Genomic DNA, 116,191 nt, shown 5'->3' on the forward strand with positions numbered 1-116,191 from the left:
ATGTCAGTTGTTTAAGAAAAAGAATAAAAATATTTCTGCATGTATTTTAAGTAATGTTTTGTATAACTGAGCCTGCTTTCTCCTTCAAGAAACGCAACAGTGCAGGACAAAACACAGACTTCAAAGTTGGGAATCTATTAATTGAGAATGCTTTGCTACAAATTGCCATAGTCTCATGAAACAGGAGGACTCAGTGTATCGAATTTGCCCTTTGCCCTTTTGCAGAAAGACAGCAATCTATTGATAAAAATATTCAGCAGGGACAATGGTATTTCCTAGAAAAAGCACCCCCTATGGTGTCAGTTGCTGGAACAAAAATGAGTACAGGACTGTGTGGGACAGCTGGATTCTGAAGAGCCAGTACTGTTCACCCTTTGAGCCTACCTTGCTTTCTTCCACCCTCTATCTTTCTCCTGCAGCCGCTAACTCTACCGTTCCATCCCCCCTCTCTCAGCGGGATGCCTTCTATCAGGTAGCAGCAAATGTCGTGTTGGCTGCTGGCTGGCCAACTTCCATCAGCCTCAGGAGGGAGTGATTGTGCAGACTGTTCATACCCACTGAGTAACCCCAAAGAATTGGATAAACATCTGCTCATTTCACATTCCCCCCTCCACCCCCAGCATTGAGATTTCAGTTTAGAGCAATACTTTATTAGTTTGAAAATTAAATCTGATCGAATAAATACATTTATTTAAAACAAACAAGCAAACAAAAACCAGAAATGTCATACTTACTTTAAAAACACTTGTTATTTTTCAAACAGCCACAGAAAACATCAAACAAAGAAGTCAACCTCGTATTAATAGAAAACCAGCTAAGAGCTGGTTACATGATTACTATGTTCTACTAAAATGATAAAGCAGTGAAAGTGCCAGATATACCAACTTAGCTAATTTCATTAGAAATGAAGAAACATTGTATGTAAATGTAGTTATATATTAGCATAATACTGTCGTCCAGGTTTTGGCTGCGATAACTTTCTTCCTAGTAGCTGGTATAGCATTGTGTTTTGGATTTAGTAAGAGAATATCAATAACAGAGTGATGTTTTTAGCTGTTGCTAAGTAGCGTTTATACCAAGTCAAGGATTTTTCAACTTCTCATGCCCTTCCAGCAAGAAGGCTTGAGGGGGCACAAGAAGCTGGAAAAGGGCACAGCCAGGACAACTGACCCAGACTGACCAAAGGAATACTCCATAACGTGTGATGTCATTCCCAGTATATAAACTGGGGGGAGTTGGCTGGGAGGGGCGGATTGCTGCTCAGAGGCTGGCTGAGCACTGGTCAGCAGGTGGTGAGCAACTGCGCTGTGAGTGACTTGTACTTCTTGGGTTTTATTTCACTCTTTTAGTTCTCTTCCTTCTCATTACTATTATTATACTTTTATCTCAATCACTAAACTGTTCTTATCTCACCTACGAATTTTACTTGTTTTCGATTCTCCTCCCCTTCCCACTGGGGTGGTGAAGGTGGCAGGGACTGAGCAAGCACCTGCGTGGTGCTTAGTTGCTGGCTGGGGTTAAACCATGACAACTATATTAACAGTATGCACATTACATTATACTTATTTATATATACCATATGCATAAATTATCAACATGCTATACAATGTATATGGTGTATATATAAATAGATAGGGTATAGAAAGTATATTTATAAATAGTATTTTATATAGAATTGTAGAAGTATATATGCATAAATTTCATATATAAATAGCATATTCAATATATGCTTACTATTTTTATTACATAAATATAATTGTCTGTTATGTAAGATACTAATTTGTATACTGGGTATGATTATCTTTAATAAGCTTAATGCAAACTAGAAATAGGAGCAGGGAAGGGTCTTAACAAAAACACGATAAATGGAAAATCTACCTGACAAGAGAGGATTAAACCACCCGAGTTGCTTATTCTTTAAAATTTAATGCTGAAAGATAATGCAGTTGTTCTTTATATAATCAGCCAGAGACTGAAAAGATCAGGAACAGAAAATAAATCTGAAACTAGGGAACAGTGATAGTGCCACAATAAAAAAAGCATAACCATGCTTCAACAATTCTGTGCTGATAATTAGAATAAATTTTCTAATCACTGGAGAAATAAGGTTTTGAACAAAGTTTTTGAACAAGAGGAGTAGGGAGTAAACTCCTGATAAGTTGTAAGGAGAAGCATGGTGAGCTTACAAAAAGGGTTTGGTGTGATCACTGCCAATTGAAGCAGAGGGACTCAGTGGTCAGACACGTACATACATATCAATGCCTGTATCTGTGCAGCTCCTTTACAAAGTGGTTTAGATACGGTGATTCAAACACTGTGTAGCGAAGTTCATAGCTAAAACTGAAGTGGAAATCAGCTCTGAGATGTATTACAGACTCCATGTTATCTGTGATCTTTATGAATCCAGGATAATTTGGCTCTTTTTCAATGTGATCGTGAAACCAGCAAATAACCTATTAGCAAATACCTGCTGTTCTCCAGTAGTGATCATCCTTCTGAGGACATGATGTTGTTCCATTTACTTCTCACGATACACCAGCATGAACAGAAACACACTATTAGAGAACACATTTGTGGAATGTGTATGTATTCAGCAGCTCCTAAAACAAGCAGGCATCCAAAAATTCAAATGGGATTGTTGCTGTCCTGACATACACTGCAACTACACCATTTACTTCTGTGACTGCCCAGCGATACACACTATCACACATGCACTGAATATTGTGAATTTTATCAAGAATTGCAACCAGAATATTTTAGCAAATTGAAGAATTGCCACAATGTCACAACAATCTTGCCATTCCTTGTTTAACTGACTCTGTGAGAACACTTTTTCTACTTAAAAAAAAGGTGACTACCTTTTCAGTCATTGCATCTCAAAAGCAACTACAGATCAGCAGATACTAGTCTGAGCTAGTTAGTCTGACATGCCATGCAGCTAGTCCTCCCTCCAGTCCTCTAGTGGACACAAAGCGATTGCTGTGAACAACATTTTTCCAGTGTTAATATTCAATTTGACACATCTATGGCTCCAGGAAAATGAACCTATTGCTCTGAAACAGTTCCTCACTTTTTCACAGTTCAGCTTGATTCTGAATGTCTCAGAAGCTACTTCTGACGCAAGTTTGTTTTGCAAAATATACATTAGGATATAAGTAACAGTTGAAACTTTGCTATATGTTTCCACATTGCTATGTGTGGCAGTAAATGGCTTTACAGAATGTCATATTTAAAAATTTGGTGTGGCTTAAAAGAGTGCATAGATTTTGTTGCATTATTGAAAATCAGTGAGAAACTGATTTAGTAAATTTCTGATGAAAAAGTCTCAGGGATGAGAACTCAGTGGAGAGCTGTGCATCTCCAACTTTCTTCTTACCTGTTTATTCCGTTTGCATCTTAATTTTTATACTACAAACTGAACTTTTGCTGTGTAACATGCCTCGTTCATTACAAATGTAATAATCTCTCCTGAGTCAGGATCTCCCACTAAGCAACCGGTTCACAACACCTGTCCACTAACAATCTTAATCTGATGTATATTAATATTTTGGTAACCTTTCAGATCATCATTGCACAATACTCAAAATCTGGCACTGAGTTGCCTATAATGATGGTCAACATTCTTCTTCTCTAATCAGTTACAGTTAACTTAGAAGTCACAACAGGCTTCCTTCAGCAGAAGATCTTATTTTTCATCAAGTCATTAAGACCAATGAATCTCTTCTGCACTTTGACACACTCAAGCCCAAATCCGGATGTTTGGCAGGTACACATAGGAACTCTACCTCTGCTGACTTGCAGCATCCTGAAACAGACACCAGCTCTTCAGAGGACAAATGTGACAGTCACCTCCCTTCCATTTCCCTTATCCAAGATGGCTGTAGAGCAGGCTGTTTCTGCCCTCACCTATGATGGCTATCATAATACTGTTATGGACTTCCTGCCCAGAAAAAGGATGGCCACCGGTAGTGGCATCTTGCTGCCCTTACCTGACATGGCTGCCACAGCTCCCTGCCGCTTTTGGTTGTGTAGCAGTGTCGTTTGCAGAAATGAAGCATTAGCTTATACATCCTCCTGACTCCTGCTGAGCACAGTAGAGTGGCTGAGCACTTTATACTGAACCTTCTTCATCCACCTGTTTCTTTTCACAGCTCTAAGATGGACACTTTCTGGTACGCGTCAAAAATACCTCATAAAATACTCATACAACAATTGTATCCTCATTTCAGAATGCAACCATTTCCTGTATTTTTAACTTAGTCTATGAGTCTGCCCCTTATAAGTTTTAAATTTATTAGGCAATTAGAAATAGCAGTAAAAAAGTCTGAGAGATAACTAAGCCCATCCAACTTCTCTGAAAGCTGGCACTCACGCCAAGAAGGCAGGCTCAATTTAATTCCCCCGCTGAAAAGTAGGTAGAACTCTCTTGTTACATGAGCCCCTTGGCTGCACCAAAATGTATTAGAAAGGCAGCTGACACGTACCATTGCTTCCCCCGTGGGACTGTCAAAATGGGCTTTCTCTAGGGGACGGAGAAGGGTTCGGGGTACCATAATATGGCAGCAGCCTACACTTTAAAGGACACAGAGCATTAGTTCATTCCATTGGTCACAAAAAGACTTGAGGAAGATACTTCACAAACAAGAGTATGAAATTTGTTTGAATCTCAGTATCTAAAAATTATAAATACTTAGAGGGAAAATCAGAAAAATATATCCACTGGTCAGTTTATCATTTTACTTTATTCTCTTAGATGCTATAGATGGTAATGGTTCTTCAATTTTACTTTCAGATTCCTATCTCCATTAAATATGCATACAAAAATATAAAGAACGCTCTCATAAACATTCTTTTCATTCCAATACCTTAAGTACCCCTTTGTTCCTACTTCCTACACCTCTGCAATTCCAAAATGTTCTCAGTTACTTATACTTTTGCAACTCTTTCCCTCAAATCTAATTCCTCATTTTCCCCACACTTTTTATATCATTCCTTCCCCATTTTGATTACTTATGGCACCTTGAGCGCTATAAGCAATAGCCATACTGAATTTCCATTTATTTCATCAACGAGTAGATTAGGAATATATTTATCACAATAGTATAATCTCATAACAAGCTGATGGAGACCATGAAGTAGTGTGCCAGATATTCTTTTGTATTTTTCCTGTCAGGAGAATTGACAACTACGGACATAGAGTCATTTTTTTGTCTTATGAAAAATTAGACTTATCTCTCATCCTGGATTTCAGTTTTTTGCTTGAAACATGTTATAGCCTGGTTTTGCTGTCTTTTTCTCATTGGGTGAAAACAGAAGAAAACTAGGCTGTAACGAATCACACACATACACCCCCCCAACCCAAATCACAGTGCAGTCAAAAAGCGAAAAAAAATGAAGACAGCCCTGAGATTTTACTGTGCTGTAACTAGTAACACAGCAATCATTCTTTCTCTCATATACTGCACTGCCTTACCTCAATTGTTGCTTACTTCCGTCACATATTGCTGGCTAAACTGCCTGGCCTGGCTCCACTTCTCTCCTCCACGGCTGCCTTGCCTTTCTGGCATCAGACATCCCATATCCCAAATCATAGCACCTTGTCACTGGGTAATAATTATAGTGCTGGCACGACTTCAACATCTATCTTATATCAAACAATCTCCACTTGTTTGCTTTATAGGGAATGTCTGACTTAAAAATTAATTTGGACAGGAGGGACCTGTTCAACACTAGCCTACCGTATGACCTTGAAAAAGTAACCACCTTTCCAGGGCTTCCAGAAAACGGCGGTACGACCACAGATGATGCTCCAAGATCTACTAAAAGAAAACGCTACACCGGTAACCCCGCCTCTGTCCTGCCCTGGGCCTGCGGTTACCCCTTCAAGGGTTCCCCCCGGCTCCAGCTGCCAACCCGTAACTAGAGATGGCAAAACAAGACAAGCATTTCTCCCTCCCCAAAAGACGTCAAATGACACTGCGGCTTCCAAAGTTTTCAACCTGGGATCGTAAAATGACAAGATCACAGGGAAAGCAGGAGAACGTCGGCGAGACTCCCGCGCTCCCTCACGAGAGCTCTACTCACGACGGGTGACCCCGATTTCTCCTCAGAGCTTCCCTACTTAACGGCAGGCGAGCCCCGCTCGCTCCTTTCCTCAGTCCCCACCCAGGGCAGAGCTGAAAACAGGGGAAGGAGATGGCACCCGGGCCCGGGCGCTCACTCACCTCAAAGACCTGCCCCTGCTCCCACCTGCTAACGCGTCCTAGCTGTGCCCTTCCGCAGCTCCCCCCCCTTTTTCCCGCTTCACCAGAGGCCGCTCGCCCCCCGCACCACCCCGCAGACTCTCGCCCCTCACAGACACCCCCTCCTCCCCAAACCCCGCGCACCCGGAAGAGGGCGGCAGCCACAACCGGGCGAGGCCTCGGCCGCTGCCGCAGCTTCACCGGGCGCAGCGCGCCGGCGCAGCCCCCCCCAACGCGCCTGCGCAGCCGCCCGCGCCGAGCCCGGCGGCGGCCGCCGCGCCTTCCCTTTGGTCAGGCCCCGCTGAGGACGGCTCCTCCCTCCGCCGCCGCCTGCCCTCCCCCCCGACCCCCGCCCCTCCCCGGCAGAGCCGCGGCTGCTACACCGGGTAGGTTTCCAGTCACTATGGCGGCCGCTGCGCTGAAGGTAAGGGAGGGAGCGGAGCGCTGGTGCGCCCCGTTCCTCGCTCGGGGCTGGGCAGCGCTAGGCCGGGGGGAGGCGCGGGGATGCGCCGGCCGAGGGACGCGCCTGACCCGGTTTGTTTTCGGCTCTGCAGGTCGGAGGAAAGTTTTCGTGGTCGGCGGCTGCCTGAAAGGCAGAGCTACCGAGCGGGAGGCGTCCGGGCCCGGCCGCCAGGCCTCTCGCCGCCGCCGGGCCAGCGGAGCCGCGCTCGGCGGGCGGAGAGCGCGGGGGGCTGAGGAGCGGGTCCCCCCCATGCGCGGCCACCTGCGGCGGGGCTGAGCCGAGGGGACGCCGCCTCTCCCGGCCCGCCGCGCCCCGCGCCGGGGGCTTCTGCAGGAGACTGCCCGAAGCAGCCCCCCGCTCGCCTCCCTTCTCCGCCGGCCCCCGCGCCCCCGCCCGCGGACCCGCCGCGGAGAGACGCTCGCCCGCTGCTGCCCGCCGGAGCCATCGCGGGCACCGCCTGGGAGCGACCTGTCAGCACACCTCGTAGGCCGTCCCCGAAGGACCCTTCCCACGCGTTAGTTTGTCCCCGAGAGGAGAGTTTGAAGCCCTCGCCATGCTTTATCAAGTTCCTTATCTGAGTGGCTGCCTGAAACTGTAGACCAGTTCAGCTCTGGTTGGTGTAGGGGAGGAAGACAGCATAGCTCTCCTACCCCATCCTAAATCAAGGAGCACCTATTCTACGTGGGTTTAATATAAGAAGATGGTGAAATGCGGATTGACGTGTGAAGCAACTAGATCCCTGTTGTGGAGTGAGGGCTTTGTATTCGCCTTCCAACTCCTCATCTGTGCGCTTTGAGAGAGGACGCTACCCCTTCTCCCTCATTGCCCTTCCCTAAACCTTTCCTTGCTTTCATGTTGCATTGGGCAGAATTTTGGTCAGTGCTGTTTACGGAAGGGGGGGGTAAAGAAGGCAGTTGAGGTCACAAACAAAAGTACTTGTATGACTCATCTACTTGGATTTAAGACACTCTATCCTTCTTTCAAGGAGCCTTTGCTTCTTTTTGAAGGCATCAGATGCTCGTTCCTATTCTTCCAGAGGAGGATGGACTGAAAGTTGTGCATTTTAGACTTCTTTTGGGCCACTGCTGATACTATTAAGAGACATAATGGGGCTTTTTCACTGGATTGCTGCCAGTATTAGTTTACACACTGAAACAATGAGTTTTTAGGCCTCTCAAACAATAATGTTTGTCCTGCTTTAATATAAAGTTGCTGTGGAGGTTTGGGTTAAAAATTGTAGAGGACAGTCTGCATCAGAAGAGGCTCTCTTCATCTCTGGTTGGTGTGGCAACCCCAATCTGTCCTCGATGCCTTCAGCCTTGGCCATCTTCACTTGCCGCCCGAACTCTCATCCATTTCAGGAACGTCATGTCTACCTGGACGAGCCCGTCAAGATCGGCCGCTCAGTGGCTCGCTGCCGGCCAGCTCAGAATAATGCAACTTTTGACTGTAAGGTGCTGTCCAGGAACCATGCTCTTGTCTGGTTTGATCACAAGACAGGCAAGGTAAGTTGTTTTCTTTACTTAAAAATAGGAACTGCACATTTGTTCTAGCAAGTCCATGTAGATTGCAGATCACTTGGGTTTTCTCGTAATAAATACGGTTTCCTGTGGAAGGAGTAAGATTTGTGTTACAGTTAATACTTTTCAGGTAAGTTGGTAATTTCTTACTAAGCAGAAACTCCATCATTAAAATCATATAAAACTAACAATTGAAAATGGTAATAAATATTAAAAAATTTGCATGTGTATTATTCACTGCTGGAAGTCGGTGATTTTGAGGTGAATAATACAAATTTGAAAGCACGGGTTTGTATGAATATAATGGTGTAATAGTATTTTTTCAAGTGCTGAGAAATTGCTGTTTTATCTGAACATGTAAATCTCATTGTGAGGAGTGTCAAAAAATGGATTTAAAAAAAATACTGGGTTTGGCACTCTTCCTATTTTCCCTTTTGAAATTTTATAAGGAGTATTTTGTTGTTTGTGTTTGATAAAAGGTTTGTTACAGGAAGCAGGAGTGTAACAAATGACATACAAGGTATTTTCTCATTGATAATGAAATTAGTTTTAGAATATATCCTGCTTTGTTTTAACTGTTCCTCTCAAAAAGTTAACTATCTTGTTAAGTGAAATTTAGGGGTTCTGTAGTGCCTATTTTGTCCACTAGGGATTGAACTGCCACAAGCAAAGTTATTTTACTTAATGACTGTCAAGTTAGTTCTAATACCCAGCAAGAAATGAAGAAAGTGCAGATTTCAGTTGCTCAGCACTGTATTTGTTTCTTTTTTGTTGTTGTTGTTGTTTTTTGTTTTGGTTTGGTTTTTTTAATATATTGATGTTATGCCCTAGAACTTCATATGCTCTAAATCAGCTCTGTTTTTTAGCTTTACAGCATGCCCTTCTATGAAATGTGATCAGTGTAGCTCTTGGTTTTAAGAATAATATGGTCTGTAATTAATACAGCATTTTTTAGTAGTATGACACAGCATGGGGAGCAGTACAATGCAGTCAAAGTTCTTAAACCTTCCATTGTTAACTATCCTATGTTATGCAATACCTGGGCATGATGGGACAAGACAAGCGTTTAATTTCTTAAGGCTGGGTTATGGCATGGCTTTCAAGTTACCTGCAAGTAATTGTGCAAACTGCTATCTGTATTAGTGTCTCATTAAGCATGTTGTTTTGGCTCTGTGTATGTGATACGCATTCTTGGACACTTAGAGCACTTAAGTGCATGAAATATTTTCAGTTTAAGCTTAGTTTTTAACCTTTTCTGTTTGACTCAGCAAAGTAAAATGTTCCAAGTTATTGTACTGTTTTTAAATGAAAACATATGCATATAGCTTTTTATCAACATTTCTCATGATTTCTAAAGGTCTTAAGACCCCCATGTGCTCTTCTATGCTTACAAATAGTCTAGCCATATTAAAGATACTTAATTTGACAAAGCGTTGAGTGATGAGCAAGTCTGATAAGTAATAGATGAGCTTAAAAGACAGTCAACTGTGGGGTTTTTTTGTTTGTTTTGAAATTTCAATTAGCTTTTCTAATAGAGGTAAAAAAATTATATGCTAATTTGTTTTATCTAGCAGATCAAAAATAGTGACCTAGTAGTAATACACACGTGGATGGTATATGATAGTTCTTGAGATACTGTCATGTGAGGATTTGATGGGGGTCTTGATGAAAATTGCCCAGGTGGGTATCTGAATCAGTAGCCATAGTGATCAACTAAAGTGGGGCTTTAAGATCATGCATAGAAATACATTACTGTAAATTTTGCACATCAGATGTTGTGATACCGTAAAAGGTTTAAAGCATTGATACATCAGTATGGAGAATTGTGGATTCTGTGTTTGTTTCTTGGCGATATGGTCTGTTTTTTCATCTGCTTGGGTATATGAATGGTAAATTGTGAGATCATTGGGGGAGAGGGGAAAAATGCATCGTTAGAGGTAATAGATACAAAATGCGGTTGTGAAAAGACAGGTAGATGATGTCGGTAAATACAGTCTTAATCTTGAATTGCAAAAACTACTTTAAAGAGTTCTGTGGTGTTTTCAAAGTACAAACAAAAATGTAAAACTGTGCCAGAACATTTGCATGCAGAAACATTTATTACCACTGTTTACAGGACGTCTAATAAGTACATCTCATTTAGGAATGTCATTATCCTATCACCTATATTTAAACATGCACAATATTTTGTTGCCTCAGTATTTCTAAAAATTTTTTAGAAGCTTATATATAGGACTGTTATAAATTCTGGGGTTTATGATAACAGAGAGAAACCTTCAGATAATTCCAAATACTTCATGCGTGATCTGGGGCCACAGTTCCGTAAGTTGTGGACTTTGGCAATACCAGTTTCTGGCATTCCCAGTCACTCAGTCTGCCTTTTGAGCTGCCTTAGTCTAATATCTTTATTTTCTTGAGGGTTTGGAGTTTACTTTTGTTTTAGTGAACCATGTGAGTGATTGTGTTTACTACATAGTCTGTAAAGAATTGTATCAGCATAATCTGTAAAGAATGGTAGAAACCAAAGGGAGGGAGCATCAGTAAGCAGTGGCAAGGAAACCAGTATACAGAGGTTTTTTGAGGCAGAGGTATGCTTAACCTGAAGTACGTCACATAAATAGATTGAGTAGAATATGACCTGTTACTTGCAGTTGAAAGATGTGAATGTTTGCTTTGTATAAAGGCAATTTATGCATGGAAAAAAGTTATGTGCTCAAAGATAATGTCTGTGTCACAACGGCATTATTAAGGATAAAAGTAGGATGAGTCAAGATCACCGGTAAATAGCAATTAAAACCAGATATTTAAAGCTGGATTTGCGTTTTAAATTATTTTTAACATAATACATAAGCATAAAGATGTCTAAGGAAGAAGATGGTGAGGAGAATATCTGTACTCAGACTTTTTGTGTGCTTAGTAATACTTTTATAGCCAACCAGTGCAATGCCTCATTTTGCTTGTGTTTGTAGAAACAGTGTTATATCTCCTTCTGGATTTTTCATACCGCAATAACATTAGAAGCTTATGCTTATAATTAATTTTGATTTTCTTTTTTTTTGAGTAATTACAAGTTAATGAATCTTTTTAAGGGATGCCTGAAAAAGTGAGTCACTGGATATGTAGGAAGTGGATGTTGTACTGAGCATGGAGTGTTCCAACAAGTGTGAATCAAAGCAAAAGAAAAAGTGAGTTATAGTTCAGAAAAATCACATAAGTTTGTTCAGCTTCTATCACTACATATGGGCAGAAACTCTGTAAAAACTGCTTAACTGAAACAGTCTCAAACTTATTTTGGGGGAGTTTGGGTTTTCTTTTGTTTGTTTTGGTTTTTTGTTTTTAAAAATAAGCAATTAGAAAACCCTTGAGAATTTGTATGTGACTTCTCCCAGGCTGAAATGCTCCTGACAGATGTGGTGAAAGCTTTTAGTAGAAACCTGAAGTTTCTGACAGATATCCAGGCTTTCAAAAACTGGAATTATTCAGTGCCTTAGATTGTTTTGAGTGGCTGTTATAAGCACCTTTGGTTTAACTGTGGCAATGGATTCTCTATAAAAGGTGCTGAGAAACTGTGAGAGAAAAACTGTTTTCTTAGAACATAAAGACTCCAAATAACTGGTCATTTTTAACAAATGAAAAAAAAGTATGTAGGCACAAGTTTTTGTGTTACGGTGGTGGCTAATACTACTGCTTTCATTTAATTCAAAGTGGATATGGATTGAATTGAGCACATTCATAATATGTTTGTAACAGAAATGTTAACTAGTAAATTGAAAGCCGGATAGTCTGCATGATGGCAAATGTAATGTATTAAGGTTGTGCTTTACGGCTTCTAGGCTTAAAATAATTTGAAATAAAAATGTTACAGAACACTTCCTGCACAGAGTGCCCCCTTTAAAGAAAACAAACCTTGCCCCCCCTTCCCTCCCCCCCCAAAAACAAAACAAAAACCAAGCAAAACCCAACCCCCCAATTCAAAAACTATCACCCCAAAGGTACAGCCAGGGAATTACAGACTGGCTAGCTTTGTCTGAGTCCCTGGGAAAATCATGGAACAAGTTTTGGAACACATTTCTGGGCACATGAAGACGATGAGTTGGTAACAGTATGGATTTAGCGGGGATAAATCACGTCTGATGAGTCTAATCGTCTTGTATGATTAATTGACTAGATTTGTGGGCAAGGGGGAGCAGGGTGTGCTATTTACCTTGCCCTTATCAGGGCTTTTGATTGTTTCCCATTATGGTCTTCTGTCTAAGTATGGGTTCTGCAGTCTGGGTGTATGAACAACTAGATGAGTAAAACAAAACTGGTTTGAGGATCAAGCTCAGTGGTAGTGGTTAATAGGTGGTGCTCTGCCTGGATGCTGGTAACAAACAGAATACTGCAGGAATCTATATTATGACCTATCCCATTTATCATTTGTATCAATGACCCGAAGGACACGGTGAAGTACACTCTAGTCAGGTTTGAAGATGACACCAAATCTGGGAGGGATGGTGTGGTAGGGAATGTGTTGGTCTGTTCAGGGCCAGGCCTGCCATCCAGAGGGACCTGGCCTTGCTGAACAAACGGGCAGATGGAAATCTTGGGAGTCTGAACAAGGATAAATGTGAAGTCATGCACTTGTGAAGGAAGAATGCCTTGTAGCTTGTTAGACCATGTCTAGGATACTGCATCTAATTTTGGACCACCAATGCAAGAAATACATTGATAAACAGGAGTTGAAGTGTTAGACGCTCTCTTTTCTTGCTGTAGTGTACTAGGGATAAAGTATATTGACCATGAAAGAAAGAAGAGAAAGAAGTTGTAAAAAGGAAATATGCCGATCACTTCACATCACACAGAATGCTTTGTGGAGATCAAGAATTTGGCAAGATTCAAGTAGTATAGGATGTCTTCTCTGAACATTCTGTTTGTTCAGAAGTATTTTAGTAAATCTGTCTTAAAAAATTGCGGGATATGAAAAATGGTATTTAGGGTTGCAAGATTTTAATGGGAGATTTTTCCTGCTGCTTCCTATTGATATTCTTGTATGATACTCTGGACTATTTGGTGCTGATCTATGTAAGGGATATATAATTTCTCATGTATCAGTAGCATTTCTTTTAGTAGATACCATGTCTGTTATTTATTTTTCCTCTATTACATCTTTTCAGCTTTCTGTTATGATTATTGTCTTTGAGAGCTGAGCAAATGTTTTATTTTTCAGTACTGGTGATGTTGCTGTATGCTTACAGTCTGCAGTGTCTGTAGAGGAGACACTTTATCTTCCAAATGTTTGTTCCAAGTGTCCTGGGAGACTGACCTGGGATCTGCTATAATGCACTAAGGTGAAATTTCAGTGCTTAGATGCTTTTGGTAAGAGGATGATGTCAGCCAGCTCTTACATACACCTGTTAATATTTTTATGTAAGTGCTTTTTCACCCTGAATGAACTATCTAATTTTATGCTGATGTGATCGTGAGAGTAGTATGGGGTAGGGAACACTAGGTTTCGGCAAACTTTACCATCATACTTTTAGAACCCGGCGTAGGAGTGTTGGTGGCTGTTTATAGTAGAGGTAAGTTACTGCTGACAAGGATTTCCCTGCAGAGATACCATCTAGAGCCACTGCTGCAGAGCTAATACTGTAATTCTTGGAGCTGATCCATTGCAGTCATGATGCATCTATCCTGAGCCAGGAACACCAACACGTTGATTTGTTTTAAAAACAAACAAAAATCCCTTTTGTCTTTGCAATGAATTTTTACAAACCTCAGATGAATCAGGTTACTTAGCAGTAATGAAGGGCCAGTAAACGTGTTTTCCTTAGGGGTTTAATGGGATGGTTTGGGTTTACTCCTGGTCCCATGATTACAAATGTAAGAGCTTGCTTCCCTAGTACATTTTCATTATGTAAAACTCTTTTTGACTTTCTTTCATATATTAGTTGTGGCAATGCATTGACCATTTGCAGATGAATTTAATTACACTGGAGAAATACTTTTGATTTGGCTTTGCCCTCTCATTTTTCTTACTGAATTTGAACAGTTTTGGTTGCTTATTTATCTAATTGAAATAATTTAATTTATATATGCTATAAAGGGCCACATGCGTTGGTAGTGTCTAACTGTGTCAGTGTGCTACTTTGGTTGTGTTGATTTGAATCTGATCTAGCCAAACTCTGCAAAATATGTAGACAAATACTCAGCTCATTTGTTGCATTTTGTTTTTTGTAACTTCTTTTAATAGAATGTATAAAGTGAAAATGATTAGTCGTAGAACCTGGCAAGTAGTGTCTCCATCCCTAAAGCTAACAATTTTACAGGCTCTTGCTACTAAATTAGGTGATTGTTTGTTGTCTCTGGATTTTCCTTTGAATTGTATCAATAATTGCTTCCTGTTAATGTTGCTCACTTGCTGAGAGTTTAGATTATCTGAGCTTTTGAGTTTTGTTAAATCTTGCTGTGACAATGCATTAAGTTCCCAAGTTGTCTATCTTTCCAGAAATATTTCTGTTTGTAGCAGGATTGTTGGAAGAAGGCTTACAGTATTGTCACATTTTTGTTCAATATAGACAAGCATTTTTTTCAGTCTGCTTTAGGAGTGGGAACATCAGGCAGAGAGATGGATTGGACTGTTCCATCTTAAGCCCCTGCAAGAAGACATATCTGTCTGCCAGAGGCCCAGAACAGTTCCTTTTTGCAAAGGAAAATCATTGTGCTGGAGCCAGACGCTTAATCTGGTACAATTTTTGTGTTATGTTGTACCAGACACACATGTATGTGATTGAGCAATGTCTTAGAGTTTATTTCAGTCTTGAGAAGGTATAAATAAATGATTAACTTCCAACAGGCTTTTAATAGAAAGTCCAAAATCCTGTAGTAACACTGTAGTTGAGTGGAAAAACACACAAAATGCTAGCAGCAGTTTGGGGTTTTGTTTTTGTTTTGTTTGGTTTGTTTTTTTTTACTTTTGTGAAAATGTAAAAAATAAAGTACTAGGGTTAGTCAAAGGTAGTTAAGGGCATGAGGTATTTATAATATCTTTGCAAAGCTAAGGAACATTTCAGTATTGATAGTTGAACTATTGTGCATAGTGAAGGAAAAATATGTGCTGTTCTTACACCTTTTTAGGTTATAAAACAGCAGTAACCAACCATTGAAAAATTTGAAGAATAGATGGTGAGATGTAACTAAATACAAAAATATTGACAGTATTGTGCAAGAACAAGTTATTAATGCTGTATATTCTCATAATTACAGTTGTAATAGTTCTTCTATAAATATAAAATCAGTGCAAGAGCTTAAGATACAAGAGTTGTGAATGCTTGTAACTGTGTATTGAGTAATAACATTTCTAAAAGAAGAAATGGAAATGCTTATGTTTCAAATCAAAGAAGAAAAGCTCTGTTACAGGCTGAGTAGATATTTGTACAGCAGGTTCTTTTGAAGACATTTGGTACTGGCTGCTGCTATTTGTATATGCCATTAATCTTGCCTGAAATGTCAGTTTATGCTCTTAACTGGCACTTCTTCAGAGTTGTTCCTTTTCTGGATGTTGAGCAAGATTAAGTTTAAACATAGATTTTTTTTTTCTAAAACTTTGTTGCAATATTATTAATGCTCCATAGGAGGTTTTTTGCTTGTTTACCACCTCCTCCGTTCCCCCCCTCCCCCCCAGCAGATTTTGATGACTGTCTTGCTTTATGCTTTTAATTACTTTTCTTGAAATGTGATAGTTAACTATACAGGGTAGAAGCCAGATCTTGTGGTTTTACAAAGCTGGGCTTTTAGCCTTGCCTACCTGTTTGACTTCTAAATTTCTGATGACCTTTCCCAGTAATTCCTGGCATAATTAACTGTCATTCTTCTCTTTCTTCGGTTGTTAGCTGTAATAGTTGAAAGGACTTATGGGCAATAGCATTGCAGATCAGTTTTCTTGGTATTAGTTGTGATTTTATTCTGGCATTGCTGTTTTCTGTACTTATGGTTTCCAGGTGTTTGAAGAATCTGGAAGCTTTCAGAAGGCATAATGAATTATTTGTAATTCTTCGCATTTTTAATTTTGTTATTAAAAGCTTTGGGGTTTTTATATCTAGTTGTAAAAGAATTAATTCTTCAGCCAAACTATTTTTTCATGTCTTTGGTCTCGGTAGGTAATTGCAACTCCTTGTTATTTTCTTGGTATCCTTACAGGGATTCCTCTTGCTGAATACCAGAGGATTTTAAGGCTGTGTGGAGTCAATATAATCACATATTATTAAGGGACAAAGAATAAGGTTGATGGAGTTTCTTTTGTTTCTATGGATTCCAGAACTGTAAGTCATTATGTATACTTAGAGTGGTATCTACTTGGAGGGAAGTTACAATACTATGGACAAGGACAGACAAATTCTATGACGTGGGTGTTTGTCAGGGGATGTTAGGTTGGTATAGACCTCTGCAGGTCGTCCAGTCCAGTCCTCTGCTTTACAGCAGGTCTATTTAGTTTAGGTTACTTGTGGACTTGGGATAGAATTTGGCGTACAAAATTAATCCTTACTAACAAATAAGCTTTGGAGGACAGGGTCAGGCATATTTGCTAGATACTCTAGGTTGTGTTTCTACTGTCTTAAGTTATGTTCTGAACTTTCAGTGTGTGTGTGTGTGTGTGTGTATATAATTTAGTATTATGAAAATACTTGGAGTACTTATATAGTGTCACTTAAAATTGCCACCAGTGTTGGACAGAATTTTTTTTTTAAATTTACCTGGAGGACAAGAAATGCTAAATGAAAGTCATAAGAATGTTCCTAGTTCCAGCCCTAATTCCATAAGGGTGGAACTAATACAGTACTTTCACTTACAGCTCTCAACCACTACTTCCTTTTTAAGAACTCAGAGGGGAAATTATTTTTTTTTTCAATCTTCCTCTTTGGGGACTTTTCCTAGACTGCATATTCTAGCAGTTGTGAGAGAAAGACAGGAATACAAATTGTCATAAAAAGGGCATATTTGTTTTTGCAATCTGTGTAACTAGTTGACATTAGGTAAAGCTAATGGTTGTCCTGTTCAAGAAGGGCTTTTGGTAGGTATGTAAATATTGTCTGTGTCATCGAAGGCCAGTGATTTGGAATACGAACAGAGGCCTTCCTAAGTCATTAAAGGAAGAACTGATAAACTGCTATTATATTAATATGTTATCTATAACATAGAAAGGCATGTGGATATTGGAAGTCTATTTGAATGTTCTTTACCACCCATGGTATCATCCTGATTTTTAGTTAAATTTATTAATCTGTTAATTAGAAAGTTAAAAGTATGTATCCTGTGTTTGGATAACTTTTAACTTTAATGTAAACAGAAGGGAAATTTTTTTTGGTGTTTTTTGTACTTGAATGAATGCATTGACACACGTGGATGCTTGCTCTCAAAACTTGCTTTTTGTTTCGGAATCTGTGTACGCATGCTATCTCACCTACTGAAATCAGCACAGGTTATACATACATCCTATTGCAGAGCACGGCCTCCTGATAAATTTAATGCAGGTCTACATTTTAGCTGCAAGTTGACTTGCTCTGACTCTGTGTTCCAGAAATGGTTTTGGACGGGGTTAGATTGGCAAAACGCTGCACCAGCACAGCTGTCCTGCTTTCTTTGAACCACTCAGGGACATCCAGATTACAATCTTTTGGGCTCTTTAGGTCATTCTGTTCAGGGATTTCAGCCTGCTTCACAGCCTGGTGTAAATGTGCCTACAATTGAACAGTTTTGTGTGCAGATAGGTGGGTTTTTTCGGTCTCCGCTGGTTGCTCAATTTTCTTCTTCCCTTTCACACATAGCTTTAAGTTGAGCTTTCCCAGTATAGGTGTTGCGAGATTAACTTTAGATGATGTTGTAAGTTTTATAAACTAACATTAAAGGATCTTGATGACTAGTTTTTCTTTTGAGATCTGTAACTTGTACTGTCTTTGATGTGTTTTATAGTTTAAACTTGGTGTACACATCTTTCTTTATAATTGCCATTTTGTATTTCCAAAAGATTTACAGAAAGAATTGCTTTGTAGTATCCTTTATGAACCTTTTATGAAGACATAGTTTTAAGTCTAATGTTAGGGTACCTGTAATCTTGTAACATTATTTCTGTGACTGGATCTTCTTGCTGGTGTTGTGCCTCAAATTAAGTCTAGAAAGTATGTTATATAGTTCTACTTTAAATACTGCTTTAGACAGTTTTCATACAGGTGAGCAAAGCTGAGTGGAAACTGTTCTTTCTTACCCAGAGCAAAAGTTTTAAGACAACAGAAGGATTTAAGAAATTGTAAGTGCTTGCTTATACTTGTGGACATTTGGGAAAGGTAATCACTTTGACTGCTGCACTCATGCTGAGGTGTCCCAAGTATTCTTTTTCACGGGACAGTTGTAGTTATGGACCAAGTCCTAGTTGTGCTACATGAACGTGCTGTTTAATTGTTGGCAATGCTCGAAGTTGGTAACTTGGATAATATTTTAGTGATCAAAAATTTAGAGGTCCATTATTGCCATCCAGAAAGGGATATCTTGCCTGGTGATGTTTAATGAGGTCGTTGTTAGTAACAAGAATACTTTTTTCGATACCATCGGGGTTAAAGCTTTTTGCTGAGACATGATGCAACTGTGACTTCTCCATTTGTGCTAAAACTGCAAGTTAATTTGCAATTATGGAATAAATATCTGGTGATCTGAATCTCTTTTGCCTTTTCTCAAGCTGGAATAAAACCTGATAAATTGTATCATGAATATCTGCTTGATGGCATATTAAAAAGGAAAAAGAACAAAAGAAAGTGGAATAACTGACCTTTCAGAATTGCGGCATTTGCCTTTTTTTGTTTTGTTTTGTTTTGGTTTTTTTGCTTTGTTTTTTTTTGACAAAAATCCTGGTGAGCTTTTTCATTTGAAATGTCTTTTCCTGCACCATGCAGGAACTAAGCATTCTTACAGCTAACAATGATTCAGTGGCTTAACAAGTGACTTGGAGCAAGAATAGCTGCCTATATGTGAATGTTCACCTCTCTGGCAAACACGGAGTATTTTGGTTTAGTCTGTAGCTGAAAGCAAGGGATGCATGTACAGGTAGTGATTATGTATGTGAGTCCCAAGCTGTTGATTAGAATTAGTAACATGACAGCACAACCCGTTTGGAGGCTGTACTATTAGCATTTAGCAACAAACCAGTAAATGCTGTTCTAGTGGGGAATTGTATCAGAGTAAGGAGCTTTTATGGCATGATCTGTTTTAGAATGCGAATCTCTTGTTATATACGGACAGAAAGTGGTTTTTATCTTAAAAATTATTGTATTTACAGACAAAGCAAACTTGTGTTTTTATTTTAAAACTGTTTCTATTTAATAGATGAGAGAGTGGAAATGAGTAAGAAGCCAAAAAAAAAAAAAAAAGGCAAATTAGCTTTCTAGGAATAGTTTCCAATCTGAAGAGAAGTTTCAGCTTTTGGAAAGCTCTGGTTGAAGTCTGAACTAACAAGTAACATGGTGAAAAGAGCACACAAGCAAAAGAAATATTTTGGAACATATTTGGAAAAATGGGCCAGCTTTTTTCATTTGAATATTACCTGTGGCTATGTAATTGCTAGGACATTAAAAGGATTTTAGTGAGTGTACTGAGACAGATATGAAAAATGGACCAATTCAGTCTTTGCTAAGGATTTCTGATTCTTCTAATTCATGCTCTAGGGTTTTCTTTCCATGAGTCTAGAGATGCTACAGTGGATAGAGGGGATCAACCTGCTACTCATCTTTCAGTAGTTTTTTTTTCCCCCATCATTGTTCCTTTCATGGTCTTGTTTTAACTTCATTGTGCTCATTAAATACTGGAATAGTTACTAACAAAATTTTGCAGATGGCAGTAGAATTTCTCAGTGTTTATACTACTTAAAATTCTTTATGAAATGTCCCATTTCAGTGGAAGAAAAGAACACCAGTAATAAATTACAACAAAATCAGATAGGTGTTAGATGCACTGCATTTGCTCATACAACTGGCCAGGAGTGCAGATTTTTTAGTAGTGTACAGAAGTAGGTCTGAGGGCCTTTTAACAATTTAACAAGGTTTTTTTGGTTTATGCATATGATCTGTGGATTTAGGCTGGTGGAGATTAGCTCCTTATTTTCTTGATGCATTGCATTTTTGAGCAATTGAAAGAGTATTAGCTATACTAGAGCTTACCTTTTTAATGCCTTTGAAGTATGAGCTTTGTTTACTGGCATCTTAAAAGAGGGAGAAGAAAGTTTATCTGCTTTGGTAAACAAGCCTTTAGGAAGGACTCCATGACCTCACTTGGAGAAGAATTATGATGGGAGGAGTATCTTGTATATTTATTTTATATAATCAGAAGTGGTAAATTCAGTTAAATGCAGCTTGTTTCGATACCTGCCTACACTTGAGGCATAGTAAGGGTATTATAATTTAAATGTATGAATTATAATAATTAACATATTCATTTAACATGCTAATAATGTACTAAGCCAAATGTACAAGCTTTGAAAACATTGTAATTTAAATACTCAAGTTTGTTTTTTCTCAAGTATTACAGCTTCAAGCTCTGGAAAACAGACATGGATGACTTCTTTATAAAATAAAGTGTTACCAATTTTTTTTAGATGTGTTGCTCTTACACTTGGGTAAAACTCTTAAAAATGTCCCATAGCAGGAAGCTTGTATGTCTTGTGTCGTCCCACAATGTTGATGAGAAATTGCATTATGAAAGCTGTGGTAGGATATGGAGTCTTTGTTACTTTCTGCAAAACTCAGTGCTGCGATAGAGAAGACTCATGCTTCCTAGTTTCCAATTCTATTCTACAGGATTTTGTTGCAACTCAAAAGGTACTTTTTTCAGTATCGATTTCCATGTTCTGCTGTGCTTTCTAGCTCCCTTGACAAAACTAAAGCAAATACCATGAAAAAAAATCTTGTTAACTTGTTCTGCATTGTCCAGTGAAAATGTCTTTTAGAAAATCCAAGGTCACTGAACCTACACATTTCTGAAAATGTGGCTGACAATGCTTATTTAGGACAAGATGCGCTTGCCAGTGTTAGGGTAGTAATCTAGTAAGTTAACAGGAAGAGTGAAATGGAGTAAGCAGCAAAAAAGCACAATGAACCACAACATTTAGAGAGTTCCTTGTTTGATTTATCTAATCCTCTTGAGACCTAAAGTCTACGTAGCAACGATTGCTTCCCTTTGTGTTGTCTTTCCTTGTGGATTTTTGGGTAGCAACTTCCTTTTATTTGTAATGTGTATGTATTACTGTTAGAAAATACGGTACTTCAGGTTGTAGAATTAAGTTTCCCTATATTTTTTTCTATTGAGAAAGTAAAAAATAAAATGTTCTTCAAAATACTTATTCTTAGCAAGGTATATGACAGAACTGAAGAAATGAGAACAAATCTGTGGCAGAAAAGGTGGTGGGTGCACAGAATATTCCCATACCAGTTCTCAAATGTTAGATGAGCCTGTCTGCGTAACTGGTCCTTCATCCATCCTATCCTCCACCTGCTAACTCTTGCACTTGGGCCACTCTTAAAATAGCTAGACTTTAGACTCCAGCTCCCTTGCCTATGCTTTATACTGTTGGTCCTGTATTCTTTGCACTCAGAGGAAAACAATTTCAAGCTTTCATAAAGAGCTACCTTATCTACCCTGTCTGGTTTTGAGCACTGCTTCCCCATTGGAGTCTATAAGGCTGTCTTCCTGAAAGGCTGGAAGAAACTTTTCTGGTTTTATGTCTCATTCCTTCAGAATACAAGCCACTGGTTCTTGAGGTCACTTGCTCTGATTTGAGCCTGCTAGCCATACTGAAAGGGGGTCTGCAGTTGCATAGGTACTGTGGGAGGCAGGAAGCAGATCTGTACAGTCAGGTTGGAGAACTGTAGAGATGAGCTTCATACCACCATTGAGGCACAGATCACTTTTCAATATTAGGGATAAACAATCAGCTGAGAAGAGCACTGAGCAGTGAAGGTAGCCCAGAGTTTGATTGCATTGGAAATTCTCCAAAGATGGGATAGAGACAAGATGATTGATGTTGCAAGTAGTTGAAGTGATGCAAAAGCAAATACTGAAACTTATGAACAATTGAAGTCACGATTACACACTTTAGATTGCGAGTTGCTCTTTTTTAAAAAAATAAAAACCAACAGGAAACATGTATTACCACTTCTCCTTTTTAAATTTACTTGTACCATTAAGCGTAGGTGCCTGAAGAGCAGAGTTGTGTGCTGTTGAAAAAAATCGTCGTAAAAATTAAAATTATCATTTAAGGTAACAAAACTTTCCCTTGAAAATTTTCTGTTAGATCTGCTATTTGAATGTTTCATTTCTAAAAAGGCATATTTTTCTCCGCTTAATTTCTGAAGTTCTGTCAAAATATTCTTAACATGTTAAAAAGAAACTTCATTATGAGCAATGCAGAAATGGCAGTTGTAATGAGCTTCATTTATAGCAAAATAACTATCTCTTGACTGGACAGAATTTTTTTCATTGAGCTACTCATACTGTTGGAAGATAGTTCGTATTCCATGAAAGATTTCAGGGAAAATAGTTTAATCTCTTGACTTGCAAATGAGAGCATTGGATATTAGAGTTTGCTTCACTTGTTTTGGTGTTTGTTTTAAATAGCAGCATGGAACTACTTACGTTCATTTCCATGGTTCTGTCACAGCTGAAATAGTTTATTTCACACTTAATGTCATTTTTGAAGTGTTGCTTCATGAAGAAATCAAGTAATTCAGTTTGCATTGTAGTCAATACTAAGTAGAGATGAATGTTTGTATCCTTGAACTGACACAATGGTTACTCTTCATGCCTGCAGAATGTAAATGTTCTAGTAGTTTTCTTTAAAAATCAATGGTAATTGTTTTGTTTTGGTTTTTTTTTTCTGAGACTGTCATAGCGAGTGATGATTTTTATCAGCTAACAATTTGAACGTCTCTGTAATACAGTATCTGAAGTGAATGAAAAGTAAAAACTCAAGTGAAGCATGAGGAGTAAAAATATGGTGACTTAAGTGAAGAGTCTTTATTTGCTCTGATAGTTATGCATTTGCAGAGTGAACTCGTAACATAATGTAAGGAGGATTAAGAATTTCTTGAGAAGAAATTTTGTGTTTACCAATACGAGCAGTCTTAGAAGCTCTTTATTAAATGCATGATTTGGTTGAATCAAGTTGGTGGATTTTTCTTTGTGTTTTTTTGTTGTTGTTTTGGCATTTTTTTGTGGGTTGTTTTTTTAATTACTATTTCTGGGTTTTTTTATTGGAATAGTTGAGGAACTGAATTCTTCTAATATTCATTGAATTTGCAGTTGAAATTATGGCTGCACATAAATCTGAGAGAAGATAAGCAGTAATCTATTGCAGTTTAAGTGGTATTGAGGTTCCAGCTGATTGACTGGCTCACCATGGGCACCCTTCTTTCTGGGTTGCAGAGCAAGATGTCTGTAAATCACACACAGTTGGTAAAACTATAGAATGAGGGGAGTAAAAGAATAAAAGTGATTGATGTTCCTGGGTTTTACAATATTTATCATCTGACTGGAAAATAAGTAAATGTATTGCTTTCTATCATAATGCACAGTGTAAGAATACTTCTATTGTAATTTATCATAGAATATTACTGGTGTGTGACTTGCTTTGCATAAATGATTAGTCTTCTCTTTAATAAGTAAAAACTTAATAATTTGCACACTGGTTATTGTATATATCAATGACTGATAAAATCTGGGCTTCCTAAATTGAGAACAATTTATGTTTGTAAATTACTTTATACAGAATTGGTATTGGTAGAATACTTAGGAATAAAGGGTTAAGTTCAGTTGGTTTGAAATAGCTACTGTATTTCTGCCAAAGTAGTATCTGTGTGAGTTCTCTTGAGATTTTTCTCCTGTACTTTGTTACTCTGGATTATTATTGTGGTTTACACATTTTTGTTTACTAGTTCACTGTTTCTGGTATTTAAATTTTCAGGCTAAGCCTTTCAAAGGGAAGTGAAGAAAACATCAACGTTCCTGATGTGGCTATTAAGAAACACTGAGGTTATAAAATTGTTGAGAAACAGAGAAGGCGAACACTGCTGGGTGGTGGTTGGTGATAAAGTGTGTCATGCTTTGAATTAGTTGTTGTTGGTGCTGGTTGAGTGGATGCTATTGGAAGTCTAGTGACATACAGCTGCTGAGTCTGGAAGTTGTCAGGCCATCCAGTTTGTGCAGTCAGCAGGTAGGTAAGCTGCTCAAGTTGTCCAGCTTTGAGTTAAGTGTGAAAAGTGCAATTTAAAAAGGTGAGGGAACTTAGTTAACAGAGCATCTTTATTTTATCTGGCTTGTACCTAATTTTAAGAGACAGAAAAGCAAGCCATGGCATTAACAAATATGGTAAAAATACAGTTTTTTGTCCCATAAGAAATTATTAAGATTTAAAGGATGTATTTGTGTTTATGTCCAGAAATGCAACACCCCTTTGTTTTTAAGGTACATTCTCTTGAACATTGAAACTATAGTATAGGATACTTTGTGGCGCGCTTCTAGTTGCTTATGTGCATTGTACACCCTGCAGCTGCCTGATGGGAGTGAACCAGTCTACACTTACTTTCTCCACGTGTCCAGGTTTTTTTCTTTCCCAAAAGAAACCAGAGCAAAGGAAGAGGGATGAAGCTAGAGGAGTTCCATGGTGCAACTCTTAAAGCAGATGTTTGGGAGAGTGAAACATCTGTATGCACTGCACAGTACATCTTCCCTGCAGTTGGGAGTACTGTGAAATAAGTGTTACTGCTCCCCAGCATAGACCTGGTGCAAAAGAACAAACTTGTTAGGATGAAAAATAGTTGAAATACATAGGGGAAAAAAGCAGGGAGCTGACTCCTGACACTTGAAAACTTAGATGGGACATACTGAGTGCTGTCAAGGAATGTGCTACCCAGTAAATCCAAGAGATATGTAAAGACTGAGGTGATGTGTACATTACTTACCAGGAACTGGCACAGAATCTCTCATTTAAGAATATCTAAAATACATCTGCTTCTTCAGCCCCTAGGAGCTACTGTCAGGTGGCAGCAGAGCAAGGAGGTAATTTTATAATCAAGCAGAAGGACTTGCTTCCTTCTTTGGAAGTCCATGGTAGACAGCCTAATTCCTAGGTACTGACAGGGACAGTGTGAAAAGGTGCTTTCACATAAGGGGATCTTACCCTTTACTTGTTACCTGTATCTGTTAGATTTTGTAGCTTCAGTGGATATTCACATGGATCTGTGTATAAACAATCAGAAGAGCTGTTACTGATCTATATACAAGTGCAAGGTCCTGCATGTGGATTGAGGCATTCCCAAGCATAAATACGAGCTGGGCGATGAGTGGATTGAGAGCAGCTCTTTGGAGAAGGTAGTGGATGGAAAGCTGACTGTGAGCCAGCGATGTGTGCTCCCAGCCCAGAAAGCCAACTGTGTCCTGGGCTGAATCGAGAGACGTGTGGCCAGCAGGTCAAGGGAGATGATTCTCCCTCTCTGCTCCGCTCTGGGGAGAACCCCCTGCAGTGCTGGGTCCAGCTCTGGGGCCCCCAATATCAGAAGGACACGGACCTGCTTGAGCGGGTCCAGCGGAGGCCACAAAGATGATCCAGGGGCTGGAGCAGCTCCCCTGGGAGGCAGGCCGAGAGAGTTGGGGGTGTTCAGCCTGGAAAAGGCTCTGGGGAGACCTTATAGCAGCCTTGCAGTGCTTAAAGTGGGCTGCAGGGAAGATGGGGAGAGACTCTTGATCAGGGGGCGTAGGGATAGGAGGAGGGGTAATGGCTATAAACGGAAAGAGGGCAGATTTAGATTAGATAGAGGAAGAAATTCTTTCCTGTGAGGGTGATGAGGCACTGGCACAGGGTGCCCAGAGCAGCTGTGGCTGCCCCCTCCCTGGAAGGGTTCCAGGCCAGGTTGGACGGGGCTGGGAGCCCCCTGGGCTGGGGGAAGGGGGCCCTGCCCATGGCAGGGGGGTTGGAACTTGATGATCTTTAGGGTTCCTTCCAACCCAAACCATTCTGTGATTCTGATTTAAATTACGTATTCTGTTTTTCTTATAACAATAACATCTTGTTTTAAGACTGGCTGGGCAGACTTTGAAGTGTATTCCCTGTTCTTGAATGGTAAACACTACTTTAAAATTGTTCTAGCAAAAGTCACAGATTTGTTTGGTGTGTTTTTTTGTTTTGTTACTGTTTTGTTTTGTTTTGTTTTGTTTTTTGACAGGGTTGCAATAATGCAAAACTGTAATAATCCAATGAAGGATTTTGACAACGTGCATCATCTGTAGGGTTTGATATGCCTCGTATTTGCATGGGACCTCAGTACACTGCTTGGCTTCAGAAGAAAACTATTTTCCAAAGAAGTTTAGAATAAAGCAGCAATGGGGACACACATATGTTTCTCTTGAATTTGTATTTAACCATGTTGCTCTTAATACTGCCAATTCCCAGTGGCCCAACCTATTTTCCTTTGAAACAAGCTATCTATGGATAGCATCTAACCCTAATTAAAGTTTATTAAAACTTCATACTAATACTAGACTAATTGTAGGTAGCGTAAAAGTCTGGCTGATTTTTCTTTAATCAAAGTATAGTCTTGTCTACAGCCAAATTAAATTTCAGCTTAGATGACAAACCTCTTGGTATGTCGAAGCCTATTACTTAACAGCAAACATGTTTTTTGTGGGAAGTCTGTGTTTGTACTGGGAGTGCAGTTTGAATTTTATGTGAACTTAATTTGAGGGTTCATCTGTTTTGGTGACATACAGTACAGATTTTGTTTTTTCATAGAGTAGATAGGCCGGTGTAGATGGGACTGATTTGATGCATAGTACCAGTGCATTGCTATTCTTGTTAAATGCCATTATCATTTTTAATGACTGGAGAAACCAAGCTGCTAGAGTTTTCCTCCATGTTTTGTTGGGACTGTAGATTTTGAAATAATTCTTTGAATGTTTTTGCTTTGAGTTACCAGTGCATAGCCTTCTGCCAGTTGTTTTTGTTCTTGTTCTTTTAGTAAATGACTCATTCTCCTGGTTTGCTTTAGTTTTTGGACTTTCTCCTTTGTTCTTCTAAGAGCCTAGATAATGAATTGTAGCAGAACTTATTATGTTAAATGTCAAGAATACATTTCAAGAAAGTGCAACCTTTATAAAGAAAAAGCCTAACTGTTCTCAGAACAGCAATATTTTTGAACTGCTGATTAGACATGGAAGAAGTCTGCATGTTAATTCCAGTTCTTTTGCAGCATATGGCCAATTTCTAGCTAGATATTTTTTGCCATTGATTAGGAAGTTCAGTTTCTATATTTAATGTGAAAAGGCTTTGACAGTATTCTGATTTTTACACATGCTTGCTTATTCTGGGTAACTTGCATAATTTCAGTAGCAGGAACACTGAAGTTGAGAAACCTAATTTTAAAATCTGAGAAGTAGGAGAATTGTTAATGTGGATACTGTAGCTTAAAAATAGCTTATGCTTGAGGCTCTACACTGTAAAGATGGAATTAATAGTATTAAGAAAACCCAAACCTTCATAATATAAACAGTTTTCAACTTTAGTTTCTCATTTGTATTTTTTTTTACCAAATCTGGGTGAGAGTGTGTATAATTATGTTGCCCTCTAGTGGTTGCAACTCAGGTTTAAATAGTAAAAAGAAAAGGCATTTTCATACTTAGGGATGGGATTCAGTGATTCTTGCTTGCAAATGATTTAGGTCTTTTCTCCAGTACCAATGTGTTCACTTGTCTGTGGAACAGCATGCTACTTTCATGACAACTGAATGACATCAGGATTTACAAAGAAAACATAATAAGATGCTATATCATTTGATAGCAAGGAATACCACCCATAATTATTATGACAAATAATTAAAAAAAAAATAAAACCCACTTGATGGATTTATTGTAGAATTTACCTTTTATGATCTTATGAGAATATCATTAGTGCCTTATTGGTGTGGTAGTTGCAGTGTTTGGGACTGTGCCTTTTGCTACTTCATGGAAAAAGTACAGTGGCATTTGTAACCATTTGATGGGGTTTTGCATTCAAATTTCAGGTGGGTGGATGTATTCAAGTCCTTCAGGCCACCTATGTGAATTTGCTCTTTTGTGATTCTTGGTAGGCAGAATGATTTTTTTTTTTGCTTCATATTTTCTCTACAAGCGCCCTTTTTTTGTCTAGTTCAAAGCATCACAACTGAGTTAATGGGAAAAATCACTTGATTACCCTTCATTCATGGGCAAACAATACACCAGCTTTCCACTTCAAGCAGGGTAAGTTCCCTGAACTGGTAGCTGTGCAGAAAAGCTTGGTAGTTAGGGGGGAATAGTCATCTTTCTATAATTTTCATGATCTTTTCAGGATGGAAACTATTTGTGCTTGGGTCATATCTCCATCTCTCTTTCCCTCTCATCCCTCCTCCTTTTTTGAATTAAGTCAATTTAGAATAAAAACTCTCTGGCTTGTCCATAACTTCTGGTGATGATACTGAAGTACAAAGAAGGACCTAAATGATTCAATGTACACAGTATCAGCAACTTAATATTGCTGCTTTTAGGAGGTGAACTGTGAAAAATTTTACTGTATGTTTCTAGCCATTAAAAATGCCTATCGTCTTGGTAAGAAAAATGTTATCTTGTGTTTTATCAGTTGGACAATGTGGCCTGAAATCTGCATATAGACGGTTAGAGATGCCTCTGGTTTTCATACCTGGAAGAATTTGCCTTCTGGAAAATGACTGGATGGCTGTTTAAAGAATTAAAACATTGATGGAGAATATTTCTTTTTAGACTGACAATCTAGAACTGTTGGTGATAGAAAGAGGTTCTTTCTGCACTTTGAAAAATGTTTTCCATGTTTTAGAGGAAAATATGGCACTTGTAGCCCAAAAAAATTGCAAGGCTTGACAGTGTATTTGAGAGGTGTGGACAACTACTCTCTCAGGCTTTACAGCTGAAATTGTGTGAGATTGCCAGTGGTACTTTGCAATTCTCTTGTCCCTGCTCCTCATGCCCACTGGCAGATTGGTCATGGGGACTTGTGTGTTCCAAGTACTTTTTTATTGACAAAGAGATTTTAAAAGGCATTTGGGTTGTTGCTGTTGATTTTTTTCAGTCTGTCTGAAGAATGAAATTCATGGGCATGTTGTTATCAGTGTAATGTCTGTGATGACTTTGTGGATATGATGGAAAATAGCTAGAAAAATTACATCAAAATACTTTTGTCTGTGTAGAAAGCTCTACTGGAATAATTACCTTGGCAAGTTTTGCCATGTAAGCAAACCTTTTAATCTTCAAATCCAAGGTACCACGTAGGTGATTTCTGCCCTCGACTAATACCAGGATGAATCATGAGTCACTGTGTTTAAAACTGATTACCATGTCCTTGAACATCTTCTCTGTGCTCTGCCTGTTCCTCTGTGTCTGCTGGGGTGGTTCTGATGTTCTGAGCTGATGAGAAGGCTGCAGCACCTGCCCCTTGTTCTGAAGCCAGTAGGACAGAGCTGAACAAATGGCTGACTAATATTGTTGAAGATCACCTGTCAAAAATCAGCTCATACAATCTCTCACATTGCTGGCAGACCTGTGTCAGTATGTGGATGCGTGCTGTAGGTACTTTTTCCCTTAAGGTTAAAAAACCCTCTCTTTTATTAAAATTGTAAAATAGTTGATCTGAGAGGAACATCAGAATAATCTGCCTTTGTTCATGAATACCATCATTTGATTCCTGCTTGTTTTGAAAGTGTTCACCCAGGAATGAGTTACAAATAAATACAGCCTCCTTCCAGACTATTTTCACTCTCACTTTGTTGGAGGTATGGCTTGGCAATGTCTTGAGTACAAATATTAAACTCCCAATTGTCAAATATCTCTGTGCTGGAAAACGAATTTTCTGTCTTTGGATGGAGCCGCACCCTTCGCTGATGGTGTCTGGTTTCCTTTTAATTGCATTTGCTCTCTGTACGGAATGCTGAAGTTCAAAACACAGAATGAAAATAAATAAAATTCAGTATTTAAAAAAAAAAAAGTTTGGGTCATTGCTAGATGCAGAGAAGTCTTCAGAAAAACATGGAGGAGCATATTGCTCTGGTAACCCCTTGTTCTCAGTATGGGGAAGTGTGCAGTGAACTCTCACTACACTATATTTTGGTAGTATTTGTGGTTTGGACCTGTTACAAAATATTTAGTTTGACATGATTAAATTTAGTACAGTGTCATTTGTACTTAGGGAGATCTTTTGAGTTCAGGCTTGTACTTCTGCATCTCTAATGGCTGCATTGAATTTATATCACCATAATGTTAAGCTTATCCTCAGTATGGTAATTTTTAACTACAGTTTAGAAATGTGCTGAACATTATTTTCCTTGTGACACCTGTCATCTTTTAATAAATAGTTCAGGAACCGATGATGTCAGAAAGTAAGAAGTTTTTGCCTTGTGCAAAGTAGAGGTGAATTAACAACGTCTGCTGCAGATTTTTAAAAACAAAAACACTGCAAAACAATAATAATTATTAAAAAACAAACAAACAAACAAGCAAAAACAACAAACCAAAACAAAAACCCCCAAACTCTAGTCACATTAGAAAAGTCCTTTTAGATGGAGTATCTCCCTTGCTAAAAAGGAGACAACTTCTTCATAAAACTTCCAGGATGTTTTTAGAGTTCTTATGTAGTGTTATTGTGATGATATCAAACCATGATTGCATTTTGAGGTGTTTGTGCAACCTGAATTTTTTTTTTTCTTTATCTGAATGTATGATCACTGGGAGTTTTCTCTACCATAAAACAGCAGTAGTATGGAATTAATGATAGTAGGTAAACACAGAAATGAGGAAAGGTTGAAATAGTTTCAACAACTTGGCCCTTTAGTCTCTATACTGTTGAAAAGTGAACATATGAGAAGACGTCCTTCTTTGAAAGGAGTAGAGGAGCTTTGATGTAATGATTAACTAATTGGAGAAACTTAGCAGTGTGTAACAAGATGGTTAAGCAGCTTTTGCGTTACTGCACCTGCCTTGAAATGTCTGGGATTATGATTGAGAGTTGGAGTTTCTCTGATAAACTAAGAAGCTGCCTCATACTTTTTGCTTTCCTATAAGTAGATCTTTTCTTCTGGCTCTTCATCTGGTGGAGAATCTGGTAATCTTGGCTTCTATTGTGCTTTTTCTCCAATTTGCTTGCAAATGAAAAATGTAATTGCTGATAGAAGTTTAATAATACAAATTTCTTAAGGAAGATTGCAGTTTTGGTTAACTTTTTGCTAATCACTTAGGTACCTCATTAATTCAAGATTTATGAGGAAGCAGAAACAATAAATAATGATAGTGTTGGATTTCTGTGCCAGATCCCGATAGTATTTAAAGATTTCCTTTTTTAAAAAACATTTTTCATTAGTCTTCTGCTTTTTTTGTCAATTCTGTCTATTCTCCAATATTTTCCCACTAAAACAATTTTAGTGTTTATTTTAGTAGATGTTATAGATCTTTGATTTAAGTTTTTATTTATGCAAGGTTTTAATAAGGTCAGGCTCTTAAAATTTAAAGACCATGAGAGATTTATGCCTTACCTCTGATCTTAAGTTAGGACAAAGCTATGTCCAAACATGACAGATCTCCCTTTTTTATGTCATACTTTTCATTCCAGTAGTTAGAGACAAGATCACAGTTTATTTTGATCTTGCACTTTATCAAGGTGGCCAAAGAATGTAACTATCAAGTTTAACCACTTCTTGATCGTGAATTTCAGAACAAAAGTGCTAGTTTTCTGAAGAGTCATAGCAGTTTTCCCTACTGCAGAATATTAGTTACAGGTGTTTTTGCCACTTGAAGGGAAGTGTAAATTACAATGTTAAATTGCAAACCTTTAGGAACATATATCTGAAAATAGAGTTATAGATTGGAAACTGCTCTTTGCTGAGCTCATAATTCTTTATTTATTTTATCTGGATACACGCATCATATAAATACAGTCTTGGGGACTTTGTATGCTTCAAGATAATGTTTACTTTCATTATTGAGAAGTTTGAGTATGTCATGTTGCCAAACTCTCATTAACTTTAACATAGTAAAGAATAGTATTTAGCTTTCAGTCTCGTTTTGGCAGAAAGTATTAATGTAAGAGCATCGGGATTGATGAGTATTTCAGCAATATTTTACACTTACCTTAAGTGATTATCCTGAAGAAGCCTGGATTTCTGGGTAATGGCCTAGTAAGACATTTTGTTTCTTTATTTTAGAGCCCTATTAAATTGCAGTATATTTCCATAATTGACTAATGTAGAGAATACAGTAACATTAAGCAAAACCTCAGAAAGTCACCTTGTCCCTATGTTTTCCCCAGGGTAAATGTTTGATGTGGTGATAGAAGTTGATGTAAATTATACAAAGTAATCACTGGTATCACAGTGATATGTGATACATGGCTGTATAAATATCTTGCGTAACAAGAGGCTGAGCTTCCTTATTGAAATAGTGCAGAACAACTTCTTTGCAACAAGTACAATTTCCTTCTAGAAACCTGTTTTCTACCTAGTTTTTATCAATCCATTCCACTCCACTAGACAAGTTTTTAATATGGAGCAGGAAAGTTTTTCGAAGTCTGTGTGTGTAGTGTCATCTATGGCAGGAATCACACAAAATAAATACTATATTGCTTATGTATTCTAATGAGTCATTTTGAGCATCTTGGGATCATGTGTGAATAATCATTCCTCACAAATCTTTCCCCTGATTACACTTCATTGTTAATATATTTTAGTTTAGCACTTAAAGCAGCAATATGCCTTAAAAGCCTCTCAGCATCTTCAGGATGAGAATTTCGCACAATTAAAATTGTACTTGGGAATTTTCATGTAGGCTGAAAATTCAAATTATTATTTGTTTTACTCAAGAAAATTTTATATAATTGGTATTGAATTGGTGGATTTTTTTATTGTAGGAAACTTTTTCATTTTATCCATACTCAGAGGTAAGTTGCATCTCCTTTTCTGAGGCTGTTAATCTCCTTAATGTATTTTGTGATTTACTTACAAAAGGAAGATTTAAAGCATAGCATATGTGAAGGGATAGACTCTGATTCAGCTGTGATGAGAATAAATAGCAAATTTTTCTAGTTGTACTGAAACTAACATTTGTAGCAGATGACTGATTTTTCAGAATTTCTTGTGAACTGTCAGGACAAAAGTTAAGTAGAAGAGGTATTCTAAAGAGTAGTAATTAGTAACTATGGTGACAGATGTAGCAAGTCAGCTATATATAAACCAAATTACTTGTAAATTAGAACTCTTTCTCTAGATCTCTTTTTAAAAATAACCTTTTGCATCAAAACTAGCAACACTGATGTGGAGAGAGATCTATTTTTGTATGATGTTGTCACATTTTGTGGTAAAACATTTTATCTCGAGATTTTTGGAGACCCTCTTGTCATCCTACTCCTTTTGATAGTGAATGCATTTCTGGATTATTTGAATAATCTACGGATAGATCAGTGCTCATGAGTAATTTTTACCTTTTTGAACTATTTCATTCCACACCTGTTTACCACAAAAAACTTTATTCAGTGGGAAGAATGAATATTCTGTACTGTGCCTAGGATTGCTTCAGGTCACATCCTTCAGCATGTATCATCTACATGAATGTATTTAATACAGAATTTTGAGGAATGAGGTGTTACATTCAAGTCAGGATTTGTTCTTCTGTGACTAGGCATTTTTGCTGCATTTTGCAATTAAAGAATGTGATTATTGGGAGGAGTTAACTCAACTGTCAAGTTATGTTACAAATTGTTGTTTCTAGAAGATAGTTTGTGAGGTTACTTGACTGGTTCTGCCAGAGGAGGGTGAGGGCAAATAGGTTAGCAAGGGTAGCCATTCTTTCTGATGTTTCTATTCATGTTGGTTGGTTCCAGGTGGGTTTTTTTTTGTTTGTTTGTTTGTTTTAAAAAAAGATGGGTCTTGGGCACCATTTTGCGAAGTTTTGGATGAGTGTACAATCACAGAGTAAAAGCACTGTTTTCAGAATAAGCTATTACTTTAATATTGATATCCTATGATGATCATCTCATATGAAATAATTTTTTCCATATAAACTACCATCACTGTAATACTACTGTATTTTTTCCATAAGTTTTGTTTTTCTAAATATTTGAGATGTTGATGGTTCCTTTTAACTAAGATAAATAAAAGAAATCTGAAAATGGGTTAGTGGTGTTTGTACAGTTCTGTATTGACCATTGGGATGTTGGGGGTTCCAGGAATTGCAATGCAGTTTGTTTACTTATGTTTTATGAGATCAAAGATGATGCAGGTTATCATGGGTTTCTTACTTGACTCCAACTTCAGACAGTATCTCCTAACACAGAGAACTCAAAATTTTGGTTGTGAAAAGTACTTTAAGGTCTTAAGATTCTGACAGCAACTGATAGAAATCAGATGGTTGACATTGTAAATACAGCCTGCTCTCTGCCATTCACTTCCCAAGTGATGCTGCTGCTGTGGGAGGTGTGAGTATATGGCTTAGGAACTAGCTTCTGAAGTATGCTCATTTTTAGCCCAGGTCACTGTTACGTACCAACCAAATTAAACAGACTGAAAATGATAGGAATTCTGAAGCCATGCTGAGTTGTTCAGCTGTCCCTGCCGTGGAGCCAACCTGCTGCTTTCTGTGATGGGTAAGCAGCAGATAACTGGGATGGTGGTGTGTTTAGCTGCCTCATTTCTTTCTTCCGTTAACACATGAGTTGAAGACCTCAGTCATGAATGGTACAGTGATTGTGAAAGATGTGTGGGACTATGATTTGAAGGCAGCAATGAATAAATACAGCAAACTTCTGGAGACAATCATCCTCATTTTTATTTATATGCACAAGCTTTAAATTGTGAGCATGGAGTTTTGCTTTTAACTAGAGAACTTGGATTGTGATATAGTTCCAGATCCTAAATTTAAACTTTTAGCCATCTTCTGCCAGTCTCTTTAATATTAATTACTTTGCAAAATGTGACAATACTGCTGGAGAATTTTATTTTATAATAAATAGCCCAAACCATTTAAGTAGACTGTTTTTAAGCTCCACATAGCTAGTTCTAAAACTGAATAAAAAGTATTGCTTAATCTTTTTAGTAGCCTTCCTGTTAATAATGACCACTTCCTAATACAAATAAAAAAATAATTTTAAAGTAAATGCCTGACATCCTGTTTCTGAATTGTCTTGATCTAAAGTAGATTATGTGGATAACTGCAAATATTGAAGAATAGTATAGAGCTACTGACTAATAGTACCTGGAGTCCTGAGCTTTTCACCTTCAGACCAGTAAGTTCAGCTACTGGGTGGGGTTTGAACAGTGGTTTAGAAAGTAAATGCTTTTGCCTAATGGGCACAACAGGTGGGAGAAGGTAGTAACTCTGCAAACATGCTTTAATGTTTGTTTTGTTTTTTGTTTTTTTTTTTTGTGAATGCATTTAATATGCTATAATTTAAAATTCTGATAGGTGTAAGTGTATCTGTAGAACTCACCAGCTAAAATAAGCATTGCAATGTCAAAGAGAAAAGTCTGTGCCAAAATGTTTGCAGGTACAATACACCTGGAAATGTTTGCTCTGTTTTGTTGAGGAAGGTGACATTTTGCTACCAAGGAACACACTAGAGCAACTCAAGGTTGTAGGCAAACGTATGTTTTGTGCACAGTTTAAGCTGTTAGTGCCTCTTGGTGTTTGGCACTGCCCCTTTACCTAAGGTGGTTCTTCCTCCCCAGAAATCTGGCACATCTTCCCATCGCTGTCATAGTCCCTGCATCCTTTTCAGGCAAATTCCACTGATTTATCTTAGACAAAAGTTAAGCTGAATGACGGGGCCTGTAGTGAACTTCAAAGCACTTCAACTATCAGTACGCTGCAAGCAGCAAAGGGTTTAATACTTTACAGCACTTCAAATAGATCCAGAAAAGGCAGAACTCTGTTTATACCCAGACGCAGTTACGGTGGCACAAAACTGCTTTTACTGACACAGTTTATTTTGCTTGACAACAAGTATAAGCAACCAGCAGGGTTGTCCTGGCAGTACAGTCAACAAAACTTCAAGGTGTAAACAGACACGGAACAACTTGGTCAGCAGAAGAGCATATTGCCTGCTGTCTTCTCTCTCCTGTCCCTTGGAGCTACTGGCATGTTTGGAAGAATAGCACTGAATTCCCGAGGGTAGCTGAGGATTTTAACTTTTTTTTATCAGAGCAGCTGGATTTACATTAGGCTTACACTTTCAGTTGAAAATTTAGGGTGAATGTTTCTTGTTCAGTGTTCTATCAAATAAGGTTAATTTTGTAGGGTTGTTCCCCTGCCCTCCCTTACTGCGTAGAAAGAGTGGTTAAGTTTATTATTTTCTGAAGAAGTTACTGAAAACTGCTAGCAAGTTGTGCTTCTCTCTGGTGACCTTGAATACTTACTGTCCCTGAATAGCCAGTTCAGTCTGACTGGAAAATCCCTTTCTTCACAGCTGGTCACTTCACGTTTCACAGCACATGCCTGCCTTAAGTTTAAAACTGTTCTAGCTACCTAACTCAAAAGTGAATGTGCTAGTTGTGTTTCTAAGTTGAAGGACCTGGAGTAAGCAAATAGCTATTAGATCCGTGTGTTTAAGAAATATAAAACTAAATAGAAAAGCAATTTTGCTTGATGTACCCCACCCTGTAAATTATGCTTGCTTATGGAGGCAAATACTTCTACTTCCTTGATAGGTGGGTGGAGTTAGGCAAGTGAGAGGAAAGGAATTTAGGATGTGTCTAAGCAAACCAGAATGAGGAACTCAATCAATTGGATCTGGAAGTAATTTAGCATTTGAACTTCTCTGTCATACAGCCAAAGGACTGACCTGGAATTCAAGATGGTTGATACAGTGTAGTCTGCTAGCAGAAGTGCTGCTCCCCAAATGAGAAAATACTCAGTGTTAACACTTCAAGGAAGATAATTTTATCTTTTAATTGTATGGGAGAAAAAACTTTCTGGCTGCGGTGTGATACCTGTTGGCCATGTTGGTTTGACACCATTATGTATTGTTTTAAAATCTTTCTGCACAATTCAGATTGTGCAAAGCCTATGTACTTTGCTTCCCAATAGAATGGTCAGTGTGAAACAATTAAATGAACACAGTTGTACTACTACTCAGTCCAATTTCTAGATCCCTATTTACTTGATGTATTTGAGTATTAGCTTTAGCACTCAGGGCGTGAATTTGTAATGCAGGCATTAATTGTTCAATGATTGATCATAGTTATCATAGATATCCTGAGTAGGGGAAGCATCTGCAGCATTTTATAGCCTAACTGCTCTAGCTGACAGCCTTGCTGCCCCTTTATGCTAATAAACGTGGCAAAAATGAAGCTGTCATCTCCCTAGTGGCTACTGTTTAGAATTTGGCAAACTGATTTAAACCTTTCTGGTTTAAACTAATGCCTCAAAGCCTGTATAACAGGGCTTAGCTGTCTACTTCTTCAATGATGGAAGTAACAGATGAGGAAAAGAATGGTAAACTAGAAGGTCCTGAAATTGGAATTCTTTTTCTACATTAGTTGTCTAGGCAGTGAAAATATATTGAATGAGTAAAATATATTAATGATTGACTTTCTGTAAAAGGCAATGGCCTACATTTTGGTGCCTATTATTTACTTAATTCAGCTGTGGAATAAAGCTGAAATATGTTTAATTGTGTGCTGTGGTCTATGTCTGCATTTTTAGATTTAGAATTTGCTCCCCTTCATGGAGTGAGTCTCATATCTCTGCAGACAAAGTGTCTTAGTTCTCCAGTAATTCTCCTCACTGTAATTCTCAGTGTAATTGTCCTGAACTGCAGTTTCAAGCTGAGTTAGATGGAGTAGCAGTAATGTGCTCTTAAAATGGAACAGGATGGCCACACGTAGTGATAGTAAGTGTTGGGTGAGTCTGTCTTGATCACCATTCTTGATTTACTGCCCTACTGCAGTAGTGGTACAGTTCTACTCTAAAAGAGACTTGAGGTTCTTTTGTTCATTGTATTGTCCTTGAAGTAGTTAGGTCATAAGAGTTTTTGAAAAAACACTATTTAAATGGCCAATAACTCATTAATAGAGCACTTAGTCTTTAAACATTGATTTTTCTGATGTCCTGTGTGTGGAGCACTTATTTTCCATCTTTACCTTGTAATGAACAGTATACAACAGAAAGATCTCGGATATCTTTGAATTTCAAGTGTGTGTGTGATTATTATGCACTGCTGTTGAGATTAACATTTTAGCTTTCTCAGAACAAAAGAACTAAGAAGTGAATTAAACAATAATTTTCAATGATGCATTTGTCCACACTTTTGGCTAATTTAGAACTTCATGTTAAATTTCTAGTTTGATCCTCAGTGAAGTGATGCCAGTGTGTTGAGAGAAATGCTGTATATCATGTAGATGAAAAAAGGTAGTGCTAAAGGCAAGTCTTGTAGTAAGATATTAAAACAAAAGCTTATCAGTTGTTTGTTCTACCATTGTGTTGTACTGTAATTAAACCACTGAAAAGATGTGCTACTTCCTGGTCGAGATTTTCTGTGCATCTCTGAGCCCATCCTTTATCTTCTCTGAGATCCTTCGGGAGTGTGTCATCCTATATCAGGACTGTATATGTCTTGGCAAACAAAACACATCATGACTTTCTCACTTGTCAGGCTAAGTAAGGAGTTCTCCTCAGCCGACCTCTTGGAAGATGTTACAGTAGTAATTGTTAAGCAGAATGGTTTTTATTGTTGTTTATTTTTATTTCTTTGAAGGAAACTGTCTACCTACATTTCATAGGTGAAGTTAAAATTAGTCCTTCAGGAGCATATCAATTTTGAAACTTATTAATATCAGCTAAGATTCATATATTTTATGTGCATAAGTTTAATGAATTATAGTCTGGGATCTCTATGGAAGTATTTTTCTATTTCACTGATCAGGAAATATTAGGAATTTGTTACAGGAGTGGGGAAATTGTAGTGATACCTAAGTGCATGAAAATAAAATGTGGACTGTGATTTAGCAGGTTGTTGGTACTCTTGTAAGTAATTGACCTAGAAAGCAATGGAGCTTAAATGGAATGAGATTTTTATACACCCGATTATGGTGTAGAGCAGAGGAGGTACTTTTGTCCAGTTTGCGTAAACCAAGTAGTAACTTGAAATATGATAAATACTACATTTGTAAAATTAATAAATAATGCCTTGAAAAGCATGGAAAAAAAAATCTGTAATTGTTTGAAACTTCTTTAATGCAGTTTCTAAAGAAGACGGACTGTGCTGGAGAAGTTTGAGTGTACTGATGAACCACAAGTTTTACTTTAGAATAAAATCTCCATAAATTTTGTGGAAGCAGCATGGCAGGATGTCTGCAGTTAACTGAATTTTATTAATGGCATATAAATGAGAGAAAATGCAGTCATGAGGACATTAATTAACAAGGTAGAAATGTGGACAGTGATTTCTTTTTCTGTCTGAGAATGTGTTATAATACTGGGGGATAAGTTTCTTAAATATCGGTATGTCTTGTATTTTAAGAAAGAGGAGAAACTACTACTTGAAGCATACATATAGTTGCTACATGAATTAAGGATGTGATAATTTTTTAACAGTTCTCAGAAGCTGACTTGTTTTGAATGTGCACGAACTACCTTCTCTGCTCTAAATTGGACTGGTTGTTAATGTGAGGCACAAGAGGGCTGGGACTTGAGTTTGATCTGGAGAGGTGTGAATTAAAAAAGCAAGTATAATTAGGTCACTATATGCTGCCCTTTTTTCTGGCAATACTGGCCTAAGCGCCTCCTCATGTAACTTGCATCAGCTCTCAGAACTGGTTTGCAGTGACTAAACAAATGCCTGAGCCTGTACAACTCAAGAGGTGGTGGTGCAACTCAGCCATGAGCTTTGAGGAGGGGAAGGATTTATAGTTACTCTTGAAGCTGGCACTGCTGCTCAAGTTGGTTGGTTTGCAGTGGAAAGGGGGGAAGAACAAATGGTGCTGGTTTCACATAAGGCGCTGTGTTACATAGCTGCTGTAAGAGGTGGTGCTTTGGGAATGGGGGAACCCACCAAGGATACTGCATAATTAATAGCATATTAAATACCAGTATACTACCATAAATGCTAGTTAATAGTTAACATATATACATGTTTGTTTCAGGGCTGGTGCTTGATTTTGTTTTCTAAAGATAACTTTTAATAATGACACAAAAGTGGTGGCTGGATTGACCTTTTGAGAAAGGTCATTTGAATTAGTGAAAACTAGTATGGAAGGAACAGTTGAATTTGTTACATGAAAAGGACCAGCACTGTGGGTTCTTGACCAATTGCTATGTTAAAGATAACTGACTTCTTTTCACTAAGTCTTAAAGTCAGTGCATTTCTCCTTAGACATCAGCTTACAAACATGCTGCTGGTATTACTTATTTCTTTATTAGATGCAGGAAGAGTATTTTCTTCCTGTTAGTAAAGAGCATCACTTTTCTAAAATTTACGTAATGAAATTCAGTTGCATGCAGTTAAATGGACATCGGTGTAATAATATTAAATTCAATGTGCATTTTCTGTGGCCATTTGTTTACAAATTATTTTTTTATTTCCACTTTTAATTTTGTGTCTGGTATTTTGTAAGTTTTGTGTTGCTGATGCTCTGTTGCACTTCCTTTCCTGTGGTCACTCTCCTGTGTTTCCTTGTGCTATCTTGTCTGTGCCCCATCTGCAGATTCTGCAGAGGTGTGTTTACAAAGGGCAGTGATTAATCAAAAAGTTGGAAGGATAAAAGGCAGATATTATGCATAAGAAAGAACAGGGTAGGGAAAAACAAATAAGCACAAGCATGTTTGTTTCTCCTTGATTGCGTCTCACTTTCATAACAGGAGGATTTTCAAATGGAGCAGAATGCTAACTGAAAACAAACAGGAAATAAAAAAATAATTATCTCTGCACTGAAACATGAGAGGGTTCAGTACTTTCACATTAGTAAATTAATGAACTAATTAATTTGGCTTTTAGCCTTTTGTTATGAAATCTATATTATATACTATTATGTTGTTATATATTAATGTATAGTGATTCATAAAATACAGAGTTTTATTTAGAGTAGGGTGGGTCTGATTGTTAATGCAGTCAATGTAGCCATAATTTCTTGATCTGTCTGTAATTTTTGTTTGCCTTCATCTTTATGAACATATGACTATTATTTTCTTTTTCTTCAATTTTAAGATCAAAGCAATATCTGTTGGGGGGAAAAAAAAGCTTTCATGTTCTGCTTTTCATTCTCTTATTACATACACCCAGCTAAGCTTTCCTGTGCTGGCGTTCCCCTTGATTACTGTATTGACTCCCATCTTCTAGACGCAGTAGCACTGAAGCTGTCAGGTTAGGGGCACTGTTTTGTGCTGTTTGGGATGAGTATGTAAGATATACATACCATCTGCTTTGTGTCATTTTCCAGTATGAGATCTGAAGAGCACTACTATTGGTGTTTCACTCCATTGTAAACCCACCTTTTCCTTCGGCACTGATTTTGAGCTATCATTTCTTTTGAAGAGTGTGACAATAGAGTTAAATAAAAGCATGGAGAATTTTGCATGGAATCCTGAAAAAAATCATTGCTTTTATAGTAAAAACATGGGAATATACTAATTTATTTGAAGGCAACATCTCTCCCTCAGCTTTATGCTTGCTTTAGGACTTGATAAGATTCCTTATGAGTGCAGGAAATCAGGGATTTCTACCATCCCATCGGGTTCCTGCAGTAACTATTGTCATCTTGACTACTGGAAGTGACTCATTTCAATAGTCACACCTGGCTGGTTAGGAACATTCCAGTCCCTGCTTTCACATGCTCTGATGATCAGGTCTCAGCCAGTGACTCTCTTCTGTCAGGTGACTCACTTGTAACCTCTTCTCAGGTGCAGAAGTTTTGACTAGAAGTCTTGTGTCATAAACACCTTCAGATTCAATAAGTTGCTATTAAAATTTAATTAACTCTACAAATGGATGTTTACGAAGTTACCTGATGTTGCAGCAATCTTGAGATTAACTTAATGGTGTGAGCTAGTATTGCTGAGAGGTAAAAACATTATTTTTTTTTTTTCCCCTTATTTTCACCATGGTTTTACATTACAATTCCCGAATTCTGTCTTCTGGCAAAACTTTTCCTTGTGCCCTCAGTGCTAGTCTTCCCTGCAGCATGTTTCTGTCGTGGAACACTGGCACCTTAAATGTACGAGCAATTAATATTTTTGTGTGTTGACCAACATAAATATAAATTCTTACCTATGTGTGGCAAAAGGTGGTGTTGCTAACAGTGGCTGATCCTTTCCATGCAGGCAGCAGGTTAAGTACAGTTTGTAGTAATTATTTGCATAATGTATGTGCTCAAATTCAATCATAGGTTAAACAACTAGAAATCAAATACAAATATTTCTTGATAATGTTAATGTGTTGAATCCTGAAGAGGGTGTTTTGAGTTTGATACATTTGTCCTTTTCCGCATTGGGAGGTCAAGCTATATTTTATAGCAAATAAAATTTTACTGGAGTTTGTTTCATCATACTTGTTCTGTTTTTCCAGATAGTTTACTATTCTTTTTGTTTATTTTTACAGTTTTATCTTCAAGACACTAAAAGTAGTAATGGTACCTTCATTAATAGTCAGAGACTGAGTAGAGGATCTGAGGAAAGCCCACCATGTGAAATAATGTCAGGTGACATCATCCAGTTTGGTGTAGATGTGACAGAGAACACGCGGAAAGGTAAGGGTATGGATCATTTTTTGTTTCTTTCAAGTATGTTTATTTAGAACATCTTCTTATAATCCATTTTTTAACAGTAAATGGTATTCCTGTTATTAGAAAATAGGTTTTTTTTCTGGTTACCTCTTCCCTCCTTTGTGCTTGCAGAGTCTTCTGGCCACACAGTAAACTGGAAATAAGAAAGGGAGCTGCTGAAAACATGGACTGCATTTCCCCTGTGTCCCCTCCTCCCCTTTCCTTCCTTCCCCCCCACTTTTTTTTTTCTTTCTGTGATTGCTACTGATTTTTATTTCTGCAGGTACTTTAAAGGAGTATAGAAAAAAGTTGCTAGCTGAAAGATGAGGTGATGGGATTTTTTTGTTTGGTTTGGTTTACTTGCAGTCCTCTTCCCATTATGCATGCTCAGGAGATCGTGTTACTGTGGTAATAGCTATGTATCTGTGTTAATCAATAAAGATGCAGCCTCAGCCTCTTTTCTTTCGCATTTATGTATGGTGTTTCAGGAGCCATTTCTTTTTCTTCTTGAAGACTGGTCTGTATGTGAATTATTAGATTGTAATCAGTGTTGTCAAGACTTTTTCAAGTTACCTCAGGGGTCTATTATTTTCTGTAAGCATTGAACTTCTGGCTGTATTCTGGAGTCCTAATCCGGTAACACATGGATTTGGCAATAAAGCAGCAGAACTGCCATCACTGCTTTTCCACTTTACTACTTTTCTGAGCAAGACCTTCATAGAGCTCATACTTAGAGGAGTATATTAAGAAAGAATGAAATGAAAGAATTGTATTAAATTTAAATGCTGATGGTAAAGTTAATTTAAGAAAACAAAGAAAAGCCCCTGAACATACACCTGTCTCCAAAACCAACCCAACACCTCCCCTGCCCCTAAACCCAACAAACCAATCTATAGTACAACAGTAGAATTTTTAAAGGGCATCAAGTGAATAAAACAAAAAGATGAAGCCTGCTCTATCTGTTACTCATGCATTCTATCCTTTAGGCAGGTAGGTTATAGTTCTCAAAGTTTGAAGTATCAGAGGAAGGTTAATGAATACATTTTTAAAGAAAATATTGTTAAGCAATGGTGGCAAGTAAGCTTCTGGAGCTATAATATTTTTGAGTGATTCATTTTAGTGAAGGTCCCATCACATTGTTTCACCTCTCTCAAAAATTATGTTGCAGAGATTTAACTCCTATATGTCCAGTTGGAATTGTCTGGGAGTTATTTAAAATGTTATTTCATGTGAAGTGATTGCAAATATTTATGAATACTAGCAGTATATATGGAATAATTCAAAGCAATACATTGCATCTAATACACCTGGAACTATTCATTTGATGAGATGCTGTACTTGCTATAAAAGAAGCTGAATTTCTTCATGTGTATTTAGATGTAAAACAATTTTTATTTTAATATTTAGTTGGAAGTAAAATTGGAGTTCGGTTTTGTTTTTTTTTTTTTCTTTTTATCAGCAGTTATTTGCGATTAATTTATGTAAAAGTTTGTGGGAAGTTCACTGTAAGCAAATTCTTGCCAGGAATGCTTGCTGGTAGCAGTTCTTCCCAGTGGTTTTATGTTGGCTTCTCAAAACACAAATCCAGTGACCTGGCATTTGTGTAATGAGTGATTATGTTGTCCAGCCTTCCTTTTCCTCTTCTCTAGCTTTGATCAGAGGAGTTGTACTCCATGTTACTGATGAATATGCTGAGCTAGCTAACGAGGAAGAACATCCAAGTTTGCTTTCCTCGCCTTCTGTGCTCTCCCAAGCAATGAATGAAGATTGTATCACCATGCTGGGGCATGAAACAGCTGCATCACAGCCAGTGTTTAGCCATGAATACAATTGGAATGCATATGAACACTTTTTTTCCAACAGTTAATTTCAGTAGTTTTAGATGTTACTGATAATCTAGTAATGAAACAGACATGAAAGGCGTTTTTAAATTAGTGATTCCCTTTAAAACCATTTTGCATTCTGGTATTTACATAATGCCTTACTTGCACAAGACATTTCAGCATTTTGCTGTGTGTAATTATAAGGTAATGACAGGAGAGTTTACTTACCTATGTAAATTCTGAATTGTGTAAATATTGCTAGAATACATTTATTTTTGTTTTATTGTTCAAGCAGTGTCTTAGTCATTTCCTTGCAAATATGATCTTGATTTGGTTCATTAAAATAGTGGCAGGTTCAGCATGATTTTTTTCAGGATGCCTTGGATGAGCACTGATTCCTCCTCTTTTTCCTGATGAGCTAAAGTTGTTAACAGGCCTCAGATAAATGTTTCCAACCCTCACGCTTCCTTACTTGTCCACTTGTTATATTACGAACAAGCACACAGGACTGCCCCTTTCCCTCTTCTTAATACAGTACTTATCTATTTATCATCTTATAGTGCTTTTCTCAGTGTTTGGGTGGATGATATTCTCTTAGCACTTAGTAAATTTCCCAGTCAGTGCCGGAGCCTTCCAAGTTAACTGATGGTGATGTCTGCCTGCCATGGAAAGGAGCAGCAGGCTTTCAAGTGGGGTCAAATAATACCAGAAGATTTAGTTCAAATACAGTTTATGCACTTTTTTCTAGTCGAGATCAGACTCGTCTTTTTATACATCTCTTTCCTCGTGTGGTGTCTGAAGGTGGCCATGCAGGGGAGGGAGCCCAGCGCGTGGTGCTCGGCAGACACGGAGCTCTGAGGGGGGAGCGAGGCCCTGCCGGAGCGCTGGTTTGGTTATCGCCACAGATGCTGTTCTCCCATTAACAAGTGGGAATTAAAATGAGAGCATCATTTGGAAATGGTCTCTCTACTAAGCTAAAACTTTGAGACAAATTGTTTCTTCATTCCTGTTTTTATGCTCCTTTGCAGCATAAACCCCGTACCAGGGTTCAGGGCAGCTCTCGCTGGTCTTCTGGAGTTGTGCGGTGAAGCGTGTGACAGTTACGTGTTCCAGAATGATGCAGCGAGTTTGTGACTGAAGTTTCGCAGAGCAAATCTAGCAGGAACGGGGTTTATTTCCCGCCCCGCCTTTGGTTGCTGTTAGCCGGGCAGCGCGGGGCCGGGGCCCGCGGCTCCCGTCGGTGGCTGCGGCCTGGGGCGCCCCCTGGCGGCGCCGCAGCTTGGCTGCCGGCCGCGCGCCTGGCCGCGCGGGGGGCGGGGCGGGGGCGGGGCGAGGGCGGAGCGCGGGGGCGGGGTCACGGGGGGGGAGGATTTTCTCAGCCCCATTCGGCAGCCAGAGGGGGTGTTACTGCTGTGGTGGTTGTTGTTTTGGTTTGGTTTTTTTATTCCCCCAAAGGAATACTGTAGACCTGAATTTGAGCAATTACTACTGTCCTGCCTAGTCATCACGATAATATCGTTTTATATCTTGCTTTACTTTTCCTTTAGGCTTTCTCATTATTTTTCCAATTATAACGAACTGACAGCTAAAGGGCAGAGTGCAGGGGTTTGGGTTTTTCCTTTTTGAATTACTTTTATGCGATGAACCTATTAATGCTTGGTATATTGTCACAGTCACTCTCTATCTGAGACTCTGCTAAATCCCTTTTATCTCTTATTTTTTTACACAAATAAAGCTCCTGCAGCTTTTGTGAGATTTTTTTTTTTTTTTTCCCCAGTCTGAGTGTTGATGGAAAAAAGTTCAGAATTATATAATCTCACAGCAGACCTGCCTAATATACGACCCAAAGGTAAAGCTGTCTGCTGGTCTTCAATTTCAGATACCCTAACACTTTCTTCTTGAAATCACTAACTTTCTCTTCATGCCTTGAAGGAAAGATTCTTCATTATCAAAGCTGTGTGAGTATTGCATGCTACAGCTAATGTTTTGGGGTTTCTTTGTTTTTTTGTTTTTTTGTTTTTTTCTTAATGTCTTTGCAAGAACTAATTCGTGAGTTCTGGAGACCTAAGTCTACAGCCAAAAAAGACCACAAACCCCATAATTTGATCTGTTTTGGGAATGAGGTCCTGGCTGTTCTTCGCTGGGATGTAAATTTAATACTTTACCAGTTCTGCCTGAAAAAACAACGTGATGTAGCCAAGAGGATACTTCTCCAGAGCATTAGCTTTTAGCACTGAATAAAGGTTAAAAGCAACTTTGTTTAGTTGGATCATTTCTCCTGTATTTTTAGATTCTATTGAGGTAGCTTCCTCGAAGACCTGTCTTGTTTCCCTGGAGTATTGGCAATGTCCTAAAACACCCTGTGCCCCCCTTTTTTTTTTCTCTTTCAGAACCAGATTAACTGTTTTTCTGATATTAATAACCATGAAAGTAGAGCAGCTATTTGTCTTTATGTTGGTGGGTGCTTTAGGTATTCTGGTAGATGACTGATGACCATATATTTATTTGTGTTTAGCTTGCAGCAGTATTTGGGAACAATGTCTATATTTCCATGTAACTGGAAAGAATTTTTACTTCCCAATTCATAGAACCATACAAGAAAATAATTGGGGAAAAAAAAAAATCATAATTTGACTGTTTGCAAGGTCATTGAAAATGGTATCAATAGCATTTTTAGGAAACATGGTGAATAGAGGTTGACCTTGATGTAAGAATCAAATATTGCATTGCATTTCCTCCTCTTATTCCTTAGGACCTTCCTTGAGTTCAGAGAATCTTGGATTTAGTCCTGGAGAAGCAAGCTTTCTCCTAATGAAATGAGGCCACCTGTCTAGGGTTGTGCATTAGGTGTGTACCACAGGCATACCAGAACAGAGATGTATTGTCTTGAAGAATGCTGCTCATAGTGTTCAGGAGGATGTACTTCTCAGTGGTTCCTATATTCTTCCTCTGTGTTCCATTTTTGATCCTTGTGTTTGTAAATAACAATCCATTGGCAAGTTCCAGGTGTTGAAGTGTGTGTCTGGTAACACAAATTGGATGTGTTACCTTTGAAGTCCCTGGATATGCTTATAGGAATCTTGACAAGAAGGTAGCTCATAATTTGGTTTGTACTTCTTATACTTTTATACTTCCCATTACCTAGCGCACCTAAAATGAATTTTTTTCCCCCTCATTTTACGATCAAAACATACAGTTAACTTTTAAAACTTGCTGCAGTAAAGACAACTTGCAGGTGTTGCAGCATGTGGAGAAATTGGAACTGGAACTGCTTCACAGCCAGGATAACCTCTTCAAGTTTCTCAAGAAGAATTTTCCTGTCTCCAGAGGAGGTCCAAGAAGGCAGACCCAGGCACTGGTGCTTGAAAGCATTCCTGCCTTTTCTTGTTTGCCTGCCTCAGAGTTTCTTATGACAGTTTACTCAGTTACTCTAACATTAACCACTGAACTTATAATTAAATAGCAATGAATCATAATGATTTAGTATTTGTTTCTTTCCAGTTACCCATGGATGTATAGTTTCCACAATCAAACTATTTCTTCCAGATGGAATGGAAGCCCGATTGCGAACAGAGTAAGAATAAGTATCTATTCATGTGTTGCAAAATTAAACTACTGTATAATGGAGATTTGATGGATATTATGTTCAAAATCAGCACAGGAACAGTTTATTTTCCCATGATCATGCAAAGAAAGTAGCTGAGAGCATGGCTCTTTTGCAGGCATTATGAAAAATACAATTTGCTTGTTGTTTTTAGAAATTAAGACAACTATGAAAGAATAAAAAAGTTCTATAATTAGTTCTTACCAAGTTGGGCTTTTCTGACTGGCTGTCATTTAGTGTACTGCAATGGGTATTATAAACAGAATATAGGAAAAGAGAAAGCAAATGAGCAAATTCTCCTTTGCTCTTTTTTTATTTGGGATTATTATTTTCACTCCTTTAAATGCATGTACACTATACTAAAGTGGAGTTAATGGTGTCTCTGTACACATCTACACAGAACACTTTATATTCTTCAGAGAAGTCATACAGTAATGTGTCTTCATGGTGCTGTTACTTGGTGCACAATGAAAGAAAGCTTTGCCTGGTATGAGGGGGAAAAAATACAATAAAATATGTCGCATGGAATAATGTTTGGAAACTCAGATGAATATTGAGAGGGTTTTCTGTGTATATGTGCACATTTTGGAGAAAATATAAAATAGTAGTAGAAACAAATTCCAGCATTTTGTTTGCAGTAACTGAGTGCCAATTACAAATAACATAATTGTAATAATCTTTCATTCTCAGCAGTTGTATATTTTTGATCAGTTATTTAAATATTCTTTTATCATTAGCATCCAAAAATATTTGCATGAAGCTTTAGGGTGTCTTTACTTATGGGAAGATAAATCAAAATAAGCCATTGTGGGAAATTTTATGTTTAATTGCATGTCTTAATAAGAAATAGTAGAACTATATATGGTGTTACATTTTTAGTTCTGATGAATATGTGCAAGTATAACACTTGTTCTAGTGAAGTGTACAAAAATCTGTAATTTACTGTGCATTATTTTACTCTGTTGAATTTGTAAACAAGAGTAGTATATCCACTGTCTTTTCATATCTATTGTTTTATGCATGCAAATCGGTTTAAATCCTAATAAATCCATTTTAAAAGGACATATAACTGCTGAAATATAAGTTGATAATGAGAGTTTTTAGAGTAGACCTTGGATGTATAATTTGAAAATAGTTCAGTAACTTCAAAAACATTGCTCAGTATAGTATTAACTGATTTTTGCATATTTGTGTATTAACTCTTCATTTTCATCTGAAGAATAAACCTAAACATACAAAGCGTCTTGATTAAATGCACAGTACTAGGGATCTTCTGAATTTTTGAACTGTTATTCTGCACTTTGTATTCACTTCTTATAAATTTTATTTTTAGTGTTATCCATGCTCCATTACCAAGTCCTGTTGACAAGGTAATTCAGTAACTTGCTGTTTTCTGTCTTATTCAGACACATGCTGTTTTCTGATTTGTTATAAAGATGAAGAATTGGTGAAGTCCAGTTATATTAGATGTTTTCTGCTGCCAGTTTTTACACAGTTTAATATTTTGAGCGATAGTTAAGGTAGAGAAGGTGATACAGTATTGCACTTTATATTTTAAGGTAGCTGTGCTTCTTATAGTGTATGGTACCTGAAACATGGCTTTGGAAAAACAAAAAAAAACAAACAGGATGTTAAGATGGTTAAATTTCCAGGTACAGGTTGACTGACTAATAAGTCTTGGGTATTGCATAATTTGATACTTGATCTGTTCCGTGGGACCCAAGAGTAGCTCATGATTTGGTGTTCCGGCGAGATCCGTTGTCCTTGTATCTTTGTCCTTGTATCTTGTGGTTTTAATGGAGGAGAAGCTGCGCTTCACAGGCTGTAAAGTTCTCTGGAATGTTCCAAAGGAAGATTGAGACCAGACCTCTCTGTTCCTCTTGTATAGCCTGAGTTTCTTACTGTAGAGTCATGGAGTCAGTAATGTCTAGTGTAATTTTTAAATTCAGTTTTGGTAATGGGTGGAGACCTGTGGAAAAGCTGTTAATAGATACACCCTTGAGACAAGTGATCAGGCATTGATTGTCTCTCTAGCCTCTAAAAAGAAGGATTAATTTAAATAGGTTTGAATCAGGGTTTTAAACATGAAGAACAAAATATCGTGAAACTGAGGAAGCTTATTTGTGAAGTCAGCAGGCTGAGGAGTTCCTAGACTCCCATAGGTTTCAAAGCAGCATACATAGCTTGAATCTAGGTCAAGGGCAGAAATTCAGAGGAGGGACTGCAGCTGTAACTCTGAAAAACAGCTTCAAAATCATGTCAGTGTAGGAAGAGCCTACAAGAATTAGTAAATAAACAAAATTGCCAGACCTCCCCCCACCCCCCCCCCCCCCCGGAAAACAAGCCCCCTTCTTCCCCTCAAGTCCAGAACATTTTCAGTTATGATTACAGATAATCCGGTCATTCCCCAAATCTGAAATAGATATTTATAAAGGGGAATGATGAAGGTGATGGCTAGCAGGTCAACAGGAAGTGTGTGAGTGAAATGTGTGTGAGATGATGACAGTGAGTTGGAATATGAGAGACTTAGTTTCATTCCAGAAGCCCCTGATTTCTGTTTGTCCTTGGGTTGAATGGTGGCTTCAACTTTGTGCACCTTGTTTCTTTTTTGTCAGTTTAATCTCAGCTGCAATAAAAGCCTTGAACTCTGTGTTAGTGGTTCAAGAACTTGGAAAGACACTAACACAGTGAGGCCTCTGTCCAGAGTTGGGAAGTTCTGTGATAAAACCAAGAATAGATAGTAGCAGAATGATAAATGATTGAAAATGCCGTTATTAGATAATCTTAGGTTTACCTTCATGACTAGATTTAGATGATGAATTTTACATATATTTAATGACAAATCCAAACCAAAACCATTTTGATTCTTAAATTCTCATGTTTTTCAGGTTGCTGCTAACACTCCCAGTATGTATTCTCAGGAATTGTTTCAGCTTTCACAGTATCTGCAGGTGGGTTTTCCCCTGACTAATTTGGCTAAATATTTAATCTTTATTCAAAACACAAATCTTATATCCTGTATGTCTTTGGCTTGTATTTTGTAAGCCAGAATGTGATAAACATTTGTCTACCTTTTCTGCTGTGAAATAATGTTAAAAAAAAAATTTTAATTGGACATAGTATGGTACTATGTAAACTTTTAGAGGTGTGCATGAGCAGTATTTTATAAAAAAAAAAAAAATGAAACCTCCCTGGTTTGTAGAGGGCTCCCTGAATGCTATATACTAGCTTTTCCTGTCCTTTTTCTTCTCTTACCTCACTGTCCTCACTTTTTTTTAAATCACCATATTTTTGTCATCCATTGCCATGGGTGTACTGTGTATGTGTATGAAAGTTTTTGAAGAACAAACAAAAGGCAAAACAAGAGTTCATTTCATGTGTCAAGTACTAGTTTGTTTCTGTGAATACAGTTTCTTAGTGTGAATATTTCTGTCCCTGTATCAATTGGGAAGTAGAAAGGAGGGGACATTGCTGGCATCTCTTCTTCCTCTTTGGTGGCATCACCAGTCTTTCTGTGTCTGCTCCTGTGTCAATTTTAATAGGTGTGTTTTTTCCTAAGATGTCGTGTTACAAAAGGGTTAGACGGCAAAATGGCAACACATTAAAATGTGTGCTAACATATAAATAAACTCTTCAGAAAGGATCATAAAATCAGCTTTCTGGAAAAGATAGGAAAACATTCTTACTGGTAAATTCTATCTAGGTTTAATTTATGTATAGTTCTACTGATTTATTTTGCCTGGTTTTGTTTGGTAATGGCAATTTTAATTTACATCAATGATGATGCTTTTGAGACAGATACTGATTTTATATGTATTTGCTGACATAGCAGGAAGCAGCTTAGGCAGATGCTCTTCCTTGGAAGGCTATATACGTACTCAGTCACCAATCTGTTCACTCTCTGTTATCCTGGAATTGTTAACAAAGATGCTTTTCTATCTACTGTCATAAAACAGAAATAGTAGTTCTTGTTTGGCATTTTTCTTTTGTGTCCTGATTTGAGGATGAACAGCTCATTGCATGGGAGCTGCCAAGCTGCCGTTTGTTGTTTACAGTTTTGTTACTGAAATTATTGACAAAAGTCAAAGTGGTTTTAAGTTTTGGAATGAATAACTTGTTATGAGATGTATTCAGCATGGGCAACGTACGCATGAAAAGCTAACGTTTTCAGGAACCCGAGGTTACAGGATAACATTTTTCTAATTAAAATACCCAAATGTGTGGATGGATAAAATGGGACGGGCTTATTACAGTTTTGAATATGCAACAATATTTGCTACTCACACTTCCTTTTATTTCTTGTATTTGGTATCTGTTCTGTTGCTTCTGTTTTTCTGAGTTTTTCTAGCTGAAGTGACTGGTGCTCTGCTCTCTTCATAGGAAGCCTTACATCGGGAACAAATGTTGGAACAGAAGCTGGCAACCCTTCAGCGACTACTTGCTGTCACGCAAGAGGCTTCAGATACTAGTTGGCAGGTATCTGCAGGCATCCTTTTCTTTATGGACTGAAATATGCAGTGGTATATAAATTTTAGCTGTTAATTTACAAACAATAGGGAAAAAAGCAGCAGAAAGAATATGGTGGTTCTCTTAAACTGTACAAAAGATAACATTCAGTAAATTTAGTGATTATGTACCAGTTTGAAATAAGTATTAGTAGTAAGTACACCAACTAAATTGAAGTCTTTAAAGCAGAACTCTACTGAAACTACATAAAGCACATGCTAATACTGAGGTGATACTTCTTTTCTGCTAGGCTTTAATAGATGAAGACAGGCTGCTGTCAAGATTAGAGGTTATGGGAAATCAATTACAGGCATGTTCCAAGGTAAGTAGTTCACTAAAAGTTGAATGCTAGGAATGCTGAAAGATAGTTCTTTTGAAGTGTTATGAAATTAGCTAGTTGTTGGAAAGCATTTGGAACATAAATGTACTGAAATGAACCTATGCAATTTTGATCATTGGAATAGCATGAAAACTGTAAATCTGTTCTGTATTTTACAGAACCACTCTAAGTCTAGATAAACAGCTATTTTCCAGCATTTTTTTTAGCCTAAACTGATTTCTTTTGTATATGCATATAAACATGCATCTAGTGAAATACGGGAAAGGAATTTATGTCATCGGTGAGAAGCAGCCATCCTGTCCTGTTTCCTATGGATGTTTCTTTCCAAATACGGATTTGAAAAAAGACAACATTAATATGTTGTCTGATATTCAGAGACACACTAATAAGTATGCCCTGCCTTGATTGTTGCTTAAGCCACCTATGCCTGCCTTAAATTTTTATTTTATTTTATTTTTAATTCCTTTCAACTACCTACATTGTAAGAACTGATTTTGCAGGCCCTGTTCCTGTTTGAGGTCTTTCAGATGGGACCTTGTAGGTGTCTGGTTGGTCAAAATGCAGGTCTCCTAGATTTGACATTGTCTTAGCAGTGTCAAAAAATAATCCCATAGTTTTTCCTATAATCAAAGCTGATCTTTGAATGTGTACTGTCATACATACACTTCAAAAAAATGACAGGCTTACATCCAGTCATGTCAAGAATCTGTGATCACTGATTTGTCCATAACATTTTCCCATCTGCCAGAAATCGCTAAACATTTTGGAATAGAACAGATCTTATAACAATCAAATATATTTAATCAGCAAAATACTAATTAATATTCTGTCTCTGTATCTGAATTATTTTATATGTACAGAATCAAACAGAAGACAGTATACGAAAAGAGCTTATAGCATTACAAGAGGACAAACACAACTATGAGACAACAGCCAAAGAGTCCCTGAGGCGGGTCCTTCAGGAGAAAATTGAAGTGGTCAGAAAACTGTCTGAAGTTGAGGTATTGATATTTTATTCCGAGTCTTCTGGAAATGCTGAAATAGTTGTAACTGCTGCTGCTTAGATCGCTGTTTTGTTGCCTGTAATACACCAGTATTTGTTGTACTGTGGTATTGTAGTATGTTAAGTAGTGGTGTTTATTTCTTCTATTGGACAACACTTAGATTGTTAAACAGTCAATGAGAAACTATTGTTTAAACTCCTTTTTCTGCCAGATTTAAAAATGCATGAAGCTGTCTTACAGAAGTTACTATGTGTGGGAAATAAATGAGGGGAAAATGATATGCATGCATCAGAGAAGATGCTGTTAGACCTTGTTTAAACTGTAAAATTTATGGAAATATAAGCTTAACCACTCATACAAATTACAGTTAAAATTGAGCTTTTAAGATTAGAAAGTGTTGGACACTTTCTTCAGATAAGATTTCTGCTCCTGTAATACCGCTCGTTGATATGTTTTCCTGTATTTTCTATTTCCATTATCATTGTTTGCTATTTTCCCTTAGGTCGAGAAATATTGTGAGACTTAAAATTAAGCGTACAAAGTCTCTACCCTTTTCTTGCTTTTTAGAAAATGAGGTGCATATAGTGCTGTAATAACCGTATGAGATTTCAGTTAAATACACCTTTATATTGTAATAATTCTTGACAGGTTTGTTAATGGTTGGAGTTTTATGTTTACTTTTAGCTTTTTTTCTCCTTTCCAATCCTATACTAAGAGAAGAATGTTCTGACCTATTTATTTTACTTTTTCCTCTTTACTTTGACTCTTGGGGGTGAAATATTAATTTAACTTCAGTAGGAGATTTGCTTGAGTGCTTCCTGCCATAGTTTTCTCGCCACACAGAAGAATCATTGGCTCCCAGTTTACAGTTGTTCTGTAATTATTATATAATATATGTTTGAATGCATTTTTGTGTAAAGGTGTTTTGGTTTGTTATGGTGGTGAAGAAGTAAGTCAGACCTTGTTACTGGGGGGGGGCACGGGGAATAGAAGAAACTAATCTTGTTATGAGGAGGAAACTCTATACACAGCTTAGCTACACTGCTGTCACCAGCTGATGCAAACTTCTGGAGCATTCCTTGCTTCCTGAAGACCCAGCTGCCTCTTGAGTAAGAGAATCTTAGTTTAGATGCCTTTCCACATTATGGACTACAGGAAAGGATTCAGAATGCGTCCTGGGAGCTATTTGTCTTGAATAACGTGTTAAATCTTCTTTTACTGGGTGAAAGGTATGATGAAATCATTCCATACATGGAATCACAAAAAACTATAATACTATATGACTTTCCCAGTTTAGCATAAACCAGAAGAGAGTGGACCACATGTTTCATTTCTGTATTCCTATGAATCACAATTAATTATATAACCTGTGGGGTTTTTTTGGTTTGGGTTTTTTTCACACATGCGTGAAGCCAATATATTGTCACATAATCTGTTCTTGAAGCAGAACTTTCCAAAGGTTTGTGTAGATAGTGTTTTTGCCAGAACTTGATTTGTTTGTTTTAGCCTTAATGATTAAGATCAAAGCAGTTAAATATGATTAGTTACATATACTGTTTGGCGAAAATAGATCAACTTCAGTGTTTGATGGATTATTGCTCTCTTTTATTTATTGCATAATAATTCTATTTTACAGAGGAGTTTAAGTAATACAGAAGATGAATGTACTCACCTGAAAGAAATGAATGAGCGGACTCAGGAAGAATTAAGAGAATTAGCTAATAAGTACAATGGAGCTGTAAATGAAATTAAAGATCTTTCTGACAAGCTAAAGGTAATAACAGAACTTCATCTGACTTACGATGATACTGTAATGCATGGAACAAATACAATTTAATTTCTAACATAGCAATCAAGTAAGGGTTAAGAAACTTTTTAAAAAAACATGTTAGTGAAACAAAGATGCATATAATCTTTTACATATTCTTTTGTTTTATGTTTAATGTACTTGAAACTGCCATAAGAAAAGTAAATTGCTAAAATGGTTCCCTTTTTATTCCCTTCAAAAGTTACCATGTTTTTGGAGCTTCAATATAAAATTATGTATGGTATAAAACTTTATATTCATCTGCTTTTATGTAGACAAATATCTTTCAACCTAAACATCTTAGAGATTATGGGAATGAAAACTAGAAGTAAATTTGCATTTCATGTTGCCTCTTTGTGCAGTTACAAACATAACTAGCCTACCACATAGTAATAATATGGCTCAGCTTCCAGGGCAAAGGAGTGTGCTGTGAAGTTTGTTATTGAACTAAACATCTAAGTATATTTATATTTAAAGGTCCTTTGTGCTGGAGAACAAAAGAATCACTGTATGATAAAGCCTGTCCCCAAAGAGTCTCCATTCTAGATAAATACATGATGTGGAAGAGGAAGGTAGTAGTGTTCTTCTAGACCCGAGACAGTTGTCACATTTGTCTTGGATAAATACTTGAATTTGAGTTTATGTTCTTCAAGTCCTAGTTCAGTTTATCAGTATGAAGATTTTTTTCTTTCCAAATTAAACTGTTAAATTGCTGGTCATTTGGTTTCTCAGTTATGAGTTAATCACTGATAATGATGAGTATATACAGAAGGATCAAAATTGAAACATTGCATAGTTTTGAGGGAAGAGAGTCTTTGAAACTGATTATCATTAAACCTGTCAAGGAAAAAGATGTGGCTTTCAATCAGGTTGGTCTGTGCAGTGTGCATTCAGTTCACAGGACTCTTGGGTTTTGATTGATTTGAGATGTTGGGAGACTTTGGGTGTTCCTTAGTTCTTGGACCCTAATGCTGTTCATGTAGAATTGAGGTTATTAGGATAATACTTACATATATTTATTATTTAAGGTATTTTTGAGACTCTCTCTTTGTTACTGTGCTTGATGAGAAATTTATAGAAAAATAACAATAGAGAATTTTTGCATTGTTACCATTTTCCTTATCAGCAAAGAAAGCTGCTTATGTACATTTAGTTATACAAAAAGCAAGGACATCTATTTCTTTACTTGTTAATTTTGATTTCTTTTTTATATTTGACTTCTTTTTTATATTTTTGAGCAGGTAGCAGAGGGACGACAAGAAGAAATCCAACAGAAAGGACTGGCTGAGAAAAAGGAATTGCAGCATAAAATAGATGAAATGGAAGAGAGAGAGCAAGAGCTTCAAGCAAAAATAGAAGCTTTGCAGGCTGATAATGACTTCACCAATGAGCGGCTAACTGCCTTACAAGGTTAGTAACTAGTGGGGAAGAAAGTTGGATTATTTGTTTTTCTTTTAATCTGTGAAATATCTTTTTCTTGGACTTCTGTTTACAGTACGGTTAGAACATCTTCAAGAGAAAACTCTTAAAGAACACAACAGCTTAGGTAGGTGTGATCAGTTTCTTGTTTCAAGCTAGTTTCCAGATTTTCTGTTCAAGTACTTTTGCTTTAATAATCTTGTAGTCTAGGTGTCTGGCAAAAGAATAGTATTTGACAGTTATCCCAGTAGTGCATTCTTCTTGGTATCACTTCTGAATATTGAAAGACATGTGGCCCCAACAGAATGCCAGTAGAGGGCACTGCTGTTGTGAGTGTTCAGGCAGTGAGGGTTCATTGCTCAATTTAGAGCTCTGTGCCCCCTTGGCTCCAAGATTTTGAAGGTTTTTATATACATATATATATTAAAAAGGATCCTTATATGTATGTAATAGGCAGTGATTCTTTGGATGATAGTAACCTCTTACACATTTGAATAAACAGGAACATGATCTGTAGTGCAGGAAAACACATTAAATTTTGCCTGCTTTGTTTGATTAGATTATATACTTAAAAGGAGGTAGTATGAAAATCAGATGCATTTCACAATGCTGTGTTTATAAAGAAACAATACCCAAAACATATTGCTTGGTTCCAGAAATAATACCCTTTCTTAATCCTAGGCATACAAGTTGACGACTTCATACCTAAAATTAATGGGAGCACAGAGAAAGGTAGTGTATCCTAAGGCTACCTTTTGTCTTATGGTTGATGTTTGAAGTTGAACAAATTCAAAATGTTCTCTAAAGTTTTACTTTGAATAATATTCTCTTAAAAAAATGAAATTGAATTTTTCCACTCCTCTGACCAGTGTTTTTGCTTAGACTTTCAGTCTAGGTTTTTTTAGAAAGGTGTGTAAGACGTAATGAATCAATTTGGAAGTCGTCTTTTTTTTTTTTTTTTGCTTGTTTTTGATGGGCTCTCACTGGAATCAGTAGGAGTCTGCTGAATTATGTCAGACTTGTGACACAAGAAAATGTAAAACTCCTTGAATTTTTTTTTTCCTCTAAATTTTGTTTTCACTTACATATAAAAAATGTATCAAAATGACTATATGAAATATATAAATAGTGGAAACTAACTTTTTAAATCTCAGGAGTGTTTTTATATAAAACAGGAATGAATACAGATTGATCTAACTGATGGGTTTTTTTAAAGACCAATTAGATAAAGCTAAGTGTTTTAACTAATGTGTTTTAACATACACGTGAAGTCTTTTGAATAAAATTGTCTGATAAGTATATGCCTAATATCCCATATAGCAAAGATTATTCCAGTTATGATACTAAATTGTTCAATTGGCTAAGATATATTTGTCCTCTTATGTTAACTTTAAATTTTTCCTTGATGTATCTTTCTTCAGCATTTGCTGTGTCTTGCTGGATAGTGAAAGCTCTGAGGAATGGTGGTATAGTATTTGTTGGAAGTTAGGGCTACTTATATAAAGAACTTGTGGTTTTAACTAACATTCAGAGTGTTTAGATTTTGGAAACAAAATTTTTAAACTCTATATGGTCTTAATCTTAGCTTTTTATCTTTATTTTACCTTTTTTTTTTTTTTTTTTTTTTTGGTATTATAAACCAAGTGCTTCTTAACTAGGGAGACCAATAGCAAAAGAAAAGTTAATTGTGGCATAACCTCACATCTAGTCGTTATTTGGAGCAGGAAGAGAGATCTGTAACACTGACAATCTGCATGAAAACCTCTCTTTAATCTAATTACTAGTTATCCCTTAATGTTTTAGCATTTTAGGCACTTCGCTGTGATGCACGCTAAGACTAGCAAGCAGGAGACTTAATGTCTGTTCCCAGTTCTCTGGGCTACCATAATTTGCTTTTAGATAGATTGAGCCATCCTGCTGATGCATAATTTTAGATTGGTCATTAATACTCTTAATGCTTGACAGAATGGTTAAGAAACAAATTTTGGGTATTTTTAAATCTTCCACCCCACAAAATAGTTAATTTCTTTACAAAGCAAAACTGAGGTAATGTGTAGGGATTGTAAATATTAATTTTAACTGTAAGCCATTAAAAGACTCTGAAAGTTAGAGTGTTGGAGATTATTAGAAAAACATGCAATACTGTGAACAAAAGTAGCTAAGAGCTCAATTGAAACATTATTAAAAGCTTTCGAGCTTCAAGTGCAAATATATACTGTTTTGTAGAGATATAGTTGATAACATCAGACTAAATATGATTTTTTTTTTAAACAAACACTTTTTATTTAAAATTGTTTGTAGGAATGTCATGTTCTTTAAATGCCGCTACCTCTTATCGGTCTGAGTTCAAAAATTGTCTGAAATAGTATTTCAGAAGTGAATTCATTATTATGTTGTTATAACGTATTGCATCACTGATATTCCCCTTTTGTCAAAGTTGAAGGAGAAATCCCTTTTTGACTGACTTTGGATTACATAAGAGTCATCAAAATGTCATCTGGATGGATGCATGAAAATACAGATTCTTCCATCCAATGAGTAATAGTAGAACTTGTGCTTAAACTTGGGAGTTTTAGGAAGTTGTCTGCCAGTTTCTTTTTCTTTATGAATATGGACAACGTACAACTGCTCATTCAAGTCGTCTTTCTGTGTGTTTATACAGTCTATCACCTTTTTCTGTCATGCATCTACCATGCTATTTTATCATTCTATATTTTAGCTTAGTTTTCCATTATTCTCTCTGTTATACCGCATTCTTGTGCATCTCTGCTATACCTGGTCTATCCACATTTCTCTGGCATTTTACAGTTTGCTGGGCTGTGTTCTCTTTATGAGTCTCTACCTTTTTGTATCTTCCTGTCCTTTATCTAGTCTTCATAATAATAACAGATGGGCAGTAAATTTTTCTGCCAGATTTTGGGTTTTGTTCCCTTGAAAGCAGCAGGAGGCAGTTACTGGTGGGTTTTTTTGCTGAGTAGTCTTGCATTGTTTTAGAGGAGCTAAGAATTTAGGGTTTATAATGTAGATTCAGCACCTTAAGCAGTGAAAGAGGATGTAGATATTTTGCATAAGGAAAAGACTTCAGAGTTGAAGGTAGAAGTCAGAAATTCCTTTTTTTTTTTTTTTCTTTGGTTTTAAATTGCCTGTTAGTGAATTAAAAAATGTTTTTATATTTATACAGAGGTATATATACCTTTTCCCTTCTGCCCCTCCCATCAGAGGAAAATGGTTAAACCATGTAAAATCAGTATGCTTTTTAAGATGCCTTTTGTCTCTGTCTCTCAAAACTTCAGGTCAAGTCCTCAAGGGTATGTTTATAGGCGTTATACCTAGCCATTGCAAGAAAGGATTTTACATTACTTTTTCAGTGGCTGTCCATAACATTAAAAGAGCTGTACTCTGAGTAGAGGAACCCATGTTATAGTCTCTCTAGAGGCTTTATATAACAAAGTGAACTAAGATGATGATGGTTAGGACTATATTTTCTCTCATTGCACACATGAAAATTCTGGTGCAAAAGAGAGTAACTTCCTTATACATCAAGCCACTGATAAAGGTTGGGTCGAATGGAGTTATCAAAGTGGTATGTTTCTCAGTGAGTTACACCACACCTGGGTTTCATATTTAAGTTTTGTAAGCCATATACTATATAAAAGAGGATATGTTAAATTTGTATACAGTCACTTAGAGGATCGTGTAAAAAGGCTAAAAAAAAAAAAAAATTTGCATGTTTCAGTAGTGTATCATCTTATGTGTCCTAAATTTATTGTAATTTAAATATGACTTTTGTGTATTAATCTTTTTCCAAAAATACGACATTGTCAATGGAGATTCAGTGGAAGTCATTTGTCACCACCAAACCTGAAAGAGCAATACAGCAAATGCCAAATACAGAATGTTTGGCCTTTTAATATTTGGTTCTTACTAAAGTTGGTTAAATAAAGCTTGGGTTCTTTTTTTTTTTTTTAATAGTTTCTATTGAGATAAGGGGCTTTTTATTATGTTTATGAACTGCTATTAGATTTTAGTATTTAAAAGTACCATTTGAAAATGCAGGTGAAGTACTTCCTTCTGATCAGTTCAAGAGCGTAATCAATTTTCTAATACCACTCAGACGTCATTTCAACTACATCTTGTCTGATTGCATATTAACTCAGATTTTAAAAGTTCACAGTAAATACACAGTTACAAATATTGTTAATATGCCTTTCAAATTTTTTGTTGCATCAATTTGAAAATAAGATGATGTAAACTTAAGTGTTTCTTTCTTTACTAGAGCACTTTCTTTCAAAGAGTGAAGGGGACTGCACTTTTATTCATCAGTTCATAGAATGTCAGAGTGAGTACAAGAGTGTTCATCACATTTGCTTTAAAAACAACCAAAAACCCAGAAAAGGTGGATGAAAACCCAGAAAAGTTGGATAAAAAACAGAATTTGTCACTACTGTTTAATAGTTCTGTAGTAGCAGAAATTTTCTAAGTATATAATTGTGGCATTGTAATATCAAGCAGATGCCTATAGTAGTAGTAAGAGACTATCTTTGCTCTTGCAAGCGGTGATCACATTGTCTCTTCTTAGCAATTAATCCATTATTGTCCTCCGACCAATAAAAGGGTGGTAATGTTGCCACATGATGTTTAAAACAGAGTGTAATTTTTCACCTGTTACAAATTAAGAAGTTGACAGCAAAACACTATCAGTTTAAGCAAATATCACAGGCAGAGCTAGGACAGAGATAAAGTGGTGATGCGTTTTCTTGATTTCATATATCTATAATTTTTTTGACAAAGGTCTTAAACATTCTCAGAGTAGTTGTTACAAAGAACAAAAAGGAAAACAAACCCTTAATTTTTATGTGCAAATCTAAGAGATTTTTAAAAGAAAAATAAAACATAAATATGCAATACCAATCTTTAGAAAGATGTGTTATTCTGGAAAAACAAACATGTTTTTCAAAGCAAATGGCTTTTGAAAATGAGTAATGAAACAGTGCCGTCTGCATGTCTATAATTAAAGAAGAACTGAAGATGTTAAAACTTTTTGTCCATTGAGACATAAGTGAGAAAAGTGCTATTAAACTTCAAAGAAAATGCCTTAGTAGCATAAATCATAATTTTTTGACTTAGGTATATAATTTCTGTAAACTCTTAAAGTTGAGCAGAGAGAAAAATTTATAAGCAGAAATAATACTGTATCTTCTTTTGACATTATGCCCATTGGATTCTTCCCGTTTAAATTTCAGTAAGGAAGTGTAACAGATTTTTACTTTATTCCCTGTGATATGGATTGCAGTGCTCCAAAATGAATGAGAGGATACTGATAATATTTGTCTGAGAAAATTTAAACTTTATTTACTTGAAAAATGTTTACTTTTAAAAGTGAATGACTGGTAGCTGTCTTCTGTCAGGTTGTAGTTTAAAATAATTTCAAATTTTGCAAAGATCTTGTACAAATCCTCTTTATTCAGTACATTAAAATGAACTGCATTTAAAAATATTTGTTGTCGAGTAAAAATGAAGAGCACATTGAGTGATGTTCAAATACAAATTGGTTGCTTGTCTTCACTATTCAGATGTTAACTTCACCTGTTTTAACAAAGTGTGTATTAGACCCACCTCTGCAAACTAAATGTGACCAGTCTTGTCAATGTTGAGAAGCAAAAGCGGCCATCAGGATCTAGTAAAAGATCCTAACATGCAACTGAAGTAGTAGTGAAATAGAGATCAATTTACTTGTACCTCCCCTTTCTTGAGAGATTGAAAGCTAGAGTAAAGACACTGTAAGGCCTTGATTGCCTCATTTTTAAAAGAATGAGTATTACTTTACAGGGTTCGGTATTCTGCATTTTTTGCAACAGTATAAGTTTTTATTATATGATGAAGAACAAAAAAGAATCCAAGTCAGCAGCTCCTATATTTATCACTGGACTGAAAGTTTGCTTTTCCAAAATTCAAATATGTTGAGTCAGGCCCCACAAAATCGTGAGGTTGAACTGCAGGCTGCAGGACCTGTTATTTTCATTTTGTATGTAAGTGCTACCCTTCAGTCCTACTCTTTGCTCTCTGCAGCAGTGAGGGTTGGGAACTAGTGGGGAGAAAAATTATAGTTCCAGAGATTGCCAAGAACTAGAGATTTAAGACATGCGGCAAATATTTCAATGTATCATAAATATTGGCAATATTGAGTAAGTTCATCATATGATACTATGCATTTTTTACCCAGAGATTTAGGTATTGGGAGAGAAGCAGATTGATTATTTAAAAAATAATAGTACAGTAAAAATCTCAGAAATAGGAGTCACTCACTGAAATTCTTTTATGTAGGGTTTGCTGTTTTGTAATGCAAGCAGAGGACTTAAAACTATAGGATCTGGAAACCATAAGAGAAATCTAAAAAGACGAGAGAATTGAGACAACTGTACAGTTTGACTGGAAGAGAAGTTTCTGAATTGTGCTGGTACAGTGGGGACCATGCGCATCTCCATAGTTCTGAGGAAGAAGCACTTAAATTGGGAAACCACAAGCAGAAAAATTAGGAAAAACAGCTTGAGTCAAGGAAGTGGAGTACGTAAGATAGCACAAGAAAGAAAATTAGATGATTAAACAATCTGGTATTCTATACAAACATTGCTACAGAGGTGGTAAGGCAGTTGAAAGTGCTTATCAGTTCAGAGCAATCGATCAAGACCTCTCAAGGTACTAAACGTAGAATTCTTTTCGTGGGGGAGAAACAACACAACACTAAAATCTTAGTTGCAATGCAGTTTGAATGCTTAACTTGAGTAGCACTGTTTGTAAAATCTGGCTTCTGTTGGTTCTTAAACATTTTTTGTTTATTTTTTAAGCACAATATGGCTCATGATACCATCCAGTAACCTGTCCTGATCTACAACATCTGTAGAATGTTATGAAATCTTACTCCGAATGATCTGGAAAGTCTGTTACTTTCTGATCATTACATTCAGTCCACTTGTTGCTCATTTCATAACGTTTTTTTTAGTAATCACTGGTGAAAACCAGTGACATCGACAACAAAAGTCATGGTGCTTCTTTTTGATTAGTTTATATGAGTTATTACCAAAAATGGTGATGATGTATAGACTAAAGAGAGATTTGGTGCCCTGCTAGCTTCCTATCTTTTGCTCCAATCTAACTCTTCTTTATTTGTGTAATTTTTTTCCTCAGGTTGTGATTTTTGCATTTACAATTTTAAATGCAAGTCAATTTTTTGCCTGTTTATTATTTTTTTTTAATTTATCTATCTAAAATGGAATAGGTTTTGGATGGATTGAATGGCTATTTTCAACTTCTCCATGAATTTATGACCTGCAGGTGGCAAGTAAAATTAAAGCTGCTTAGTATCACTTTTTTCAGATGGTTTGAAATTTGTGTATTGAGGTCTGGGTTTCCTTTCACGGATCTTCAGAACTGGCATCCTTCAAAGACTAATTTGATATAACAACATAAATGTATTGGGGGCATGTTACTTAAGTAGTCATTGTAATGTTAACAGATCTTAACTATTATTTTACACACAGTGATAACCTAAATCTAAAAGGGAGTTCTTAAATAGAAAAATAGGAAATGCTTAAAAACCTAAAGGAAAGCTACCTTTGAACTGCATTCATCAGCAAAAAGAAACATAGACTATCTTAAAGATGAACTGAAAGCTTAACTTCAAAGCAGATTCAGTAAAAATTATTTATGGTATGTGTCAGTAACTATCCTTTTTTTTAAGTAGTGAGTGGATAGCATAGAAGATATAAATTATTTGTGACAGAAATTAAAGCTAGGGTCCTCCCTCTAATTTATATTTTGCTAGCCAGAAATTCACCTCTTGATTCAGAGAAAATGTGGATTGACTTATTTAAAAAAAAAAAAAAATCAAGTTTATGAAGTTTTCTGAAATAGTAATATGAAAAGATGCAGAGATCCAAAAAAGGGAAGTTTTAAAGATACATGTATGTCTGCTTTTACTTTGTTGTCTGGTTTCTGCCATTTCTAGTGACTAGGGTGATAACAGTACAGAATAAGATTTTATGTAGTTCAGTGACATCAACACCTAATTTTCTGTTTATTTTCTAAATATACACAGTCATATAATAACTCTTAAATAAACTCTTTCTTGTTGGCTTTAAAGTATACTAATGCTAGCATTTTTTAATACACAGAGAATGATTACTTGTAAGTTCAGAGAGATGTCAGCTGCCAAGTGACAAGTGCTGGCTGTACCAGATTTTGGTCACGCTAGGCAAGGGGACTTGTGTGTTACTACTGAAATTTTTTGCTGAAGAAATACCATCAAGATGAGAACTTATGTATAAATGTTGAAATTCATAATGGACATTAGAAAACATTAAGACACCATGGAAAAGAAAAAAAAATTGCAGATTTTTTTAGTCATAGGAATTGAGAATTCTTGAAAGTGCCTAAGAGCTGCTGCAAAGATTGCAGTTTGGAAAAACACCTGGGTCAAGAAGAGTAGTTTCTCTGTTTTGTACTGTAATTATTCTGGTATTAACAGTTACCGAATTGTGAAAACTCCAAGATTAATCAATTCACAATGCTAAATTTTCTTCTGTAAACTGATTATAGAAGCCTATTTCAAGCTAACAGCTTAGCACAGGTGAGGTGTTACCAGTTCAGATCAAGCAGCTGATAGCTACTCTGCATGTATGTCTTCTGCATTCAACCGATTTTTTTCAGACATAGGAGCAGAATTCCTCTGCTGCTTTCTTCCTGTCTTCCTCCCCACCTCTCTTCCAGCCTCAGCTGAGTCATGAAATAATCACAAATGAAGACTTTTGTTTAGATTTTTTTTTTTTTTTTAATGGAAGAGGGCTCATGATATCACTCAGTAACTCTTCACTTGTGGCTGCAGTAACTTGATTCTCTCTGCGGTGCCTTCCTCAGTCTAGGCACAGTGACTCTCTCCAGCTCTGAGGAACTTGAGACTGGTCTGAGCTTGGATGATGAGTGATCTCCTACAGTTGCTTGAGTCCTGAAGCCAATCCTGAAAGTCCTGTGTGCTGTTCAGTATATTTCTGAAGCAGTATTTGTAAAATATTATAGGAATGCATGACAATATTTGTAGATAAAACTATTAGACTGGTTTGTCTGTCCGTGAGGGAGGGAAGAAGACAGGATAAGCTTTTGGCCATACAAAAATTTCTTCAGACCTCAGGGTTTTTTCATCTCAAAGCTTGTAGGGTTGAAAAAGATACCTCCCTGCAAATCTTGTCCTACCTCTGTCCTTAGCTTGCCATGGTTAGAGCAAGATGTCATCAGAGAAGTACAGAGACTTCTTAATGTTCAGAGCTACTTGAAACTGGAAATGCTGACTAAAGCTCACTATTTTTTTAATTAAAAATTTGAAAAGTATTTACTGTCATCCAGCATCCGTAATCTGAACTCTCCTGTGTATGCTGCTCGCCAGTCTTCTCTGCATCTCAGTTACCTGTTAATAGCATAGGGGGTGACCAGCAAACTCAGTTCCCTGCCTGACTGTTGGGCAGCTGGCAGAGTGGAGGCAGAGGCAGCTTCAGGCCTGGTGTTTCTGTGGGTGTTAACAGCTTTCAACATTGTCTAAATTGCAAAATCTACTGCACAGAAATTGATGATGTGATCTGTAAGAAATGTGACCCTCAATAATTTTGCATGCTGGCATCACTAGCTTGTTCTTAAGACATTTGAAAGTATGAGATCTCCTTCAAAAAATAAATTAATTAATGGTTCAGTAGTTCTTTTAGAATCTATGATTAATCCAGATGTGTTCTTCTCTTGATCTTACTGTTTGCCTTCATGTGTTCTAGCTGGAGTTAGGATGAAGGTTTTTATGCACCTGACACATGGCTAGACTTTCCTGTCAATGCTATACGTAAACTCTTGTTTGTTTTTGTGAACCTGAATGTGATGCATGCACAATTTTTTTGAATTTTGTGCAGCGCTTTGAAAGTTTTAAGCTAAGAAAGGCTATTTTTGTATACCTTTAGTAGGCACTGTTAAAGCGGTTGTGATGTGGAGGTGACTTCTCACTTGCAGTTTTACTGTGGCCTATTTGTAGATTTCTACTCCATCGGGTGGATATCTCTTTCAGGCAACTGGCTCTTAAAGTTCCTTTTTTGATAACTACAATTTAAGAAATGTATTAAATATTTATTGTTCCCAGTTACATTTAAAAAAAAAAAGTTCCTAAATATTTTCCCAACTTCTCATTAGTGAACTGAAGCATTAAAAATGTAAACTAAAAAATTGCAGAAGAAATAATTACGCACTTTTTCACAAAGTTCCAACAGGCTTGTGTGCTCTGTTTCATTATTCCATGCCAGAATAAAGTTTTTGTTCAAGCCTGAGTAGGAAGTAATATTATCAGCTTTTAATTTGGTCATGGAATGTACTCTACGTAGTTGCGTGCAGGGAAAAGCTTGCTTAATTTGAGCTTGGAAAGTAACACTTATTTTGTTTGGCAGACAAGATCATAGATGAAGGACATCTAACCAAAGTGGAAGAAACAAAGCTTTTGAAAGGTTAGACTTCTGGATTATTTAACTGTTTTTGAAGCATGTTTCTTGTGTCACTTCAGTGCATGTTCTCTCTTAAACCAGCAGTTTGAGTTCTGTTGAATACTCACTTAAGAAGAAAATAAATAAAGGGGGAGGTATATTGTTTACCGAACTCTGCTCCAAATACTGTTGTAGGGTAAAAAGATTTAAAATAAACTATTTCTGAAGACTGAGTGCATGAAATTATAGCCTCAGTTTTGATGGAGCTCTTACCTTGATGTGCATTTTTAAAAACAATTAAAATATAATAATTTTTGTAAATTTATTTAAATCTTTAGTGCCTGTGTAAATTTCAGGCAGGTTTTTGTTCTTATTATAGGACTAAATAGAAATAATGTTTGGTCTCATTTTAAGTTTTAAATAAAAGTGTATTTTAATTTTACTTTTTTCTAACTTACACCCTCATTACTTTAAAATAACTGTTAACTTCCTAAAAGTGCCTTTTCCAAGTAAAATATATCTGTACATGTCTAACTCTTTTATCTTCCGTATAAACCAAGTAAAACAGAAGGAGCTGATTCAAAAAGTTTTATCTTGTCAAGGAACAGTCATCCCTATCTTGCAGTGCCAAAATCAAGAATGCTGCAAAGTGTGTTGATCAGTATTTCCTATCTGTCTAATAATGTAAGATTGTTTGGACTTGCAGGCTGACTCTACCTTTGTAGCTTTTTTTTAATGTCTACACATATTAACTAATTTCTTTACTCTCTGTCCTTCTGCGGAGTGTTATTGGATAAATGTTAGTCTGTTAAAAGTTCTGGTATTTTAGAGACCTTTTTATTTTCTTTTACCTTAATGTATGAAATTGCACCTTTAATTTGTTTCTGTATGTAAGCTATAGACAGCCTGCCATATTTGGCAAAAGAATGCCTACAATAACTGTAACGTAACACTTGCATGCCAGTTATCTTGCAAAGTGAAGAGCTATTTTTAGTGTTTTAATATATTCTAACTCATCAAGTAAGTATGTTGTCAACACATTTTAATATAATTAATCATTTTGGCTATATTTATTTAGCTCAGTTTTATTACGGGAAATAGGGACAACTGCTGTGAAATAATATAGTACAGGAAAGAGTTTTGTGCTTATGACTCTGGTTCCAGAATAGGAAGCAGCTTTCTAAATCATTTCTCTTTTTGATTTCTCCTGTTTCAGATGTAGGCACTGATGCATCTTCCCTCTGGTGCCTAGTCTTGTTCCTTGTTTCAAGGGGAGGAGGGCAGGAGGGAGGAAGGAGCTGGTGTACCCAAGGGTGGGTGGGAGGAGAATACGAGACAGGGTGCAGGGAGAGAGAGGTAATTCAGTGGTTGGAGCTTGCACTGTTCCTCCCGTTTCGCACAGAGCAAGAAAGCTGTGTTTCCATGTATGACCAGATATGGTAAAGTTAGTCGGATACAGATATTGTTCAGCTTAAGCACTTCTGGATTGGCCACGAATATAAACAACATGGGTGAGGCTTTTAGGATATACTTGTCTTAATACTTTATAAATAATATATTACTTGGCTTAGTAGTTATTACAGTTTTAATGGCAATTGTGTGAGATTGGTTCTGTGTGATACATGCAAGATGCTTTGTGTTGTAACATCTTTTGATAATAGTTTAAAACCTTATTCATAAATACAGGGAAGTACTCTTTTTGTTGTAGCAGAGAACCACCCCCAAACATCATGTTTTTAACTGCGTCAGTCATTATGAGCTTCAAAGTCTGCTGAAGTCATGAGAGCGATGTTTGGAATAGCTGCCAGGTCCAAACCCCTAATGTGCTTTCAGTGTATGGGTGCTTTCCCCTTCCTCTCCTGTGATTTCAGTTACATTAGGATAGAAGGAGTCTGGCTCTTGATCAGCTGCTTTGTTTGTACTTGCTGCCTTCTGTTTCATGTACAAGTGGATGTTGTTCTGGCACAAGGAAACAGAAAACTTTGCATGCTACGGGAAGAAAAAAAAAATATTTTTTTTTCCTATTAACCTGCCTGTGTTTTGTCATTTTGCTAATTACCCCCTGTAGGTGCACAGATTGTCTTCCGTTTCCACTTAACTTCTTTCATTTTGGGGGTGTTTAGTTCTCTTTGTTCTTATAATTTCAAAAAACAATTACTCCTTTGTTTCTTACATATTTTCATATACTAACCCTATTGCTATAACACACTTGATTTACTTATTGCTGTGCATGTTTCTTGCCATGTCCTGGTACCTTTCTGTTTCATCTACAGTATATATATACGAAGAAGTTACTTGTGTTCACTGTGCTTTACTGCATGTATGGTAGAAGTAAAGTCTGTATACTGGGAATGTTGTAATGATGCCTTTTAATATATGTATATCTCTACCTGAAACTTGAGACTCAGAGGAAACCTCTGTTCATCTGTGGGTGGGCAGCGATGCTGTCAAAGCAAGGCCATGCATAGTTAGCCAAGAAAGACTTCATTATGTGTAACTTCACTTGCATGTCAGTGACGTGGTTCCTTGCTGACAGACTTAGTGGGTTTGCCCACACCAGTGATGGTGTGTCTTTCTTTAATGGACCCATCAGAACTAAACTGGAATGGTCAGGTTTTTTTTTTTAAAAAAAAAAAAGAAAAAAAAGAGATTACAGCCTCATAAAGTATTTAGACTCTGAGTCAGGGATAATTCTGTGTGGGAACAGGATGCACTAGTGTAATAAAGTTCCCTCACCTTTTAAAAATGTCTGGTCTCCATTGAAAATCCAGAACTGGGAAAGAAAAAAAAGGGTAAAAAACAACCAAACAAAACCGTGTGGCTTCACTAAGCTGCATGTAATAATGTGGTGAGTTGTGTATGAAGAGATATTTCATGGAGGTATTTTTCAGTGGAAAGGACATAGACTGCCTTCTCTTAATACAATTTGAACTGAAAATTCTTTCTAGAAATTAGTGTACTAATTTATGTTGCTGTAATTCTTTACTGGTTCATACAATGCTTCTTTTTAACAGTACAGTATATACAAGACTTGTTGCTATTATTTTATCTGTCCAAAACACTGAAGCACAGTTTTATTCTTAACAGCAGTTTCTTTCTGACATGTTACAGTATCTGCATTGTTCTAGTCTTCTTTTCTTATTTGTTCCCTGATTCAATCAGCTTTTGCACAGAGTTCCAACTGGCAAGAATACAGCTTTAACAAAAATTCAATCTGTGCTTGAGGCAGTTGCATCCCCTATTAGATGCTAGGCTAGATTAATGACTTCAGTGATGCTGAATCCATTTTAGCCCAGACTTAGAAAGAAATAAGCAAACACCAGGTTTTTAAGTGTTTCTTCCATTAATTTGTTTTGTATTGATACTTAGCAATAGTTAAATAAATAGATGTATAGAAGAAATTATGAGTAAGAGACCGAAAAAAGCATTTACTGATTGTAGTTGATTTTCCTTCTCTCTTACAGAGAATCAAGCAAGAGTCAAAGAATCTGATTTGTCAGACACTCTTAGTCCAAGCAAGGAAAAAAGCAGTGACGACACTACAGGTAAGTGTTTAACTGAGGTTTCTGTAACATCTAATTAGCTTGAATTACTTTATACTGAGCATTTTCTAAAAGAGTGGAGAAGGTGTGTGTTATGCAGAGCCAGATACAAGCTTAGAGCAGTATTGTCTATTTTAGGACTTCATAATTAAGTGTTGTAAAGTCAGAAGAACATAAAAGCTTGTGTTCACTTAAAGAATGCGTATATGAAAACTGTCTGCAGTCTACCTGCTCTCTGAAAGGTGTGGGGTTTTTTTTTTTAGATGCCCAAATGGATGATCAAGATCTAAATGAACCTATTGCTAAAGTAGCTCTTCTGAAAGGTAAACATTTATTTTTGTAACCTTAGATGCATAATCTATATATATATCTTCTTGTCTGCCTGGTTTTTATCAAATGTTTTTTCAAATAGAGTGCTGAAATTCAGATGTTTTAATCATGGTAGTATGGAAGAGTTGCATTTAAATATCAGTAGTGATTCCTTTGAGTGATGTGATATGAAAGCATACTTCTGAATGTTAGGATAGAACTAATTTGTGCATAAAGCTAGTTTCTGCACTCACCAACACTGTTCTAGGAATTTACATGTTATAACTTCAAGTGGAGTTGAGAAATAGTTTCAGCATACACAGAAATTAGGGCTAATAGTTGTGGGGAGGAAGAATTCTTCCATCCCTGATATGTTTTAAGCATTGCGAAAATTTACGTGTATAGTTTCCATCACTGTTAGAAATGCTTCTGTTAGTTTGCACCTAATGGGTTAAAAAGAAACCCTAAAATCTTTTTTTGGTTAACACAACCAAGATTTGAATTTCCTGTTGTAACTGTATTTAGAATGATTGCTGAGCCTTAGCTTTGAGCTTCATAGGTATAAAATGAAAATTTTTACCGTTCTTTGCACTGAAGGCATGTACTTGATTAGCAAGCTAATATTTATGTATTCGTGAGCTGAAACATTTATGGGGTATTAATTAGCTGTTATATTGATCATACTGAAAATTAATTTTATGCTTTATGTACAACTAGACATTTGTAAGGTCTGTAAAATGCTTATGTTGGGATCACAAGTAAAAAAAGTATCACAGTTCTGCATGGTTCAGAAAGGCATGAAATTATAATGAAATTTGGGAGACCTGTAAAAGAGCTTTTTTTTGTAATTGTTAACACTTCTCTAATTTTATGACAGAAAGACTTCCAAAAATTGCATGTGTTTATAATGTTTCCAAACAGTGAAACTAAACTTGAGTTTGATATTTTCCAGTGGGATATCAGTTTTAAAAGGAGCGATTGAGATATTGAGCATCTTCTATTTGGGTTTTGCTCTTACGTCTGCAGTTAATAACAAGTATATGCAATGATTTCCTATAGTAGAAGGTAGAATCTGGTAACGTTGTTCTTAGTGATTATGATAGGCTTATTTTTGGTAATAAATTTGGGTTTGACAGTAAGTTTAATTTGAAAAAAAAATTTCAGTTGAAAAGCATGATGTTCATTAAGTATAAGAACTTTTAAGTCCGGAATGGCATATGCATTAAGGAGTTTGCTTCCTGTGAGCATTGTCGCTTGCTCAGAATTCACAGATGGAACAACCCTTTGTATTTAAACAGTGTAGTAGAGAAACTGAATTCAGTTCATGTCAAAATTATTTTAATTCTAATTCTTATAACTTTAAGATAGCCAGCTGAAGACTACTTCTAATTGGCTGGATTTCTTAGTTATCTTCTGCAGACACATTAAAAGTAGTCCATGGAGCCCTTAGGCTGATAACCACAGATTCCTGAATTCTTCTTACGTGCAAGTGAAGTCTTCCTAAGTTCTGTCAGAAAGGTTTGTTTAACAGCCCAAGATCAAGATAAGGCTGCTGTGAGCATGCTACTTCCTGTATTAGAACAGTCTCGTATCACAGCAAGGGGCAGATGTAGTTATACTTTCTATATCCAGGGTATATTAAATTGGCAGGAAGGGTTTAGTGAAGCAAAGGACTAAAATCAGTTTTTCTGTAGTAACATGGAAGCAGTCTTTTCCTCATGTGGGTGTTTTCATTGCTTCATCTGACTCTACTCAGTTGAAGATTTAAACCATAACAGTTACTGAACTTCAAAGTGAATAAGTAGAAAAATACCTATTTACACAGACTGCTTTGCTATTGAACTGCATATTGCAATTAACTAAAATAATTGGAATAACTCTTTTTCTCTTGAGGCTATTTATGGCTATTCCTATTTTGCTCTCACAAAACCATTAAAAAATATCTTTACAATGAATCATTTGCCCTTGTAATTTTTATGAAGAGCCTATAAACCCGCAGTTTTGTTTGAGGTTTTGTCAGAGAGCTACTTCATATGCCAGACTTAGCCCTAAAAGGATCTTATTTGCCGCAGAAAGACTTTCAAGTGGATTTGTTATGCAGTCATATAATTAAGGAAGAGTGAGAACATTTCTGATCTGGCAGCTGTTTAGAATGCGGAAATGGTTGCTGGAAAAGGCAATGTTCCTTTTTGTTTAACTGTTGGAATTTAAAAAAACGAACTAATGGAACAAGAAAATGGTAAGACTTTTAATTGCTGTAGTTTCCTCCAAGTGTATTTACCATCAGTAAATTTTGAGTGTATTCAGTATTGGTTTCAACTTTCTGCGAGTCAGAATCTGGCAAAGGGGGGGAAGGGGAAAAGCTGACACAGATGAGAACTGCCTTTTTTTTTTCCACAAGGTAAAGGGCTTTATTAGCCATTAATAACAATTCCCTGGGCGCTTCTATTTAGACAGACTGTTTGTGACTACTTATTGAAAAGTTAAAATGGGTAAATGTTAAACAGGTGGAAGACACAATAAATGTTATTGGAAGGTTATTAATCTTGTTCTTATCAACTTATATTTTCATAGTAACTACAAAGCTGATCCATGGAATTTTAAGAAGTGTTTTCACTTAGGGTTTGCTGAATAGTGGTAGTTTACATAAGAAATTTTTAAAATCAGCAATGGTCTGTTGATTCAGAAAGTTTGGGAACCATTGTTTTATGTTACAATAGCCAGATACTGTATTTTAAATATATAATACCATTTTCTTTACGTGGATCTTATGAAGCTGAAGGAAACTTGGGGTTCACCTGAGTATAGTCACTCTGAAAATAGTCATCTGAATAATCTGAGAAATCCTGCAAAATTCTGCATGTGAATTACTGTGAGATTTGGAGAAATACCAGCCTGCCCATGAAATTGCTTCCACAGGCCAGGCACATACAGATAAGGGATCAGTTAAGACCATAGCCCATGTGTCATAGCCCTCTGTCATCTCTGTTATCAAAACAAAAGTGTAAAGGCAAACATATAAGCAGAGCTCTGTTAGTATATTCATGTTTAGAAACATTAATTTAACCTGAGCTTTGTTTTTATTCTGGTTTTATTGAAAACTTATTTTATAGATCCTAAAAATGCATAATATTCATTCGCACATCATCATATTCATAATGATTTGGAAGTGGTCATTTTTCTCAAAGTTGACCCATGGGTTAGATTCCTTTTCCTGAGCCAGATTGAAGGACAAGAAATTTTCATGTGCTTTGGGAATGATCTGTACAGATCACACAATTTTTCTTTTAAAAATTTAAAATCTACCAGTAGAGCTGATGTTAAGGGAAACCTCATTGTGTGTGTGGGGGAAACAAAGTGGTGTTAATTAAGAATGTTTCTTGTAACATGGCAAGCAATCCGATCACAGATTAAAACTTTCCATGAGCTAGAATAAATGAATTAGTATTTTGAAACTGTTGTATGTAACTTGTTTGTTGGGTTGTTTGGGGGTTTTTTGGCACCTTGTTGTAATTAATGGTAGAATTCCTTAGACTTCTCTGAGAATAGTTAGTCAAATGCTGAATACTTCTGGAAATTTCTTAAATACTTTTTTTAATTGGAGCCTTTTACATTGGTTCTCAAACCAGGTTATTGTGGTGTGAATTTGCTTCTTGAGGGATCTAATTCTAAGCCTGATGATATTTAGTAGTTTTATTATTTAGAAATAAAGCAATCCTACTCACAGAGGATTTTCAAATCTAGTTAGCAGAAAAATTACATTTGCTTTGAACTAAAAGGCACTAAAATTCTCAGTTTGGGTAGTACTGAAAAGCTGTTACTTTCTCATGCTTATATTTCTTGGCTTTTGATTTAGAAGCATGTCAGGCGTATGGAAATTCCCTTATTGCATTTGATTTGAAAAAGCTTTTACCTTGATTGTGCCTTTGCTAAACTGATTATGTTGTCCCATAAGTTGCATTCCTTATCTCCTTTGAAGCAGTATTATCTTTTATGATTTGTGTTTTCATTGATTGGAAAATACTGTCCACCAGAAAGTTCCTTTAGGGTGTCTGTTGCTGGATTTGGGACACTGCTGCTTTATCAGGCATGATTTGAGCATAATTTGTCACCTTCCTCATCCATTTCTTCTGAACTGTCTCATTAAGGAGGGTTGGAAGTCTAATTGCCCCAAGTGTTTATCCATGAGAAGCTAAGAACAAAACATGTTCAGTAAAGAGAAACTTGGATTTGGAACTCTAATAAACTATAAAAGAAAGTATTTGGATCAAATATGTAGTCCTCTTTGTTCTTTCTGCTCTCATAATTTTGTTCTGAAAAAGTCTAAAAGCCTGTGTGTGCCCTTAGCTCTGCTCGATCCCACCATTTCAGTGCTGTGAGAATAGGAAAAACATAGCCTCTTTTCTTAGAAGGATACAGTATGAATACTTTAGCATGATTTGATAAACAATTGTTTTAATTAAGGAAACAGAAAAAATACTTTATAGTTACTTTATTGGTGACATATACTGTCAGATATGAATGTTGAAAGTATAATGATGAGCTAAACTATGGCTGGTATTTATTTTTTTCTTATTAGCAAAAGGTCAAGTAATTTGTCTTCCAGGGTTTTTATTCTAAGCAGTGTGCCTTTATCTTAAATCTGTATGGTCTGTAGTGGTAGATGTTCATTAAGCAGTTATCTGTGTAACACATCTACTTTTTTGTTCTCCCTTTCCTATGATGTACAGCTGGACTTCTTTCACTGATTTCCCTCCCTTACTGTTCTCATCTAACAGGCTTTAGATAAAGTTTTAGCCCTCTACCTGGATAGTTTATTGATGATGTTTGTGTGCCTATTGAAACATCTGTTTCCGCATAGACACTACTTAAGGAAAATTTAGTGAATAGGAGTTTCCTGGATGCAGTTCCTGGCATTGCAGATGCCTACAGGCTAGAGTGTTGTCTTCTTTGTCACTACATCTAGTTTCTAGTGTGTCCATTAGAGGACACTGCTAATAGTTACAAACACTTGCTTTTCCTCTTTTAAATTCCCCAGAAAACTTCAGTTTTAAAAGTATTTGTATGTGACTGCAAGTTATCTTTTATAAGCCCAAGAGGTATTTAATGTGCATTTTAGCTAATAAAAAATTTGTGGGGAGGAGCAAATGCTTTTATTTAGAGTTTAGATAACATGTAGAGGTATCTCATTGTGTTAAAGATACCTAATATTTTAAGACATAGTGGAAAGAATTTTAAGGGCAAAATTTAGTTTAGTATTCACTAGGCCACCGAATGAAATAAGGAGGGTGGACTTTTCTTCATTTTCTTATTTTGTTTTAGAAAATTTCCCTAAATTTTTCCTTTCCTTGTAGTTATGGTCCACAGAGGGAGAGGGGGAGGCCAAGCCTGGCATAGTAACAAGCAAGGCTTGTTACTTGTGGATTGGAAGTAGCAAATCACTTAATAGCAATTCTTTGCATAATCTCTTGCAGCTGACTGGCATTAAGCAGGTTCAGTACAAGGCTGGGTCTGTACGGGTGCTGGAATGCTGCCTGCCAGGGCTGGTACGTGCTGCCAGGAGCAGGGCTGTGGGAGGGTGGGCTTGGAGGTGGGGGATGCAGGGTCATTGCTGATAAGTGTATGCTAGGAGAGAGGGTTAGAGCAACTTCCTTCTAAAAACAGACAAGTTGTAAATACAGTCAAGGATTGTCTTACGCTTGTTGTTCCTTCGTTTCTGTTAATCCAGGAATCATTGCCAGTCTATACAGTGCTTTTAAAAACTCTCATTCTTGTTTGTTATTTTGTCTTATACTGCATGTTTTATATAATGAATATTTTGAAGTTTGTGTATGTTTTCCTCTCTGTAAAAGCATATTAATATTTTTGCTAATACCTAATCCAATTTTGAGTTTGCTTTAACTAATTTAGGATAATTTGAATAAAAAGTCATCAGCATCACATGGCAGTGCAAATTAAACTGTTATACAGATTTATGATTTAAAGAAAATGTTCTTTTATCAGATGAATTGCAGGGTGCACAATCAGAGACTGAGGCTAAGCAAGAAATTCAGCAACTGCACAAGGAGCTGATTGAAGCCCAAGAGCTAGCTAGGACAAGTAAACAAAAATGCTTTGAACTTCAAGGTGAGACCCAGATCAACTTGGTTGTGTTAGGGTATCCGTTAAAATTGCATTTATCAGGTAGTCTTAAAGTGGGGTCCGGTTTGCTGACTGTCTCATATAAATTTGTTCCATAGCATTCACAAATCCTTCATGGAATGTCAGAAACCTTTGCTTTTTTTCTGAACTCTATATCATACAGTCCAATTGAGCTCTGACTTTTGGGCTCAAGATAAACCAACATGTTTTCATAGTAGTGAATACATACTTGAACTCTGTATCTGTAATCTATGTAAAATATTTTCATCTACAGATATTGATTAATCTGTATTTCAGTCAGATAATGTACATAATTTAATGTACTCAATGGTAGTTCTTTGTTTAGGTCATCCTATCAGATATGTAGCTATATCATTATCATATGTATCAGCAAAACTGGGGGTTGTTTTTGACAGGTAATAGTATAGTCGAGTTTAACTGCATATTGTTCAGTGTTCTTTATGGGATATATTTACAGCTGTTTTTTTTTTTCCTCCTCCCACACTAGTTTCCATTTAGCACACATGGAGTTTTTGGATCAGGCAGCAGATTATATTAATTTCAAATTATTTATAATACTACCACAATAATGGAATGATGTCTTAATATTAACTGTTTATTAAAATACTTACACAGTTACTAGCTTTGATAACTTACTGAAATAATATGATTGTTTTAATCTTTTAATTTAAGGGGAAGTTGTGACTAAAATTAATTACACAGCTGAAATACATCTTACTAACAGAAACTTCTGGGCACATTTTCACTTTCATTTATAGCACTATTGGAAGAAGAGAGAAAAGCATATCGAGTGCAAGTCGAAGAATCTAGCAAGCAAATAAATGTTCTGCAAGGTATGAGTTTTTTCTTTCGCCCCACTCTTTAGGGAAAATATATAGCTTTGGAAGTTTCCGTGCTATCATAAGCACTAATAAACAAAAATGTTAATTGAGTATATGTTGTAAATCTGATTTCTTTCACCATATCTTTGAATTTTATTGTGAAATGTTTCCTGTCAGTTCCTATGGTTCTGATCATAACTTGGAAATGCAAAAGGTGTAATCTGCAACAGATACCTCTTCTCCTTCCTCTCTCCTTCAGTCTTTCTCAGCTTTCAATGATCCAGGAATTCTTACTGTGACTATCTTATCTTCAGAGAACTCAGAAGGTTTAGTCTCTTTTGTTCTATTCTGTGTTTTCACTTCATTGGTAAGGTCCTCTTAAAGAATTTTTTAATCCAGATCTACATCCAACCTCGGAGCGTGCAGTAAAATTTCAGCAACATAGACACTGTCTATGCTTTTTGAAAAAACAGTATGATCAGTCATGCTCTTTTCAGCACAAAATAATTATAGCAGAATGGAATCCAGTGATTTACGCAACTTGTGTGTCACTTATTCTATTAACTTGTCAGCCTGTTCACGTGAATGAGCTCATAGAGGCAGTCTAGCCTTAAAATCAGTGAGGGTTATATTATGACTTCCCTAGAGAAACCATTACTTTGAACATTTACTTAGCCATTGATTGTTATGAAACTTGTAGGAGCTCCATACCTCAGGATCTTTGTGACCATATCATTTGGTTTGGACCAAAAAATGGTTGTAAGGCAGATCAGATCAGCAGATAGGCAGATGGACTGACAGTCCTCACTTTCTTAGGAAATCAAAATAGCTTTAGCAAATTACTTTATGGGAAGTAGTTTGTGGAATGTGGTACTTGTCATATACCAGTTACACTGAGAAGCTTATTTAATAGCACTGTTTTTATATGAATGACAGCAAAGAATATTTATGTTTTCTGCCACTGCTCCTGTAAGAAGGAGGAGCTTACATAATACTCTTCAGAACAAGAGGAGCAATTTAGTTTTTAATCTTATCCTGCCAATGAAAATTATCCAAGTAAAAAATGCTGTAGCAAAAGTTAGAAATTAGAATTTCATAGTTATTTCTATGCAGAAAAAATAAACCTTTTTTTTTTCTCAAGAGAAGAGAATCAAAAGTTTGACAGAGTCAAACTTAAGTGTAAGATGTGTCTGTGTCAGTTCAATACTTTTTTGTTTCTTGAAGCCTTATCAAGTGAGGTCTTGCTAACATTTCCTCCTCTCTTCATTGTAGTTCAAAATGTTGTGATGTTCATTGTATGCTTGCTGCTTCCCAAACTTTTACGGTATGACACATCTCACAACTTGAGGAAAAGTGGTCAGGATATCAGGATTCTCTCTTGGCAGCCTCTGCAAACTGTAGCAGAGAAAAAATCCTGGCAGCTTCAGGCATTAACATTTCTTGAAGTATGTTGGTGGAATCAGTGTTTCGTGCCAACCAGTGCTACATGGTTTTGTATGTTTGTCATAGAGAAGAGAACGTGCCAGAGAAACAACTGAGATCCTGTCTCCACATGTGAAGTTCTTTAGATGAACAGATAGGTAAAGCAAGGAAATTCAAGTAATTTGTCATTACTTTTTTTAAAAAAAGTGAAGTGTTCAGTTTAGATGAGGTAATGGCTTACATAAATAACAGATATAATGGAAGTTGCTTTTTAATTGCACTTTCAAATTATATCCAGTGTTTCAGAAACCATTCCAATTTTCTTGGTAGTAATTATCCTGTGTAAGTTATTTCTACAACTCCACCAAACTTTATAAAGGCTTGTATGCGTTTGGCTTTTCAGTCATGTCATGCTTGTTTTCACGCTGGAACATTTAAAGGGAGAATTGTTCATCAACAGTGCAGGCAGAAGCAAAAAAAGCCCACCAGATTTCTTTGACATACTGCCATTACTGAGAAGCAGGAATTTAGCTTGGCTAGATAGAGGAAATACCAGAAGGATATGGTTTGGAAAAAATCAATCCTTTGCTCATTAATGGGCACTTGCTGTGTTAGCAAGTTGTAATTCTTGATGTTTTAGAAACGTGTGGTTTCCTAGCATACAGGTTAGGTAGGTTCAAGGCTTCTAATGTAAGGATACATGAAAGGCAATTGTTAATATGCGATGTGTTGTATTACTGTCAGGTTCTTCTCATCTACTACTTTGTTTGCTATTCTGTTAGTATAACCCTGTAGAAACTATTTACAAACAAATGAGGTGGTGGTAAGCCTCATGTTGCTCATGCATATTTAAAACCCCATCATGCTGCAAATGTCTTTGTTATGGAACAGATAGACTGTTTCATTTTATACAGAACTGCTGTGAAATCTAATTTAATGTTGTCTATAGTAGCTCTTACATATAACAATATATAGTAACTATCATATTTTTTTTCTCATACTGTCTTTTTCCTCCAGAGTGTGAAATAGGGTAATTCTTAGGTTCTTTAGTTTATTTAATGAGCCAGATGTCTTGCTGGAGCCTGTTCAGAGGAGGGGGGGAAAAAAATGCATTTTTCTTCTTTACTGTACATCAACTAACAGCAAAGTTTCTAGAATGTACCTGTATATGAATTGTTCATATACAGTGATATAGGTAGTACTGAAAAACATCAAGTATAGTTGTCATGAAAGTGCAAGTCTCTTGTGAGTAGTTTTTATGCTGTATCAGTTTACGGCAAGACTCACATTCTCCTTGTCATTTGCTGTAATGGTTTGAGAGAACAAAAATAAATACAAGTAATCTATGAAGGTTACTCAGCCTTGGTTATCTTCCCCATGCTTTCTGCTGTCCTCTTTTTGCCCTTTGCTTCTGAATCATGTAACTTTAAATACGTAATTCTAATCCTCTGCGATGTCTTTTATTAGATTTTGAAGTGATGTTAAGAACTTCACACTTTTCCTGTCAGAGCAGTTCTTCATTAATTTAGTAATTGCTTTTCCCCAAGTTAGAAATAAATTAAATACTTGTGAACTCTGATATGTATTCCTTAAAAAGCAAATCAGAAACATTGAGCAAATTAAACAGTTACATCATTTAAGGATTTAATTGTAATTTTGTTCTTTATTTCATATTTCCCTTTCCTCTGTACTGTGCTTTTTTTTTCTGTTTCCATGTGTGTTTATGAAAAATAGTTGTGCTCAGAGAAGAGATGTGTTTAGTAGTAAAAGAGTTTTGAATGGGAATAATTTATAAGGTTAGCTTCATGCAGAAATGTAAAATAGCCTACTGTCTATGTGATTGCTACACATTTACAGTAAACTGTAAGTGTTAAAGGACTTCTTATAGTTCAGTATATTCTGTGCAGCTGACCCTTTCAATTAAAAATTCATTTTGCAATTTGAAAAATGCTTTTTGGAAAGAAGTAAAGTAATTTTTATTTCCTTTACTACATGTTGAGACTGGTGTAGAAATTAGACTCTGTGCCTCAAATATTTATAGACATCACAAGTTAACTGCTGAACAGGCAGACATTTCCAATGTAGCTTTGCAAATGTTTGGCTTGTCACAGAAGCTTTCTTGCTTTTTCTCTTGTCCCTGTACTCCTCCGGTGTCCTTGTTCTATAATACCTGGTTTGCTTATAATGAAGTTAAATCTAAATCTTGATTGCAGATTTTTGAGAGTTGCTTTAGTATTGCACACATAACACAACCCTGTCTAAGAAAGCTTTGTCCAACTGTAATTCTCATTTCTTTTGACTCTAATACATGACCCCACATACATGCCTCTTCAAGGGTACAGAATTTGACAAGAGTAATATCTTTTTCAATTGCATTAAGATTCTTTAATCCTATTAAATATCAACAATTGAGAAAGGGAGGGTTTTTTTTGGATTTTCTGTAAATACAGTTTTTAAAAATATTAACATTAATGTATGCTTTCCAGCTCAGTTGCGCAGGTTACAGGAAGATATTGAGAATCTTCGTGAGGAAAAGGAGAATGAGGTTTCAAGCACTCGAAATGAACTAGTCAGTGCTCAAAATGAGATTCTGTCACTTCAACAAGTAGCAGAAAAAACAGCATCAGAACGAGATACAGATATTTCTACATTGCAAGACGAGCTACAGACAGTGCGAGCGGAACTGGAACGGTGGCGGAAAGATGCCTCAGATTATGAAAAAGAAATTGTCAGTCTACAAGCTAGTTTTCAGCTGAGATGCCAGCAGTGTGAGGATCAGCAGAAGGAAGAGGCTACTCGCTTAAAAGGTACTTGTTTAAAAGGATGTCACAGACCAGTGCTAACAGTAGCATCTTTCTCAATCTAATGAATGTCAGTTATTCAAATCACTATTAGTCTGTCTCTCTGTAGTCATTTACTATGGCTATATATACACATATACGTGTGTATTTATATAGGTGTATCAAGGCTTTTAGTGTTACAAAAGCTGGTTTGTATACTGCATTAAATAGTAATTGTCAATTTTGCCTAAATAGGCTTAGGTGCCCTTTGATATCAAGAGTAGACCAAGTAGAATTCCACTTAAACAGTACAAGTTTTCCATCTTTTCTAAGGGATTGATACTGCCACAGATTTTCAAAAGGGCTTATGTTACTTCTGTACAATTCAAGCCTGGAAGCAGATAGCTTCTGACCCTTTAATTTTTCTAGTAAAACTTCATTCGAGACAAAAAACTATGCTTTATGGCTTAAAACTGTTGATACCATCTCATTTTTAACATAAAAATGTTAAAACAAATTTAAAATTAAAGCTTTATTCTGGATGCATGATGTAGAGATATACAAATACATTGTGCTGACCAAACATAGCACTTGCTTTAGGCTCATTAGTGTTCCACATTACCTGTAATACACCTGTGCCTCGTGAGGACTGGTTGAGAGCCACTGCTCCAGGTCTTGGAGAATTTGCTAATAGAGTTCAAAAGTTCATGCTGAAACTTGGTACATGCCACAGAGAAACAGGCATAGATAAAATATGCTTTAAATTCTGAGTCGGATAATCTTTGTGAAGTTGTCAGAGAAGCCTTTTTCCAGTTCATACTCCAGTCTCTGTCATTGTGTTACTAAGATGTGTAACATTTGATTTTTATTTTTTTTTTTTAATCTATTTTACCAGGCACCGATTTATTTCAAAGGTGTCATTTTCACCATTTAGTTACTGCTTTAAACATTCTGTTCCTTGTAGCAGAGGCATGGTATCTAGTGATTCTAGTTGTTTGCTATTTTCAAGTCTGGGAAATACTTCAAACACACTTTTCCGTCGCTGTTTCTAAAGTACTAGAGTAGACCCATAAATAGACTATTTTCTACTCCTTTGTGTCTTAGAAGAAGCTTTCTTTAAAAAACCCCACTAGCTTGTTTAATGGCTCACAAAGCTCATAACAGTAGAAAATATTGTAATGTTTTATAGGTACTTGTGAGAGAATTCATGTGACATGATTATCATCAAGTGTATTTGAGATTTATGACTAATATCAGCTTTTCCTCCATTTCTTAGTTGGTGATACTTGAAGCAGTCATGAAATAATTTTACTCAATTCAATTAAATTTAATTCATTGCAGGTGAACTTGAAAAGTTGAAGGCAGAGTGGAGTGCTCTGGAGGCTGAATGTGCTACACTGAGAAAGGAAAATACTTTACTTACATCTGAACTTCAGCGACAAGAGAAGGAGCTTTCTAGGTAAGGGCACAATGGATTTGTCTAGGAATGTATCATAGTAGCTGAAGAGGGATTTTTATGTTGTTGTTTTTTCTTCCCAAAAGTGGTGCTAAATATGTGGTGGTGCTTCAGTAAATGTACTGAGATGTTATTTATATCGTCATATTGGGCTGAACACACTTTCATGCCAAATTGTTAAACCAAGCTATTCTTTCTATTTTGCAAAGGCTTCTGTATTACTTATCAGTCATATCATCATAAGGTAACCTGACTTATTTTGCTGCTTTTAATAAGGACTTGGAAGCGTGCATTGTGGAAGTATTTAGATTTACGAGTTATCCTTCTGCTTAAAAGATAATAAACCACATAGATTTCCTAATGTAAAATTTTCTCAGCATTCAGGGTTGGAAAATGATACTCAGATAGTATAGTGTCTCATGGAAGCCTGTCACATTACAGATAGTGATGATGGGCAGAAACAATATTCTCTATCATGTTTTGCTTAACAGCAAAATACAGATCTTTTTATCGCAAGTGCCATAATATCGTTTGGGAGGGTTTTTAGAGTTCAGGAATATTTACGTTTTACTGTATTTCTTTAGCTGTTTGACCAAATGACATTGCTAAAGGCTATCTGAATCTTCTGCCTGGAAGTAACTTCCCCTCTTATCCCTTCATCTGCTGTTATTATACTGCTGTAGAGTTTCAGATGTTGGAATTTAATTCGCAAAGTAAATATGGGACAGCAACTTTGTCTTATTGTGGATCTTAATTTTACCATCACACTTAGATATCTGTGCTTCTTCACTGTTGTAAGATCTAATTGAAGAAAAATGGAATTTTCCAACAGTAAAACACTTCTCTAGATAAGTAATGCATCATTTTACAGGAATCAAACCTCCCTTTTTCGTTACATCATGCCCTGATTTTCGCTTGGCTTTTTTTCATATGGAAGGTCACACAAGCAAATAAAGGATTTGCATAATGGCGACATGCAAGATCTCTCCCTTATTTTTCTTTCTGTCTTGCACAGGCACAAATTAACAGTACTTGGTTATTACACTGAAGTTTGTAATGGCTTCAGTTAGAGCACTCTATGGCTATTTCACAATTGCACTAAACACTTGAAGACTATACTAGCTGTTAGCTTATGCAACTGGAGTAAGTAGAAGCATGTTTGCAAATAAGTGAAATACTTCTAATAACCTTGGACAGACTTCTTGTTCCAAATTAATTTCAGAATACTTTGGAGTATATAATAAATCATTAGTGAACAATAAAAAGTAAAATAAGAAACTAAAAATTATGAATTATTTAAATTACAGATTATGATTAATTACGCACATTAAGGTGTGCACAAATATTTAAAAGCAAGACTATGGCCTATTGTGTCAATACTTTGTATTGGGAGACAGTGATGATCTGTGCTGCTGTGATTGCTCTGAGCTGATATTCCCATATTAAATAGAAGTAATATGTGAAGCTTGGGAGGATGAAAAGTGCTTTAAAAAAAATCCGTTTGTTTAAAACACATGAGGAATCAATTGGATTTTGTTTTTCAGCTCTCAGAAACAGAGTTTAGCGTTAACCAGCGATATAAGTGTTCTTGAAATGTCTCGAAAGGAACTTGAAAATCAGATGGGATCTTTGAGAGAAAAACATCAACAGGATGCAGCTAGTCTAAAAAGCCAACTCAGTGAAGCTGAGAGTCAAGCAAAAGATGTTCAGAAAGAGGTAACATGAAACATTATTTCTGTTTTGAGATAATTATTTCTGTTTTGAAAGAATATAATGCCTGATGACTGACTTTTAAGCTAAAATAAAAGGAAAACTACAAGATTTCTAGTAAAGAAAATTTTTCATACTTTTATTGCAAGTATTCTTATGTTAGCTGACAATATATAAACGGGGGATTAAATCTGAAAAGGAAGATTTCAGATAAAATGCCTTGAACGTGTTTTCGGAGCTTCCTAAAGTTTACTTTTGTGCATTACCTTAGTGAATTTACTTTTGAACTGTTCAGGCAGGTAAACCCTTATTCAGAGTCTTCCTGAACATCATGGTATAGAGTTTCATTATCTGTTATGAGTCAAAATTAGTGCTTTTTAGTCAGTATCATCTTCCTAGTTACATTTAAAGTCTTTTACTTGACAATGGGAGTACACATTCTTTAGAGAATTCTTTCATCTTACTGGATCACTAGGCTGCTGAAGATGATTAGCAGGCACATGAGGAAAAGCTAGCAGTTTGCATGTATATTTCATCTGCCTAGCCTCTAAAGATTATGTCTGGAGGAAGGCTATAATCTCCAACAATTACTTGCTTTCTCTTATGAGCATTTTGAGTGAAATTTTCCCCAGCCACTGTTTTTGGTTTCTTCTGCAGTCCTTTTCTTTGTCATTAATTCATCCATGTCACATTCCTTACCATTTTCAGAATTTGAAAAACCCAGTTTTGTTAGTCTGTGTTTTTGCAATCAGATATATTTGTAAAGATCCCTAATATTTTCAGTTTGTGGTAAATGCCAGTACTGAAATTCATTGTTTCTGTCCTTACTAATGCCTGTCACAAGGACTACTAGAAAGCTTGTGATCTATAGAAAAAACTGAATGTGAGTTTGAAAAATAAGCTGCCTATACCATAGGAACATGAGACATATTTACCCAGTATTGTTTGTACTGGACCCACACTGAGGATATGGCATGATAGTAATAAGGCATAATATGCTATAATTACTTTCTTACTCTTATGTTTGAGTTTACTATGTGGGAATAGGGTTTGATTTACCTCATACAGAATGTTGATTTTTGTACCTATTTGATTGCTGTAGGTATTTAAGCTACAGCCTAGATGTAAGACCACTATTTAAATCTAAAGGACTCCTTGTCCCCCATTTCTTGTTTTGTCTTCATAGTTTTTACAGTCCTTTACAATATGATAATAATTGTTTGGTATGAGAGATCAGTTAAGGCCTTGCACTTACTTCATATTTCCTTGGTTTTAGTAACTCTAGCCCTTCAAAGTCAGGGACAAAAAGCTTTGTTTATTTCTAAACAAATATTTTTCTACCCTGCTTTTATGAAATTATGGTGTACTGATCCAAGGCGAGTTACTCTAGGCAGATGCCAGGGAAGGAAGCTGTGTGCTAAGCAAATGCAGTAATGTGTTGGGTGTCCAGGGGTCTGCAGACTGTTTTCTCTTTGTCTTTAGTATGAAAGAACACAGACTGTGCTCTTGGAGCTGAAGGCTAAGTATGAGATTGCTGAACAAGAAAACCAGTCACTCACAGAAGAGCTCAAACAGTGTAAAGAAAGCCTGAAGCTGCTACAAGAAAAAGGAAACAATGTAAGTCTGTATAAAATATGTGGGGAAGTCAGGTTATGATACTGACAGTTCTGTTGATTGAGGGAGTATGTAAGTGTCAAATAGAAAAGGACAGACTTTTTTTTTTTTTTAATTAATAAAAAAAGACCGTGTACCTATTATATGCAAAATTCCGTTCTGATACTACCTGTGCAAATTTTCAGGTCACTACACTGTTACAATTATGTATGCAAGTTGAATTTATAGTTGTATGACAGTTTTAAATATGGCTTTAGATAACAGCTCTCGAAAACATCTGGCTTCGATACATCTGGCTTCGAAACTAGTGAACCAGAACTAAGTAAAACTTTCTAATTTCAGAGAATGATACATGAGTAAAAACGAGAAACTGGTATCCAAATGAATTAAGCAAGCTTTTTCAAGATGCTTTTCTTTCATTAGTATTTATTACAATGGATGTTCCCTCCTTACTCTTGCTCATGCTTCTTAACAGTGGTTATCCCTGATCGGCTCATGCTTTAAATGGTGCATCTGAACTGTCCTTTCTATTCACTAATGAAAATATGCTTTTCTCTTGCAATTCATTTGAGAGGTTGTCATTAGAATTGAGTTTACAGGTAGGGACAGCTGTTTTTTTTATACTGAGACTTGTGAAATCCTCCAAACGTTAAGGGTATGGTGGACCCATAAGTTGTTCATAGCTTTATTTTAGATGCCTTACTACCCTGGGATGGTTGGTTTATTGTCTTCCTGTACTGCCTCTATGATCAGTGCAGGGTGAACAACCCCTGTAGTGGACAATACAAAACAGGAGGATAATGGATGCTCTGTAATAGCCTATTAGAAAACTGTTTCTCTGAATACAAAGAAAGTTTTACAGGTCCCACACTCTCAAAGAAGCTGAGTGGTAGATGATCAAAATTTGTATGAATACTCTTGCCATAGCAAATTACTGAGTGTAAACCTCTAATGTAGTAGAGCTGTCAAAGATGTAAAGAATTGAAAGTCCTCCTCACTTTTTTCAGCCATATTTTGAGGAATATGATGTTATAATTTTCTTGGAACCTACTTCCTGATTAGATTTTCTGCAGTGCTCAGATAATACTGAGTTACTAAAGTAGGCAGAAGTCAAAAACAAACAACCAAAAAGAAACCATTCTAATAGAAGAGATCACACTGAATAAATAATTTTGAACATGAGATTTTTCTGCTCTGTTAAAAACATTAACCTTAGGATTAAAATGATCAGTAGAAAAAGGGAAATAGTAGAGGGAATAAATGCTGTGAAGGGAATTGGAGCACCTGATGAAAGCAGAAAAGCTTGCAAGGTAAGGGAGATTTTAGTAAGAATTTGAGGTGAGTATTTAAATGAAATCAGGAACCACAGCAGCTGCCACAATCTGCTTCCAGAGGAGGAGTTAGTTATGACAGTTGAAATGTGTTGGTCACAGTATGATGACGAGCATCTAGTCATGTAAGGACTTCTGGGAGAAGCTTGCTCTTCAAGTAAGCATTACTCACAATCAGTAATGTAAAAGGTGTCTATCTTGTGGATTATTTGAAGCATTGTGGATACTGGACTGAGTTCCAAGGTCAAATTTTTCAGTTACTATTGTCCTTATGCTGGAATCACTACCTGCTACTTCATTTCTGAGGACAGGGTCCCACAGAAGGTGACTTCCCATTGTAGGCTTTGTTCCTTTTTGTGGCCCATCTGTATCTGAGTTTGTATATATTCATATTCTAATAAAAGATGCACATTTTTGATTAAGCACCTAGTTCAATACTCCTTGACACTAAGGATATTTATTATATATTGCTAAGTTCATAAGGGGGAAAATTTAATCGTTTGGAGGCAATTTCATTTAATGTGGTGGATATTTATCATCTGTTATACTTGCCAAGATGCAACAGCCATGAATGTGTATAACTTAAAAAAAAAAAATCTGTAGAATTGCTACTTCACTGAAGAAGACTTCTCTACTCCATTTAGGATATTTAAATACTGACGTTTTATACTTAAGTTTTATCTGTAAAAAAAATTGCAGTGTTGTGTTCTGAAACGCTTAGCAGTGTGGTGTACTACTTGTGCTTGCATGCTTGTGGTCACTGATTATTTTCTGATGTGCTTTATAAGACAGATTTATTTATGTGAATGGTTTGAGAACATGAGCTGCTCTGGTTGACTTAAATTTCTGGCACTTTTTTGAACACTGCTGTGATTATTTCTACCAACATGTTTTCTGTGGGAAGGTGGCACTCTGATTTGTGACACCAATGACACAAAAATAATCCTGCATGAAAATTACTTCAATAGTTACCATAATTTTTCTATTAAATATTTGCCTTGATCAAAAGAAATTTGAATTGAATGGCAGAGACTAGAATACCTTTTAAGATTCCTGTGTTTTGAACCATATTGGAGGTTCTATGATTAAGTGACTTCTACAGATTCATAACAGGATGCGATTTTATTTATCAATCACAATGTTTTAGAAAGTATTCAAACATTAATTTATTATTCATTTATTTGAACAAAATCAAGGTCACTTCGGCACAAAAATATTATTAAAATATTTAGCATGGTTTGAACTTAACCTCTGTGTGTCTTTCTGTGTGCACAAACATATAGGCTCGGATACTTCTAAGAACAGCTTAAAAGGAGTTTAGGTCCATTTTGGGTTTTAATTTATCCTATTAAGGATAGAGGCTGTCCATCCAGAATGTGAAGTAGTTTACAAGTAATTTAACGTAGCTGATAAAATGTGTAGATGTCTCTAATGAGGCCATAAGCTAAGTGAACCCTGCAATCTTGCCAGCTGGAAGTTCGGCCCAGCAGCAACATTTGATTGATTTTCAGAATTTCATTTGGTCACAAGGCTGATGACCTGCCAGAGGTGCTGATCTTTGTCATCTTTTTGTTATCTCTAATCGAAATGTACTTCCCTGCTTTATAGTAAACTTGATGTTGATTGTACACTCATGTTACAATCTCACGGGAACATCTGAACTATTGGGTTTGCCTGTGGATGTAGTCGTAATTGATTCACTAATGGAGAAAAAAGATTGTTTATCTTGGAGGCTGGTGATGGAAAATGGGAAAGGATAACTAGCAAGGAATGCAGAAGTTAGCTGAAACATTCAGTATCTGGTGTGAGTCTTTCTACCTTAAGAAATCCAGATGGGATTTCCTATCACTTAGAAAAACTAAAACCAACTTTAAATAAGATACAGGCAAATCAGTTTAAGATTTGTATTGTTTTTAAGTGCTAAATTCCAAGTTGTGACAAGAGGTTTCTTAGAACATTTTCTGCTTACTTCCCTTTATTTTTAAACATCCCTGTTCATTTTAGTAGAGTGGTGTACTAACTTTGTATACCAGATTAGATAATGCTATATTGTGTTAGATGTCTTTAATACATTTCAATTAAAACAAAACTCACTGACTTATTTTCCCCTCTCTAAATCATCTTTACCTGATTGATTTATAGCACAAAGTGATTTTTAATATCCCTTCCCTTCTTTAGCCTTCCATATTACAACCCGTCCCAGCCGTATTCATCGGCCTAATCCTGGCTTTCCTGTATTGGTGTTACGGCCCATTGTGGTAGCGAAAGGTACAAGCACTACTGTTCAGTCAATGTATGTTTGTCCCTCTCACCTGTTTGTGCCATTTCTGTATAAAATAGTGCATGGTGAAATGCTCACAGGTATTTCTTTACCTGAAGCAAACCCTTCATTTAATATGCCATTCTGTTGATACTGATGAGCTGAGCAATCAACTAATCATCTAACATCTGTATGATTTCTTTAATTCTAACAATGAATTTTGTTCTAACTGGTTCTGAATGTGCCTCTTCTAACTTGGTCTCAGTTTGTCTTTAGCACATGGGCTACCTTTTGCACAATGCTGCAATGATAGGGCCTGTAAGAAAACTTAATTGCTTCATTAACTATGAAAAATGAAGAGTTTGCCTCTAAATAATAATAAAAATCAACAAGCTTTGGTTCCTATTTGCGGACTAAGAAATTCCTGTCTGGCTCTAAACACTTTAATTTTTCTCACTCTTGCTATGAAGAAGATGGAGGAAAAAAAAAGACAAGATGAGAAATAGGTTGTTGGTTTGTATTCTGAACTCAGCTTGCATTTTCTCTAACATCTCTCCGTGTGTCCTCCTCTTAAAATGCTATTGTTGTCATGAAATGTTGTAACAGTCCATTAGAAATTATATTGTTAGGATCTGCTACAAACTACCTTCATAGATCTGGATTTAAACATTGAAAAGCTACGTTAAAGATGTCAGTACTGCATAAACCTGTGTCTAGCTATTACTTGGCACAAGTGATATTTTAAACATCTTAAGCCCTCACATGTTTAATAGCACATTTCTTTGAGGTGCGTACAGTAATGAAGCTGGAAATACGGAACTGCCAAAAGTTCTTCTGATGATCCTCAGTCGTGAAGAGTTGTGGAGTTCCCTTTGGTAGAGAAACACGGTTTACTGCGATGCTCTTAAGTCAGGACTAGCCTGCAGTAGGGCTCATGGGTAACGTTTTAGTGATGCCTATCAACAGGTACTCAAGACTTTCAGGAACCACGGGGTAAACTGATTAGTATGAATTAGAACAAATATGATATTGATTTTTTTTTTCTCTCCACACAGAGACAATGGCCTTGGATGCCTGTGATGGCAGCTTTGGTTGCTGTAACAGCCGTGGTGCTGTACCCAGGCCTAACCAGAGCTTCTCCATGAGAACTGTTGTTGAATCCATACACCGTCCTCCCTTTAGAAGCTGGCAACATTCATATACTGAGGGAAAACAGATTAATTCTCTTTCTTTTACCTCTTAATACAGCACAGCTCTGCGTGAGAACAGCAGTAGGGTCATTTGCTTTAAACTGTATAAAATGTATCTGTCTATAAAGAGGGAATAAAATTGTGATTCATCATACTGTGAGCAATATTTTTGCTTACAATTTCATGCAAGTTTTAAATTAGTATGTTGGGATTCTGAATAATATAATGGTGGCCTAAAGTAGGCTTCTTGGTACCAAATTATTTATAATGGCTAGGGTTGTGGATGCTTACTTTAGAATCTGATTGCCAGATTTAAAATAAAAAACACATTTCTGATTTGGACACCCAAGCCAAGTAACCTTTCAGATACTTGGAAAAGAGATGCAGTGTGCTCAGTGCCTTTCAGTGTGATATTTTTTTTTTTTTTTTTTTTTTTTTTTTTAATAGTATACCATTTTACTTGCTGTTAGTCACTGAGCTGTTGGGAACAAGACTTAAGAAAACTTCTCTTACCACACCTTTTGAAGGAAGCATATTTTTCTTTGATAAGGGTTGCTTTATTAATGATTTTTGGGAATAAACACAATTCATGCCCAGCCTTAAAGAGATAGAGATATTGATGGTGAAGACCAGCCTAAAGTATTTAGTGTGCGCGTGTGCGAGTGTAAGCATGTGTGTGTTCTTGAGTGAACTAAGGTATTTCTGGGAGCAAGTACTTGGTCATTTGATGGACATAGTGCAGTGATTCAACTTACGTTAACTTTAGTTTGAATGTAATTTATTAAATTTCATATATTTAAAGAGCTACATTCTTTAAAAGTATGAATACTTTCTCACATATCACATGTATCAATTTATTTTTTCAGTCATTTGATACTTTCTGACTTGAGCTGGAGAAGCTCTTAGATAAGCTTTTGTTGACGTAAATTTATTAAGAGAACTGCTATAATAAGTCTGTGATTAGCCAAAAATATATAAGATACATAAAATACTACAAAATTGGAGTCATATACCTGATGAAGTATTGTCAGGTGAAGATGATTTTAATTTGGTAGTAAAATTTTGTGCATCCTTATCACATGGCTGTAAGTATGATGCAGTGGTCCCCATTACAAAGTTTCTTTTCCTTATCAAAGTACTATAACTACTGCTATTTGCTGACTTTTGGTGGGAATCACTGTAGTTAGTGCTGAATTAAATGTAGACCATAGTTGTCTTGTTCAGCTCAACAGTTCTGTCAAAAAGGTTTATTAAAGACTTAAATAATATACTAAAGAATGGTAAAGTAAAATGGCTCTGGTAAAGGAAACTTCAAAACAGGGAGGTAATCTCAGCAATTCAATTGGCTTTAAAGAATGTTATGGCAATCGACAGATAGTTTATTTAAATAGAAATTTAGCATATAACTTACTTTGTGAGGTTTTAAGGGTCATTGTCCTTTAATTAAAGGTTCTATCTTACGTTAAATGGGATTTGCTAATGGGAGGATTATTAGTCGGAAAAAATAGTCCACAAGTGACTTGTAGAAAATATTGTCATTTAGTTCATTCATTTCATCCTTTTCAGTTGCAGGAAGTCACCCAACCACAGAACACTCGTATGCCAGTGGTACTTAGTACCTCTTGTATATAGGTTATTGCAAATATTGTTCTGAAATGCTTAACTTCAGAATTACATTTTTTAAAGTAAATAATTGTTTTAAATCTATTTTGTAAAGATATAAAATACAATAGAATTTCTGGAGTACAGATTAAACTATTTGCACTAACACACATGATGTGCATGATTTAATAAAATAACTTTACTCTCCCTATGCATGTTTGAGTTGAATGTCATTTGAAAACAAAAGATTAATGCTAAGTTTCTTTTGCTCTAGATATTGCCACAGTTACTAGGCACAATGTCTGCAGCATGTTCAGTAATAGCAAAAGACTTTTTCCCCCTTGTATTTCACATTTTCACTGGTTCAAGTATTTCATCTAGCTGATCTCTCCCATCTGTGGTTTTCAGAAAGAAGGTGGGGAGGAGAGAGCCGTGGAAAGCCTGGGAGCATATTGCCATGGGTGGGGGTGGAAAATCCTCACAGCTGAAAGGTGGATTGTGCCTGTGCCAGGGGTTGTTGGACTTGAGGAGCAGTGCCTGCACGTAGTGGGGCAGCAGTGGAAAGCCCTTCTGGGGAAAGGGAGCCTGATGCTGCCTCCTTTCTTTAGCATCTTGAGCTCCCTACGTGTCCCTCTTTCAGCTGCTGTTTCTTTTCAAATGGCTTCTGTTCCCTCCTCCCTGCAAGCAGCACGTAGAGATGGTGTGAGGAGGTGGAGTGGAGCCTGGTGGAGCAGTGTTCCCTCATGGCTGGCAGCGGGGAAGGTGCCGAGTTCCCCGGGACCAAATTTGGGGCTGGCCTGCACTGCCAGTTAGTGCCCCGTACTGAGCAGCGCTGCCTGTCACAAGTTGTTCTTGTATTAAAGATAAACGTGTTCTCAGAAATGTTGAGAGCATCAGAGAGCTGAAATTTGAGACCCAACATGGTTGTATTATAGGAGAAAGTTTTCTAATTTATTTATGTGCATGTGTGCATATTTATGTTATATACATGGGTGCATAGTACACGTTGCATGGGGGTTTGTGCTTCCAAGTATACCTGTGGTTCCCTAATACAGTGCCTTTCCAGGGAGTTCTTGACATTTGCATGTTCAAAAGGATCAGGAATGAGCTAAAATGCACCGTTCACTCTTTAGTTGTGAGAATCCCTGGAGAAGGGTTTGGATAACTGGGAAGCTGCTGTTCTTCAGTGCTTTGATACTAAAGCAGCAAGTGGAGTTATTTTGCAATCACTGTACACACAAACCTTTCTGGCTTTTTGTTGCATTTGTTTATGGTAAATGTGTGTGCTTTTTTACATTCATATTTAGGTTCTTTTTAGTTGTGAGGCTTGATTAGCTAAGCCTTAGAGTTACTGTAATGAGCAGCTTTTCACAAATGTGTAAGATTCTCTACTTGTAAAATAAGTGCTCTGAGGTTGCATTGAAGTTTGAGGGTTTTAAAAAGGTTCCTCACACTAGAAAAAGTAGTCTGAGAGTTGCTTTATCAGTTGCTAGTTCACTTTGGAAGATTTAATATAATAAAATATCTGAACAATTTTTCAGCTTTGTCCTGGTGTCCTGACTAAGGCACCTTTTTTTTTTTTAATTTGAAAAGAATTCTACATACATAGGGACTATAACAGCAGACCTTTTCTTTAAAAATATAAATATTCCATATATAAAAAATATAGAGTAATTTTCCCGTTTCTTGTAGCTGAGTTAAATGCATTCTTCCAGAGTCTTAGCCTGATCTTTCTTGAAGAATCTCTGGATTTTTTGGGTGTTAAATGGAGAATTGTAAGCCTGCACAATATATTGCAAAGTTTTCGCATAAAATAGTATGTGAGACTTAGTATCAAATGACTGATTATTGAAGCAAAGGTAACCATCTGGGCATGTATTTTGGGGGTATATTCCTAAGTTATTTTTCTTTTTCTAAATCAAATCTTCAGAAATACGTTACTTACTAAATTTTAAGTGTGCTTTACGTAAGATTTTGAATGTCTCCTGCCTTAATCTATAGGGCTCTACCACTTGCAGAAATCACTTCTTCAGCTTGAATCTCTTCCATGACATATCCACTGCCGAGATACATTTCACCAGCAGCATCAGAGTGCTTTAAAACACCAGGTCACTGCGACGCTTTTGGGAAGCTACTGGAGTTTGCACTAGCTCTGCAACTGAGGCTGGCCAGTTTTCACCAAGGACCTTTTTTCCCTCTGGCTTTTCATCCACCATTAGTGTTTCATTAGCAACTGGCTTAAGATTTTGAGTCTCCATTAATGTAGCAATTGATCATATGAAAGAATTAGAAGCCATATTCTCTCCCTCTCGCACGCGTGTACCTCTGGATGTGTTTGAAGGGTGATTGCTTCCAGCAAACAGCTGCATTGAATTCCCCAGACCTAGCTGATTTACTCAGCCCAGTCCCTCTTCATGTGTGCTTCTGGACACAGAATTCCTTTCTTTCTTCTCTGGCAGGGAATTGGGCTGCAGTATGGGTCTCCCAGTTCTTCCTGCCTTCCCAGGTTTTTACTTTGTGCTAACTGGTTCAAGGTAACGAGCAAAGGTTTTCCCACAGAGCCAAGGTGCTCTGCTTGGGGAGAGGGTTGCATCCACCACTGCTTTAAAAACAGTGTGTGCTACCAGTATTTAAATAAAGGCTCCCAGCAGTAGAAGGCAAATCAACAACTGAAACTGGTACCATTCCAGCACTGTAGTATCTGACTTTGCAGTATTGTTTGGTAAAAAACACTGTAGGCAAGCAGTCCAAGGCAACAACCTGTTCCTGTTCAGCACTTCATTGATGTTTTTCTTTCCCCTTCAGGTTTTAACAGGGATGACTACTGAACCTCTTCTGGTTTATCGATCATACACTGTTGAACACTGGTGAGCCAAAACCAGATCCCTGCAGGACAGTAGGGAAAACATTCATAGAATAATTCCTTCACTTAGTTTTTGCAATCTGTCAGCTGGTTTTTGATCTGGATTTATTAGTTACAACGATAGTAGCGTAGCAATCACCTCTACTGACATGTCAAATGATTTACAGAAGTCTTGGTTTAATAATATCAATAAAATTAAGTTTTTTAAAACTTAAAAGAGCTATTTTATTTTAAAAATGCTTTGTTACGCATGAATTATTCTACATTCTTTAATTTTGTACTGATTGCTTCCCATAAATTACTTTGTGATTTTCTTAGATATTAAAGTGAAGCAAAACCAGTCCTTTTCCCAAGATCATACATTTTACTCTCTTCCCTCAGCCCCCTCATGTTGTTGCCCATTACTGCCGCTTCCCTCTATAAGGTGTTTCTAATTTGAAATTATTGATGTGACAGTTTAAATTTTTCAGTCTACTCAATTTGGCTCAGCATTATTCCCAGTGCTGGAAATGTAACAGTTCTGACACACCGAGAGTGTGAATGCATGTGTACACATTGCTGTTCTGCGATTGTGCTTGCATGCGTTAAAACAGATTACTTGCATTTAGCAACAGTGAGACTGGAGATGTAATTGAGACTCTCAATTAAATAATTCTCAGCTGTGGAAATGGAGATGTTAGTATGGAGATGTAGTTCTTTTATTATGTCAGGTGATATATTGAAAATGCAGCTGTTCTTCCAAGCATCTCATCTCTTCATCGTATTGAATGAACAAATCCAAAGCTTGGATTAATCTAAAAGTAACTTTTTCTTACCTGATCATATTCATCGGTAGATCGAGAGAAAAGGATTAAATGATCAATTCATTCTGTTCTACTGGAATAAAATTTATCCAAAAGGTAGCCCGTATTTGTTTCAGTACCCTCTGTAAAGAAATTGATTTTTTTTTTTTTTTTTTTTTTTAATTAGAAGCACCACACATAAGCTATGAGTGGTAAAGTACTGCCTTCAGTATGGAATGGATTTACTATTTTAGTCTTTTAATGCTAGATAATTTATGAAGTTTATATTCTATTTAGATTTCATGTAAGGAGTTCTTGCTCTGGAAAATACTTTTATTGGGTATGTCATCAGTTTTGATGTGACAAAACTACTTGTTTTGAATAATACAGTGTCTCTAATTTAAAAATGTTCCAAATATGCAGTATGTCTTTTGGGATGAATAAATGGTTAAAATTACCAGAATAAATTTGCGACACAACAGAAAGCTGATTTGTATTGTACATAGTCTTTCATTCAGCCTAACTCCAAATTTCAGCACTTAACAACTTCTGAGTAACCTGCTGCACTCTGCTATATTGCAATAGAAAACAAGTTAGTAGTTCATTAAATCAGTTAAAACATATTCTAAAATTGGAATCTGTTTACCTTTTTACTTTGTACAAATGGGCTGCACAACCCTATGACCTTTCCTCCTATGCGTGATGTGGTAAAGCAGTGCTCCAACAGGTCTGCGTGCAAACCCAGGGAGAAATGGGCTGGAACGCAGGCTGCGAGGGCAGCCTCGGTTAGTGCAAGGGTTGTATGGTTTTTAGTGACCAGACACCCTCGGGACGTCATTCATAGACCATCCTTTAAGAAAACCAAAAATCCTACAGTCTTTAAGGTGCTCTGTAAATCAGATTTGATTCTGGAGCTCTGCTTCAGTGCTGACTCAGAAGGACATTTACTGAGTCGCTTAAGTAGTTTTCAGCAAGTTTGAGCAGTGTGAGGAAGGGAACTCTCCCTGTTTGCTGTGTGGTTTGGATCCACCTCAGGGTGTAGTTTAAGTAATCATGGTTCCACTCCAGGCCGTGGTTAAGTCCTGGTGTAAGAGTCTAGGTAACTTGCCTCTCTTCTACTTTGCTGTTTAAAATGTTAAAATCAGCGTTAACATTAAAACATCATACCAGATGCATTAGATGTTTGGGGTTTTTGGAGGGGGGAAAAAGAAACCTAAAAAAAGTGTTAAATAAGTCAGTCTAGCTGCCCTTCATGAGATGCTGTTGGTAGCACCTAACATCTACCAGGAACTTTGTCTCAAGTTCTTGTTGCCCTGAGTACTGATATAGAGCACTCTTCCTTAGACTGAGGAGACAAACACAGAATTAGTTCCAAGTAATGCTACTGGTGAAAAGTGGTGATAAGGTTTGCTTATTTTTAAAGATTTGGTATCAATATTACTGTATTGTTAGATGTGATATTAAAGGCGTTTGGTTTTTCTATTGTATATGTAGCAGTCACAGTTGGTTGGCGGTTTTTATGTTCCAAAACTTGACTGTAATCCAGCTGTAGCTGGCTATTGTAATAGACGTTTATTCCTCAGGTTTTTTCCACTTCATAATTATCAAAATGGCATGTAAGTGAAAATGTAGCCTGAAGCAACTTCACAATGATTTTTTTTTTTAGTTGCACTTAGGTGCAGACTTGGGTTGGCCAGGTGTTGGTGCCTCTGCTACATGTTGCAGCAATAGTACATCTTTTTTCCACAGACTCATCTGAATTGTAATTCTTCCTTAGTTTCCAATACTTTCATATTTAAAGGGCCTCCATTCATCTGTTTAAACAATAAATTTGAAGTTGCTGTCATGGTGCACCTGCAGGGTAGTATCATGTTTATACATTCCTTATGTCCCAGCCAAATGCAAATTATTAACAATCTCCCTTATTACTTCACATGAAAGACTGCTTTTGCAGTGAGCAAAGGTGTTCCTTAGCACATCCATGCCTCTCTTCAGGAGGAGACTAAGTAGACAAATAGCAAAAAAAATCTCTAGTGACTTACATGGTGTTTCTCATTTCAAATCTATAGAGAGTGGTAAAAAGTTATTTGCCCTAAACTGATGCTTCTCCCAGTAATTAAGAAACAAATACTGGAATAATTCCAGCAGAACGAGTACTTCTGGGATATTTATTTGGTGAAAACCGAATTGCTTTGTCAGATGTATAGGATGTTGCATCTGCTTGGAATGTGGGTCTGCTAGGCGTCTCTGCTACTGTCTGCCCTTAGATGGACAAGGAAATTCATCGGTGAAACCTTTGATGTAATGTATATCAAGATGGAAGATGAGACTACTGTACTGGCAGAGATCTTTCTCAACTGAGGGACCTCAGTTCCAGTCATATGTACCCGGACTCATGTAACACTGGTGTTCATTTAATGTAAATGGCTTCTAGTTTCCATGAAATACATTTCACTGAAGAATATTAAAACATGGTAAGTTTTTTTTATTCTAAAATAAAGAACAATAATTGGATATTTAGTCATATTCTGCAGCAATATGGGTTAACGTTTTAATTTTGTGGACTGTAAGTAGGGCTTCAGCCAGATCCTGCTGGCTCAGATGCTTAATCAGAAGACTACTCTTTTCAGATTTTGAGCGCATATTGGAAGTCTTCAGTCCTTTTACTTGTCCCTTTGGTTGTGAAGATACTGTGAAAATATAAAGTTAGAACTGTTTAATGTGAAGGTTGCTACCTGCAGCCTCTGAAGAGCAAGCTTGGAAAGCAGTCTGTCTGTCTTGATGAGTACTATTGTAGGTGTCTGGCCATCCAGGCACGAGCAGCCATCTCCAGCTGAGGAGAAAGAGGGTGGTGACTCATGGTGGAGTCACATCCTGCTAACACTGGTTAGGGACACCACTTCACCCTTCCTGGTTCTGACTAATGAAGCTGAAAAGAAGTGAAAAAGAGGACCCTTAAAATGTGAAGAGGGGAAAGCCAGTCCTTCAGAGATCTGGACTATCCAGATCTTGTAGACGGGTAGCTTACCTGTTCAAAAGCAGCTCAAGCTAAGCACTGCATTTATGGGGGTCTTGGAGTCAAGGGACTGCTTTTCCCTGGCTGTAGCTGTTGCTGCCCCACCACTGAGTGGCAGCTGGCTGCAGACTCGGGCAGACACCATGGCTTTGTTTGCATCTAGTTTAGAACCCTGTGGTTTTCTCTGCACTCACAAAGGCTGAGATGATTTGCTGTGGTGTGTGTTCTGGTGGGTTTGGAGAAGTGGGGTCTACAGCTGATTTCACTAAATTTGATTGCACCTGCTCCAGCATGTACAAGTGTCCAGAGTAGGAGAACTGAACCTCAGTAGTTAGCATCCACACCATCACCCTTGGAACGCTTGCCCATCAGTGAAAAGTGCTGTCTTGTTCTTCCATCTCAATGTACTACGGTCTGCCTTATGGGGTTGGCTTTCAGCTGGAGTCCAGCATTTATGTTAAGTGTATTTATGCAACTTCTATTTTACAAGCACCCGTTCAATGAGCCAGCAAAGTTATGTTTTTGTGTGGCTTCTTGAATCAAGCAAACACTGTAGCAGAAACCACTTGGTGTAGCAGAGCATTGCATAAAACTCAACTTACCCATGCAGCCTCTTAGCAGAATGAAGCTTTGTGCTTCTCAATACAGTTTTAATGGGATAGATTCAGGTAAAATTCGAACTATTTCAAGCTTTTAAAATTCAGCATGCTGAAGGGATGAAGTTGGAGTTGAGATGTGTGGCGTTTGCTGTGCACTCAAGTCTCCATTGAGGCATCTCTTAGATTGTAAGAGGGAGTTTAAAAGGCTTTCCTAAATACAACATCTGCCTCTCAATAACTTTTAAATTGGCATTGAAGCTGGGATTTTTTTTCTTTTGTTTCTGTGCTGCATTGCTTATTGCATGCAAAACTGACTTTTAAGCAAGGAGCTTCTACTAACAGCTTGAGATGTCAAAACATAAATTTTGAATACACTTCACCACACCTTTCATGATGGAAAATATTTCCCTGACAGCTTTCTGGAGGGAGTCCTTGCTGGTAGTTGCTGCTTCTGTTTTTCCTCAGATATGTCAGGCTGTTTTTGTTAAAATAAGTTACTTGTCTTTGGTATATAAAAGCCTTTGTATCTGTAGTTGTGTTGTCTTCAAATGTGTCACCCCAGCAGCCCTGTGCTGTATGTGTGATTGTTTTGGTTCCATAGACAATAAGCTGTTGCCCTGGGAAGTGGGCCTTGGCCCGTGTCACCATGAGGGGTGGCAGGAGCCTGCAGGAGGAAGTTTCAGGTGTCTTGAGAGGAAGGAAATGAGGGGAAAACAGTGTTTTGGGGAAAGTTCCCACACAGTGCAAATTTGAGGCATGGGTCGAGGGGAGCATCAGGAAGGGAAGGGCAAAGCAAGCAGATTTTAGAAGGATGGGGGTATTCCTGGGTCTTACCTCAGAGGAGAAAAGAACTTTTCAGGCCCTGAGAGAGCATCCCCCTCTCCCCTGTTCCTGTCAGCTGCCCTGCTGCCTCCCACCCTCAGCCAGCACGGTGGTGGGTGGCCTCCAGCCGCCCTGCGCAGGGAGGAGCTGGCCCTGCAGGACTTTGGACGCAGCGAGGTGGAAGGTGCTGTTCAATGCCCTGTGCAAGAGAGGGGCCTTGGAGACAATATGTGCCTTCCTGCCCTATGCCTGAACCTCGTGGGAAGCCTGCTCCATCCTTTTCCCCTTCCTGACATTGACCTGCAGGTCTGCTGTGACCCGAGGCTTCCTCTCATCCTCACAAGGCCAGCACTTTCCACCGCGGGTCCACAGGCTTCCCGCTCCCTGAGCGCAGAAGACGTGTCCTACTTTTTGCAACAACAGAGATGATGTGGAGCTTTGCTTGCAGCATTAAGCAGTTGAAAAATAAAGCAGCTGCCAGTTACATCCAGGTTTAATTAGAGACACCCTTCTAGTCACCGAGGTCTTCAGGAAGCAAAAACATTTGTCTCGGCAGTCACTGCTGCAGGAAACATTGTGGGGTGAGATTTGGTGGAGATCTTACAGAGTACAGATGTGTATGCTGCCGTGGTGGCACGGTGCCATTGCAGGTGTGAGCACAGCCCTGGTAACAGCAGCTCTGCTGGTCAGTAGTGCCAGAACTTGTAGGGCACAATGAAGGATGGACCTGTGCCTGACTACGTCAGGAGAAGGTAAGATCTGTGGACCTCTTCTGCTGTAGGAAGAACAGCTTTGGTGTCAGCACGTCCTCTGCGTGGTCTTAGTATTGCTTTGGCTAAATTGTGTATTACGAGTGAGATGCCTTTGACGCATCTGTCGCCTCATTCATTGCCTCATCTGTGGAGCTTTGCTTAAGCCATCCCTATGGCTAAGATAGACAAAGATTCTTTTGAAACTTCAAAGAATCTTTGTTCTAGTTTTGTTTTGTCTGATTCTTTCTTGTATATAATAATGTACGTAGTATATATGGAAAAAATTATCTTCACTTAAATGTTTTGTTCTCTATACACATGCAAGTGGAAAATGCTTCATAGATACTTCCTACAGTCCCAAAGATTCAGACAATGCAGTTTACAGTACTGTTTTAATATACATTTAATGTTAAGTAAAATGGGAGAGTTTGTTAATTTTACCAGAAGCAGATGTCAAGTATAGCAGCCTCAAAGCAAAAAAACCCACAAACCAACAAAGCCCCCCAAAACAAAAGAAAAAAAACTTTAGGCAATGCTCAGTGTGTGGCCTAACTGCAGCAGTCCATTTGACTCTGCAGCTCCCAGCTGTGCTGCTAATTGGGCCCTGCTTTTCACCCTCGTTAGCCCTTGAGATTGGGTACACTGCTCAGAGGGAACCTCCCGTTACAAGGCACTACAATACTTAGTTGTTAGGAAGATGTATCTCTGTGGGGAGAAAAATTCAGTTCACACCCTGTAAATCCAAACTATAAGGTAAAAATAATCCCTTTCTATTCTCTCCTAAACAGAACTGCTCCTGGAAAGCAGAAACAAACCCTAGTAATTGCTCTATGTCCCTGGAGTCCTTAACAGAGCATCTGCAGACATGACAGGAACAAGACCTGCTACGGGATCCCTGCAGTTTTCAGCAATGGCAGAGATCAGTTCATGCATTACTGTTTAAGTGCTGTGTGTGTGCTCAGTGCTGTGGCATTACAAAGAAGATGACTTAATTTTCCTGCTGCGAGGAGGTTGAAATCTTAACATCCTGAACATATGGAAGGAGAGTTTTCTCTGACTGTCCAAAATCTCATAAAATGTAAGCTGGGGGGAGAGGGGAGGCCACATGCATGCTCGGTGTTCAAGAAAAAGCTATTTGTGCTTAGTATAATGGCAATATTTTTCAGTTGCAGCTCTCCTGTGCGGAAGTTTAATCTCCCTAATATGGACAGAGTGAGAGCAATGAGAACTACATCACTTTTAACTTAGCCAGTTTTCTAAGAACAAAAGAAATGTGTCAAGTATGTGTTTTGGGTCACTTCTGCACCTTTTTCGTCTTTGTTTCTGTTATACTCTGGCCAGTTCTTACATTCTCCAACCCGGTAAGAAAGTTAACATGGTTTTTAACTTTAAGAGGGAAGAGATGGGTTTCCTAGATTTGATCTGAACACAGTTACCTTTATTAATATAAATAATGACATCATCTTTTATTACAGAATGGGAACCTGAAACGGTTACGGGAGAGCAAATTTTAGGAACAGTGTCCTTATAAGACATGTGATTCATTTCCAAGTGTGCATATTTAAGAAAGATGCTGTATCCTGAGCCAAATCAGCTCTGTGAATCTGACTTTACTCCATTTCAAACTGTAATTTATTAGCAAAAATTAGTAACTTATTTTTCTTCCAAACTATGTGAAAATTGGTGCTTGCAGCCTGCTGGGGAGTGCTAGGCAAAGCACAAGCAGCTCTTTTGTCCTCTTCCAGCTTCCTCCAGAAATCTGCTTTTGCAGTCCTCCAAAAGCCTTTTGTAAATGATGCCTGAACCATAAAGTAACAATAATCACTGTCTCATTTCTGGGATTCAGTGTGTTAGTCATTCAGAGTGGTAGTGTTCAGGGCACTGATGAACTGCCAGTAAAGTGCTTGGTTTCCTACCAGAGAAGTTTGCTGATGTCTATTAGAAAATATCACCACATTCAGGTTCAGTCTTTTCTGCATAGCACAGCGTGGAGGAAATGTGTGTCCTTCTTGGCCAGAGCTGAAAAAGCAAAAGGATACACCACAGTATGGCTGTAGTTGCTGCCAAGGGTGAACATCTGCTCTACAGCTTGTCATTCAGCTTTTAAGGATATCCTGTGAGCTGCCAAGAGCACTGGTCTGGCTGGGTTCTTGTGTCTGTTTTGTACCTGCATGGGAGATAACTTGCTCGGAAGGAGAAAGCTGCAGACTGGCAGGATCCACCTCTGTGCGAGCTGCACGTTGGCAGCAACACACTGATCTGTCTGCTGGAGAGAGAAAACTTGGTTTTCTCCTCACCTGGATTCTCTGTGCCATATTTACTGAAAAGAATTGGTCCTGTAGTGAATTGCCATGAGGAAAATGGACGTATGGTCCCCATTTCCTAGTACCTGCGTTTGTGCAAGGACATGATCTCAGTGTGCCTCTCCTCACTGTTAGTAGGCAAATTTATCTGTGCTAGCCATGCAAGAACAGAAGACTGAAAAATGCTTGGTTTTTTTGGTTTTTGTTTTTTTTTTTTGTTGGTTGGTTGGTTGGTTGGTTGGTTGGGTTTTTTTTAAAAAAATGTGTTTAGCAAGCATTAGTGATTGTTTTCAGTGAGTCTGTTTTCAAATCTGACTTCATGCCATGTAAACAGCCAATGTTACAGTGTTCCTGGGGAGGACAGAGCCAGGTGAGCCTGGAGTGATCCTTAAGCCCTTGCCTTTGCCTTTCTCCTTTCCTGAAGCTTGGGAGAAAGCTCTTCTGCTGCCCCCCTTGCCCCAGCCTCGGGGCCTTTCCCTCCTCGACAGAGGACTTTGCTCAGTGCTGTTCATGAGGAGCAGGGGCCCTGTTTGCTAGCGAAGCTGTGCAGCTACCTCTGCTGGCACACAAAGGGGGGGTGCCATCCTCCTATCCTCCAGCTGTGTCCTAAGCCTGCATACCTGGTCTTCTCTCTGAATTATTTCCTTGGTAAATTAAGACAAATACTGCATTATTTCAGGGGCAGAACAGTGTTTCCCAAATTTTTTTGTGTAGTGGCTGTTGCCATATCTCCCTGACTTTAAGTCAGGGCTGGCTCAGCAAACTTTTGAGTTAAATTCCTGATTTCTCTCATCTGGTGGTTGCCTTTTCCCATTGCCGCTTGCAGCACTGCCAAGCTGTCAGTCAGAGCAGGGGAAGCGCTCAGGGACCAACCCGTCAGCATGGTGCTTGGCCCTGTGAAGAGCTCCAGTGCTGCAGAGGTGGTTTGGAGGAGGCCACCAACTCGCTTTTTATGGCTGCTGCCATGTTTCACTTGCTCTAATGCCTGAGTCTCACACTAAAACCTGAAGGAAGACTACATCTGAAGATGTTCTGTCTTTTCAGCTCTCTGTGGGAGGGGTAACTCCCTGATGGCCCTTCATGCCTTATTTTGAACTTATCAAGTGTCTTCACTCTCATCTCAAAACAGCAGCTTTTATAAAAGCAGATGAGCCCAGCTGGCATGAGGGCAAAAATCAGATGTTTTGGGGTATCTCACAAGCATATGCCAGCTCCTCACTGGGTCCAAGATTCTCTGTCTTACAGCAGTGCCCCAAACAAATCCTCCCCAAAGGGCTCAGCGTGCCCCTCCCAGGGCTATGGGCTGGTGTCCTGCCTGACATGTAGGGCAAGAAGCAGTTTTCACTCCTCCTGCTTCCAGGAAGGTGAGGAGATGTTGACCAGTTTTGGGGAGGCTGGCCCTCATTTGGAAAAGATTTTGAGTGCCACCTTCATGTGAATCTTCTCAGGAGTACCCTTGAGATACCATTTATCTAGAAGATTTATTGTGCCTGGTAACTTTAGGGATGTGTGTTTCTTCCCTGGTTTTACTAAGGTCCTGGTTAGCCATCTGGAAATCTCATCCTGTGATTGCTCCAGAATCTGGAAGACCTTTTGTAACTACTAATCCCAGAAACAGATTTTCCCTTCATCCTGTCTGTCAACACAGTCTTTAACTTATTTTTATGGGCTTCAGCACATGTTTGAAGCATCATTGCCCTAGGATATGGTCTATGTTTTCCGGACTACTTCAGTAGTCCTTATGTCTACATGTAGCACTTTCTAAAGAAGGGCTATTCAGTGGGTATTTTAGGAGGATCTTGTGTGTCCTTCAAAACTCAAAGCATCTCCATTTGCATATCTAGAACAGGAATCAGCATGACTTAGCATGCCATGAGCATGAACTCCTGGGAAATCCTTTGCGATGCTATCTATTTTACTTCAGTAGAATTGAGTAATATTTTCTTTAGTGAGATATGATAAAGATTGTATTAAAAAGTACTGATCCAATTGAAGCAAGGGGGGTGAAGCAAAAAGAATATTCTAAACTAACGGATGTCATACTAGACTCTTAATTTTTTGCCTTTTTTTGTATGTGTCTTGCTCACTAGTTGTTTGCCCACCAAAATAACTTGTGTATGTGTCTTAACTGCTTTATGGAGGCATCAGGATATGGCAGGTAGAGATTGATCCTGAGTAGAGCAAAAGCTGTCTGATAGTGCCATCTGCGTCGGGGTAATTTAGGAAGGTCTGTGTTGTGATCTTGCCTTGAATTGTGGCCCTGTGTTCCTGGAGGAACATAAGGCCCTGAGCAGAGGTTCAGAGAAACTCACTGGATGAGGTCTGCAGGACATTTTCCCCGTGGCCAGAGCGTGCCTGTGTGGTAGAGAGGGCAGGAAGATGCCTTTGCCTGTACGCAGACCCCAGCAGTGGGCTCACTTCAGGTCCGCAATGCTTCCAGGCTTGGTGGCTTGTGCTTCTGTGTAGGAGTGAGTGGGCCTTGGACTGCGTGTGGTCTTTGAGCCCAACCTTGTGCACTTGCAGAGCATCATGCAAAGCCACCCTCTAGCAGTCAGGAGCAAAGTACGGAGAGCCGTGTCCTTCTTTCTTGTTAAGGAAGAATTCTCAATAAATGTTTCTACAGTTCTTGTGAACAACAGAGAAGCTTGACCTAATTGCTGCTCTAAATATATGCCTATGGCCCCTGAAAGGCCCAGCAGGATATAAAGCCACCAGTTCCAGTTCTCGATTTTGCCAGAACTTCAAAGTGTTTCCTTTTATGTAGTAATCTTAAAACCAGTCCAAGAAAACAGTCACACGATTACTTAGATATTCCAGTTATGCCACCAATATGGAAATTTGAATGATGAGATTTTCCACAGGCAATGCTTCCATCATTAGTTAAACGTGATGGTCTTCTGCTTGCTTGTAGGGAAGATGCAACCTCCTTTCCATGTTCTGAGAAACGGTTGCTGCTCATAAGATGAGCCAAGAGTGATGACTGATGGACTAAGAAAATGGGACCATAACAGAGTCACTGAAGTCCTATTTAGACTTTAAATGTTTTTTAATCATAGTCATAACCTTCTCTGGAAGAGAAGCTTTGTATAGACTAGTACTCTATTAAATATAAATACTTTGCTATTTTAGTATTTGAGATTACATTTACCATCTTTATCAGTCTTGCATCATGTCCAAAGTTTAAATAGAGATAAAAGCTCATGAACTCCTGTTGATTAAAAGCAAAATTAGTCGGGCAGGACCTGCTCCTATCCCCCAAGTCTTAGTCTGCTCTTGAAAGTGTTGTAAGCAGTAGTTCACCTACCTCTGCCAGAGTGGCCACATGTAATCTAGCAATGCATTTCTTTTGTTTGCAAGGCCAATGTGTAGACTTATTTTGTGCATACTCAATGAGCCACAGCTGGTCTGCTCCAGAGATTATAACTATACAATATAAATATATTGTAAAATTCAGAGGGGCATAGGGGTTTTTTGGTTGGGTTGTTCTGGGGGTTTTTTTGGTAAGTGCAGTTATGTGGGCAGGGTCTGAGATTTTTTTCTGCTGGAATGATCTCGCAGTAGCACTTGGCCTTGCAGTCAAGCTGAGGTAGGTTCATCCTGTGGCTGCTGGGCCCAGGAAAGCCACAACAGATACTCCAGGTCCTAGTCAGGAAGAATTTCTGGAACGCCAACCAGCAGCCACCAGGGTCAGCAGAGACCTGTCATACTTGAAGTGGTTTCAAGGACTACGGGAAGCGTGGTCAAAAATGAAGAGATCATTCAAAAATCGTTTAGAAGTAGAGAATTCCTCCTGGTTAAGTAAATATCCTGCTGAGTTTCTCCTGGAAAAGAATTCAGTGTGTAAGGCTGTATCTTTTCCAGATTCTGAGTGATGGGATGCAAGAGAGAGAAACTTCTATTTCTACAAACTTAGAAAGCATGTGGGCCTCAAACTCTTTTCCCAGTTGGAAAGTTTGCTGTTAAGAAACGGAAATAGATTTTTATAAGCAATATTTAATTCAAGCATTCGTCTAATTCTCCTGCTGCAAAGGCTTTAGGTCAAAGTCTGATTCACTGATGTGGAACTTGAATGAAAGGGATTAGGAAATGAAGTAGACTCTGAAGTTAGGAAAACTCTCTGGTTTCTTGTCTGCTAACCATTTTTTTCCTACCCATCAAATGTATATTTGACCTATGTTTCTAATTTAAGTGTTGTAGGGAAATTTATTCCTACACGCCTGCCTTTGCTCTTTTTCTGCCCATTGTCATCAGTTCTGCCATGGGTGTGTTTGATTTTGCTCTTTCAGGAAGGGATCCTGATCTTTCCATATTTGGGGAAGTTTCTGGACATGACATTGTTGTACAGATGCTGTGAATTTATACATTCATTCCATTAGGTTAGAGAATGGAAAATGGATGGTTTATTATTCTTATAACTCATTAAAAATATTCATTAAAATAGTGCCCTGTTCACAATAGGATGTTCTGCAGGAGTGCAGGGGTTGGGGGAATCTGTAGCCAGTATTTTCCTTTTGTTGCTACATGTATGTATATTTGCATTGGTGTGTGTGTTTCATTCAGGCTTCCTACAGGGATCTGTTTGGGGATCCATCTGAAAACTTTTTTTCTGGAAGTGAGGTCAATCTCCCTCTGTGTCTCCCCGTTGTGTGTGTGACCCCCAACTCCTGGCAGCTCCTGCTATCCACCTCCCCTCTCTCTCCCAGCCTCCAAAACCTTCCCTTTTCCCCTTGTCAGTACTCTCATTTCTAGGTCTGAGAGACCCGTCAGTCGTCAGTCTAACGTCACTTACAATATCCTGTAATATCACGAATGGTGGCGGTTGTGAGTGCTTTTCCTAAAAAATAAAGCAGCTTCATAATGTTCACAAAGCAGCTACAAAAAAGAGACTGTCAGAGGAGACAGGTCTGCATCCTGCCCTGGCTCTGTTACTGTAGAGCTGTGATGGATTTACTGCTTTCATAAATACAGCAAATGGCATTGCCAAACCCAGTGGTTTATCTCTGGCCACCCATGTGCTATGCAAAAAATAGCTCATCCTCAGAGAAAAGAATGAGGTGGGGTTTTTTCTCAGAGTTTGCAGTAATTACTTTGGGAATAATTATGTTGCTCAAAAGGAAGAGAGCTGCTTTTTGTTTTGTGAAAAAATGGAGATAAGAACAAGGGGAGGTTACACGTGACAAGTCCCCAGGCTGGCTGCAGGGCTGGGCAGCGAGGGCGGGCGGCAGCGGGGCTCCAACCCTGCCCCTGCTCAGGGGAGCGGGGAGCGCATCCGTGATGGGCTAAATTCACCTTGGGGCCAGTAATTAGTCAGGTGGGAGTTTCCCAGTAGATTGAGGGTGTCCTAGGAGGCCACTGAATAGGGAGAAAACAGGGGGCTTGGCAGTGCAGAGGACCTCATCGTTTTTCTCCTGTTCTTTACCATGTAATTCATGCTTTGCTCTGTGAAGCACTGTGATATAGTTTGTATACTTTATGTAAAATAAGTTGTATTCTATTATATTGAAGAAATACAAATATAAAATAAAGTCAAAGGATGGAGTAAAGTAGCTGTGTGGTAACTGGACCCCCAGCCCCTGGTTGCACTGGTGGTCCCATTCCCCAAGGCTGCAAAGCCTCTGGAGCAAAGACCGCGGTTGCAGGTCTTTGCCATCCTTGGAATGATTTAGGAGTTTTCCACATGAATATATGATGTTAAACACAGTCTGCTCTGGATGAAGAGGGAAGCACAGATCAAATCGTCGCACAATGCTCACCAGTAGAGCCTGTCTCCAAGATCTTGGGTTTTCCTGCTGTTTGTGGCACTGTGCAGCTCTTGTGTCTCAGGATTCTTAAGAAACAATTTTTAACTGTGCTTAAGGTTTTTGAGGCTGAAAAAGCTCTGTCATTGCTCCAGGCACAACAGATATGTGGGGCCTTTAGGGGTAGTACATGTTGCTAATGGGACAACATGTGGCAGTTTGTAATGTTGGGAAAGAAGAACAGCAAATCTCCAGGGTTTGTATGGGGGAGGGGGGAGACTGGGAGGGTGTTGAGGATGGCTACGAGCACTTCGGATAGGCAACTTGCTACTGCAGAAGGTGGAGTTTGCCGAAAACGCCAAGGTGAATCTTCTATGGGAGCAAAGATATGTGAGCTGCCGGCCTCCAAGCCGAGACCCTGCTTCTGCTTTGCATCCCCAAGACACAGACTGCAGCCTGAACCCCCATCACCCGGCATGCGTTGCAGGGGATGGGGACCCAGACTCCGAGGGCAGGCAGGAGGAAGAGCCGTAAATCCCAGGGACTCCCAAGCGCGGCTGCTGGCTCGGAGGAGTCAGATGTTTGGCTCTGCAAGGGCTGCCACGGACCTCGGCGCGGGGGGGCTGCCAGCAGCAATCCTCCTGCGCTGTGGGAATTTCCCCCCTGAGTGACTGCTGTGCTTTTTAACCAGAAGATTAATGGAAGGGGGCCGTGGAAAGGGCCAGAGTGCCGGGTATTAGTTCATTAGTCTCCAAGCAAGCATGCAGCCGGTGAGTCACCAGCGCCGCTTCCTGCGCTGACGCCGTGCCTGGAGCTCTCCCAGCGCCGGGCGACCCGGCCCAGCCCCGCCGAGGGTGGGAACTCGCAGGACCAGATCACTGCAGGCTGTTAATGCTATAAAATAAAAACTAATCTAGATTAATTGCACTGCAGATGTTATTCATCTATAATCCTGCTCCTCAGCCTCTTCCCTCCCAGCACAGCTCCCCGTTGGTTTCTGTTCTTCTCTTAAGGGGTCCATGAGTCCTTTTAGGTTTCTCCATTCCAAGGGTTGGAAAGAAGATGCCTGCCTGGTAGCAGTGTGCCTCCTCTGCCCATTCTGCTGGGGCAGATCCGTATCTGTGTATATGGAGTCATAAATCGCTCATCAGAGCTGTCGGTTGGCTTTGATGGGTCACCAGCCCCAGCAAGGGCTTGTGATGCCAGCGAGGTGCCGCAGTCCAGTACGGCGGGTGGCTGGAAGCGCTGCTGCTGCCTGACACCAGAAATGATGGTCCTGTGAGGGGACGCACGCAGGATGTGTCTGCTTCCATGGTTTCACAAAAATTCACTGCTACGTCCTACGGAAACAGGTTGAAAATTAAATTCAGTCATGCAGGGAACCAGCCTGTAGCTGCCACTGCTTCTTACTTGGAAGCAGAGTGTTGTGTCAAACCAGTCATCTTCCTCGCATAAACGGTGTGGTGCTTATGTGCAAAACTGGTGTGCTGCCACGAGCCTGCTCTGTCCCAGCTGCAGCACTTTGGCATGAGTCCGCTCTTCTCTGCCCTGCCAGGGCCAGGAGCGAGAGCTGGAGCAAAACTCCAGAATTCTTCATTCCTAAAACACATATCACACCTGCAGTGCTGCCCCATGGCCTGGAAAGAGAAACCCCAACCACAGGTCCAGGGCTGGGGCATCCCAGTTGTCCCCTCCAGCTCAGCCCACCCCCAGGGGTCCCAGCACACAGGTTTTTTAGCAGCAGGAGTGGGGTTTGAGCTCAGAGGGACCCACATCACACGTGACTGAGCATCATCTGCCTGTGCTGCAGCAGAAAGCTGTGGTCTCTCCTGCTCTACTTGTAGGAATGGTCAGCTCTGGCAAATTTATTGTTATGATAGGCACTAGGAAATTAAAAGGTGTCAGCTTGACAGATGAGCATGTAGGATAAGGTCTGGTTGCTGTCTGGAGCCTGTGGCAACATTCCCAGTGCTTCGAGTGGGAGAAGCACCAAGACCCTGATCTCCTGAGATAATGAAGAGCCAAGGCTTGCTAAATCCAGACAAAATAAGCTGTACTTCTGTTTAGCTGTGAGTTGTTTCGGGCAAGAAGAGATTTTGAAAAAATCTCTGTACCTCACAGAGGATTGTTGCACTTTCATGTGATGCCAGGGAGATCAGTGGATGTTCTGGTGGGGTCCTGGGTGAAGACCCCAGAAGTCCCCAGCCCCCCCCCCAGGGGCAGCGGTGGGTTACGGGCGTCATCCATGTATTTTCCAAAATGTTCTGAACTATTTTCTACTGCAGTCATCTCCAGCAGGTATTTTCAAATGTGGCGACCATTCATTCTTTGTCCAGCCCTTGTTTTGCTCTGCTCTTCATCTGTTTGGGCGTTGCTGCCACAAGGGAGCAGAGCAGGAGGTTTGGACTGCTGGGCTTGATTTTTTTTTTTTTTCCCTAATTTTTTTTTGTAAATAACTGTATTTTTAAGTGACATGTTTATAAGTATGGACTTTATTTTCAAAACAGAGTGCACCACTAACTTTGTAAACAGCTGTTACAAAAGAAAGCCCAGACTAGAGACCTGTCACGTCCAGAACTCTGACCGTGTCCCTGCAAAAGCAGCAGTCAGTGCAGAGGAGTTTGTTCCTGGGGTCCGTACAGGAGAGGCTTGTGACCATTGCAGGGCTAGCAACAGCTGTGTTTTGAACCAGTTGTTTTAGCCTAGTGTCCCCTCAAGGGCCCTAGCTTGAGCAGTCACTTGACTTGAAATTGGTGAAAATGCTGAACCCTTGGGGAGGTAAGGATCCCCTCAGGAGAAACCCCCAGGGACGCCCTTAGCAGGGACGGGGCTCCCCAGGAGAGGAGCTGGCAGTGCTGGTGGTGGTCGGGGTGGCGAGGGCCAACATGGGGTGGCCACATGGTGCTGGGTGTCTTGGCATAACCGGGTACCAGGGGAGTTCCCCGGCACCAGTTGCAGAGGAGGTCTCCACTCCTGCTCCCCGCATGAGGTCAAGCTCTTCCACCAGCTCAGTCACCCCCAGCACCGGCTCTTCCTCGAGACAGCGTACAGTTTCTTAAATGGTTTAAATTCTGTCATCTGGGGGATCTGCATGTCGTCTTGGTGAAACAGATCCTGTCAGCACCCGAACCCCTTCACCCTGCGCCAGCCCCCCAGCAAGCGCCCGTCTCACCCGCGCGTGCCGGGAGGTCACGGATGCGCCTGGCGTTCGACGGCAAAACCAACACGTGTGCAGGTATGTTTTCAGTGGCACTTTGTGCATCTGCTTTAAATTATAGAAAGGGGTCAGCTATGTTTGAGTGGGCTCAGAGGTGAGACCAAAGAAATGAGGCTTAAAATTCAAAGCAGTCCAACCTGCTCCGCCATGGCGTAACTGTCTGAGTAACTTGCTGGCATCAAGCCATCACCCCAACTCCTGGGAGAGATGCTTTAAAAACTCCTCACATGGGCAGTTCAAATGATGTGCACATGGGGGAAAAGAAAATACTGCTTAATTGAAGTGCTGCACATGTATATGTGTTTTTAGGATAAACAAAACAGATTGGGCAAATATTTATTTCTGCCCCTACTACTACAAAGCAAACTTTCCCACAGTTTTTGACAGAGATAATCTGGTTTTTAGCCACAATGGTGAATTTGTAATGACAAGTTTTCATTTTGAATGTTTCAGGATTTCCCGATTGGTTCTCATGCAATTATTTTGATTAACAATGAGGTTTTCAGACCAACTTGAAAGGGTCTTGGAGGCTTAGGAAGAACCTGGCTCTCTGTTACTCCTCTCTCACTGGGATTATTTTCCACAGCTTTCTAGCACTTTAATAAAATTCTTTGGAAATCAAAGAGAACTGCATCTTAGATATATTTAAAATCTCCAACCCTTTTGAGAAGGGTTTCTTTAAGTCTATAAAAATGCTTGTTCCCATACAAAAAAAAAAACCAAAAACAAAAACCAAACCAAAACATAGGGCTGTAATAAGAACGAAAAAAATGTATCTTTTTTCATGAAAAGGTGTATTTTTTAGAAAAAGAAGAATGCTTTAGATGGTCATTTCTGTGAGAAGGCAACATCTGAAAACAGAGATTGAGAATTATTCAGGGTGTTTCTGATTAACAAGCAAATGAGATCTCAAAGAACCTCTTTCATTTATAAGCATAGGAGGTGGCTTAAGAAATTAGGAAAAAAATCCATTAGTGTTGTTTGCTCAGATTTCATTGTTCTATTCTTTTTTTTTTTTTTTACCTTTTTTTTGAGATGATGTGGAAATCTCAGGCTAGCTTTAGAGTGTGCGTGCCCACAGATCCCCACGGCACTGCCTGTCTGTACCCCAGCCGATGGCATCTTTCTGCAGATGGGAACAGTCCTCTGGAGCTCCAGTTCCCCCCAGAAAATGCCATCAGGGGCAGGTAACCATGAGCAAAAGCGATGTATAATGTGCTTGGACCTAGTGTAACCTAGGCAGGGCCCAAATCAGCTGGGACTGCACCAATTTGAACTGCCCCCCCGAACGCCCGCAGCCCGTTGGGCTCCTCTTCGTGGGGAGGTGAAAAATGGGAGACCTTGCTTCTGCTCACAAGAGGTGGACGTGGAGGTAACCAGCCTCAATATTTTCAGCTGAAAAGTCACCAGCATTTACTGCAACTGCTTAATGAACATCAGCGGGGGCTATGGCCGGGGTGCCCGGGCGCTGGAGCTGCCGGTGCCCGGGGGAGGGCAGGGTCCCGCAGGGCGGCCGGCGCGGCTCCACGCTCCCCACCCCAGCACCCCCCTGGCCGCTGCCACCTCCACCCCTCGCCTGCCCACGGGGGAAGGTGGACGGTCCATCTCAACCAGGTGAGCCTGGACGTTTGCGCTGTAACACTGTGAGACGACTGTCCCTGATGGGACAGGTCCTGCGTCCACTGTTCATGTCCTGGATTCATTTGTCACCTTATAATAATTGTAATATAGCCGTGGATTTAAGCATCGTAGCAGCAGAACGCAATAAGGACTGAGAAGGGTGGTTCTGATACAAGCTGAAAAGCCTGTAAATGAAAAAAAAACCCAGTTTTAGCTCTCCATGAAAGTGAAGCTTTCTGAGTTCAAGCAATTACACAACTAAA

General features: G+C 37.9%; 1 protein-coding gene across 40 annotated transcripts; it reads left to right on the top strand.

Moving 5' to 3' along the window:
* Nucleotides 1-6,551: 6,551 nt before the first annotated feature.
* LOC104366569 (sarcolemma associated protein) lies at nucleotides 6,552-94,431 on the top strand. 40 transcript variants are annotated; one of them, XM_042799428.1, is made up of 24 exons: nucleotides 6,552-6,666; nucleotides 6,797-8,210; nucleotides 42,850-43,003; nucleotides 48,337-48,409; nucleotides 49,773-49,809; nucleotides 51,328-51,390; nucleotides 52,820-52,915; nucleotides 53,196-53,267; nucleotides 54,146-54,286; nucleotides 55,926-56,063; nucleotides 57,338-57,506; nucleotides 57,592-57,642; nucleotides 58,197-58,247; nucleotides 61,792-61,854; nucleotides 67,985-68,041; nucleotides 71,482-71,562; nucleotides 71,823-71,882; nucleotides 77,872-77,994; nucleotides 78,789-78,863; nucleotides 82,760-83,080; nucleotides 84,395-84,512; nucleotides 86,054-86,225; nucleotides 87,702-87,836; nucleotides 92,480-94,431. In XM_042799428.1, exons 2-24 carry the CDS (start codon nucleotides 8,013-8,015, stop codon nucleotides 92,567-92,569), a joined length of 2,538 nt encoding a protein of 845 aa, XP_042655362.1. In that variant the 5' UTR covers nucleotides 6,552-6,666; nucleotides 6,797-8,012; the 3' UTR covers nucleotides 92,570-94,431. The 40 variants fall into 40 exon arrangements, with proteins under 40 accessions (XP_042655362.1, XP_042655364.1, XP_042655365.1 ...); XM_042799430.1 differs by having other exon boundaries at nucleotides 42,850-42,997; XM_042799431.1 differs by lacking the exon at nucleotides 92,480-94,431 and adding an exon at nucleotides 91,343-91,438.
* The last annotated feature ends 21,760 nt before the right edge of the window (nucleotides 94,432-116,191 follow it).

Source organism: Tyto alba, unplaced genomic scaffold (genome assembly GCF_018691265.1).
Source record: "Tyto alba isolate M040663 unplaced genomic scaffold, T.alba_DEE_v4.0 Super-Scaffold_3, whole genome shotgun sequence".
NCBI lineage: Eukaryota > Metazoa > Chordata > Aves > Strigiformes > Tytonidae > Tyto > Tyto alba.

Coding starts and splice junctions, on each gene's coding strand:
- LOC104366569 (XM_042799428.1), top strand. CDS start 8,013: ATGCCTTCAGCCTTGGCCATCTTCACTTGCCGCCCGAACTCTCATCCA. Junction 43,004..48,336: donor GAACACGCGGAAAGGTAAGG/GTATGGATCATT, acceptor GTTTCTTTCCAG/TTACCCATGGATGTATAGTT. Junction 49,810..51,327: donor TACCAAGTCCTGTTGACAAG/GTAATTCAGTAA, acceptor CATGTTTTTCAG/GTTGCTGCTAACACTCCCAG.